The sequence below is a fragment of the Episyrphus balteatus genome, chromosome 4 (assembly GCF_945859705.1).
Source record: "Episyrphus balteatus chromosome 4, idEpiBalt1.1, whole genome shotgun sequence".
NCBI lineage: Eukaryota > Metazoa > Arthropoda > Insecta > Diptera > Syrphidae > Episyrphus > Episyrphus balteatus.
In genome coordinates, this window is record NC_079137.1 from 27,434,401 (window position 1) to 27,578,579 (window position 144,179).

At 32.8% G+C, this 144,179-nt stretch overlaps 6 protein-coding genes across 9 annotated transcripts; 3 read left to right on the forward strand and 3 right to left on the reverse strand.

Moving 5' to 3' along the window:
* Positions 1–18,655: 18,655 nt before the first annotated feature.
* LOC129918823 (myeloid leukemia factor) lies at positions 18,656–56,411 on the reverse strand. Of its 3 annotated transcripts, none has more exons than XM_055999566.1 (5): positions 56,256–56,411; positions 55,792–55,997; positions 38,506–38,938; positions 37,523–37,759; positions 18,656–19,419 (listed from the first exon to the last, which is right to left on the reverse strand). In XM_055999566.1, the coding sequence occupies exons 1-5, from the start codon at positions 56,306–56,308 to the stop codon at positions 19,239–19,241; spliced, it is 1,110 nt and encodes a 369-aa protein (XP_055855541.1). In that variant the 5' UTR covers positions 56,309–56,411; the 3' UTR covers positions 18,656–19,238. The 3 variants fall into 3 exon arrangements, with proteins under 3 accessions (XP_055855541.1, XP_055855540.1, XP_055855542.1); XM_055999565.1 differs by having other exon boundaries at positions 37,523–37,762; XM_055999567.1 differs by lacking the exon at positions 18,656–19,419 and adding an exon at positions 28,837–28,987 and having other exon boundaries at positions 37,523–37,762.
* Positions 56,412–60,645: 4,234 nt separating this feature from the next.
* Positions 60,646–62,263, reverse strand: LOC129918829 (cytoplasmic dynein 1 intermediate chain-like). 2 transcript variants are annotated; one of them, XM_055999573.1, is made up of 5 exons: positions 61,931–62,263; positions 61,594–61,876; positions 61,131–61,538; positions 60,913–61,072; positions 60,646–60,851 (listed from the first exon to the last, which is right to left on the reverse strand). In XM_055999573.1, exons 3-5 carry the CDS (start codon positions 61,240–61,242, stop codon positions 60,707–60,709), a joined length of 417 nt encoding a protein of 138 aa, XP_055855548.1. In that variant the 5' UTR covers positions 61,243–61,538; positions 61,594–61,876; positions 61,931–62,263; the 3' UTR covers positions 60,646–60,706. The 2 variants fall into 2 exon arrangements, with proteins under 2 accessions (XP_055855548.1, XP_055855549.1); XM_055999574.1 differs by lacking the exons at positions 61,594–61,876; positions 61,931–62,263 and having other exon boundaries at positions 61,131–61,587.
* Positions 62,264–64,996: 2,733 nt separating this feature from the next.
* On the forward strand, positions 64,997–77,029 carry LOC129918825 (guanine nucleotide-binding protein G(o) subunit alpha-like). The gene is made up of 6 exons (XM_055999568.1): positions 64,997–65,390; positions 65,553–65,719; positions 75,683–76,013; positions 76,089–76,217; positions 76,281–76,570; positions 76,630–77,029. Exons 2-6 carry the CDS (start codon positions 65,578–65,580, stop codon positions 76,818–76,820), a joined length of 1,083 nt encoding a protein of 360 aa, XP_055855543.1. The 5' UTR covers positions 64,997–65,390; positions 65,553–65,577; the 3' UTR covers positions 76,821–77,029.
* Positions 77,030–77,257: 228 nt separating this feature from the next.
* LOC129919185 (guanine nucleotide-binding protein G(o) subunit alpha-like) lies at positions 77,258–79,069 on the forward strand. Its single transcript, XM_056000034.1, has 4 exons — positions 77,258–77,267; positions 78,174–78,372; positions 78,436–78,725; positions 78,785–79,069. The coding sequence occupies exons 1-4, from the start codon at positions 77,258–77,260 to the stop codon at positions 78,973–78,975; spliced, it is 690 nt and encodes a 229-aa protein (XP_055856009.1). The 3' UTR covers positions 78,976–79,069.
* Positions 79,070–85,706: 6,637 nt separating this feature from the next.
* Positions 85,707–86,852, forward strand: LOC129918828 (thioredoxin domain-containing protein 15). Its single transcript, XM_055999572.1, has 2 exons — positions 85,707–85,844; positions 85,906–86,852. The coding sequence occupies exons 1-2, from the start codon at positions 85,808–85,810 to the stop codon at positions 86,751–86,753; spliced, it is 885 nt and encodes a 294-aa protein (XP_055855547.1). The 5' UTR covers positions 85,707–85,807; the 3' UTR covers positions 86,754–86,852.
* Positions 86,853–133,067: 46,215 nt separating this feature from the next.
* On the reverse strand, positions 133,068–133,847 carry LOC129919186 (trypsin delta-like). The gene has a single exon (XM_056000035.1). It carries the CDS (start codon positions 133,845–133,847, stop codon positions 133,068–133,070), a length of 780 nt encoding a protein of 259 aa, XP_055856010.1.
* Positions 133,848–144,179: the final 10,332 nt, after the last annotated feature.

Here is a 144,179-nt window from a genome sequence, read left to right on the forward strand (position 1 = left end):
AGTAAAAGTGCTCGCGTTTTGAAAAGTTAAAATGGGTAAGACATTAAATCAGTTAAGTTTGACTGAGCTGAAGGCGGAATTAACTAAACGAGGTCTTCCTACTGCTGGATCGAAAAATGACCTCATTATTCGCCTGCAGGATTATTTAACCCAGAAAAGCGAAGATTTGGATACATTTCAATTCGAAGTTGAAATGGTAGAAGAACGAGTAAGTACTAGTTCCGATATGTCATCCATGATGGCTGTTCTCCTTGCAAAATTTGAAGAACAGAAAGATCAAATGGAACAGCAACGTAAAGAACAAAAGGATGAACAGAAGAATCTTCTCGAACAAATAGAAAAACAACGTACCGAGCAAAAGGGTGAACAACAGAATCTTCTCGAAAAAATGGAGAAACAAGGCAATGAGCAAAAGAACCTTCTTGAAGAACAGAAAAATCTCTTGCTGATTTCGAGAAAAAGTTCACTGCTCTTGACGAACGTGTCGAAGAAAAGCTGTTGGCGATGGACACAAAGTTCGAAGATAAATTCCAAGACATGGCTAAAGAGTTGGACAAGGTTCGAAAAAATAAGGCCCGAGAATGTTCTGGTGAGTATTCAAAGAAGAAGGAAATGCATCCACCAACCTTTGATGGACAAAGTTCATGGTCGATCTACAAGAAACAGTTTGAGGCAGCTGCCACAACAAATGGCTGGGATGACGAAGACAAATGTATAGCGCTGACTCTTGCTCTTAGAGGTCCTGCTGCTGAGTTATTACAAACTTTACCACCAGAGAAGAATGGTAACTTTAATGCTCTTGTCCAGGTAATTGAAAAACGCTTTGGAGATGGCCATATGCAGGAGGTCTTCCGCGTCCAACTCAATACAAGAGTCCAGAAAAGAGGAGAAACTCTGCAACAACTCCAAGGTGATATTGAAAGGTTAGCTCATCTTGCATATCCGACAGCAGGAGACGACATTATCAATCAGTTTGCGACAGAAGCCTTTGTTCGTGCTGTATCTGACATAAATCTTCAGCGAGCTATACGAACAGCTGGAAAACGTTCCCTTCCTGAAGCATTAGCGTTCGCACTAACTATGGAAGCAGCGGAACAGGCTTCTCAAGGCGTTCATCGGGTAAGAGAAGTTGCAGTGGAGGAATGCTCTTGTCAAAAACTCGCATTCCAAAGAAACCAACGAGACGGAGCTGCTCGATGCTGGAACTGTAACAAGACAGGACATCTCCAGCGGCAGTGCAGATTGCCACCAAGAAGAACTGCTTGCACACACTGTGGAAACAGGAATATTGCCCAACAGCAGGTAAGCGATACAACCAACACTCATCCTCAACTTGATTCCCATTCGGGAAACGAGTAAGAACCAACTTCGAGGGGCAGAAGCTGGTTTCTGGTATCGATGGCCCCAGAACCACAATTCAAGTCTCACAGACTAAACGAGACAACAAGTGGAGGCAACCATAAACAACAACCAACACGTGGCTACAATTGACACCGGTGCCACTGCCTCTATTGTACGAAGAGACTTGGTGAAGATGACATGGCTTCATAACACCAAAAGCTACCGTCTGAAGACGGTAGAGTGTACGGTAGAGTGTACGGTAGAGTGTACGGTAGAGTGTACGGAGAAGTTCGTCTTGAGGTCCGTATAGCAGAACTAAAGTTTTCACATGTGTTTTTGGTGGCAGATATATGTGACGAGTGCATCATTGGAATCGACTTTATGAAGGAGCATGGAATCATTTTGGATATCGGTAATCAAGTCCTGAAATACAGAAGTGTAGAGATTCCAATGGTCTATGGCAGCGAAAACTCGACAACAATTAGAACTGTCATCAAAGAAGACATGTGCCTGCCTCCTTCTTCAGAAGTTTTTGTGTGGACCAAGTTAAAAGGGAACTTTGGAAGCCATCGATACCTCATGGTTGAACCAGAAGTTGAGCAAAGTTCCGAAAACATCATCATCGGGAAGACTCTTGTGGCACCAAAGAACAACATGGTACCTGTACGGATTCTTAACATCAAACCGTACCCAATCAAGCTTAAGAAAGGAGAAGTTGTTGGGCAATGTGAATCTGTGGCCGCAATAACTAAGATCAAAGAGGTGGATACACAGATGACTATGAACTCGGAAAAACTAAAGAAACAAATTCTCAATTCAGACAACATGAGTCAACATCAGCTTAATGTTGCGGGAAGGCTTCTTCACGAATATGCTGATATCTTCTCTTCACCCAGCGGGCAATACGGCCGAACACAACTGGTGCAGCATCGAATCGATACAGGAGATGCTAGGCCGATTCGTCAACCAGCAAGACGTCTCCCCTTGGCCAAACAAGGTGAAGTTGAAGAAATGATAACAACAATGAAGAAAGACGGGCTAATCGAAAATTCCAAAAGCCCTTGGGCATCACCGGTAGTTCTCGTCAAAAAGAAGGATGGAAGCACTCGATTTTGTGTCGACTATCGCAGGCTGAATGATGTGACGAAGAAAGACAGCTACCCACTGCCAAGAATCAGCGATACTCTAGATGCAATGGAAGGAGCACAATGGTTTTCGACTTTGGATTTGAAGAGTGGCTACTGGCAGGTAGAAATCCATCCAGAGGATCGGGAGAAGACGGCTTTCTCCACAGGGAATGGTCTGTGGCAGTTTAATGTCATGCCGTTTGGGCTATGCAATGCCCCAGCTACTTTTGAGCGCTTAATGGAGTGCGTTTTAAATGGATTAACCTGGAAATCTTGCCTAGTCTATTTGGATGATGTCATCGTTTACGGGAAAACATTTGATGACCATTGTGAAAACCTAAAGGCTGTATTCCAAAGGCTACGAGAAGCACATCTTAAGTTGAATCCAAAGAAATGTGCACTTTTCAAGACCGAGGTTAAATATTTGGGGCATATCATCTCATCCCAAGGAGTGAAGACTGATCCTGAAAAAGTTGACACTGTGAAGAACTGGCCAACCCCTCAGGACAAGCATCAACTTCGGAGTTTCCTCGGTCTGGCAACGTACTATCGACGATTTGTGAAGGATTTTGCGAGAATCGCCAAAAGCTTGCACCAACTTACGGAGAAGGGTAAACCCTTTAAATGGTCAGGTGAGTGTGAGAAAAGCTTTCAGGAACTGAAGCTGCGGTTATGTGAAGCTCCTGTGCTGGCCTATCCGACTCCAGGCAAACAATTCATCATTGACGCAGATGCAAGTAATGTTGGAGTTGGTGCTGTTTTATCGCAAGTTCATAACGGAGAAGAAAAGGTCGTTGCCTATTTCAGCAAGGTACTCTCGAAACAAGAAAGAAACTATTGCGTGACCAGAAGGGAACTTCTAGCTCTAGTATTGGCAACAAAGCACTTCCATAAGTACATCTATGGACAGAAGTTCCTTCTTCGCACAGATCATGGTGCGCTAAATTGGCTTTTGAACTTCAAAAATCCAGAGGGTCAAGTAGCAAGATGGATCGAGATACTTCAGACGTATCAATGTCAGATTCAACATCGAAGAGGAAAGCTGCATTCAAATGCAGACGCATTATCTCGGCGCCCGTGCAAGCAGGACTGCAAGCATTGCACACGACTAGAAGAAAAGGAAGTTGTCGCTGTTAGAAGAACGAGAGCTGATCCCATTTGCGGCTGGAGTAATGAAGAACTCAGAATGGCCCAACAGGAAGATTCGGACATCGAACCCATCCTTGCATGGAAGGAACATCAAGAGAAACCAGAATGGGCCGACATCTCCGACCGAAGCCCCACTCTAAAAGCATATTGGGCACAATGGGACTCACTTCATGTGCAAGAAGGGCTACTCAGGCGTAAGTGGGAATCCGCAGATGGTAAATCCTATGTAATGCAGCTAGTCGTACCTCAGTCAAAGGTAAATGATGTTCTCCGAGAGATGCACGGTGGAATTTCTGGAGGCCATTTAGGCATCAACAAGACGCTGGAAAAGCTACGACAGCAATTCTACTGGTTACGTATGAGAGAAGACGTTGAAAAGTGGTGCCGAAAATGTGATACTTGTGCAGCTAGCAAAGGACCAGCTAGAAAAATCCAAAGCAAGATGCAGCAGTACAATGTGGGTGCACCTTTTGAGAGAATTGCAATAGACGTAGCAGGTCCTTTTCCCGAAACCAACAACGGAAATCGATACATCCTTGTAGTGATGGACTACTTCAGCAAATGGCCTGAGGCATTTGCCATTCCAAACCAGGAAACTAAAACAGTTGTGGATAAGATTGTCTTTCATTGGGTGAGCAGGTTCGGAGTACCCATGGAACTTCATTCCGACCAAGGAAGGAACTTCGAATCTAAGATCTTTCAAGAGGTTTGCTCACTCCTTGGCATCAAGAAGACGAGAACAACACCGCTTCATCCACAATCTGATGGGATGGTTGAGCGATTTAACAGGACACTTAAGGAACACCTGTCAAAAGTAGTCACTGATAATCAACGAGACTGGGACCGACATATTCCATTATTCTTGATGGCTTATAGAAGTGCAACACATAGTTCTACTGGACATACACCAGCGGAAGTCCTATTTGGCTCAACAATACGCCTGCCAAGTGAAATAAAATTTGGAAGTGTTCCAAACGAGCCACATGAAATGGATGAGTACGTAGATAACCTGAAAGGAATACTGGCTGACATTCACCAACGGACAAGGACAAATATAAAAGCGTCTAGTGACAGGATGAAAACAAGATATGACGCACGAGCGACAGCAACAGGGTTTCAAGAAGAAGAACTTGTGTGGTTTTACAATCCCCACCGACAAAAGGGACTATCACCGAAGCTACAACAAAACTGGGAAGGCCCTTACACAGTAATGACCAGAATTAACGATGTGGTTTACCGTATACAAAGAGGGGTAAGAGGCAAACTAAAGGTAGTTCATTGTGACCGTTTACATCGTTATAATGGTGAAAGAAGCAATGGAGTTGTTCGGGACGAACAATCCTAAGAGGGGGGCAATGTAACGATGAATTACTGAACTACTTTTAAGATAAAAAACACACTACTACTGCAATGTGAACGGACCTTTAATAATCAAGAAACTACCTACCCTCTGAACACATCCCAAAATATCCAACTAGACTGGAAGTATGAAGCGCCCCCTCTTGGAAAGGAAGTTTCGAGAAGCAAAGACGAGAACCTTCGAAGACATTCTCGAATCTCGAAATTCCGGTATAAAAGGGCAGCGTAAACACCGACCGGATACAGTTTAATCTTGAAAGTGAAAGAGTACAGTACAAAGTGAAATAAAGTGTTGCGAATTGTTGGTAGAATATAAAGTGATTTAAAAGTGTGTTTGTTTGAGCGAATAATAAAAGTAAATTGAGTTGAAATAAAGTGTGTTCTTATTTGAACGGAAATATAAGTGGAAATTAAATAAGTTTTATTGTGAACCCGGAATAAAACATTACACTATTGTCAAATTTCGAAATTTATTTAAGAATTTTACCGGTCGCATGGGTAAGACACCAAATTTCACTTAATTGTAATGAATAAATAAAATTAATTATAACCGATAATGCACTTTTTAGTTGTTTTTCACAAAAATAAATTCATTTTGCTAAATTAATTCTTTAATTAAAAACAATCTGCTGTCATGTTGACAAAAAAAACTTTCCTAAATGTTTAGGGAAAATTGGGCAGGTTTAGAAACGTTAGGGATTAAATATTTAGGTAAATTCTCGCTCTCTGATTGGTCAACTGTCAAAAAAATCATTCCAATTTAGGTAATTTTATTGGACTAACTGGAAAGTTAGGCAAGAAAATTTTCCCTAAAAATCTAGGAAAGTTTTTTTTGTCAACATGACAGCTGATTGTTTTTAATTACAAATAACGTTAACAGAATTAAATCTATTTGTGCGAAAAAAAAACGAGTAAAAAGTGCATTATCGAATATAATTAATATTATTTATTTATTAAAGTAAAGTTAAATTTGGTGGCTGTCCCATGCGATCTCTAAAATTCTGAAGTAAATTTCGAAACTTGACATAACATCATATCCAAACTAATTTAGGCAATTTATTCCAATTTCCGTTCAGAAAATGAAGTTGCCTAAATATCTAGTCCCTAATATTTCCTGAACGTGCCCATTTTCTTGCCTAACTTTCCAGTCAGCTTTCCAACAAAATTACCTAAATTGGAAGGATTTTTTTTGACAGCTGACCAATCAGAGGCCGAGAAATTGGGCACGTTCAGGAAATATTAGAGACTAGATATTTAGGCAACGTCATTTTCTGAACGGAAATTTGAAGAAATTGACTAAATTAGTTTGGATATGATGCTATTGTCAAATTTCAAAATTTACTTAAGTATTTTACCGATCGCATGGGGAAGACACCAATTTTCACTTAACTTTAATGAATAAATAATATTAATTATAACCGATAATGCACTTTTTACTCGTTTTTCACACAAATAAATTTAATTTTGCTAAATTAATTCTTTAATTCAAAACAATCTGCTTCATGTTGACAAAAAAAACTTTCCTAAATTTTTAGGGAAAATTTTCTTGCATAATTTTCCAGTTAGCTTTCCAATAAAATTACCTAAATTGGAAAGATATTTTTTGACAGCTGACCAATCATAGACCGAGAAATTACCTAAATATTTAGTGCCTAACGTTTCTGAACCTGCCCATTACTTAAATATTTAGGGCGATTTTATTCACTAGCTGTCAACTTGAAGACAAATCTAATGGCCTTTTTAATTGGCAATCCGGAATTGTTCTTCGATTTGGAATCCCAAATAGAACAGTTTTTTTTTATTCCGAAGAATCTGAAGTTTGGTGTGAATGTATTGTTTGAGTTTAACATGTTTCACATATATGTGTATTCGCGCCAAATTTCATTTGTATTTGTGCTGCAAACATTTTGTACTGCTGACATTTAAATCTATGAATGTGTGAGTGATTCTGCTTCTGATTCTGTTTTTAAAACCAGAAGAGAAATTCTCTTTTTTTCAGAATCAGAACTGTCAGTTTTGCCCAATTGAACGCATTCAGATTGCTTTTTTTTGCTTCCAGATTGCCAATTAAAAACGCCATAAAGCTAACCAACTTTAGAGTTGCCTTCAAATTGGCAGTTGAAACTCAAGTTGAAAATTTGTTTTATTCAATATCTTCTTCTTCAAATCCTCAGTTCAAAATCCGAAGTTGATCAACTTTCAGTTTGCAAAATATCCCTGGGATATTTGAGAAAATTTAAATAACAAATGTCAACTTCAAATATTATTTGAATGTTGTGCGTCATTACAGGCCGCCTCCACAGGAGATATTTTTCTCTAACTCAATGGGCACGTTCAAAGAGCTAACATAAAGCTATCGGATAGCTTTTTGTTGTTGTAAACAATGTTAAAAATTAGCAAGGAAACGAACCATTTTCTGTCAAAAAATAATCTGAAGGTATCCGAGAATTTCTGGTATACCTCAGGTATTCAAGTGATCAGCTGATAAACATTTAGTTTTTTTTTTATTTTGATTACTTTTCGGGCTTAAAAATAAATACAAATTTGCAAGAAATAAAGTCAAAGCGATTGTGCAAGTACTATTCAACAATAAAAAAAATGTAATTTGCTCAAAATAAACAGTTTCCTCTTCTCAATATTTGTTGGTAGCTGCTTGGGCAAGCTATCTGGATAGCTCTTCGTTCAAAAAGATATTCCAGATACGGGTATCCCAGATAGCCTATCCGATAGGTGTTTGAACGTGCCCAATGTCTTACATCTACAACATAACAATTTTCATTTTCTTGACTGGGCAAATTTTGTTCGGACATTTCATTTCATATGCCTCGTTCGCCAGAGAATGATGTATGATTTTTTGCGGACAAAATTTATTTTATACGCCGCACAGTGGGACGACACATAGCAATAAATAAAAAAATCGAATATAATTGCCGTACTTTTGAGTGATTGGTATGTCATCCCAAATATATTTAGGTTCTAACTGCATCAAAATTATTTGCGTTGTCCAATTAGTGCAAAAGTTATAGAGTGCTAAACATTGTCTAGTTTAATTTTTTTTGGTGGTGAAAAATCAGGTTGTAATTTGTCTTACTCCCAAAATTTTTTGTGCGGTAAAAAATTAATTTAATAATGGATAATAACACTCATCAAGGTATATAAATTAATTTTTAACTATAAACATTTTTTTATTTTGTTGAGTTTTGTTTTTATTAGTGATTTTCCAAGTGTTGGTAAAAAAAAAAATTTTTTGACTTTGAGTAAGATTTTATTTTTTACACCTAAAAGGCTCTCTGGGGTTTTTATGGTTTTATACTCAGGAAAGTGTCCTCTAAAGGAATCAAGAAAAAAATCTTGCCCCAATCGACCCCTTATATCAAAAATGGCCAAAATTTAAAAACTTGGCTGGATAGTTCAAAAACAGACGATTTGATGGGTTCTGTTTGAAAATTCAAAAACTTCTTGGCTTAGAGGAGTCAACAGGAGATGTGTAGAAGCTCAAATACAGGAAGTAACTAAATTTTATTGCCTCAAAGTAAAGTAGAAGATGGAGCAGTCTTCTAGAAGACTCAATCGGTTCATGAGCGCCAACGAATAAGGGCTGAATTCTAATCTGAATATAACTAAAGCTATACATGATTGCGTAAGTGATAACATCAATTTTTAACAAAAAAAATTCTCTTTAAACCAATATTATTTATAACATTTTACCATTTCAATAAAAAATGATGGGATCAAATTCTATAAAAATTCAAAAATTCTTAGAAGATGTCAAATTTCCGGTCAAAAAGTTCACATATATCAAATTATGATCAAAATTATATGGATCTAAGTTTTCCCCTAGAATTTAACCCGGACGACTTAAGTTAGACCTCCGAAATCGACAATGAATAAAAAGTTTTGTTTCTTCATTTTGTTATTTTCTTTTTTGTTTGAATATTCAAAATATAGTGTTTTATTATCTATACTATTATTAGTTCTATTTTAAATAAATTAAAATTATTTAAAAGAAAAGAAAAAATTATAATAATAAAAAGAAAATCCTAAAAAAAGTTCGCTGCTCAACTCTTTTAATTAAATAAAAATGAATTTCCTGGCTAAAACGTTTCCATTCATCTGTTTTTCATGTTTAATTAATAGATTTAGGTCAGGGGCGTACACTCCCTTGGGGCAAGCGGGGCGGCGCCCCAGGGCCCCCGACCGAATCCAGGGCCCCCACTGGAGACAATGCAAATAATATAATATATTGATTTAAAAAAAAGGTTACCCCAACAAAATAAACTGCTATTTTCAAAGAAAAATTATAATAATCTTAGGGCCCCAAAAAATATTACTTGAAAAATCTTTGCAACCACAAATAATACATTAGAGGCCCTAAAAAAGCAAAAAAAGTTTTGTTAATGGTATACCAAATATTACTCAAGTCAATACATTATGGGCCCCAAAAAAGCAAACAACTTCAGGTCAGGGGCCCCAAAAGCCTTTACTTCAGGGCCCCCAAAAAATTAAATTTAAAAAAAAATAGTTTTTTAAATTAAATTACATTTGTTGATGGATTACTAAATATTACTTTAGGAGCCCCAAAAAAATATGACTTCGGGGCTCCAAAAATATTATATGAAGGGTCCCAAAAAATAATTTTTCAGGAGCCCTGTTAGTTGAAAGGCAATCAAATATTAATTGGGGGCCCCAAACTCTATTACTAAGGAGCCCAAAAATATTCATCAAATTTTTTGATGGCATGACAAATAATATTATTTGAGGATCATCAAAACCTTTTACTTCAGTGGTTCAAAACAATCAAATGTAAAATTAAATATCAATTCAGGGGCCCCAACACAAATACATCAGGGCCCAAAATAAAAACATTACGTTATTGGTTGCATTCAGAATATTACTTCGGAACAGAGGCCCCAATACCAATAATATTTTAGGGGCCTCTAAGCACTTAATTTTGAGGCCCCAAAAATAATTTTTCAGGGGCCCCAAAAGAAATAAACTATGTTTGATGATAGAAAATCAGATGTTTACATATTACTTCAGAACAGAGGCCCCAAGAACTATTAATTCTAAGCTATACAAATTTTTATTTTAGAGGTCTCTAAATATTTAATTTTTGGGGCCCCTATTTCAAGTATTTACTACTTTTATGATAGACATTTTAAGTAAGTATAGCAAAGTGCATAACGAACATATTAAAACATTAAAATAAACCTAAAAATAAATAAGCCATACAAAAAAAATGTATGGCGTATACTTACTTTTTTTTTGTATCTAAGGGGCCCCCAAATATCAAAGGGGCCCAAACTTTAGTCTTGCCTCGGGGCCCCGGCGACTCAACGTACGCCACTGATTTAGGTGTAAATAGACGTCTTAATGCAACTTTGCGTAGTTTCAGTCACTAAAACACAAGATATAAGAAATGCCGATTTTTCCATACATTCGTCCCACTGCGCGCCGTCAATTTTGTATGAATACTTCTTTTTGTTAAATTTTTTCAATTTATACATGCACTCATCGACAAACTATGCATGTACCTATTGCTTGGTTTGTTTTTTTCTTTCATTCTAGGAAATAAACAAGCTTTATTTTACGAAATCAATTATAATACCTGTTAAATAAATTTACAATAAATAAATAAATTCAAAAAGGATTATACCATTTCATTAAATCTAATTCAATTCAACATAAAACATACAAAAATTCGCAAAACAAACAAATATATTGTGTCGTGCGCTACTACGGAAACAACCTTGCTCATGAGAGTATAAAAAATAATGAAAAAACTACCCTTCCAAAAGAAAAAAAACACATCTGTCAAATTCAATGTTAGACATTCGTGTTCAAACAAAATCGAAGACACGATTGTCTAACATTTAATCATAACAAGAAATGGAGAGCCTCCACAAGACATTTCTTGTTAAGACACGTCAACATGACAAAAATTATCTCCTGTGGAGGCGGCCTCTTAAAATCGAAAATTGTAGCTATGATTTGATGATATTGGGCACGTTCAAACACCTATCGGATAGGCTATCTGGGATACCCGTATCTGGAATATCTTTTTAAACAAAGAGGTATCCAGATAGCTTGCCCAAGCAGCTACTTAAAAAAATATGTAAATATTGAGAAGAGGAAACTTTTTCTTTTGAGCAAATTACATTTTTTTTATTGTTGAATAGTACTTGCACAATCGCCTTGACTTTATTTCTTGCAATTTTTTTTTATTTTGAAGCTGAATAATCGCCCGAAAAGTAATCAAAATAAAAAAATTCCAAATTAATGTATATCAGCTGATCAGTCGGATACCTGAGGTATACCATAAATTCTGGGATACCTTCAGATTATTTTTTGACAGAAAATGGTACGTTTCCTTGCTAATTTTTAACATTGTTTACAACAACAAAAAGCTATCCGATAGCTTTATGTTAGCTCTTTGAACGTGCCCATTTTATATACATCATTTTCATAATATCGAATATTTTTTCTTATAACAGCAGCAGTCTTCTCTAGTAAAACCAAAACTACTTCGAAAGACAAATTAACTCGATAATAGGACTGAAACTGGAAACAATTTAGCGACCATTGCATAGCCCGATCATCCTAGACAAAATTTCACTATATATCAAAGTTAATTTAAGTACAAAATTTTTTGATGCAGTTAGGTTCCTTTGATAGAGGAGAATATAAATCCACAGTTTTACACCAAAATTTGATATGGCGTATCCCCGAAAATGACCCCTGACCCCTAGGTAGTACGGAAAAAGTGATTTCAGTCGAATTTAATAAAATTTTAGTATGTTGTAGTTCATGTGAAGCTGATTACAACTCTCTATGGATGCAACCCCCTTGCCCCAAGTATACCCCCTCCTTAGCCCCATTCTTAGCCCCTTTTTTTACCCCATTTGTACCCTTTTAATGGGTTGAGTACGATAACTTAGGCGCCCAGAATTGATAACGGTTTTTTGAAGAGGAGTTCAATTCAATAATTTTTCTATACAAGGATTGATCTATTTACCCCCCACCGCCCCCGTTTAGGTGGGAGGGGCAATTTTCTAAAAAAATATTTAAATTAAAAAATTATTAAAAAACAACGGCAACACTTATATAGCTATGAATGATACCATTTTCAAAAGCCAGAACTGCACACTTTAATTTAATTTATAAATCAAATTTTAATGAATTGTTTTTGAAATAATAGATTTTTAAGTCAAAATATTGGAAAAAAAGTTTTAAAAAAACACTGAACACTGAAAAATCGACTATTTCAAAAACAATTCACTAAAATAAATGAAAATGGTATCATTCATAGCTTTTAAGTTTTAGAAAATTGCCCCTCCCACCTAAACGTGGTAGGGGGGGGGGGGAGATAGATCACCCTTTCTTTAGAAAAAAACGGGGTAGGGGGGGGGGAGATAGATCACCCTTTCTTTAGAAAAAAATTATTGTATTGAACTCCTCTTCAAAAAACCGTTATCAATTCTGGACGGCTAAGTATCGTACTCAACCCATTAAAAGGGTACAAATGGGGTAAAAAAGGGGGTAAGAAGGAGGCTAACGAGGGGGTATACTTGGGGCAAGGGGGTTGCATACATAGAGAGTTGTTATGAGCTTCACATAACCTACAACATACTAAAATTTTATTAAATTCGACTGAAATCACTTTTTCCGTACTACATAAAACGAAAGAGCACAAATGCATGGTTTAAAATTTTCTCAGAATAACCTCCCGATTCCTTAAAAATAGAAAAGTTCTAAATTAATTTCCGGAATGATAATAATTTTAACGTAATAAGGAAGACTCATTTTATTAATTTCTGAAAGCCAACACACTTTTGACACAAAAATAAAAAATAAATTAAGACATTTCGAAGTAAATTCTCAAGTTTGCTCGGCTAACTTCTGAATTTTCCTGGAGTTGAGAATATCAAAAGTTGAAAAACTCTAGATTTGAAAATCAGAAGCTGAAAACGTCAACTTTAGGTGAATAAACACAAATTCTAAAGTTGAGAATAAAAATCCTGATGTTGCTTTTAACTTCAAGTGAATAAAATCGCCCTTAGTCCCTAACGTTTCTGAACCTGCCCATTACCTAAATATTTTGTCCCTTATAGACCGAGAGCCGGCAGCATATTTTGGCAGTTTTGATATAACCGAAATTCGAGTGTGCACATATCTAGATATGCACCACACTATGTCAACGGAACAAGTCTGGCAGTGATCTTTTTCAGCTTTCCCTTGCCAGACGCATCCAAAGTGCAGCAAAAAATTAATTTTTGGCGTTTTGGTATAACCGAATAAATGATACACCAAAAAAATCATAAAAAATCCCCTGATTTCGAATCTGGGGGTACCGCAAGTTTCTTTTTCAGCTTTCCCCCCGCCAGACCGCTTTAAAGCATTTTTAAGTGCATTTTTCTAATAAAAACCCTGATTACTTATTTTCTGTTAGGTATAACCGTATGATGGTAACAAATTAATATTCTATGTCTATTCCAGGTCTAGCAAATATAATTTTTAGCCAGCTCTTTTTCAGCCTTCCCTTTGCCAGACGCATCCAAAGTGCAGTCAAAAATCAACTTTTGGCGTTTTTCTAGGTATTACCCCAATAAATGATACACCAAAAAATCATAAAAAAATCCCCTGATTTCAAAAATGTGGGTACCAGAAGTTTTTTTTAGCTTTCGCCCCGCCAGACCGCTTTGAAGCATTTTGAAATGCATTTTTCTAATAAAAAACCTAATAGCTTATTTTCTGTTGGGTATAACCGTATGATGGTAACAAATTAAAATTCTATGTCTATTCCTGGTTTAGAAAATATAAGTTTAATCCAGATATTTTTCAGCCTTCCCTCTGCCAGACGCCCTTAAAGGTTTCCCAAACAGGTTTTTCCATAGAAAAAACACCTAGTTTCTGTTTTTTTCTTATAAAATTGAAATAATATTTTTTTGTTTAGAGTAACCATATGATGGCCAAATATTAACTTTATCTGCCTTTTCCTGATTTAGAAAATGTAAGTTTAAGCCAGTTTTGTTTCAGCCTACCCTCTGCCAGACGCCCTAAAAGGTATCTCAATAGTACGGGAAAGTTAGATTTTGCTATGGCATGGGGGTCTGGGTCTGGGTCCGAAATGCATTTTGACTTCAGGGCTCGAAAGGCATAAAGACACGAGTCGTAAACCAAATTTTGTTCAATCGCATCAAGAGTCATTTGGCCGCCATTTTTTTTTAATACAAATTTTAGTTTTTCACATAACTCGCGTATTTTTGAACCTACAGAAAAAACAATGTGTGACAAACTTGAAATAATTTAATTTTCTACAATATATGTTAAATAACATTTTTCGATTATCCCTTTGGTTTAAAAGTTAGGGTGTTTTTTTTTTTTAAACACGCCAAAAAGTGATTTTCTTAATTTTGTCATATCTCTTTTACTTGAGCGTTTTTTAAAAAATTTGTTCGTTGTAAAAGTTGTAAATCTTTTAATTACCTTCATTTGTTACAATATTGGTTTTTCGATTTGGCAGACCGTTTTCGATCTGTAGGCAAAAAACTTCAAGAAATTGCAATTTTTTGTATAGGGACAAACAAAATGATTCTTGGTGCGGTGGTACAAAATGTGGTTTTAGACTCTTTCGATCCCTGGGTTTAATCTCTTTTCATCCCTGAAGACAAAATGCATTTCGGATTTTTTCCCAGACCCCCATGCCCCATATAGCAAAATCTAACTTTCCCGTACTATTGAGATACCTTTTAGGGCGTCTGGGAGAGGGTAGGCTGAAACAAAACTGGCTTAAGCTTACATTTTCTTAATCAGGAAAAGGCAGATTTTCAATTTTTCAATTTTGTTTTATTGAACATACTATATACAATTGACTTAAGCTTAACTTATTTCTAATAAGATACATTGATTGATATAAAATTTGTTGGCACATATGGGGCCTAACCTTATACAATGGATAAAAGATAAAATATATTTAAATATAGTACATGAATAGGCTTAATTTTACAAGTCTGCTGACTAGGTTATCCTCGGGGTGTTCCTTCCCGGTTGTCCAGTCAGGAAAAGGCAGAGAAAGATAATATTTGGCCATCATATGGTTACTCTAAACAAAAAAATATTATAAAAATTTTATAAGAAAAAAACAGAAACTAGGTGTTTTTTCTATGGAAAAACCTGTTTGGGAAACCTTTAAGGGCGTCTGGCAGAAGGAAGGCTGAAAAATATCTGGCTTAAACTTATATTTTCTAAACCAAAAATAGACATAGAATTTTAATTTGTTACCACCATACGGTTATACCCAACAGAAAATAAGCTATTAGGTTTTTTATTAGAAAAATGCATTTCAAAATGCTTCAAAGCGGTCTGGCGGGGCGAAAGCTAAAAAAAACTTCTGGTACCCACATTTTTGAAATCAGGGGATTTTTTATGATTTTTTGGTGTATCATTTATTGGGGTAATACCTAGAAAAACGCCAAAAGTTTATTTTTGACTGCACTTTGGATGCGTCTGGCAGAGGGAAGGCTGAAAAATAGCTGGCTAAAAATTATATTTTCTAGACCTGGAATTACATAGAATATTAATTTGTTACCATCATACGGTTATACCTAACAGAAAATAAGTAATCAGGGTTTTTATTAGAAAAATGCACTTAAAAATGCTTTAAAGCGGTCTGGCGGGGGGAAAGCTGAAAAAGAAACTTGCGGTACCCACATTTTTGAAATCAGGGGATTTTTTATTTATTTTTGACTGCACTTTGGATGCGTCTGGCAAGGGAAAGCTGAAAAAGATCACTGCCAGACTTGTTCCGTTGACATACTGTGGTGCATATCTAGATATGTGCACACTCGAATTTCGGTTATATCAAAATATGCTGCCGGCTCTTAGACTATTACGTTTCTGAACCTGCCCAAAGTAATTTTTTTACAAAAAAAATATATATCTCAAAGAAAAATTCGAAATATTGCAAATCCTCGTAGTTTTAATTTTTGTAGGTTTAGTCTGATTTCTGAAAAATTAACAAGAAACTTTCCATAAAATTCTATGGATAAGTTATAAAGATATGAGCATTTTGGTAACGATGAAAAAATCGACTATTTTTATTACTTTTCGAGTTTTTGTCTATAACTTGAAAACCGAATTTGAACATTTATATTAAAACTTTTTGTAGTTTAATTGTATTCATTTATTATTCCTATTATAAACTACTTCTTTGACATAAATTCAAACTATAAAACCACTCAATGCAAGATATATTTTTAAAATGACAAAATATTTAACATGTTACGGCTAAATCTGTTTCATTTGAACATTTTTATAAAATCATGAAAATAGTTTCTGGATTACGGACATTTTTTTTTTTTTTTAATAGAGTTGTAAAGATAAAAAAAAATATAAAACTGTTGTCACTTGTAAAATGTGTTAAAAAAATTAGTTTAAAAAGACCAGAAAACAGTAGATTTTGAAAGTATGTACATATTTTATCCAATTTTAGCCGCATTCAATTTTTTTGACCATCATTATACTCAAGATATAGCCCAAAAACCAAGTACATATGCCTCGAAAAACAACAAAAAATCATACCTCGAAGATATGATTTTAGAGTTTTTTTTGGGTTAAAATCTATACGAAAAGTATCATGGCACTTAGTGTCCAAAAACTTTTAATTTTTTCGTAAACTTGTGTTATTTTAATAAGCACTTTTAAGTTTTTTTTTAATAGGCAATTTGTAGCTCACTGACGAAAATTGTGTTCCATATCCCATACGAAATTCGGTTAAACGAAAATGCTAACAATGCTAAACAAACTCCTAAAAAGTGTCAACCAGGTTAATAAATTATACCTAGCAAAATAAGAAAAAACGCCAAAATAAGTTTTGTATTTGCGTATCTACTTGGTTGCACGAGTTGTTGAATATACTCGGGTACTCGAGTACCCGGGTATTTTAAGGACCCGGGTAGCATTGGACCCGGGTATTCAAGAGCCCTATTTTTGATCACATTTTCCAAATTTAAACAGTTGTATAAAGTTATACAAAGTTTATAAATAAGGGGGCAAATTTTTTCGATGAATTGTATGCTTATTTATCCTATATACGTTTTTGTATTCAGTAGGACAAATACTGGCTTTATAATTATGCAAAATTTGTGCTTAAATGTCGTCTATCTAATGAAATTATATTTTTCACACCAAAAAACTAACGTCCCCATATTAACTTCTCCTAGGAAGAGGTGAAAAACTCAAATTTTAAAGTCATTGCATTGCCAAGAGTATCGTTGCTTAATGCTTAGGTAACCATCTCTAATTAAAAAACTAAGGACATCATCCATATCGTCCCGTTTCTGAGTGAACCACGTATCTACAGCAAATTTTGTTCAGATCTTAAAAGAAATATACATTTTTCTTGAAATTAAAAATACTAGGAAATTTGCTTATTGCGTCAAAATTGGGAGCAAATTTATTTTTTTTTTTTCGACTTTAGTTAGCACAGTTATCGATTTTTGAAAGAGAAAACGATTATGACAGACATTTTCAACGTCAATACAAAATCAGTTATGATGTGTCAAAATTATGTTGTTTGCCAACATTATGTCTAAGCTTGGTTTATAAAGAGTTAAACAGGCTAAATCACACAATTATAATTTCATGGATGCAAGTATTTATAAATGTCGAGGGTAGAATTAAAAATCAAGTAAGTAAATCAATCAAGTAAAGTAAATCACTTTATTAACTACTAAGAATATGCAACACTTAATTTTATTCGAAATTCGAAAATGTCTTCGAAGGTTCCCGTCTTTGCTTTTAGAAGTTTCCACTTCCAGAAGGGAGAGGGCGTGGTTCAGCACATTTGTTTTTTTCCTCAATTTTAATTTATGTTTTTTATCTATTTCGGTAAAAAAAAAATAAATAAAGTACATTCTGCACATCTAGATAAAATTTCCTATCGTTCGGTATATAATTTATGCCCCTTCGGTTTTTGTGGGCCGCGTATTTTGTACCACAAAATAAGTGTTTGCCGTTTTATTATATGATGATGATGAATCGAACAAAAGGAAATCAAGTTAAGTTTAAGACATATTGATTAAGTTGTCTCTAAACTAAAACCCTTGTATAATATTTTCGTTTATTTTTTTAAACTCAAATAAAGAATGTATTGAGTTTTGATTTCAATAAAAATATTTGGTTTCCTATTTTTTTTGTTTTTGTGTCCTATATGCTATATCCAATACAAATTCCACTGGAGAAAAAAATTTTAGCTTTTGTTATTTATGTGTCTGTAACTGTAGGACAGTTGTCCTATGTTCATTTTACTACTTTTTTTAAAAACTCAATTAAATCAATATTGAAAAACCAAAACATGAAGATTGCTTTATGTATGGTTGGAAAAATATCTAATCTTTCAAAAAACATACAAATCACTGTGATTAGGCTCAAAATAATAAGTAAACCACCACTTTGAAGTTTAAAAACGCTCTCCTGAAAAGTTAAGTTTTTGGTTTATAGGACAAATAAGAACTCACGTGACGCCATGGTGATTATAAAGGGTTAAGAAAACAACTCATTTTTGTTCCTATTATTTTATTTATACAATCTTAATTTTTTTTACTCATTCGTTCGATTTTCATTCATTTAATTTCGGCCGCTTTATGAACTTAAAATGTGAATTATAATGTATACATAACTTTATTTTTTTTTGTTCTATAAAGTTATTTAGGTTAAATTTTGTAGCATGTGTTGCAATTTTACATTTATTTTTTTTTAAACCTTTATGTAGGCATTTGTCTTAAATCGAAATTTTGAAAGTGATATAACAATGCTCTTTTCCTAAAATGCAAGGAATATTTTTTGTTGGTATTTAATATTATTAGTAAAAGCACATCCTCTGCTTTTAAATTTAAACAGACCATAAAAAATCAAATAATATGTTTTGAGGATAAATTCTTCACTTTGATATAACGTTCATATTTTATTACATTATGTATCAAAAATGTTCTTAAAATAAAAAAAAATAAACAAATTTGCTATTGTTTCAAAGATGATCAATTTTTGAATTAAAATATAACGGAATAATAATTGATTTTGTTGGTTGTTTTGAAATAATATTAAAATTTAGAAGCGCCGAAGAAATGAGCTTTCAAGAGAAGTTTTGTTTAATCAATTTTAAGGTAATATAGAAGATAAATACATTTATAATCTTTTTATGTATTTAGAAGACAAAAACTAAATCTATTTATTAATTAAATGTAATATCCAAGTCTCGTAAGCTTAGTTTGATTCGGTATTATGTAATTCTTGGTGTTGATCATGTTCATGTTCTTGTTCATGTTGTTGTTGTTGCTGATTTTGTTCATCAGACAATTGTTCCTGATGTTGCTGTTGATGTTTGGTATGTTTGGAACGGAAGTTACGACGTGCGGCCGCGTTGTTATATGGATGGGGATGAACGCTGCAAAACATTAACAATACAAAAAATTTTATTTAATATTGATAGTTAAAACTTTGAATTAAGAAAAGGAATGCAAACACATCAAAAGCACTAAAAACAAAACGTATTGTAGATAACAAAAAAACTTTAATCAAAATGTTTTTATAGGCTTAATGTTTTTAAAGCTGATCAAATGAATACATTTTTAATGTGAACTGTTCAGAATAAGGTTTCTGTTTCTTCTAAATGATTTCCAATAGAATAAAATGTCAAGCATTATGCTGTAAATTTAAAATATATATTTTTTAAAGAAATTACAAAGGTACAACAAAATATCTGATTCAATTTAGACATAATCCTTAATCAGTATATTTAAAATCCTTTCAACAGATTTTGAATTAACATTATTATTTTGAAGTTTTAAAATTTAACAAACAAAATATACATTAGGGTGGGTCAAAAAAATCTAAATTTTTTTTTTTGATTTGGTACTCCAAAAAATCGATTGCTAGACCCCTCTAGGATATACACACCAAATATGAGCTCTTTATATTAATGGGAAGGTCCTCCGCTTTGCAATTTTCCATTTTTACATCAAGCTTCTACTAAAAAAAAATAATTTTTTTATTAATTGACTTTTTAGCAAATTTCTTTTCATATTCTTGTAGGAAATTGAACGCTCTACAAAAAAGGCCTTATACACTTTTTTCGTTTATCTAACCGTTGAATAGATATTTGAGGTCCAAAAATAGAGAAAATCTTTAAAAATTCGTTTTTTGTTCTTAATTTTGTAACAAATTGAAAAATTATAATAATCAAACGCGCAAGACAAATTCTTTTTGCAAATTGATTGCTCCACAAAAAAGGTCTTAATAACTTTTTTCATTAATCTAACCATTCTAAAGATATTCGAGGTCAAAGTTAAAAAAAAATATAAAAACATTTTATATTTTTAAAAAATTTCCAATTCACTGAAACTTCATTATTTTCAAATTAGCAAGATATATTCTTGTAGGGGCTTAAACGTATTACAAAAAATTCCTTGGAATCAAATTGATTGCTTTAACCGTTTAGAAGATATTCGTATCCAAATCGCAATGCATACGGGTCATAAGAAAACTATTGAAATCAGTGAGCATTGGTTTGGATACGAATATCTTCTTAACGGTTAAAGCAATCAATTTGATTCCAAGGAATTTTTTGTAGAACGTTTAAGCCCCTACAAGAATATATCTTGTTTATTTGAAAATAATGAAGTTTCAGTGAATTGGAAATTTTTTAAAAATATAAAATGTTTTTATATTTTTTTTTAACTTTGACCTCGAATATCTTTAGAATGGTTAGATTAATGAAAAAAGTTATTGACCTTTTTTGTGGAGCAATCAATTTGCAAAAAGAATTTGTCTTGCGCGTTTGAATATTATAATTTTTCAATTTGTTACATAATTAAGAACAAAAAACGAATTTTTAAAGATTTTCTCTATTTTTGGACCTCAAATATCTATTCAACGGTTAGATAAACGAAAAAAGTGTATAAGGCCTTTTTTGTAGAGCGTTCAATTTCCTACAAGAATATGAAAAGAAATTTGCTAAAAAGTCAATTAATAAAAAAATTATTTTTTTTTAGTAGAAGCTTGATGTAAAAATGGAAAATTGCAAAGCGGAGGACCTTCCCATTAATATAAAGAGCTCATATTTGGTGTGTATATCCTAGAGGGGTCTAGCAATCGATTTTTTGGAGTACCAAATAAAAAAAAAAGAATTTCGATGTTTTGACCCACCCTAATATACATATATACGAATATAAATGAATTGTTTGTATTATAAATTTATAAAAATTAGATAAAGTTACAAAATTAATAAATTTAAAAAATTCCAAAAACATAACAATGTAATACAATGTAATAGAAAAAAAAATATTTTTTTTTAAATAACAATTTAAATAGTACATTATTTAGATCTGGGGTCTATTTGCCATTGAATTATGTATACAGGTTGTGCGGCAAAGAATGGATAAAGGCTATGTTTTACAGAAAGGAACTAACACGTTCACGAGTTTTTATTGCTTGTTTTTTAATATTTTTTTTTATTTTAAGTATTTTTTTTAGAAAATTGCCCCTCCCACCTAATTGGGGGGAAATAGATCCCCCCTCCCATAATAACCAATCATTATATTAGAACCCTCTACAGAAAACCAATATCAATTTTTGCTTCCTAAGCTATCGTATCTCCCCCTCACATGTTTCTTTTTTACTTGAGTAAATTTAAAAATACGAAAAAAGATAGATTCAAATGGCCATACTTCAGTTAATTTTCGATGAAAAAATTTAATGAGCCCAGGATTTTGAGGGAAATTTAATCTTCTTTTTTTTTTGAGCAATGCTCATGTCTATCTCAGCCCAAAAAAAAAGATTAAGCCAAAAAAGCAAAAAAAAAAACTAAAAAAATCGAATTTTTTGATTTTTGTTGTCTTTGTTTGGAATGTTTTGTTATGGAATTTTTTTTTTCAATTTTTAAAAAAACATTCTGGTAGTAAATTTAATTCTCCACAAAACAGTGTTAAATGCAATACACTTCGCGTCACTTGAATAGAAACAACATTTTTTCTTTAGAAAATAGCGATTGGCGCTTTGGTGAGGTAACTAAGTAGATTTTTGGTTTTGCATTTTCAAAGAGGAACTTTTAACAAACAATGTTGTAAAAACAAAAAACCCAAAACAGAAACCGTATGGTTTCTAGTTGCGTTTTTTCGCAATACCTCACAAAAAACAGTTTTTTTTTTGCGTCACTTGAATAGAAACAAGCTCTTAAATTAGATAAAAATGAAGAAAAATCATGAAAAACACTTATTATAGTAAAGCAATATTAAGCTTTGACATTATTTGCACATTATAACTAATTATGGGCTACGAGCTACCAATAGGCACCACAGAAAATGCATAAATAGAATTTAACATTGAAAATGCACTTCTACTGTACACAATCGTGGACCTAATTGGAGAAAGTGATAAAAGTGTTTGGTAACTTCTTACAAATTAAGAAAATGACATTTTCTACAATTTAAGGATTGAATAAGTAAAATAAACTTTCGTTTTTATCCGGAATGCATCTGTTTTGTTTTTATTGCGTTGTTTTTTCTTGAACTCTCCTTGTGCAATCTCTAAGACGGTCGTTCTTCCACGTTCCTAAACTTGCCAAGAGCTTCTACCATTATTTCTTTGTAAAAGTAAGCATCTGTTTTTGAAGCGTGAAGCTTCAATTTTGCTATTGCACGTCATAAAAACAAAGCGTATTACTATAACACATTTTAGTGCCCTTTATTGGCGATGCGATAAAGGTTATTCTTTTATAAACCAATGAAATAGGGCTAATATTAACGTGGTCCATCTGAGTTGGTATGTTTTCCTTTAAAAAACCACTCTTTACCTCACTACTTTTCAATTCGAATGCAACTATAAAATAGTTAACTTTTTTGTAATTTTAGTAGAACTTAAAATGTTGTTATTTTGCATTTTGAGGCTCTTTTAATGTTGTGCACCTTTTATAACTTCCAGGATGGAACAAACCAACACGTTTCCATCGCACTAACACCACGTTTTTGACCGATTTTAGCGGCAAAGTGAAGAAAATTGCAGCTAGTTTTTAAGTTATTTTTTTCTCTGCTCGTGACTTGGGTCTCACCTGTCTTATTTTTTGATTTTATCACTAGTTTACGATATTTTAAAAATTATCTCATCCAAATTTGGCAAATTTTCCAATATCTTTCTCGATTTTGCATAGTGCAGGTGCATTTCCAATGTTAGCTGCTATTTATGCATTTTCTGTGGTGCCTATTGGTAGCTCGTAGCCCATAATTGGTTATAATGTGCAAATAATGTCAAAGCTTAATATTGCTTTACTATAATTAGTGTTTCCCATGATTTTTCATCATTTTTATCTAATTTAAGAGCTTGTTTCTATTCAAGTGACGCAAAAAAAAACACTGTTTTTTGTGAGGTAATGCGAAAAAACGCAACTAGAAGCCATACGGTTTCTGTTTTGGGTTTTTTGTTTTTACAACATTGTTTGTTAAAAGTTCCTCTTTGAAAATGCAAAACCAAAAATCTACTAAGTTACCTCACCAAAGCGCCAATCGCTTTTTTCTAAAGAAAAAATGTTGTTTCTATTCAAGTGACGCGAAGTGTATATCAAAATTTTGCTTTAATTACGAGATTTATTGAAAAAACAAAAAGGGGGTTTTAGCATCCCTATCTTCAATTTCCACCCCCTCATTTAATAGCACTACGCGGTTTTATCTTCTTTTATTACCCATTGAACGATTTCTGCAACAAAAACCTAAAGTCTAAAGTCGACAACGAAAATGCTAACGAAAAAATATCATCGAGTATTCTGTCAAAGTCAAAATAAAAAAATTCAAAATTAATTTAAAATCAAGAAAAATAAACAGAAAATAATTTTTAAAGCAAGAAATAAATGAATTAAAAGTGAAAAAAAACCGTCAACACTGCTCCTGGAGTCAAGAAAAATGCACAGGACAGTAAAAAGTAAGTGACAAATGAGTGAAAACTCTCCAATTTTTCGCTAGAGCTGCGAACTGAAAAACTAAACGAAATTTTCCGTTCACGATTTCGTTACGAAAATTTTGTATGGAAAATTTCTTTTCGCTTCAGCAGCGTACTAGGCTTAAACTGGTTGCGATAGACATTTTTTCCATCTCTTTTTAGAATAGTCATACTCATAATTGTTATTAGACGTGTTCTCTAACGATTTCTGCCGAAGTTGCATGGATAAAGAAGAAGAGGAAACTGTTCAACATCTTTTGTGCACCTTCCCTGCTCTATCTATTAGAAGGAAACTCCATCTAGGAGAACGCTTCTACGAGGACACTAGCGATCTAGTGAAAACAGACGTTTAAAGTCGATCCCTATTCATAAGAAGCTCCGAGTGATTCGCCTAGTGAGTTCCTAACTTGCTAGTCATCTGTGGTATCACAATGGATCCATAAGGGTCTAAGGGCGGTTTTATTCACTATTGATCAACAAGTTTGCTAACTCTAGAGTAGACTTCAAATAAGCGGTTGAAATGAAAGTTGAGATTTTGTTTTATTCACTTACTTGTTACTTAACTCCTCAGTTTTAAATCTAGAGTTGACCTACTTTCTGTTTGAAAAATATCCCTAGGATATTTGTGACAATTAATACAAATAATGTCAGTTTCAAATGTTTATTTAATTTTGTGTGTCGTTGAAATCATTTTTTTTAAGTTTTGTGCTTTTTTTATTCATGTTCTTAATATGAAAATTGTCATTACGCTGTTGAGAAACCAATTTATTTCAGCGGAAACATTTCTACGATTTTAAAAAATATGATAATCAGAAATATTATCATTCTTACAAAAAGAACAAAAAATTATTTGCTCTTAAACCTGCAATTTTTGCTTTAAAATAAACAATTAAAGGTACCCGTAAAGGGTAAACAAAAGTAAAACGAAGAGAACGCTGAAGTTAAAGTTTGGCTTATAAATTAAATGTCACTTCTAAGCCCATCGATTTCTTGACTTCGATGATATTGGTAAATAAAATGGAGATACATTCGGAGTGAATTGAAAATTGCACTACCAAACAGAAAAAGATCAATATTGGTCTTATTTACTACATTTTATTTGTTTTTAATTTTTTAACAAAATAAAAGTTTTTTTTCCAATGTTGATGTGGAGAATCTTGTTCAGACTTCTCTCAAAGTAGAGCTCATCCTTCCAACTTCTTCTGTTGTATCCGAAGATGTTTATGGTCAATTTAAAAAAAAATAGTAATTTTTCTTCTCCTTTTTACTTGCTCTATAGGGCAAGTATTGGTTTCGTGTCGAAAAAAAAATTGAGGTTTTAATCAAAACCAACATTACGATAATGGAGAATTCCAAAAAAGTGGGTCCTGCAATTCCGTCCGTGCGTATGTGCGTCCATCTGTTCACATTTCCACAGCCTAAACGGGTGGATGGATTTTCTTCAAATTTGGTACAGATGATTTTTATGGAATTCTGAAAGTTGGTTTTTTTTTTGTTTTTTTATATCTCGTTTAGAACGTATACCTCCCATACAAAAAAATACGATATTACGAATTTCTCGAAAACGGCTCTAACGATTTTGATTAAACTTTCTATACGTAATATTTAAAGCAGTGGCAATAAAACTGCATTTTTATTTTTTTCTCAAAAAAGTCAAATAACAAAAAAAAATGTTTTCATATAACAAAATTTTGCCCTAAATGTCGGCTCTTCCCCAATATCAATTTTTTTTTAAATTTAGATCCAACTTTTAAAATCTACAAGTAGACTAACATAAAAGTGCTTTGAACTGCAAGAGCAAGTACGTGCGACCCCAGTCGTGCATTTTATTTAACTGACACTTATGAAATTAAAATAGAAACTGACATTTCGAGGTAAATTTTAAAGTTTGCTAGGTAAATTTTAAAGTTTGCTAGGCAAACTTCTGATATTTTCCAAAGCTGAGAAAATTCAAAGTTGGTAAACTCTAGATTTGTAAATCAGAAGTTGAAAACGTCAACTTTGAGTGAATATAAACGAATTTCCAAGTTGAAAATAAAAATCCTAAAGTTGTGTTCAACTTAGAGTGAATAAAATCACCCTAAGTGTGTCGGGTAATTTGCCTGACAACCACTACTACCTAACCTAACCTACTCCTAAGTGTAGGTATCAGCCATTTCACGCTTATCCATTCTTTACCGGATACCCTACCCTGTAATTATTATGTAAAGTGCCCGAAATAAGTATAATATTTTCAAAATGGCTCAGGCATTGCCGTTATGGTCAAATATTTTTAAACTAGAAACCTAGGTAATATAATACTCTTATGAATGAGAAAATGAAGAAACCGTTATCCAAAAAACCTAAAAATACAAATTGATTTGTCAGTTATGCTATAAAAACAGTGCAAAATGTGGGAAATATGTATGAACCAACTGGGTTTTTTTGAATCTTTTTCAAGGTATATGATAATTAAAGGTGTGTGGAAATATTGGGATTGTATTTATAAAACTTAATGTAACTGATTGGAACGAAAGTTGTGAGTAAAACTGTACTCATCTACAGTTGTAGATTATAGGTATTACAAATATATCAGTAGAATACAGCTGCAGATAAAATTTTCGAGTATCAAATGAAATTTTAACTGTGTTTTTGCGAAAATTTTGGTACAACTATTGATAACTCCATGTATCTCGAAGGATATGACCATAGAGCAGAGCAATCGGTTGCTGTGTTGTTTTCCATTTTGCGGTGAGAGTGAGGTTTTTCCTTTTTTTGCACTACTTTCGTGTTCTGTTTGCCAGAAGAGTGTAATAATTTAATTCGAAATTTAAATCATTTCCCCCAGATATAATTCTTTTTAACAAATTGATTGTTGCAAATTACAACATGGATGACCACATTAACATTGAACAATTTGAACAGTGATTACTTTTTTCTGCAAGAGTTGAAGAAAAAAACTACGTGCAAGCGGGACAGAAAAACAAATACTTCAAAATGATAAGAAATACTGAATCCAATGCAAACACTAGGGTGCTTCTTAAAAATCAATTTTCGAAATTTTAATGGGACACCCTTTCATTTTGTTCTTCCTGCCTTAAATATAAATTGGGTAAAATTTGGGCCAGTTTACACACGTTCTAGGGGTCGCTACCACAATTCAAAGTTTTGAAAAATACACCAAATTTTGTTTTTTTTTCCCAAAATTTTAAAATTTTTTATCAGAATTAAGTACTTTATATTAAATCTTTAGCTGTTTTCAAAGAAATTTTGATATTAAAAGATTGAAAAATCGGGTCTTAAGCGTAGATACTTTGTATTGTAACAAAAAAGTTTTTGCTGAAATTGATCTTTTTTTTTTTACTTAAATCTTTAGTGAATGGTAGCGACCCCTAAATTTTAATATTAAAATCGGAAAAAATACCATATCCTATGCTTATATGGTAGAACATAATGCAGGGGTGTCCCATTAAAAATTCGAAAAAAAAATTTTTCGACCATATATGTAAGAAGCACCCTAGTAAACACGGTGTATTAAGTTAGCGCCCGAACAATAAATTTACTATTTCCTGCTCGCTACGAAGTGTTAGTGAGAAAATAACACATAGAAGTCAAGATGAAGCGGAACACAAATAATGTTTGAAAAATCGCAACATGCCAAAAAATTCTCGAGAAAACATCATTCTGTCAAAGAAATTTTGTTTTAAATTTGAAATATAAAAAATATTCCAACATTATCATCGCTGCTAAAGGGGTAAGAATTTGACGAAGGTAGATTTTTTTCAATAAGTGAAGGTCCAAAAAACCGTTTTTTGTGTATTTCAATCAGGAAAAAGAATAATCATTTTTAGCAAAAAAAACAAAACCGACTTCCATGGATCACAACTGGGTTTTATGGTTTTTAAAATAGTTCTTATGGCTAAGAGTGAACGAAATTTAAATGGGACCACACTGCAGCCACCAGCTATCCAATACAAAAAGAATTATCAAAATTGGTTCACTCAGTCCAAAGTTATGCGGTAACAAACATAAAAAAAAAAAAAAAAAGACGAATTGAATACCTCCTCCTTTTTGGAAGTCGGTAAAAAGGTCAGTGAATTGTGTGGCCTGCCAAATTTCGAATCGTAGTAGTATGTGCACTAGGTTGAGCAAAAGAATCACCCTTATGTGCATTTTCAAAAGTTTTCATGCTGATTAGGATAAAAACATTTGGTCAACAGAAAATCCTTATGTTATGGGAGTTCTTATTGTAAACATTTTTTTCTTATGACTCAACGTCATTTATATCATTTCCCAAGCTATTGCACACGAAATACTAAACATGAAGTATATTTATTTTTTGTTGTAAGAAATAAAACGTTAACAAAACAGGCGGGCCACAGTTGTTATCGCTTTGAGGCCATCTTATTAAAATTGAGCAAAATTTCACACTTCACAAAAAAAAAATCCAAACGGAAGAAAATGTATCCCCGAAATCAGCAAGCGTATACTAGATAAACATTTAAGTGTAGTTCGCATTCACAGTATGAGCAAGGGACCACACTTAACACAGAACAAAATACACTTTTCAATTTATATTATATATTCTAAAACTATCCAAAGATAGTTTTTTTTGGAATAAAATCAAATCAATTCACATTTAAGAAAATTGCAGATTACGCCAGGATAATTAAAAAAGCGATCTTTGTATTTATTATGCATCTTGAAAATGTTAAATTATAACATGTTATTTTGTGTAAAATGAAGCATTACTTAGCACAAAAAACCGAAAATTATTGTCTCCAAAACACACTTTTAAAACAAGAAAATAAATATTTAATGAAATCTTCTGAGCTTTGAGTTTATCATCGCATTATGCGAGATAACAACTTCACTTTAGATTCGCTGTTCTCATTCCATACAATTTGCTTACTTTCGTTTTTTTTTAAATAATGTTATGTTGCAGTTTTTGTATCTAAAATCGTTTCGTGTTTTTTCGTTAATAGTTTTGTTTCATAGCATATATTTTTTATTTACGGTAGTAGCGAGGATTGCACAACCGCCAGTCCCTATAATAAAGAATTTGTAAATTAAAATATTTGGGTTTAGATTTAAAGTGATTGTTAAGAAAGTCGATTGAATATGATTTCAAAACAGAGAGCGGTGCTTTTCAGACTTTTTTTTCTAGTAAAATTAATAACATTATGAGGGTGGGCCACTTTGTCCACTTTGTGTTTCAATACTTTGGGAAATGATTTTTTTGAAATATTTTTAGAAGAGCTCGATTTTGTCGCCAATATTTTCATTTATTGGATGAAATATTTGTTATTTATATTCAAGTTGACTCGAGACTGTATATTGCAGTGTTTTAGTAGAAAAAAAAAAAAAAAAAAGTTAATAAAACCGGGCATAATATTTGAAATTAATACATGTATTTAATTTGTCAAGAGAATTAAAAGTTTCAAAAAAAGGAGAAAATTTCACTGGGTTATTTGTATAGACTTTGCTTTAGAGATTTACATTTAAATACAACAATTTATTTGTACAGGTTTTTTTTTATATAAAACTCAAACAAATAAAATGCACGACTGGGGTCGAACGTACTTGCTCTTGCAGTTCAAAGCACTTTTATGTTAGTTTACTATTTTAAGATTTATAAATTTAAAGAAATTTTGTTGATGTTGGGGAAGAGCCGACATTTAGGGAAAAATTTTGTTAAAAAATGAAAAAAAGTATTTTTTTATTTGACTTTTTTTGAAAAAAATAATTTGCTTTGAATATGATGTCGGCAAAATTTAATCAAAATCGTTAGAGCCGTTTTCGAGTTATTTGGTTTGAATTGAAAAATTTGTATGGGAGGTACACTTTCTAAGAGAGATATAAAAAAAGCAAAAAAAAAACCAACTTTCAGAATTCCATAAAAATCATCAAATTTGAAGAAAATACTTCCACCCGTTTAGGCTGTGGAAATGTGTACAGATGGACGCAAGGACGGAATTGCGAGACCCACTTTTTTGGAATTTTCCATGATCGTAATGTTGGTTTTGATTACAACCTCAAATTTTTTTTTCGAAACGAAACCAATACTTGCCTATTGAGCAAGTAAAAATAATATATTTTTCAAATGTAATACAATTGAATAAAATGCACGACTAGTCACAGCTACTAGCACGTATTAACTAAGAGTAAAAGCTTTATTATATTAGCATTCATAAAAGAATAATTTTAATATGTAATAATTGTATTATTCGTTTTATAAGAGATTGTAAAAAAAAAGGATTTGACCTTTTTCATGTGGTCACACCTACAAGTTAAAACATCAAAAAAAGAGATTTCAAAAATTACTCCTTCTCATGTTTTCTGAACTCTTTCCCAGAAATTGTATAAATTTCAAAATTTTGACTTTCCTATACGTATTCTTAGAGGGAAAAACATAAATCAATTTTAGCCCTGTTCCATTGGAGGTGGTAGTCTACAAATAGTAGATGTTTTGATTAATCTAGTACTATCATCTACTCGACACTACTATTATATTCTCGACATACGACAACATGACACTTTCCAATATTTCCGACTTAATACTTGACAAGAAATTGTTCGTTTTATCCGATAAACAGAAAGAAAAACACCGTCTTCTTTTTTACACCAATGTGACTAGATTTCCATTAAATCTAGAACGATAACTGTATTTTTTTTTAAACCATTTAGCTATTTTGAAAAACTTAATAATTTTTTTTTAACTAACATTCAATTTAAATGAGCTAATTCACACAAATATTTTGGACTAATAGCTAAAATACGACGATACTTAAAATCTACATAAGTATACCCTCTTTCAAAATATGGACACTTATCTATGTGTATGTATGTAATTATGTATGAAAACTAGGCGCTAAAGCTCAACTCTAAAAGGTCGCTATAGACCAGTGCCGATGCCTTCAAAAACATTAAAAAGTACAAAAAAATCATAGTAGAATGAAACCCATTGGAAAAGGAGGTGAATATGATGAAAATTAAAGGAAAAATAAATTACGGGCGAGCCGAGTTCGGGAAGTGGGTGGGTTGAGTTTTTAATGGTAAAAAATGGTATATCTCAATTTGCGGCAAAACTACAAATCCTATAGAAAAAAGTTGTATGGAAAAGTTGTAGGTAATAAAAAGATCTACAACTTTTGTTTCGACAATTTTTTCACATAACCTCAAAATTTATGTGAAAAATTCAAAAAACCGAGCTTTTGGTTTTTTATTTTTATCTTTTTCAAAAACAAAAATTTTTCTACGAAATTTGGTGAAAACCTACCTTATTATGTCCCAAATACACCGTAATTTATTTGATTTAAAATATTAATTTGTTTACCTTATTTTGACCTAATACCAAAAAAACACACTAATTTTCAATCGAAAATTCACGTGTCAAAATATCAGCTTTTTTCAAAAAGTCGGTGGGCATTTCCTTCGTTAAAATGTCTATTTTCTGATGGTGTAAAAAAAAAAACGTAAGATTTCATGTAACATTGATAAATCTTACGTTTTTTGAGTAATTAAAGTGTAAATTTGAATAAATAGGCCAAAATTGTAAACAATGATAAAAAATTTTTTTCGAATTCAAGCTTTTTTCATTTTTTGAGTATTCTAATGTAAATTTTTTTTACACCATCAGAAAATAGACATTTAAACGAACGAAATGCATACCGACTTTTTGAAAAAAGCTGATATTTTGACACGTGAATTTTCGATTGAAAATTAGGGTGTTTTTTTGGTATTAGGTCAAAATAAGGTAAACAAATTAATATTTTAAATCAAATAAATTACGGTGTATTTGGGACATAATAAGGTAAGTTTTCACCAAATTTCGTATATAAATTTTTGTTTTTGAAAAAGATAAAAATAAAAAACCAAAAACTCGGTTTTTTGAATTTTTCACATAAATTTTGAGGTTATGTGAAAAAATGTCGATACAAAAGTTGTAGATCTTTTTATTACCTACAACTTTGCCATACAACTTTTTTCTATAGGATTTGTAGTTTTGCCGCAAATCGAGATATACCATTTTTTACCATTAAAAACTCAACCCACCCACTTCCCGAACTCGGCTCGCCCGTAATTTATTATTCCTTTAATTTTCATCATATTCACCTCCTTTTGCAATGGGTTTCATTCTACTATGATTTTTTTTGGTTTCAAAAATTATCGACCCTGGTCTACTATTTTATTTTAAGTTTTCAAAATTTTCTTATTCACTGAAAAGTCATTATATAATTATTACTAGCTGACCCGGCGGACTTCGTTCCGAATTTCCAAGTATTTTTTTTTTTTAATTTTAGCCCTGTAATGTGTAAAACTTTTTCCGGTTCACTCGGTTCGGTTGATATGTGGAGCACAAATATTTTGGCTATTTAGGAAATTCAATTAGTAAGAATTTTATTTTGTAAATTTATTTGTGTCCTAGTGACAGATCAAACAAAATATTTTTTACTATTTTGAAATGATTTCATGTTAAAAATTTCTTTATTTTTATCCAATAAAGCTAGAACTGCATCGAAACACAAAGTCAAACAAAGTATTAAAAGTAAATTAAAGTATAAAATAACAAAAACAATTTTATTGATGTGACATTTAAAAATTTAAATTATTTGATCAATTAGAAACTTTTTTTACTTTTTTCACTTTGTGTTTCTATGTATACTTACATAGTTAATAAGTTTAAATTTTATTAAGTTGGATTATTTTAAAATGAAAGTTCGAATCTTTTTATTTACAAAGGACCCAACACATTTTGTATGGGAAGTGGCCCTCGGTGAAATTGTCTGAAATTTTAGTATGTTGTTCTCTTGAAGCCCGTTATCTTGAAAACCCGAAGTGATGGGCCAAAATAGACTTCGGATTCGGTTTCAGCGACCCTAAAAACCTATGAATTCCACTAAAAAATAACGCAAAACACAATAAAGAGAGTTACAATCATAATAACAGGTTTGAGATAGTCATCGGAAAAAAACCGTTATCTTAAAAACTGTCCATTTTTCGACTTTCTGCCCATATTTTGATCAGGAGCTTCAAGAGAACAACATACTAAAATTTCAGACAATTTCACCGAGGGCCACTTCCCATACAAAATGTGCGGGGTCCTTTTAGTAATGTGTTCCTACATAAGTTAAATTTTAAAAAAAGCTGATGAATTGGGCAAAATTGGTTTTGGTGTTTTTTTTGTTTGATATGATAACGTCTAATAAATCGATAAAACCCGGCTGCATACACGACAAATATGACACATTCTCCCGTTTCATTACCAGTTACCAGTGTGCTTCAGATTATAATTTCATCTTAAAAGCCAAGTAACATGAAGTCAAGTCCAACTTAAGACAGTTGAATGATTTTAAACCCCAAATATTGAATTTGCTTATATCTTGACATCAGCGTCACCTTCCGGGTCCATTTATAAAAAAAAATTGTCTCGAATGAACCCTATCACACACACAAAAATTCACAAAAATCTATACAGTCTTTCAAACTCCAAATATGGAATTTCACTATAACTTGACAACAGCGATACTTACCGGGTCCATATCACACATACAATTTTACAAAGATCTGTCAAGTCGTTCGTTTAAAATATGCAATTTTCTTAAGATTTGACAACAGCGCAGCCTACCGGGTCCAATTATGAAACAAAACATGTGTCCAATGAACCTTATCACACACACAAAATTTCACAAATCGATCGTTCAAAATATGCAATTTTCCTATAACTAAACAACAGCGCCACCTACTGGGTCCAATTATTAAACAAAATCTGTCTCGAATGAACCTTATCATTCACAAACAATTTCACAAAAATCTGTCCATTCATTCCCCAAACTTGACTACAGCGCAACCTACAGGGTCCAATTAGAACACAATACATGTCTCAGATGGACCTTATCGCACACACAAAATTTCACAAAAATCTGTTCAGTCTTTCGACCCCAAATACGGAATTTGCATATAGCTTGACAACAGCGCCACCTACCGGGTCCAATTATAACACAAAACCTGTCTCGGATAGACCTTATCGCACACACAAAATTTCACAAAAATCTGTTCAGTCATTCGACCCCAAATACGGAATTTGCATATACATAATGTACATAACTGGATAACAGCGCCACCTACCGGATCCAATTATAACACAAAACCTGTCTCGGATAGACCTTATCGCACACACAAAATTTCACAAAAATCTCTTCAGTCATTCGACCCCAAATACGGAATTTGCATATAACTTGACAATAGCGCCACCTACGGGGCCAATTGAACCATTTATTTGCAAAACATGATAAGTCCACTTTTTTCAAAATTCGTTTTTTTGACTAAATTTGTACTCCAGGGATAACCACGTCTGTCTTTAAAATATGAAGTATCTACTCCATCTACAGGGTGTCCCACAGTCACCGCCCCAAACGAAAACCATGGATTCCTGAGGTCATTTAAAGTCGAAAAACTTAAGAGGTAATTTTCTCGTTTTCGTCCCGTTTTCGAGTTACCACGGTTTTTATGATTTTTGTTCTCTTTTCCCTTATCTAGCTTTATCTTTGCCAAACTACGTTTGATTTGAAAAAATTTTTTTAAAACCAATCAAGAATTTATTACAGTTTTAGTTTGTCTCAAAACTTTTTTTTCTGCGGACAACCGTTTCTCCACAATTTTGCATCACACACAATTTTCTTCGTTTTTTAAGTTGTTTTTTTCACTTTTATATCATTTAAGTCAAAAAAACACGTTAATAAATATTAATTTTTTGTGCTTTTTATTAAAGCCCAGTTTATTTTCATAAAAAAAAATAAGTTTTATTTCATAAAAAAGGCTACTGAAATTAATTTAACAAAATAAACAAACTGAGTGAATTAAAAAAAAAATAATTTTTAAATAAAAAATTAATTTAAATGAATTAAAAACTTTTCCTGAGCTTTATTTATTTGTTCTTTTCTTAACCACAATAGCTCAGAAAAAGTTTTTAATTCATTTAAATTAATTTTTTATTTAAAAATTATTTTTTTTTTAATTCACTCAGTTTGTTTATTTTTTTAAATTAATTTCAGTAGCCTTTTTTATGAAATAAAACTTATTTTTTTTATGAAAATAAACTGGGCTTTAATAAAAAGCACAAAAAATTAATACTTATTAACGTGTTTTTTTGACTTAAATGATATGAAAGTGAAAAAAACAACTTAAAAAACGAAAAAAATTGTGTTTGATGCAAAATTGTGGAGAAACGGTTGTCCGCAGAAAAAAAAGTTTTGAGACAAACTAAAACTGTAATAAATTCTTGATTGGTTTTAAAAAAAAATTTTCAAATCAAACGTAGTTTGGCAAAGATAAAGCTAGATAAGAGAAAAGAGAACAAAAATCATAAAAACCGTGGTAACTCGAAAACGGGACGAAAACGAGAAAATTACCTCTTAAGTTTTTCGACTTAAAATGACCTCAGGAATCCATGGTTTTCGTTTGAGGCGGTGACTGTGGGACACCCTGTATATCCGATTTTACAGCTACGCGAAATATTTTTTTAGTATCAAAAATAGAATAAGTCTCGGACTTATCATCTTTTGAAAATAAACAACAGCTTCTTTTTGTGTTAATGGTATATTAGATTAATGGCTGAAAATCTTAAGTTTAAAGCTACTTTAAAGTTAAATAATTAGTCCGGACATTGTATTTTATTCTCAAATACAATTGTTTGATAGACTGGGGCTAAAAACAAAATTGCATATTCATTTAAAAACTAATTTCACCTCCGTTTATTTTCAAAGTATGATAAGTCCAAAAGCGTTTTTATTTTTTATCTTTTGAGCTATCGCTCCAAAAATTAAAAACGAAACGGTATTTTGTAGCTAGGCAAGAGTTCTACAGAATATATTTTTTATAAATTTTTCTACGCATATCAAAAGAAAATAGAACGTTTTTTTCTTCTCCTCAAAAATTTAAAAGCATGGACTTATCATGTTTTGCAAATAAATGATTCAATTATAACACAAAACCTGTCTCGGATGGACCTTATCACACCCACCAAATTTCAGAAAAATCTATCAAGTCGTTTAAAAGGCACAGGAGAATTATATATATAAGATAATAATAACTTTTCAGTGAATTAGAAAATTTTGAAAATTAAAAAATCTTTATATAATTTTTTTTTTTTAACTTTTGACCTCTAACATCTTTTTTTGTGGAACAATCTGTTTTCTTCTACAAGAGTATGTCTTTCCCATTTGATTATTATAATTTTTTAATTTGTTACAAAATTAAGAAATAAAAACGAATTTTTAAAGATTTTCTCAATTTTTGGACCTCAAACGGTTAGATAAACGAAAAAAGTGTATAAGTCCTTTTTTATAGAGCGTTTAATTTTCTACAAGAATATGAAAAGGCATTTGCTAAAAAGTCGATTTATTTATGTTTTTTTTAGTAGAAGATTGATGTAAAAATGTAAAACTGCGAAGCGGAGGATCTTCCCATTAATATTAAGAGCTCATATTTGGTGACTATATTCTAGAAGTGTTTAGCAATCGATTTTTCGAAGTATAAAATAAAAAAAAAAAAAAAGAATTTCGATTTTTTTTTTTTCAATTTTCACTAGTAAAATATTTTTTGTTTGAGAAATTGGCATTACCACTCTGGTAATAAGACTAATTTTTGTTATTTATGGTTACTTAAATTTTATTGAAAAAATAAACTGCATAATAAGATAAAATCTTAAAAAAACGATTTCACTCTTATTATTTTGGCCACCACTGTATGTATTATATACAGTAATGTGTAACATTGGTCAAATGTGAGGTAGTTTCCACTCAATAAACGAATGTTTCGTTAACCCATTTACAATATGCCTTATAATTTAAAGTACGTCGACTTAAAAAATCTTATGCACCACTCTCTTTCACAGACAAAGATAAAATAATATCAAATTTATGTCGTTTTCCATTGGATAAACTTTTCACGAAAAGAACTGTAAAGGAATTTTTAAGCCTATTCTTAAAGATTTTTATAAACACCATGGAGTACGAAGGGCTTTATTTAATTGTTATTGATGATTTTAGATAGATCCAGTGGAGGCAATTGCGAGTTAAACTGCAGTAACAATGCATTTTTTAATAATTAAAATAAAATTATTTATGTCACTTGAAATCGAGAATTGAAATTGGTCTATCATTGAAAGTATTTTTTCGTGATTAAATTTAATGCTTTCAAGACTTCGAATACTTTTTAACTCTTTCCCGGGTATTGGTATGAAAAGTGTACCACCAATTTTAGCATTTTTTCAAACTTTAATTGGTTTCAACCTAAGTTGAAACCAATATCTTCAAGAAAAAAAATTTACATAGAAATGTGATATTAATTTAATACCATTGCAAATTTTAGTTTGAAAAAATGCTAAAAAAAGGTGGTACAATTGTCATACCACTGCCCCGGAAAGAGTTAACGCCCAATGGAAAACGGCATTAATATTGCGTAGAAAATGAAAATTTAAATAATAAGTTAAAATATTTTGGATGGATGTAGTAAGATCTGTTTGTTATTAAGAGTATTAAGCACTCTTAAGTACTGAATTTTGTGCTAGCTTTGTAACAAACCTTATTGTTGCGGATGTACTACTGTGGCCAGACGTAGTTAGAGCCAACGGCGATGAAGATGGGGTACGCAGCGGTCTACGTGGTGTAGCCATGGATGCATTTCTCAATGCAGTTCGTCTGACCGATGCAGATGATAATTTCGATGATTGAGTGTTTTGTGTAGTTGTTGCTGCCGATGCTGAAGAAAATTCTGTAGCTTTTTGGGTTGAAGAAGTTGAAGACGAAGTTGACGTTATCCTACTGGAAGTATGAATTGTAGTAGAACGTTTCGACGAGAATTTGTTTTTGCAATTTTGGTCGATTAAAATGTTTATTTACATTATTATTTTCAAAAAAAAGGCGTTGATGAGACACAAAAATGATGTAATATTTGCAAGATATTTGGCTGAGTTAGTTTGTTATATGGATGAATTGTAAATAAGACAGATAACAAAATAGAACAAAAACGTAAGCTTAAAAATGTTGTATGAAATTTAAATCCTTATTGATGGTGTATTTAAATTCAAATATCTCCATATTAAATATATCAATAAATTTTATTGATTAAAACATAATTTTAATGCAAAAAAAAAAAAACAATGAACAAACAAAATATTTCACCAAAACGAATCAAATATAATTTACAAAACTAATTTACTATTGATTTATTTATAAAATTCGAATGTTAACTAATTTGCATACCTATCTCTCTCCTTCTCTCATTTTATCATTTTTATTTAATTTAATAATAATTATATCTGCAAAAATAAAGGTGAAGATATTTTTGTTTGAGTAACATTTATCGAAGGAAAAATTAGTTTGTTTTATTTGTGAAAATGTTGACAGTGAACTATAATTTTGAGAGAGGGACAGAAAATAACTCAAATTTGTATGAGTGTGTTGATAGGAAGTGTTAGTTTTTTTTTTTTAGGTAACAAAAAAAGAACTAAATGGAACGCCACGACAAAAAAAGCTTTAAACATAGGAAAAAAATCTAAACTTACCTTGTATTTGCCGATGGAGGTGCTGGAAGAGCGGGCAATGCTCTTTGGTACTGTCGGTGATGGGGGGAATGATTGCCACCTCCAGACATTATAGATGGAGTAGTGTGCATGCGAGCTTTGTTGGTGAACTCGCGATCAAAGCTCTCGGCTTCTTCTTCATCGAGATTAATGAACTCCTGACGTTCCTCATGTTGACCGGAGCGTAAGTTTTGTTCCTTTTCAATGATGTGAGCACGCTCCCCAATATGATGTCCAATTGCCATTTTCTTCACTCCACTGGAAGAATCTTGGACAGTTTTGCGTGTTTCACGGATTCCACCGGGACCAGTTTTAGTGCTACTAGTAGCTTGATAGATTTGTGGCCGGCCATCTGGCCCGGATGACATTGAAATCACGCTTGATGAACAGAAGGATGCGCCATTGTTTCCAATATCTGACAAACAAATACAAAATAATGGTTATAAGTTGATAAATTAGGTCTGCATACATGTCTTATTATATCACTAGCTTTCTTAAGAATTTAAGAAATATGAAATATACATAATGTGAATTTCCATAAGATCAATAATAAATTATTTTTGATTCCTTGGTTCTTCATATTCTATTCTTTTTATACAATATCAAGTTTTCCAAATCTCATATAAATAAATAAAAAGAAAGGGAGGCCTAAAAACTCCTGGTACAAGCAAATGCAAAAACACCAGCAATCAGTTGGCCTCAGAAATGGAACAATACAAAACCTGCAGGCTTGCCGCCGATTTCCGAGGTCAACCCGGCGAACCTCGACATCGATATCATAACTGCGCCCAGAAAAGGAAGAATTATTATTTATAAATTACACTGGTTAACAAAGGTTTTGTTGTCAAACAAAAATTACTTTTCTGAAGGTTTTCGGTGTTCTGAACTCTAATCCGAAGTTAGAAAAAATTAATCAGCTCCCGTTTTGAAATATTACTGTTAGAAAATTCAGAAAAACGTATATGTGTACAACTTTTTAATCTTTTATGATACATATATTGAGCCAAACATGCTTTTTTAATCTTAAGATATCTCGGGTAGTATGAACAGCGTGAACAGGAATTTGGTTTGTTCGTTTATTGTTAAGAAAGTGGAGATTTATTGACTTAGAAGTCTTTTCAAACAAAGGAAAGTATAGCTATTATAGGTCTGTATTCCTTACAATTCAGTGAAGATTTTTTTTGAACAGGTATGATTCTAAATGCTTTCCAGATTTTGGGTTAACAGGGGCTTGTGAGAATAGAATTACAAATACGTATGTTTAAGGTCTGGTGAAATGCGAGGGTATATTATTTTAAGGAACTTCGAATGTATAGCATGCATATCAATGGCCCCATGCAAAATAATACTAAGTGACTTTTTACTATTTTTCAGGAGAGACGTTTACAGTTTTTTGCATATAATTTTTTTCTGTTTTAACCGATTTTCAAGTTGAAAGCATTAATATTCTTAAAATGTATATCCTGATTTTTAGTAAAGTGTCAAATCTGTCAAAACGTGGGAGCTTTGTTATATTGCACTTAGTATTATTTTGACTGTAAAATTCAAACTCTATAACTTACTATGTGAGCTTAGTTTTCTTCAACTGGAAATAAATCGAGTTCAAAACTATCAAAATAAAGTTAATACTGAACATGCGAATGCATACACGGAAGGTAAAAACAACATTAAATAAAAGAAAGCAACGCAATTTGCGTTGAAAACATCCTGAAATTGTGTTGTGTTCCTACAAAAAACTGGTAGCCACGACCCACGATCCAACAAAAATTGTATCACTAGCCGAGTACTATACCATCAAGATATCTCACTGTTAAAAATTACTGTGACAAACTGCAACTAAAGCTGAAATTAAATTTTTTTTAAGTTGTTTAAGTTGTGTAGCGTTTTTTCCGAGTGTGTGTGTACAGTTTATGTGTAGGTTTTAAGTAAGTTTATTCATCGTCTTCCCAATTTGATGCACCTGGGACAAAAGATGTAGTCTTTATTGATCTGTTGAATTTATGGTAGATATTCAGCCTTATTCTGAACGAAAACTCCCGGGAAACCATGTTCGGGAAAAGGGCCCAATCTTAAAATGCCCAGAATATCGTTCCTTTAGCGTATAAATTTTGTTCCTTTTTCGATAGTAATAATGAAAATAATAAGTTTTTTAGGTTTTGCCATTTATTATGATAGACTGAAAGATATTGAATATCCGGATTTTACTCGCTTCTGTAAAAGAAGTATATTAAAAACATACAAAGGATTTTATCCTTAATGTTGAGCAATTTACCTGTAAAACCTAACCTAACTCATTTTAACACTTCATTATAATAGATGTGGGAGATTTTGTTGGATTGCCAACATTTTTTTGTTTAAATTTTAAAGCATCTTCCAATAGTTTCTAAATCCGAAGTGTCAATTTAGAAAAAATGATTTAATTTGCAAGAAATTTTTTAATTTCATCGGAATTATATTTAACTTCAAAGAAGAATTTGAACATTTAATCTTACCGATTACCTATGTTTCATAGGCAAACCCCCAGCAGACGGTCCCGAAAATGCGTTTTTTTTGTCTCTTAAAATTGATTTGAAATCAGTCTCATCCCGTAGCCTTGGACTTCCTCATAACAAAAATAACCTTGGCAAACATTTTAAGTGGGGCCGAACCCCTGTTAGACGGTCCCTAAAATGCATAATTTCTTAAACTTTTGCATAACCACTTGAAAATAGCCGCATCCTGTAGTCCTTTTTTCTTGATTTTAAGTAAACCCATGAAAAAAAACTTAAACTTTAAACTTTTTTAAAAAAGTAAAATTTTTATAAAAAACAAAATTACGGCCAAATGACTCTTGGTGCGATTGTGCAAAATATGGTTTTCGACTTATGTCTTGATACTCTTTCAAGTCCTGAAGTCAAAGTGCATTTATGAAATTTTTCCCAAACCCCCATATAATAAAATCTAATGTCGATTTCTTTCACTCTAATGAGAGTACCCTTTTAGTACTTATTTTTGCACTATTGAAGGTTTTGTGTTCTTCCACGCCACAAAAGTGTAAAAAAAGTACTACGGAATACCCCAGATACTCCACATTTTTAGTCAGGGGGGTCATTCCGTAATTTTCGAAACTTGATCGTCAAAACGTTAATCGTGGACGTAATCGTAAACAATTTGCTTCACGTAACTTAGCGAAATTCGTTTCGTCTAAGTTTATTTTCATGCATTTTGAGAGCTTTCAGAAATTTTCAAACTGGTTTAAATGTCATACTGACTCTGTCTGTCATTAATAATATAAGAAGGAGAAGATGTGTTGATGTTTTTTTTTATTTTTTTTTGTTTCTGTCATGTCATGTGTTTTTTTTTTGTGGTGGTATGAAATAAAGGAATATGCAAAATAAACAATGTTTTTATTTTGTTTCTTGTGCGGGGTTTCTTTCAAAAAAAAAAATTATCTTATATGCATGCATTGCATTTGTGAATATAATACACACGTTTGTTAGGACAAAATCGTCTTTTTAATTTTTTTAGAGCAACCAAAAATTAACCACCATTGTAATGTTTATTTTTCAATCCCAAATAATAACAAATTACATTATTTGATCACAAACTTGAAATAATAAAAAAAAAAACATTAAATGAGTATAAACGTATGGAAAACGTGAGCTATTTAGCTATCGTCCAAACGTCAACGTTTTTGCGTGTACGTTTAGACGATTTTCGTCTTCCGTGAAGCAAACAAAATATAGCGAAAACGTGATCGTCCAAACGATTGCCGTTTTCAATTTTACGTGAAGCAACTCTATCGTCCAAACGTTAACGTCTGGCGATAATCGAGATACGGAATTACCCCCCAGATTTACACTGATTTGCACACGGACTTGCACACACAGTTATGAATTTGAAGTTTGACATTTTAAAATTTTGTTTGAAAAGTGAAAAATGCGAAAAGTTTTTCTTTCAAACTCTTTTGTTATTAACAAAAACAACCATTATGAATATATTTTAATTCTTCACTTTTTCCAAAATGAAATTGAAAACCGAATAAAAAAATTCAGCCAGTGTTCTTCATCAATAAAAAAAAAATCCTGTGCCATATAAAAAAAAACCCCATTTTTTTCTGCGTTGATGGGATATTTTTATTTTACAATTATAAAATCAAACAAGGGTGTGAGTCAATTAGGCTGAAAAAAACGATCAGAAGCATAATGAAAAATAAACCAAAAGTAAAACTAAGTCCGCTTCTAGACGAAGCCGCAAAGCGCGAAATGCACATAAGAGCAAGGGAGAAAGGAAATTCCAAAAAAAGGGAAGGAAGATTTTCTACCGTGAGTCTCCGGTAAAAAATTTTGTGACTCTTTTTGATGTTTCTCTTTGATGCTATTCTTTTTTTTTGCTGTTTTGCTTTATTGGTTTGTTGTGTATTATTTGCGTGTATAGTAACGTTTTTAATTATTCAAAAGTTTTCGTTGCGCATAGTCAGCTATTACACGAAGCCTGAAGAAGCGCGCTTCTTTTCAAAACTAATGAGTGCAAAAGAGAAAGAAGATAAAACAAAAAACTATGCGACCGGAGAGTCGTGGGTCGAAAATCTGAGACTCTTTTTTGACGTTTCTTTTTCCACTTTTTCTTTTTTCAACATTCCCTTTCTTTTCTTTTTGCTTCTTGGTGCAATACAACAACAACAAATTTTAAATGAAAAGAGAAATGTGAAATTTGAGTTTTTGACTCAAGAGGCATCGTGTAATAGTACGCGCCTCATAGAATGATTATCGAAACAAAATTCGAAAAAAGAGTCAAGCCTCTTGAGGCTTCGTGTACTGGAGTTGTTTCTTTGTATATATTTGGTGCTTTTTTTTTTGAATAAAAATACATACGAAAACAAGAACAAAATAAAACTAAAGAAAATAGCTGTCAAATCGGCGTCTTCTAAAAAATACTACGTATAGAAACGCGCGACGCACCGAAACGAAAATCAAAAGGAAATTCGAAGATAATTTCTGCGCCTTGCGTCTTCGTGTAGGAGCAGACTTATCAACTAACGTTTATGCTTCATAATGTAAGGATAAAATGTATTCAAACTAAAAAAGTCTTTACAAAATAAAAATTATTTCTTTCTTTTCTTAATTTTTTTCTCCGTTCTTCTTGACTTATTTTTCGTACACTAAATTGTTACAGATTATAGTTGAAAACGAATGTGTGATTTTCTAATTGAATCTGCGCACAACTCGGCTGAAATATATTTTAGCTCGGCTTTACTTTTCAAATAGTTTTGTATGGGCGAGTATGGGAGGAATTTTATGAAAACTCCTATGTTAGATATCAAAATATAACAGAAAAAATACTTACTACTGCGAATTTTTTTTTTAAGTTTTTACAAAATTTTCCCTAGGCCTGTTATCACTATTATCTTCAAGGAAATTAGCCATTTTTGTCTTACTACTGCGAATTTTTTTTTTAAGTTTTTACAAATTTTTCCCTAGGCCTGTTATCACTATTATCTTCAAGGAAATTAGCCATTTTTGTCTTGTCACACACACAAATACAAAAAATACATTATGTTCTATCACTCCGGAAAAAGGAGTAAAAATAGAGTACTCCTAAACAGAGTGAAAGAAAATGACATAACTTTCCGGTACTAAAAAAAATGCACGTATGAGTGCAAAATAAACATTTAATATCTCTATTTATTTCTTGTATGATTCTCGGTTTCTCACGCTTCTCGAATAAACTCGAGTGTACGGTGAGCGAATGCAATAAGAAAATTGTATTGTAACCTTAAATCTAAAGAAAATGTTTTCATTTCATGAACATATCGCTACTTCAGTGCAAAAGAGCAATAAGTCAAAAATTACATTTTTTAGTTAATGATGAGGAAATGATGCTTTTTAAATTATTTTTCTTTTGAAGGACTTGTTGTTCCTTCCTGCTATATTAAAAATAAATTCCAGTGCAAAACAGAGCTAACACAAAATGCTCCCCTTTTTTCTTCAGTAATTTCAATGAAAAGTAGATAACTTGCTTAGCATTTTCTTAGTTTTAAAATTAATTATCACTCCAGGTGACTAACAGCAGTGGTCTAGAGTTCAAAGTTTTCAGCCCAAAAAAAATGATTTTTTTTATAACTTAGCGATAGTGTAAGTAAGTACTTTTTTTTGAAGTGGCTATAGAAAAATGCTTTTATATTGATAAAGAGATACGAAATTGTCTACAAGATGCTGTTGAAATTCTTAGTTTATTCTAAAACGACCTGAAAGTAATTCTACCGAAATAAATATTCGAGACTTATAAGAAAAAGTGTTTATTCAACATGAAAAAATATTTTGAACTAACAATTATTGAAATCGTTACTACGATAAGTTTCAAACAAAATCAAATGAGCTTTTAACAAAACAAAACAGAACAAGTAGTTGCATCAAATTAAAGCATAATATTCAACACTCCCACTTTTTGTCAAAAACTCCCATTAATTTTCGTAAGAACTGAAAACGTTGTTTTGGTAACGCCTTCGTCAAAATGTCAGCAATCATTTCAGTTGTTGATACATATAGCAAATTGAAACAACCTTCTTCAAATTTTTCCCGTATGAAGTGATATCTGACATCAATATGTTTACTTCTTCGATGAAATTCTGGATTCTTAATTAATCGAATTGCACTCATATTGTTTATATAAAATGTTGTAGCATTCTTAATTTTGCTTGGCACCAACTTTTCGAACAATTGTTGTAACCAGACTAGCTCCTTGATTGCTTCAGAGGCTGCTACATACTCAGACTCTGTTGTAGATAATGACACACATTTCTGTCTTGTACTGCTCCAACTGATAATGCCATCATTATATTTGAAAACAAACCCTGATGTAGATTTTCAATTTCCCCAGCATAGTCAGCATCGCTGAATCCACATAACTGATGAACGCCATTTGCTTTGTACAAAATCCCATAATTGACTCTACCTTTTATATATTTCAGAATGCGCTTCAAAGCATTCTCGTGAACCACCAATGGCTTTTCCATTTATCGACTTGCATTCCCAATTGCATAACTGATATCTGGTCTTGTAGCAACTGCCAAATACATAAGACTTCCAATTAGTTGTCGATATGGAAACTTACTTGGTTCTGATTCCTCAAAATTTGTTAGTAGTTGGTTTGGATCACTTGGCACAGAAACTGGATTGCAACTTTCAAAATGGAATCGTTCTAAAATCTTCATGGTATAAGCTGTTTGATGCATAAATATGGAACCATCTGCTTGTTGGTCGATCTCAAAACCAAGAAAATAACCCACTTGCATTTGTTTAATTTCGAAGTGTTTCTTGAAAATGTTTTATAACTGCTTCTACTTTTAATGGATCGTCCCAAGCCACAATTCCATCATCCACATAGATTGCCATCATTAATGTTTTTCCATTTTGACTACTTACAAACACACAGGAATCGGAATCACAAGTTTGTAAACCAAATTGATTGATGAATGATTTAAATTTTCTGTTCCAACATCTTGATGCTTGCTTCAGCCCGTACAAACTTTTCTGCAGTCTGCAAACTCGCCCACTGTTATCATTGAAACCAACTGGTTGTTCCATCAAAACAGTTACTTCCAGATCGCCATGCAGAAAAGCCGTTTTAACATCGAACTGCTTCATGAACATTTTCTTCTCAGCAGCAATGGCCAGAATTGCACGCAAGGTATGAAACGTACCACTGGACTAAACGTTTCTAAATAATCGATACCATATTCTTGATTAAATCCCCGACATACCACTCGTGCCTTGAAACGTTCGATTGAATCGTCCGAATTCCTCTTCACCTTGAAAACCCATTTATTGTCGATTACCTTTTGGTTGCTTGGCTTTTCAACTAAACTCCAGGTTTGATTTTGCATAAGTGAATCAAATTCTAACTTCATCGCTTTCAGCCATTTCTCACTTTCTTTTGATTGTACAGCTTCTTCATACGACTTCGGCACTTCACTGATCGCCAATAAAGCCATCGCCATGGAAGCACCTTCTGGACGGTTTCGCAAGCGTTTTTCTAAAATGTTGGCTGTATCTATTCTTGCTTCTGGAATGGGTTGACTTGGAACTTTTCTTGTTGTTTGCTGGCTTTCAGGTATAAAATCAATTTGAACATCTTCAGCATCTTCATAACTGGACACATTATTGACAGTGTAGTACTAGTTCCTGTTCGGTTTAAGATAAAAACTGCCGTTTGTACTGCTTCCGCCCAAAGTTTTGGATTAAGTCCTTTTGCATATATCATCGACCGTGCAGATTCCATGATGGTTCGGTTTTCACGCTCGATACACCCATTTTGTTCTGGAGTGTAAGCAATGGATCGACGGTGACGAATTCCATTTTCTTCCAGTAATTGCTTGAAGGCAATATTTACAAATTCTAGCCCATTATCTGTTTGAAGAATCTTGATAGGATGACCACACTGTTTTTCAGCTATCTTCAAGACTATTTTAAACTTTTCAAGAGCTTCTGATTTGTTTTTAAGGAAATATACAAAACGGAGTTTTGAAAAATCGTCCTTAAAAAGTATAAAATATCTTGAGCCTTCAAACGAAGCTTCTTCCATTGGCCCGCATATATCGGCATGAATGATTTCTCCACAGCTTAGAGATCTGTCTGGTCGCAATTTGAAGCTTAGCCGATGTTGTTTACAATACACTGCGCGTCACTTGAATAGAAACAACATTTTTTCTTTAGAAAATAGCGATTGGCGCTTTGGTGAGGTAACTTAGTAGATTTTTGGTTTTGCATTTTCAAATAGGAACTTTTAACAAACAATGTTGTAAAAACAAAAAACCCAAAACAGAAACCGTATGGCTAGCATAACTTAAAAAAAAACAGTGTTTTTTTTGCGTCACTTGAATAGAAACAAGCTCTTAAATTAGATAAAAATAATGAAAAATCATGGACAACACTAATTTTAGTAAAGCAGTATTAAACTTTGACATTATTTGCACATTATAACCAATTATGGGCTACAAGCCCATAATCACATTCTCTCAAGGACTGCACAATGTTGCTGAAAAAAGCTTTATCATCACATGGTTGTGTATGTACCTTGCAATCACGTTTCCAGTGTCCAGTCAGACTACACTTGAAACATTTAGCAGGTCGCTTTGTTTTGTCTTTCTTTTTAAAATTTGTGAAATTTTTCTTCTTGATTGTACCGTTCCAACTTCTTCCAAATTAATATTTTCAACACCAAGGCCACTTTCCTCTACTTAAAGCCGATTTGTCAAGTTGATAATTGTTTGATGTTCCTTGGCTGTTGAATCCCATGCCGTAGAAAAATGTCGGTAGTCCGATGGCAATATCTTATATATTACCTAAATGTACAAAGCCTATTAGCAAATAAAAGTGAAGTGGAATTACTTGTTAATACTAGAGCCCCTGATATCTTACTCCTTTCCGAAACTCGCGTTACATTGGATATAGAAGACTCTGAAACTAAAATTAACAACTATGCACATGTGATTTGCACATCAATTTCAAAGTATACTGGTGGAGTGAGTATGTATATTAAAAACGGTATAGAATACTCTATCAAAAATGTAAGTAAACTTGATTATGTTGCATGGTTTTTAAAAGTTAATATTGTTATACAAAAAGAAAAATGGTCTATCGGGGTAGTATATAGATCACCAAGTTCTACTGTGAATGAATTTTTGGAAGTTTATACAAACTGGTATTTGCAGTGTTTTGAAAATGATTTTATAACGGGAGATTTTAATATAGACTATTTAAATGAAGATAACAATAAATCAAAAATAGAAGAAATTATAACAAATGAAGGGCTGTTACAACTCAAGAAGGAACCAACAAGAATAACTAATTACTCTAGAACGCTTATCGATTACGTGCTTACGGAAATTAACTTGTGCAATAGAATAGATGTGAAAATCGACTGTGATAATAAAATATCTGACCATGAAACAATAAAAATTGAAATAAATAACATTAAAAGCTTAAAAATAAAAAATGTCGAATATTCAAATACTCGAAGGTTACATTTGACAGTGCTTTAGAAGAAGTAGGATTTGATAACTTGTTTTTAATTGAAAATAGCATCGAACTCTTTCAAATGTTTGACAGTAAAATAAAGTGATGTGTTGACGCAATGACAGCTGAAAAAAATTTTAAAATTGATAGGGAATGTAAGTGGTTTACAATAGAACTACAAGATTTGAAAATAGAAAAAATTAGAGCATACAGGACTGCAACTTTGAGTAATAATGAGAACAATTGGGCTACATACAAAAATATATGCAAGCTATATAAGGAGAAAATCAAAGCTGCCAAAAATAATTACATTTCCGACCAGATTCAAAACAGAGCAGGTGATCAAAAAGGGATTTGGAAAATGCTTAAAACATTTGTATTGAAGGATGATGCGCAGAAAACTTACCCGAGTATAGAATTTGGACAAGAAAAAGTCAGAGATCAACTTCAAATAGCAAATAAGTTTAATAAATACTTTATAGAAAGTGTCTGTGATATAAATCAATCTATTCCATTTGTGCAATATGAACCTCCTGAAGTGATGAACAATCGATCTGTGATATTATAAAAAAGTGCAATAATAAAAAAGATATATACGGTTTAAATAGAGACATTATTTATAATTCAATTGAAATTATAGGACCAGTTCTTATGAAGATAATTAACATATCCTTATTACATGGAATTTTTCCTAACGGATGGAAGGAATCTACAGTCGTACCCGTGGAAAAGGTGAAAGGCACTAAAAACAGTGAAAACTTTCGTCCCATTAATATGTTACCAATGTTTGAAAAAGTGTTAGAGCGTGTAGTTAGTGAACAGCTTACAGAGTACATTGAAAATAATAATTTATTAGTTGATGAACAGTCTGGTTTTCGAAGTAAGCACTCTTGTGAAATAGCGTTAAACTACTTAACTTATGAATGGAGGAAACAAATTGATAAAGGCGAAGGGATAATTGCTGTGTTTCTTGACTTCAAACGAGCTTTCGAAACGATAGACAGAAAAATATTATTATTAAAGCTTGAATCCTATGGAATAAAAGAGACTGAATTAAAGTGGTTTCAATCATATTTGAGTGGAAGAAGCCAAAAAACAAGGTTTGGTGATACGATGTCGGACTCCATTGGTGTTAAATTAGGTGTCCCACAAGGCGCTGTATTAGGTGTAGTTTTGTTCTTATTATATATAAACGATGTTAAATGTACTCTGAAATACTGTAAAGTTATGTTATTTGCTGATGATACGTTAATATACATATATTACCGGTAATGATGTAAATGATATGTGTTCAAAAATAAATCAAGACTTAGATAATGTTAACCTGTGGCTAAGAGCAAATAAACTGAGTCTTAATGTAAATAAAACTAAGCGTATGAAGTTAAAAATTTGTGACCCCATCTCAGTGTACATAAACAATTGCCAAATTGAATGTTTTAAGACCATTAAGTACTTAGGAGTTATAATAGACAGTGAACTAAACTTCAAAGATCATGCCAAGTATATTTGTTCAAAAATTGCTAAAAAAAGTTGGTTTTCTTAAACGTATAAGACCTGTTTTAACTATGGGCAATGCAATAATGCTTTACAATGCCATAGTACTACCACACTTCTTGTATTGCTCGACAATCTTATATGGATGCCAAAATCAAACAAAGCAACGTATGCAGCTTCTACAAAACAAGTCAATGCGATCGATTCTCAAGTGCAATCGATATACACCAATGCAACAAATGTTAGAGGCATTAAGATGGATGAATGTTGACCAGCTAATAACTTTCAATACAATGATATTTATATACAAAATGAAAAACGAAATGATGCCTTCATACTTAGAAGAAAACATTATTATGGTTTCTGAAGTACAGCCATATAATCTAAGAAACAATCAAAACATCAGACCAATCCGATGCAACAGTAGCAGTACCATGAACTCTTTGATGTATGCAGGACTCAATCTCTTCAACAGCTTGCCCAATGATTTGAAAAATGAATCAAGATTTAAAATTTTAAAAATAAACTTAAAATATTTTTGCAAAATAGTTAAAACCTAAATAAAGTTAAAAACTAATTAAAATTAATATTAAATTTCACAAATACAGATTTAAAAATCTTGTAAAATATAGATTTTAAAATGTTGTAAATTTGCAAGAACGTTAAAACACGTAACAGAAAAATTGTTAAAAATTTGTAAATTGTATTTGTTGAAAAGTTCAACGAACTAATAAACTTTATTATTATTATATATCTTTAGTATTTTTGTTATTAACATACTATTGTCAATAGTGACACCTGCTACCTTCAATTTTTGCACCAAATTTTCTAAAGTTGAAATGTGATTGGCAATATCATGAGCTGGGTTCTTCTGGTATAAGTAATATTGTTCTTCTAAAAGATGCTTAGCTGAATCATTCGTTTGTTCATAAATTGAATGAAGCTTGTCCCACATTTCTTTCGATGTGGAACAGTTACATAAATGAATGAGAACTTTGGACCCACAAGAATTCACAATAACTTTCTGAGCCTTAGCATCCGTTCTTAACCATGCTGCCAAAAGGATAGCATCAGTGGGCTTTTGTGACGTTCCATTTACAACGTCATACAATTCCAAGGCTATAAGATTCACCCGGACTTGAAATTTCCACATCATCCATTGGGATGGATTAGTAAATTTTTCAATTGTTAATATATCCTTTTCCATAACTTCTCGAATATTCTTCAGTAGTTTGCTCTTTCAAATTTAATTGATGCTTCTCGAAGTATTTCCAGCAATTATCCAAAAAAAAATTTCAATTGCAAATACTGATTACGTAATTCTTCTTGAAATTCGTTCGTTCTTAAACGACCAATTACGTAATCGCTCGAAAAAACAAACTTTTACCAAAAATGTTGCAAATTCATTTCTTCTTACTTTCGGCGTACAACTGGGCCCATAACCTGTTGAAATTCTTCGTTTATTCTTAAACGACCTGAAAGTAATTCTACTGAAATAAATATTCGAGACTTATAAGAAAAAGTGTTTACTCAACATGAAAAAGTATTTTGAACCAACAATTATTGAAATCGTTACTACGATAAGTTTCAAACAAAATCAAATGAGTTTTTAACAAAACAAAACAGAACAAGTAGTTGTATCAAATTAAAGCATAATATTCAACGGATGCTGTATCTAAATGTTATATTACTTTATAAATAAAAAAGTGATAAGTTGAATCTTAATATAAATTAAACGTAAAAAAAAATTTCTTTCTGTAGCCTGGTACGCTGCTCGCGCTAAATTTTAGCTGAGATAAAATTCCCATACAAGTTATCGATAACTTGTATGGGATCCTTTTTATCTCGGCTAAAAATTTTCGATAATTTGTATGGGAGCTAAAATTTAGCGCGAGCAGCGTACCAGGCTTGTGTTGGTAAGGAGAAAAGTTATACTATTTCACATTATTGTGTAATAAAATTTAATGTTTTCTAAAGGTTAAACTCGTATCTATCTAATTGAATCTGCAAAAAAAAATTGCGACCAAGTCCAACTTCGACACATTTGCCCCTTTTAACGTTTTAAGTTTTTTAAAATGCTTACTTTTTTTTCATGCATCCATATTTTAAGTTGTTTTTTTAAGATTCAACTTCTTGAATTACAGAACCTGATTCCTTATAATTTTTCCTAACTTTTAAGACCTTTATATTGGTGATACCATTAATAAAACTCCATTTATAAGCGTTTTAATAGACCATTTGGATCCATTCTTGACACTTTTTTGGTTAATCAAAAATTGTTTTTGGAAGAAAAATGTTTTCATTGAAATCAACAGTTAAAATACTTAATTAAAAGTAAAACCGGAAAATAAGGATTGGGGACAAAATCCCGAAAACCGAAATGCCGAAAACCCAAAATTCCGAAAACCCAAAATCCCGAAAACCCAAAATCCCGAATGGGATCCCGAAATCCCGAAAAATTATATAAAATGAAAAATTTGCGCAAATTTTTTATTTTATATAATTTTTCGGGATTTCGGTTTCGAAAACAATCCTAAGTGTAAAATTAAGGTGTTAATACGTAAAAAAACAATATGATTCCGTTAATACATGGATGCTGAAAGCACAATAAGAGCTTAAAATCATGTAAAAAAAGAGATATTAACGGAATCATATTGTTTTTTTACGTATTAACACCTTAATCCATCTGCTTCTGCATGTTTCTTAACCTGTTCAATACATTATTTTTATATTTATTGACTCATATTTAGCTTAAAAATAAAATCAAAAAAATTTCTCTTTCTATTAAATATTTTACCAAACTAAAAGAAGCGTTTCTCCTTCCGCATTTTTGACGTCATAAAGTTAGTTTATATCGTGTATAGTCTAAGAGCCGGGAGCAGATTTTTTGCGTGAGAGGTAACCGATTCATATTAATATTAGAATAAGTCCCAGCCATGGTGATGACGAAAACGAACGTCTGCCAGCATGTGTCTGCGCCTTTGCTGAGAAAAAGTGCATCAAAAGTACATTTTTTCTGAAAATTGATTTAGTGAGGGTAACCACCTGGAAACAATTGGAACCTGACGCCCTCGTCGCCCTGATTACAAAAACACCCATGACAGACGTTTTAACTGCGCCCAAACACCCGACAGACGAGCCTGAAAACGCGTTTTTTTACGCGTTTTTAGGGATTGGGGTAACCACCTAAAAACAATTGGAACCTGACGCCCTCGTCGCCCTGATTACAAAAATACCCATGACAGACGTTTTAACCGCGCCCAAACACCCGACAGACGAGCCTGAAAACACGTTTTTTTACGCGTTTTTAGGGATTGGGGTAACCACCTAAAAACAATTGGATTCTGTAGCCCTTGACTCCCTAATTGCAAAAATACCCATGACAGACGTTTTAACCGCGCCCAACACCCGACAGACGAACCCGAAAACGCGATCTTTTACGCGAACGCAAGGGCTTGGGGCAACCACTTGAAATTAGTCTCATTCTGTTGGTCTTGACTCTCTGATTACAAAAATACCCATGACAGACGTTTTAGCTGCGCCCAAACCCCCAACAGACGAGTTCTAAATCGCGATCTTTTTTCGCGAAATAAAAAACCAAGGACTTGAGGTCACCACTTGAAATTAGTCTCATCCTGTTGTCCTTGACTCCCTGTTTGCAAAAATACCCATGACAGACGTTTTACCTCCATCCAAACGCCCAACAGACGAGTCATAAATCGCGATCTTTTTCGCGAAATAAAAAAGCAAGGACTTGAGGTCACCACTTGAAATTAGTCTCATCCTGTTGTCCTTGACTCCCTGATTGCAAAAATACCCATGACAGACGTTTTATCCGCGCCCAAACAACCGACAGACGAACCCAAAAACGCGATTAAATTTAATTGAAGATTTTTGTGAACAAACATTTTTTTTTCAAAAATTTTGCTTAAATTTCATACATTTACTAATGCCAAAAGATTGGCTAGGCAATTAAAGGAAAACAACTATTTGAGAGTCATGGACAATCTTCCATCGTTTAGGCGATAAATGTAACTTTCTCAAAAATTAACTTCAAACACAAAATATTTTGAACACAACGGTCAGCACCTACAATACTTGCATACACGTTTTTAAAAAGCCAGAATCTCATTTCTACAAATTGCATTTATCGCCTAAGAGATGGAAGATTGTCCTTCACTCATATTAAAGGAAAACAACTATATTGTCCATGACTCTCAAATGAGGCTATGAGAACAATAGTGGCGTAAGCCATAAAAAGGAAGTTTTGAGCTACGAGTGATTTAAGATACAGGGTTTTTCAAAACAACACTTTTTTGAGTGCCATCTAGTTCTGAGTGTATCTAGCTACATAAATCTATTTTTGTAATAAAGTAGATATATTAAGAGACCAAGTTTTTATGAAAAACTCATTTTTGAAAAAAAAACCGGTTACGCCACTATTGCTCTCATAGCCTCAAATAGTTGTTTTCCTTTAATTGCCTAGCCAATCTTTTGGCATTAGTAAATGTATGAAATTTAAGCAAAATTTTTGAAAAAAAAATGTTTGTTCACAAAAATCTTCAATTAAATTTAATCGCGTTTTTGGGTTCGTCTGTCGGTTGTTTGGGCGCGGATAAAACGTCTGTCATGGGTATTTTTGCAATCAGGGAGTCAAGGACAACAGGATGAGACTAATTTCAAGTGGTGACCTCAAGTCCTTGCTTTTTTATTTCGCGAAAAAGATCGCGATTTATGACTCGTCTGTTGGGCGTTTGGATGGAGGTAAAACGTCTGTCATGGGTATTTTTGCAAACAGGGAGTCAAGGACAACAGGATGAGACTAATTTCAAGTGGTGACCTCAAGTCCTTGGTTTTTTATTTCGCGAAAAAAGATCGCGATTTAGAACTCGTCTGTTGGGGGTTTGGGCGCAGCTAAAACGTCTGTCATGGGTATTTTTGTAATCAGAGAGTCAAGACCAACAGAATGAGACTAATTTCAAGTGGTTGCCCCAAGCCCTTGCGTTCGCGTAAAAGATCGCGTTTTCGGGTTCGTCTGTCGGGTGTTGGGCGCGGTTAAAACGTCTGTCATGGGTATTTTTGCAATCAGGGAGTCAAGGGCTACAGAATCCAATTGTTTTTAGGTGGTTACCCCAATCCCTAAAAACGCGTAAAAAAACGCGTTTTCAGGCTCGTCTGTCGGGTGTTTGGGCGCGGTTAAAACGTCTGTCATGGGTATTTTTGTAATCAGGGCGACGAGGGCGTCAGGTTCCAATTGTTTTTAGGTGGTTACCCCAATCCCTAAAAACGCGTAAAAAAACGCGTTTTCAGGCTCGTCTGTCGGGTGTTTGGGCGCAGTTAAAACGTCTGTCATGGGTGTTTTTGTAATCAGGGCGACGAGGGCGTCAGGTTCCAATTGTTTCCAGGTGGTTACCCTCCCTAAATCAATTTTCAGAAAAAATGTACTTTTGATGCACTTTTTCTCAGCAAAGGCGCAGACACATGCTGGCAGACGTTCGTTTTCGTCATCACCATGGCTGGGACTTACTCTAATATTAATATGAAACGGTTACCTCTCACGCAAAAAATCTGCTCTCAGCTCTCGGTCTAGTAGGGAGGCATTTTCGAAAAACTAAATTAAAATTAGATTATCTAGTAATTATCAAAACAAAAGTTCACTGCCATGGCCACCTGCCCCATTTCTTACAATTGGGTGGACAAACAATTTGTTCATTCTATGCTAACCACCTACAAACTATGAAACTAGGTAAAAATAGAACAAAATTGAATTAGAACTTACCAGTGCTAATTAAACGATTCATATTCGGCATGCCGGGGAATCCAAATAACCCACCACCAAGCATTGGAACACGTTCCATCATACTATTGTTGCCATTGAATCCTCCGTCGAAAGGAGTGAGCATGTTAAATGGATCGGGCATCATCATATTATTCATGAAACGATTCATGTTTCGCATTTGCATGTTCATAGAATTAATCTGATTACTGTAGAAAACCAAATAAAAACAATGTCATATAAGTTTAACTCAATTTCAACTTTTTTTAAACAGTTTGTGGTTTATATAATTACATAGTATTTTTCGAGCATTTTATTTTTGTGAACCAAGATTATGTGTATGCATTACTATGGATTTTCTATTTTTTTTTCTTTTGCATGTATTGATTTTCACATTTCCATTTTTGTTGGAAAATCAAAACATTTTATATTTTTTTTCAAAAAGATGAAGCTCTATATTAACTTACCCCATGTAACCATCATCTTCGAAATCACCAAGTAATGCTCCAAATAGTGACATATTTTTAAGTTTTGCAGAAAATATTTACGTTTATTATTTTATAAAATAGATGAGACTTGAAACTTGAACTGATGGATTTTTTTCTTAATAAATTTGAGAAACTGGGATGAAGCAGGGATGACAAACCGTCTTTCAGCATTGTATCGAAAGTAAAATAAAAAGTGTATCGAATTGTACTTTTTGATTCTTTCAACGTTTTTTGAAGAATAATTCAAAAAAATATTTTTTTGAACAAAAGACTTTAAGATTAACCAAAGAAAGTACAATTTTTTGATGCATATGCAACAAAAAATTTTTTAAATTTTGTTTCCAATTTTTTTTCTTGATATTTTGAATTCATAGATATAATCCTTTAAAATTATAAGAAATATCAGCTTGTAAATTTTGAATAAAATTGGTAAATAAAAAAAAAAGCAATGTTAGAATAACTAGTAGCATTATTTATACTAAATTTCATCAGAATCGTAAAAGTCGTTTCGAGAAAAGTGCAATAATTACTCGAATCATAAATGATGTTAATTTGGATTAAAATCTCGAAATTTTTTTTCGACACGAAACCAATGCTTGCCCTTTAATAGAGAAAGTAAAAATTTGCAATGAAAACAAAATTTGAATTGGAAATTTAAATATTTTGCATTAAAAAAATGTTTTTGCAAATAAAAAATTTTCTGCTTTGAAAAAAATCGAAACAAAATTTTAATAAAATTAAATATTATTTTTTAAGCCAAGTAATTATGCATTTTTTAATTGATATTTTTACATCCCAGGTTTAAATCAAAAATATGTTTTTAACTAATTCTAACAAGATCTTTGACAAATCAAACAAAACAAAATATTTTCACAAAAATTAATGATGATTTTTTCAACAAAAATTTTCTTGAAAACTTGCAAATACAATCAGTCGTTCGGTATTTATTTGATTGAAAATACTCAATTCTCAAATAAAAATAATTGTATCGAATTTAGTAAAAGTGTATTTGTGTACTTAAGCAAGGCCAAGTGTATTGAAAAAAGTACAATCGTATCGACTTTTGCAACCCAGGGATGAAGCAGAACGTGAAGAAATCAACCAAAGATACTCTATTATAGATCGGAAGCCTTACTCCATTTTGTGATAACTACTGGATGAGGGTTTTTACTGAAACGTCAAATTTCTACCTCTATTCAAATTCTCCAACAAAGAAAAAATCTCTCCAAAAAATTTTTTTCTCAGAACCCTTCAAGCAAACAGGTCCGACCTCGGTCCGAATCCGCTCCGCCTGAGGTGGAGCTGAGTCCGATTTCGGATCAGAAACTGGTCCGAAGGCGGCTCAAATTAGTATGGAAATTATAATCACCGCGAAGTCGATTGCATATGTATTAGTGTGGTGAAAATCTCCATTCCGAGAAATCGGAGCCGAAGTCGGAACGAATGACGTCCGGCATTTTGACATCGATCGATACTCGAGTATCGAATATGTTTGACATTTCTAGCAAAAAAAAAAACTCTGTTTATCAATTTTGTTCACTGAAATTGTTTTTTTTTTTATTTTAATGTTTTTTAGAACAAGAAATTACAGGATGCAAACAAAAATTTTCATTTGGCCATGGCATCCATGTTGGATTCAAAAAAATTGTTTTTTTCACAAAAAACCAAAAAATTACCAAAGTTTTTTCGAAAAATTAGAAATAAAAATAAAAATGTTTTCACATTTGATTTTTTAAAAATCGAAAAAAAATTCAATATGGCTACCTTCAAACGCTTATAACACAAGAACGACGCAACTAATGTTAATGGTCATGGTCTTAAAATGTAGCTAAGAATATACAGATCATTTTTGGTTTTTTGTGAAAAAAATTTTTTTTGAATCCAACATGGATGCCATGGCCATCATTGTATATATATTTCCATAGTACTATCATGCTATCATGAAGTGAAACGATCTTAGGAACTCTAGTGGTGACTTGAAAAAGCAGAATTTGTATGAAAAAAACACACTGAGCGCCACCTCAACAAAGTGGCGACATGAACTAATACTAAATTCGACTTCATGATAGTACTATAGAAATATATATACAATGATGGCCATATGAAAATTTTTGTTTGCATCCAACATGGATGTAATGGCCTTCCCACTTCGGAGTTAAAATAAAAAAAAAACAAAAGCAACATTTTTGACAGACAGCTGCCAAAGTATATGTACAGTGGTGCCAAATGTTTTTTACGTGTTAAAAACAACAAAAACTTTATCTGTATAGATTTTTGAAAAATCCAGATAATAGGTGTGTTTTTTTGTTTAAGCCTGGTACGCTGCTCGCGCTAAATTTTAGCTGAGATAAAATTCCCATACAAGTTATCGATAACTTGTATGGGATCCATTTTATCTCGGCTAAAAATTTTCGATAATTTGTATGGGAGCTAAAATTTAGCGCGAGCAGCGTACCAGGCTTTATCTATATAGATTTTGTGCAAAAAAACGACATCGAGATATTTGAAATCAAAACAATTTACGTGTTAATTACAACAAAAACTTTATCTGTATAGATTTTTGAAAAATCCAGATAATTATCCAGATTTTACTTTCTCTCGATAGAAAACAGTGCTGCCAATGTACATAACACTTATTAAATGTCAGATTCCATTAAGCGACAGCTGCAGTTGACAGATATATGACAAAAAAATTTAATATTTAAAATTGAATTCAATTAAGAATAACAAACAACACAAATCAATGTAAGTACATATAAGCATATTTTTTGGAAAAAGATGAAAATTGTACCATAAACTTTGTTTTTTTTAATTTAATTTAATAATTTTAGAATCGCGTTTTTGCAAGAGTGCGATATCTTCCGCAAAATTAAAGAAAAAAACCTGAAGAGGAGATGGAAAGTAAATCAATTTATTCTTACAATGAGCTAGCATATTTATCTTTTTTTCTAGGAATTATTTCACAAAAGAAGAATTCTGTGTACTGTGCCCTTGTGTCTTAATCGTGTCGATACCTTCAACCCTCACAGCCAAAATGTAATGTAAAATGCTCTTGGAATGCCCGATCGTTTGCGAAAACGTCTATTCTTTGACGATAAACATGGATAAATGTTAACAAAGCTCTTGATGTTAGTCAATTGCCTCATTAGAATGCCCACCACAAAAACAATCTCATACATTTTAAAAATGATACACGTCATGTATGTGCGCTGCAAAGAAAAGCAAATACAAACATACCTTCCGAAAAATATTCCCCCAGGATATACTTTTCATCCCAAACAGCACACAGCAACAAGCAAGACAATCCTAACATTGCATTATGCAGCTCATTCAACACCCAAATCCTTCAGCTCCCTAAAATCGCCCTTACTTTATATAAATGGAATCAGAATCAAGACCTGTTGATGAAAAGCCATTTAAGAAGATGATCGCTTCACTGCCTACAAACTTGTACGACATGTGCATGTAAAGTGAAGTGTGGAAACAATGGCATCTTGAAAATGGTAATTGTTTCAAAGCATCATTTAGCTTCCCAATTGGTTGCAGGTAATATTTTTATTGATTCTCCTTTTTTGGTTCGATATATTCCTTATTCCTTCTTCACATGTACTCTGCCTGCACTGATGTCGTCCTGTTTCTGTAGGAGATGTCTTCTAGAAATGGGTTTAAAGCCCTAATCGAGATCCCGAGAAAATGATATCTGCATGAATCTTCTTCGCAATTACTTTCCCCTCCTAAACAGTTATGCAGCGGGAGGAATTAAAGCAATACAAATGGATTCCCAACACAACCAACCCTACAATTGAAATCCGGGTCTGAGCACCTCGAGGACAACCTAGACAGCAGACTTTTTAAATTAAGTTTATCCATGTATTATATTTTTTATATTTTATGACTTTTATTTTGTTGACCAATTTGTATTTAATAGTTTGGGTTGGAAAATGTATTTTAAAACGACCAAAAAAGCCGACGGAAAATACATTTTCCAACCCAAACCATTATTTAACGTTAGACCTCTTTGTGCCATTAAATTTTAAATGTGTCTTAGAAATAAGTTATTTTAAGTCAATTGTAAATAGCAAGTTCAATAAACCAAAATTGCAAATTTAAAACGTAATCCGGTTTGCTTTTTTTCATTAAGATTTATCTAACCAGTTTCCAATCCGATATGAAAATTAAATACAAATTTGTGCGCGCCTCACTGCATAATCTCAGAACTGTTCTTTTACATCGGACTTACAAAATGTTTCCATAAAAAATTCAACACATAACTTTGTATTAATTTTTAGAAATAAACAACATAGGTAATCAAAGAAAGAAATACTCAGCTTTTGACAAAATTCAAGGTAACTATATATTTATTTAACCTTTTTTTTTTTTATAAGTAGTTACTAATTTAAATATAAATATTTTTTTTCTTATTTTCATTATCATACAATCACAAAAACAATCACAGATGCTGAGGGCACTTCGGTATCCTGATTAAAATTCCATAAATCAAGGCGACCACTGCCGTCGACAGAAGCGAACAAGTCGGGGTGAATTATCTTCAAATGAATATAATGGTTAAGTGTTCTACAAGTAAATACAAAAAATGTTATACACATTGGTCGTTAGAGTAGATATTAAATTTCACCTAAGACTCCATAACTTAATTGTCCAATCAATGGACGATGTAAGTAACGAATCACCAAAATCTGGTGTAGATTGATTTGGATGAGTTGATATTCCCGTCACAGGACCCAAATGCTTCTCATAGACTTCAGACACACCCGACCGTATTCCATGTCGATAAGCTTGAGTAGAAACAACAATTTATTTATAAGCAAATGTAAAATCACAAGAAACTTTTACAATAATAAACACTGCCATCTTCACTACCCATAACCAGATTGTAAATCTCATTAGATGGAAAGGACATGCAAGTGATTGCCGTTGCTGCAATTTCAGTGTATCTTGCGGCCATCGGATGAGATCGATATTGTCTGCATTCTGTGTGCCAACCATTTGCAAACAGTACACTGGATGCGTATGTGAAGTTGCACTTAGAGGTGTCCTCTGGATGGGTGTGCGCTTTTACACTCGATTATCCCATAATACAATCTGACCGGAATACGTTCCACCGAGTATAATATTCTGATTGAATTTAGCAAAGCATGTTGACATAACGGCACTCTGACAATGGAATTCATCTTCGGGTGTTTGTTTTTTATATTTTGTGTTCCAGGCCATTACAATACTATCTTGTTCATTGGGACTCTCCTTAAAAAAGTAAGTGGGTTTAAGATAGAATCGTAGAAAAAATACAATTGCAAACCTCATTATTTGGATATGAAGCAACAACCAGTTTAGGAAAATGTGTTGGCCAATCCATTGCAGTGATGCATCGATTTTTAGATCATCGGTCTTCGTAGAAAGCTCAATTCAATGGCAACCTGTGTCCTCTCATCGTTTGACTCTTCATTATCACCACCTCCAATATGTAGTCTGTGTAAATGTCGACATTCTCAAATAGAGCCCTTTCGATGACACGTCCAGCGCGTAAAACAAACCTTTAAAAATCCTCCGACAAGATGATCATCTGTTTTTGTTCTTCCGTTCTGAAAGCACAAATGTTAATTGATGTAAAGAGAAGAGAGAAAAAATTCACTTACTCTATTTTTCTCTTCAGGTTTTTTTTTGTGTTCAAGTGGTGTCATGGCTGATGCACCTTCCTTCCAGTGGACAAACTATGTGGTACAATTCCTGGTGGTAGTTTGGAATGGAAACCGTGGTCGATGTGTGGCAGCGATCTCTCTTCGTCATCTCCTTGGGAATCATAGGTAAAACAGGAACAATTCGATTTTTTTTGTTTGTTTTTTCTCTCATTTTTATTAGAGCTTTTTGTTTTATTAACTTTTAATTTTTTAAATAAAAAAGCAAAAGCAAACTTTTTGACAGACAGCTAATAAAGTTTGTTCGGTGCTGCCAAACTTTTACACGCATTTCAAAAATCTCGATGTCGTTTTTTTGCACGAAATCTATATAGATAAACAAAAAAACACACCTAATTATCCAGATTTTACTTTCTCTCGATAAAAACAGTAGTGCCAAGGTACTTTATTTGTTGTGTTCATACAAAAGTATCTGAAAATATTAACAAACAAAAAAAAGCGGAGAAAACGAGGTTTGAAAAAAACTCTCATAGAAAAAAATAATCAAAAATTTGTTTGACATGGTTGCATTGAAATGTTAATATCTCGAGATATACGCAATGCACTTTTCAGATAAAAGTCTTAAATGGATCCTGATAAAATTTTTGAACAAATATACAGGGTGTCCGGTAGAAAATGGATAAGCCTAAAATGGCTGATAGGTGTACTTTTGACTGTTCTGAAACCGAATAGAAAAAGTTTCTATCGCAACCAGTTTAGAAAATATTAGCTTTTTTTCGTTCAATGTACTTTAAATTTCATCATCTTACGTTTTCTTTAACCACAACCACGAATGAATGAATTTTATAAATTTCTTATTTTTATAATTTTCTACAATAATTGGCTCACTACATAAGAAGTTAAAAGTTTTTATAACTGTTGCATCTTTTCTTAAAAAAAATTTTGAAATTTGTTTTTCGATGCAAAATGTAAAAAAAAAACATTTTATGAAAATTTTCAAACACCTGTGGTATTTTTGATTTTTTTTCGATTTTGTAAAACTTTTTTATTTTTATTTCTAACTTTTCGAAAAAACTTTGGTAATTTTATTAATATTTTTGTTCAACAATGTTATCAGGATCCATTTAAGACTTTTATCTGAAAAGTGCATTGCATATATACCGAAATATTCACATTTCAATGCAACTATGACAAACAATTTTTTGATTATTTTTTTCTATGAGACCTTTTTTCAAACCTTATTTTCCCCGCTTTTTTTTTTTTGTTAATATTTTCAGATATTTCTGTATGAACACAACAATTCAACTACCTTGGCACTATCGAGAGAAAGTAAAATCTGGATAATTATCTGGATTTTTCAAAAATCTATACAGATAAAGTTTTTGTTGTTTTTAACATGTAAATTGTTTTGATTTCAAAAATCTCGATGTCGTTTTTTTGCACAAAATCTATATAGATAAACAAAAAAACACACCTTTTATCTGGATTTTTCAAAAATCTATACATACAGATAAAGTTTTTGTTGTTTTTAACATGTTAATTGTTTTGATTTCAAAAATCTCGATGTCGTTTTTTTGCACAAAATCTATATAGATAAACAAAAAAACACACCTATTATAAGCCTGGTACGCGCTAAATTTTAGCCGAGATAAAATTCAAATACAAGTTATCGATAATTTGTATGGGATCGTTTTTAGCTCGGCTAAAATTTTTCGATAATTTGTATGGGAGCTAAAATTTATCTCGAACAACGTACCAGGCTTAATAAAAAAAAAAAACAAAACTGTCTTCAAGCAAACGAGTCCGAACTGGATCCGAATCGGTTCCGAAGTGAGTACGAGCTTGACCTCGCATAGGGCTCCATTGCGGCTCAAATTAGTATGGAAATTATAATCACCGCGGAGCCGATTGCATATGTATTAGCGTGGTGAAATTCTCCATTCCGAGAAAACGGAGCCGAGCTCGTATTTTTTTACTTACCACAGCTGTAAACCGAAATAGCTGCGTTCCTTTGGAAATATTTATCTACTTTTTAGTACTTAAAACTACTTTGATCTACTTTGCTATACTGAAAAAGTAGTTCAAAGGAGCTTTAAGTACTTAAAAGTAGATAAATATTTCGAAAGGAACGCAGCTAATAAAAAAGAAATTATATTGACTACGATTTTTTTTTCTCGCAAAACAATGTGCAGCCCATTGTGTTTGCGGAAAAAAACCCCAACTAACAATTTCGCTTTCATAACGATCGATGGTGAGAAGCTTCTCAATAGGTGTGTTTTTTATTACAACTGGTCTTAATTGGACAAAAAAAACGCAGTCGGGGCTAAGCAATTTACATGTTAAATACAACAACACTTTAGCCCCGTGGGCTTAGTTGTTTAGCCCGGAGATTTCTCTGGGCTTAACTTTTTGAACAGTTTTAAATCTGTGCTACCAAACTAATTTTTTCAGAAATTGTTTAGAATTTGCTTACAAACGTGAAAACTTACATTTGGAATGATAAAATGTATTTAAGCCTGGTACGCTGCTCGCGCTAAATTTTAGCTCCCATACAAATTATCGAAAATTTTTAGCCGAGCTAAAATGGATCCCATACAAATTATCGATAACTTGTATGGGAATTTTATCTCGGCTAAAATTTAGCGCGAACAGCGTACCAGGCTTTAACTAGGTTTACTAGCATACATTATTATATTTTTTTTGTAAAACATACATGAAAATAAAGGAAAAACTCGAAAGCGAAAAATATGACAACTCTAAATATTTGTTGTGTCTTGTGTTTTCGGAACATTAAATATACAGTGCTGCCAAGATTTCAGGTTAAGCCCCGATGCGTTTTTTTTGTCCAGTTAAGCCCAGTGGTAATGAAAAACACACCTAATATCCTTCTTTTTAAATTTCAACTCGATCTTTCGATGCTGCATGAAAACTAAGTAAGATTTACTTTTATTAACGCCCCACTTGTAAATCGATAATCGATAACAAAACGATAATGGCCAAATTGAATTATTCGTTCAACACTGGTTCAACTAAGAATAATCGAAACCAACTTCACATCGGCCCATAGAAATTTCCCCAAACAAAGAGAGAGGGAGACACGCGTTTGTTTGCGTAGTGTAGGCACAATTCTAGTATTCTTATCAGTTTCTGTGCAAATATTTAATTTAAACTAAATTATTTTCATTCAATAACAATCACAAATAAGTGCATAATATATTGCAACTATTTGTAAAGTGTTTCAAATAAATTTGTTGCCAGTTGTTGATTTACCGTCATCCAATTGACTCGCGACCCAAGCAACAGGTAGATCTGTTTGGCTTTTTACTCGCAGTTTTCAATTCCATCGAATTTCGTTGTTTTAAAAATATTTTGTATTACTGATCTGCGTTCCCCTACGTATTGTAAATCAAAATATTTAAAAAAAAAATCTTTTGATCTTTCTGCTTTTTTTCATTAAATGGTAAGAATCGAAAAGTAGTTTTTTTTATTTTCCTAGAAAACGTCCATTGTTAGTCATGCACATGCCCTTTGCAGTAGCATTGGTTAGATTATACACGAACCTTTATTTTCATGATCGTTTTGCTGTTGTGGGTTATTGTTGAAATTATGTGTTTATTTCTAGTCGATTGTCTCCACTAAACGTAAACATGGGTGCATGCTTTACACTGGAACGTGATGAAGAAATTATGGCAAGAAAACGGAGCAAAGAAATAGACCGTCAGCTTGAGGCTTCAGAAAGGCAACGACCAAAGGTTCTTAAAATTTTGCTACTGGGTGCTGGCGAAAGTGGTGAGTGTTGATTTATTTTTATACCTATACAGGGTGTCCACAGTCACCGCCCCAAATGAAAACCATGGATTCCTGAGGTCATTTTAAGTCGAAAAACTTAAGAGGTAATTTTCTCGTTTTCGTCCCGTTTTCGAGTTACCACGGTTTTTATGATTTTTGCTCTCTCGTCCTTTAACTGGCCTTATCTTTGCCAAACTAAGTTTGATTTGAAAGATTTTTTTTACAACCAATAAAGAATTTATTACAGTTTAAGTTTGTCTCAAAACTTTTTTTTCTGCGGACACCCGTTTTTCCACAATTTTGCATGTATGTATGTATGTAAATTTATTTAGCTTTTCAACTATTTTTTTACAAATGATATATATATATTTACATTAATTTTTAGTATAAGTTATCTGTATTAAGAGAGCTTTTACAACAAATAAATAGATAAATAAATACTTTAACAATTTTTAAATAATAGGGTAAACTTAATAATATATATGAATGAACGAATGAGTCTAGTGTTACAATTTGCATTTATTATTAAGTTATATTGCGCTGATTTTTTATATGAGCTATAATTTTTCGTTTGAAAATGTTTAAATTTAATTCAGTCTTTAATTCATTTGGTAGATCATTGAAGGCTTGAAGTCCTTTGTAGAAAAGACTATTCTGACTTGCAGTTGTTCTTGCCATAGTTAGTCTAAAATCTTGATTATTTCTTAAATTAAAGGGTTGCACATTACCAACATAGTTTAACAAACGTGACAAATAAATCGGCATGAGATTGTTTTTGTTTTGAAAACAAATACTAAAACATTCAAAAGGATTCTTTCTCTAACATTTAACCACATCAACACATCCAACATATGACATATAGGTGTATAAATATTGCACTTTATTATGATTTTCATTGCTTTGTTTTGTAGTATTTGGAGTCTATTTAACATACTTTGATTTGACAAGAAGATGACAGATGAACAATATTCAAAATGAGGCTTTATAATTACATTAAATATTTGTATTGCACTTATTGTTGATATGTTTTTACGAATTCGTTTAAGTAGATTTTTTTTTTGACAATTTTCTTTTCAATATAATCAATATGTTCATTGAATGCTAACTTATTATCTATGACAACACCAAGATATTTTATATTTGTAATTACTTCAAGATTTTGACCATCAACTTTTATATTGACAACAGAATCTCTTGTTAATTTATTATTCAATATCATAATTTTGGTTTTTGCAACATTAAGCTTTAATCTATTTGCTCTGAGCCAAAAACTAAGGTTATCTAAATCAAATTGAATTTTCATTAGACCTTCTTCTAGGTTGTTACATTTTAAAAACAATAAACCATCATCTGTAAATAATGCACATTCACTATTTCTAAGTATTTTCGTGATATCATTAATATAAATGTTAAATAAAAATGTTCCTAAAATAGAACCTTGGGGAACGCCAATATTGATTGAAACTTCCTCTGATAGGACGTTATTTATTTTCGTTCGTTGCTTGCGATCTGACAGATATGAATTCATCCAGTTTAAAGATTCTCCACGAACTCCATACTGCTCCAACTTTTCGAATAAGATTGCTCGGTCAACTGTCTCAAATGCCCGTTTTAAATCAAGAAAAACACATATTATATTCGTTTTCGTATCGAGTTGTTGTTTCCAATTTGCGATTACCATATTAAGTGCACTTTCACAAGAATGTTGTTTTCTGAATCCGGACTGGTTTTCAATTATCAACTTATTATTTTCGAAAAATGATTCCAGTTGAATATACGCAACTTTTTCAAGAACCTTCTCATAGAGAGGGAGGGCATTAATTGGTCTAAATTCTTCGCACTTTTTTGAATTTTTCACTTTTGGGATTGGGGTTATTTGAGACATTTTCCAAGAGTTCGGAAATTCACCATCACTAAAAGACTGGTTTATTATTTTCACCAAAGGGGGACCAATACAATCGATCATGTCTTTAAAAATCTTAATATTGATGTAATTAGGATCTCTTTTGTTTTTAATTTCATCAAATACTTTTTTTAAATCAGACAATTGTATACTAGAAAAATTGAAAGCTATAGGGTTTCTTGTAATATAATTTACGAATGGAGCATTAGGAATTGAGTCACTGATTTCCGTTATACTTTCAACAAAATACTTATTGAATCTGTTGGCTATAATTAAATTGTCACTATAATTTGCATCAAACACAATTTTCTTCGTTTTTTAAGTTGTTTTTTACACATTCATATCATTTAAGTCAAAAAAACACGTTAATGAGTATTAATTTTTTGTGCTTTTTATTAAAGCCCAGTGTATTTTCATAAAAAAAATAAGTTTTATTTCATACAAAAAGCTACTGAAAGTAATTAAAAAAAATAAACAAACTGAGTGAATTAAAAAAAAAATTAATTTATAAAAAATTAATTTAAATGAATTAAAAACTTTTTCTGAGCTATTGTGGTTAAGAAAAGAACAAATAGATAAAGCTCCGAAAAAGTTTTAATTCATTTAATTTAATTTTGTATTTAAAAATTATTTTTTTTTTAATTCAGTCAGTTTGTTTATTTTTTTTAATTACTTTCAGTAGCCTTTTTTATGAAATAAAACTTATTTTTTTTTATGAAAATAAACTGGGCTTTAATAAAAAGCACACAAAATTAATACTCATTAACGTGTTTTTTGACTTAAATGATATGAAAGTGTAAAAAACAACTCAAAAACCGAAGAAAATTGTGTTTGATGCAAAATTGTGGAAAAACGGTTGTCCGCAGAAAAAAAGTTTTGAGACAAACTTAAACTGTAATAAATTCTTTATTGGTTGTAAAAAAAATCTTTCAAATCAAACTTAGTTTGGCAAAGATAAGGCAAGTTTAAGGACAAGAGAGCAAAAATCATAAAAACCGTGGTAACTCGAAAACGGGACGAAAACGAGGAAGTTAAGTTTTTCGACTTAAAATTTCCTCAGGAATCCATGATTTTCATTTGGGGCGGTGACTGTGGGACACCCTGTATAGGTATTTGGGGGGGAGTACGATAACTATGGATGCAAATTGATGCAAATTGAGTTTAACATTGATTCGGATTCGAGTTCAGCACCCCTTTTACCTTCAGAAAAGTATATTTTTGTTCTTGTGGCAAAAAATAAAGTTTAATTTTGCTTACCAGTGTTATTTAATACATTTCCGTAGCTTAATAGACTGATTTTCACTAGTGAACTTTTTCAGGTTTGCAGTATTTTATTCATTTTTGGAATTATATGCTATGTAAATAATATAAATATCCCGAATCAATGTTAAACTCAATTTGCATCCATATTATAGGCTTTGAAAGTCAAAAAAATAAAAAAAACATGAAAAAGTGAAGTTTTTGTTTAAAAAATGCTTTGTAAGCGACCGAAACATAACAATCTAAGTTGGAATAGTGTTAAATATATAGCTATATAAAGGAATGGCTTTTCTCTAAACTAAAAACTGCTTAAAAAAACTTAATTTTTCGAAATTATCAGTATTTTAATAGTCCCGACCTAAGATTTTATTTTCGAAATATCTCGAAAACCTGAGCCAAACTTTCAAAACGGTTGCCACCACTGAATTCAGCATACTCGAATTAACTAGAATCGATGTGTCTCCCTTCTGTTGCAAAAAAAAGATAAAAAACTATCACAGTGTAATTTATAACGGCTTTTTTTTGTAGAGGGGCTAGGGGTTCAATAAAATTTTCCAGGGTTGTAAAAAGCTCACATTTCAGCTCAGCTCACATTTGAGTTCCAGCTCACTTGAGTGAGCTGTGCTGTAAGTGATCTTTTATAAAGAAGCATTTTAAGAAAAAAAAAATTGCAAAATCGGTGGAGTCATGTTTAAAAAAAAAAATTGTTTCTAAATCATTTTTGGAAAAAAAATTCAATCAAATTTGGAAGACATTTTGAAGAAATTACCAACCAACAACTAAAATTAAATATAAAAAAAATCAATACCCAGTTTTCGAAAATTCGCACTTACCAATTAAAATAATACGCACGTATCTAGGAATATATATGTTTCGGTTAGAAAAGTTTCCATTTCTTTTTTATTGCATCCAATATACTCAAAAACCCGGACATGTCCATAACTCAAAAACTGATATTCAAATGACTTACTTACTTAGGGTGACCAGCGCCGTAAGGCGGCTACAATCCGCTGTCGATTTGGGCCTCAACCAACATGCTTCGCCAGCCAGCTCTATCCTTAGCTCGCTACTTCCAGTTTCGCACGCCAAGTTGATTGAAGTCCCCTTCCACTTGGTTGCGCCAGCTTAGACGAGGTCTTCCTCTACTGCGCCGTCCATCTGGGTTGGAGTCGAAAACTTTCCGGGCCGGAGCATTGTTATCCATGCGCTCCACGCTCTATTTAAATGATTTTAAAACACATTTAAGTCCATAATTTTAAGTATTTCTTTTCGTAACACCACTTATACACAATACCCTTTATAAATTTGTACATCTCTTACAAAAAATTATATTGTGTTATTTTTTAATACATTAAAAGTTGTCCCAAGAAAAAACACGCATCGTATTAACATTTCTTGAAAGTGTCAATATTTTAATCGTCTAACGTTAAAATGTTGTTGCAAGCAGTTTTTAAATTTGATATTATATAGATTTATCATTCCACACCTATTTTTATGAATAAATATATAAAATGTATGTTATAAGCTAATTAATTAACCGTCTTTCTGGGAACGCTTGTTTTGGGGTTGATTTAGACTAAATTTTTTTTTGTGATATTATGATCAAAAATCGAGGCCACTATAATATAATCTCAAAAATATTTTGTTTTACTTTGTGACATAAAAAATAAAAATTAAATTGAGGTGAAAATGTCATTTCGGGAACACTCTTAGAATCTGAATAACTCATGTGGTCTTACTTCTTACACTCATAATTTTGCATTGTGTGTGTATTTTTAATCAGTATCCTCTCTAAGCATAGCTGTAGTATACACTTTTATCAAAAAAGTTACCAAAAAACAAAAGAAAAAATTACTTATGGCCTAAGTTTTTCGGACGTGAATAAAAGCATTTTTTTGTAGAAATTGGTCTCTGAACCAAGAAATAAAGTTTATTTGATTTATTTAAGACCTTCTATCTTAATATAATAATACATCATGCACATTGAAATACTTCTAGACTTTTATAGTCGTTTTGAAGAGATCACCATCATTTCGAGGAACGTTTTTCAAGTACTAATTTTTGGGGTTTTGCGGTGAATTGAAAAATATACTTTTTTGTGCTCTGCCCGTTCATGAACCGACAATTTATAGCTTAAGATAACAAGTCAGCATGAAATTTGTATCATAAAAAAAGTTGATTTTTTAAGAATTCGGTCCTCGAAATTTCCCAACTCCATGATTTTGACCCATATTATTGTTTATGAAATTGTTTAGCAGAAAATCAGATTTGAAAAAAAAACGGTTCTGTGGCAGTAACAGTTAATAATGATATTCGAAAATAAAAATTTCCATAAAAAAAATAGACCTTGCTAAAAAAAGAAAAATGAACTTTTTCGAGATTCGCGTAGGTGACATTTTTGATAAAAAAAAAAAATTAGTTCCAAAAACCCCTCTAGAGAGTCTCCAGAGGGAGACGAGTCATAAGAAAACTACTGAAATAAGTGAGCATTGGTTTGGATACGAATATCTTCTAAACGGTTAAAGCAATCAATTTGATTCCAAGAAATTTTTTCAAGAACGTTTAAGCCCCTACAAGAATATATCTTGTTAATTTGAAAATAATGAATTTTCAGTGAATTAGAAAATTTTGAAAAGTAAAAAAAGTAATGAAAAAAGTTAATAAGACCTTTTTTGTGGAACAATGTCAAGAAATTTGCCAAAAAGTCGATTTAAAAAAAAATGATTTTTTTTTAGTAGAAACTTGATGTAAAAATGGAAAATTGCGAAGCGGAGGACCTTCTTATTAATATAAAGAGCTCATATTTGGTGTGTATATTCAAGAAGTGTCTAGCAATCGATTTTTCGGAGTACCAAATCAAAAAAAAGAATTTCGATATTTTGACCCACCCTAATGTGTATGTATTTCAGATAACAGTTTAGGGTTAAGCCGCTTTACCATTCTATTTAAAGATGCGGGTTATTTTCACAATTAGTAATTGACTTTACTAAAAGTCCAGACGAAACGTACATATTATATATGTAAGTACATATTATGCATAATCAGGAATCAACTGGCTTCTCCATGAAATGCTAAATCAACTAAAAATGTTTTGGTGATTGATTTTGGTTAAATAAATAAGACTTTATTAAATTAACATTGCTTAGAAAAAAATGTCAATAATTTAATCAAAAATAGACATGAGATAGAAATCCAGGTTGTTATAGTTATCTGTTAAATGATAACGTAAGTGATACCGTGATACCGTTTATATAAATATTCAATATTGAATTAAAAGTAGTTTATAATGGTTAAACTAGCTGCCCCGTCCTGGTTTTGAACGGTTTAGTTGTTTTAAAAGTAGCAACATTATTTAACATTTAGAATTATGAAAATTTACGCTGTCGATGTTAATGTTCATACACGACATATGTATAAATAAACATTGGATACGCACTTACCAATTAAAATAATACGCACGTATCTAGGAATATATATGTTTCGGTTAGAAAAGTTTCCATTTCTTTTTTATTGCATCCAATATACTCAAAAACCCGGACATGTCCATAACTCAAAAACTGATATTCAAATGACTTACTTACTTAGGGTGACCAGCGCCGTAAGGCGGCTACAATCCGCTGTCGATTTGGGCCTCAACCAACATGCTTCGCCAGCCAGCTCTATCCTTAGCTCGCTACTTCCAGTTTCGCACGCCAAGTTGATTGAAGTCCCCTTCCACTTGGTTGCGCCAGCTTAGACGAGGTCTTCCTCTACTGCGCCGTCCATCTGGGTTGGAGTCGAAAACTTTCCGGGCCGGAGCATTGTTATCCATGCGCTCCACGCTCTATTTAAATGATTTTAAAACACATTTAAGTCCATAATTTTAAGTATTTCTTTTCGTAACACCACTTATACACAATACCCTTTACAAAATTTGTACATCTCTTACAAAAAATTATATTGTGTTATTTTTTAATACATTAAAAGTTGTCCCAAGAAAAAACACGCATCGTATTAACATTTCTTGAAAGTGTCAATATTTTAATCGTCTAACGTTAAAATGTTGTTGCAAGCAGTTTTTAAATTTGATATTATATAGATTTATCATTCCACACCTATTTTTATGAATAAATATATAAAATGTATGTTATAAGCTAATTAATTAACCGTCTTTCTGGGAACGCTTGTTTTGGGGTTGATTTAGACTAAATTTTTTTTTGTGATATTATGATCAAAAATCGAGGCCACTATAATATAATCTCAAAAATATTTTGTTTTACTTTGTGACATAAAAAATAAAAATTAAATTGAGGTGAAAATGTCATTTCGGGAACACTCTTAGAATCTGAATAACTCATGTGGTCTTACTTCTTACACTCATAATTTTGCATTGTGTGTGTATTTTTAATCAGTATCCTCTCTAAGCATAGCTGTAGTATACACTTTTATCAAAAAAGTTACCAAAAAACAAAAGAAAAAATTACTTATGGCCTAAGTTTTTCGGACGTGAATAAAAGCATTTTTTTTGTAGAAATTGGTCTCTGAACCAAGAAATAAAGTTTATTTCATTTATTTAAGACCTTCTATCTTAATATAATAATACATCATGCACATTGAAATACTTCTAGACTTTTATAGTCGTTTTGAAGAGATCACCATCATTTCGAGGAACGTTTTTCAAGTACTAATTTTTGGGGTTTTGCGGTGAATTGAAAAATATACTTTTTTGTGCTCTGCCCGTTCATGAACCGACAATTTATAGCTTAAGATAACAAGTCAGCATGAAATTTGTATCATAAAAAAAGTTGATTTTTTAAGAATTCGGTCCTCGAAATTTCCCAACTCCATGATTTTGACCCATATTATTGTTTATGAAATTGTTTAGCAGAAAATCAGATTTGAAAAAAAAAAACGGTTCTGTGGCAGTAACAGTTAATAATGATATTCGAAAATAAAAATTTCCATAAAAAAAATAGACCTTGCTAAAAAAAGAAAAATTAACTTTTTCGAGATTCGCGTAGGTGACATTTTTGATCAAAAAAAAAAAATTAGTTCCAAAAACCCCTCTAGAGAGTCTCCAGAGGGAGACGAGTCATAAGAAAACTACTGAAATAAGTGAGCATTGGTTTGGATACGAATATCTTCTAAACGGTTAAACGGTTAAAGCAATCAATTTGATTCCAAGAAATTTTTTCAAGAACGTTTAAGCCCCTACAAGAATATATCTTGTTAATTTGAAAATAATGAATTTTCAGTGAATTAGAAAATTTTGAAAAGTAAAAAAAGTAATGAAAAAAGTTAATAAGACCTTTTTTGTGGAACAATGTCAAGAAATTTGCCAAAAAGTCGATTTAAAAAAAAATGATTTTTTTTAGTAGAAACTTGATGTAAAAATGGAAAATTGCGAAGCGGAGGACCTTCTTATTAATATAAAGAGCTCATATTTGGTGTGTATATTCAAGAAGTGTCTAGCAATCGATTTTTCGGAGTACCAAATCAAAAAAAAGAATTTCGATATTTTGACCCACCCTAATGTGTATGTATTTCAGATAACAGTTTAGGGTTAAGCCGCTTTACCATTCTATTTAAAGATGCGGGTTATTTTCACAATTAGTAATTGACTTTACTAAAAGTCCAGACGAAACGTACATATTATATATGTAAGTACATATTATGCATAATCAGGAATCAACTGGCTTCTCCATGAAATGCTAAATCAACTAAAAATGTTTTGGTGATTGATTTTGGTTAAATAAATAAGACTTTATTAAATTAACATTGCTTAGAAAAAAATGTCAATAATTTAATCAAAAATAGACATGAGATAGAAATCCAGGTTGTTATAGTTATCTGTTAAATGATAACGTAAGTGATACCGTGATACCGTTTATATAAATATTCAATATTGAATTAAAAGTAGTTTATAATGGTTAAACTAGCTGCCCCGTCCTGGTTTTGAACGGTTTAGTTGTTTTAAAAGTAGCAACATTATTTAACATTTAGAATTATGAAAATTTACGCTGTCGATGTTAATGTTCATACACGACATATGTATAAATAAACATTGGATACGTTCAGGAAATATTATGGACTTGCTATTAAGTCAACGTCATTTTCTGAACGGAAATTTATGTACACGATTAAATCGAGTTGAGGATATTTTTTTTTGTCTAGCTTTCCAATAAAAATGCCTAACTTGAAAGGATTTTTTACAACTAACCAATCAGGGACAGGAAACTTGACTTGAAATATTTAGTCCCTTAATTTTCTGATTATAAAATATAGGGGCGTCAATAAAACCGGTGGATACTACACAAAGATTGCTGCCTCAGTAAAAAAAAGGTCGTGATAGAAAAAAAAGAGAAAGGTGGACAAAAGTGGATCTTGTTTTGCAAGAAGAGGGTTCAAGAGACCTTTTGTATATGGGTTCGGTATATCACCCATCTCAAAACTTGGATTTCATTTTTAATGTAATATAAAATATAATAAATTTTATAGCCAAAACTGTAAAAAGAACTTCGAAAAAAAAATTTAAAGGTGAAGTTGGGAATTTCTGTCTATGTTCAAGAGCTTGGCAAAAAATAATTGTGTGCTTGGTATTTCCACCAATTTTAAAAATGCATTAGGCTAAGAAAAGAATGTATTGTACAGGAAAAATAAAAACGTGTTGAATTTCCTCCCCCTTCCCTGCCCTTTCGCGAACTTTTTGACCCACCCTCGTAGTTGAAATTATATATAACAAAGTACTCTAAAATTTAAAATTATTGGAGACATATTGCATTATATCAAATCACTTTATGTGAATATGTTTTATTTTTCAGGCAAAAGCACACTTGTTAAACAAATGAAAATAATCCATTCAGATGGCTTTACCCCAAGTGAACTTCTTTCTTTTCGTCCAACAATTCTCGATAATCTTCTCTCATCAATGAAGTATGCCCTGGCTGGGATGGGAATTCTTCGTATAAATCTAGAATACCCTTCAAATCGCATTTACGCTGAGATTGTGCTCTCAAATCCAAGTTGTTTTGATATGGAATTTCGTGTTATTGATAAAGTGCGTATCGCATTGAAAATACTTTGGAAAGATCGCGGTGTTCGTTTAGTTGTCTCTCGAGGTTATGACTTTGAATTAAATGATTCAGCCTTATAGTAAGTTCAAATTCAAAAGTTAAAAAAAACATGTTCACATACTTAATTTTTTGATTTTTAATTTTTTTTCTTAAGTCTCTTTGAAAACATGGAACGTATCCTAAGTGAAAAGTACTCTCCAACGTCCACAGATGTTCTTCGAGCTAGAGTTCGCACAAATGGTATAATTGAGACAAATTTTCTCGTAAACGATTCTGTTGTAAGGTAAGTCCTACGAAATGGATTTATTTTTTTACAAATACTTACATGATAAACTATTCGTTCAAGCATGTACGATGTGGGTGGTCAGCGATCGCAGCGTCGTAAATGGGTTTACTGCTTTGAAGATATAAGAGCTGTGCTTTTTGTTGTAGCCCTAAGTGAATACGACATGACTCTTCTTGAGGACAACACCGTTAATCGCCTTGTAGAAAGCTTAAATTTATTTGAGCAAATAATTAACAATAGATGGTTCAAAGAAGCTGCATTTATTTTGTTCCTTAATAAACTGGATCTATTTCGCGAGAAGATTATGTGTACCAATAGACACCTTCGTTTATTTGTTCCATCTTTCAGAGGTTTGTCACAATTGTATGCTGTAAGGTAACATGTCTAAGATTCAATGTTTTTGTTTAAGGTCCGGATCGCAACATTGACCAAGCAGCTCTCTTTATCCAAAGTGAATTTCTCAAACGCAATCACAATGCACGTCGAGTTATATGTCCGCATTTTACCACTGCTACGGATACAGCCAATGTGCAGACAGTATTTCATGTCGTTATGGAAACCGTGCTAAAAGAAAATCTCGGTGCCGTTGCCCTTCTTTAAATAATACAATCGAACAAAATTTTTGCTATGCCAAATTTGAAATATTAATATTGTACCGTAAGTGTCCTTACAGCTATTCTTCTATTAGAAAGATTTTCTGTTATCATAATTAAATATTACATACAAGATTGAGAACTATTAACTATTTTTTAGATCTCACTATTAATAATTATTTTGTGTAGCTAATAGATTATTTTTTTAATTAATTTAAACTTAAGAATTTATTTATTGTAATATAATGATTTTTTACTCTAGCTTATAGTAATTTACACAATAAAAAGATTTATAAGACTTCAACAACAATATTTCTAAAAGTTTAGAAAACAAAAATTTAACACTAAGGAAAAACATTATGCCTGTTTTGGGGTGTTCACTACTGAGGCGACTTTTATTTATATTAATTATAATCATTGTAAAGAAGTGTTATGTCATACATTATGTATAAAGGTACATATCGCCGACCGAGTTCAAATTAGAAATTTTGATGCAATACTATTTTTAATTCAATAAGAATCATTTCAAGCTCTTCCAAAAAATATTTCAAAAATCCTCTGAAGATACAAATTTAACCTGCTCCCGGAAACATACATTTTGGACAAGACCTAAAAATTAAGAAAGTGATTTGAGAAAGCATTACAACAATATGAGCATGGACGTATTGTAATATATGGACTGCTCTTCATTATCATACAAAAGTTGCGGAAAAAAAGGTTCAAACTTCAAAGTATTTCGAAAACAATTTGTATACTCTTTTTCACTAAAAATGAAACTAGTGAGAAAAAAAATTAATGGGCCATATTCATAGTCATATTTTAAAACCAGGTTTAACTTAGACAGAAGTCTAAAGTTATTACAGAGGTAAGAAGCAGCTCTTTTCCATAAGAATTGGTTTAGAAGTGGTTTTTCTTAAAAGAGACAAAGTCACATCTTATAGCCCTAACCACATTGGCCACTTCCCGCTACCACTATCGTAAAAAAAGGACGCAAATTGTTTTATTTTTCCAGCCCGAAAAAATATAAAAAAATGCGTTTGGCAATTTTGTAATTTTTTACTTTTTGATCCAATGTAGTTAAGGTTTACTATAACGAGCACTTTTTGCAAAAAATGAAAATTTTCAAATTAATTTTCCGACCCCAAAATGTCAACAATAGCTGTGTTTTATTTTCCTCGTGATCCGGATCAGATCATTGATTTATTTGCGAAACAAGCCTGGTACGCAGCTCGCGCTAAAGCCTGGTACGCTCGCGCTAAATTTTAGCTCCCATACAAATTATCGAAAAATTTTAGCTGAAATGGATCCCTTACAAATTATCGATAACTTGTATGAGAATTTTATCTCGGTTAAAATTTAGCGCGCTCAGTTCGAGCAAAGATTATAGAATACAAAAATGTCGCATCCCATACAAATTATCGGAACCCCAAACTCTTTGAAAACATGGAACGTATCCTAAGTGAAAAGTACTCTCCAACGTCCACAGATGTTCTTCGAGCTAGAGTTCGCACAAATGGTATAATTGAGACAAATTTTCTCGTAAACGATTCTGTTGTAAGGTAAGTCCTACGAAATGGATTTATTTTTTTACAAATACTTACATGATAAACTATTCGTTCAAGCATGTACGATGTGGGTGGTCAGCGATCGCAGCGTCGTAAATGGGTTTACTGCTTTGAAGATATAAGAGCTGTGCTTTTTGTTGTAGCCCTAAGTGAATACGACATGACTCTTCTTGAGGACAACACCGTTAATCGCCTTGTAGAAAGCCTAAATTTATTTGAGCAAATAATTAACAATAGATGGTTCAAAGAAGCTGCATTTATTTTGTTCCTTAATAAACTGGATCTATTTCGCGAGAAGATTATGTGTACCAATAGACACCTTCGTTTATTTGTTCCATCTTTCAGAGGTTTGTCACAATTGTATGCTGTAAGGTAACATGTCTAAGATTCAATGTTTTTGTTTAAGGTCCGGATCGCAACATTGACCAAGCAGCTCTCTTTATCCAAAGTGAATTTCTCAAACGCAATCACAATGCACGTCGAGTTATATGTCCGCATTTTACCACTGCTACGGATACAGCCAATGTGCAGACAGTATTTCATGTCGTTATGGAAACCGTGCTAAAAGAAAATCTCGGTGCCGTTGCCCTTCTTTAAATAATACAATCGAACAAAATTTTTGCTATGCCAAATTTGAAATATTAATATTGTACCGTAAGTGTCCTTACAGCTATTCTTCTTTTAGAAAGATTTTCTGTTATCATAATTAAATATTACATACAAGATTGAGAACTATTAACTATTTTTTAGATCTCACTATTAATAATTATTTTGTGTAGCTAATAGATTATTTTTTAATTAATTTAAACTTAAGAATTTATTTATTGTAATATAATGATTTTTTACTATCAACTAGGTTATAGTAATTTACACAATAAAAAGATTTATAAGACTTCAACAACAATATTTCTAAAAGTTTAGAAAACAAAAATTTAACACTAAGGAAAAACATTATGCCTGTTTTGGGGTGTTCACTACTGAGGCGACTTTTATTTATATTAATTATAATCATTGTAAAGAAGTGTTATGTCATACATTATGTATAAAGGTACATATCGCCGACCGAGTTCAAATTAGAAATTTTGATGCAATACTATTTTTAATTCAATAAGAATCATTTCAAGCTCTTCCAAAAAATATTTCAAAAATCCTCTGAAGATACAAATTTAACCTGCTCCCGGAAACATACATTTTGGACAAGACCTAAAAATTAAGAAAGTGATTTGAGAAAGCATTACAACAATATGAGCATGGACGTATTGTAATATATGGACTGCTCTTCATTATCATACAAAAGTTGCGGAAAAAAAGGTTCAAACTTCAAAGTATTTCGAAAACAATTTGTATACTCTTTTTCACTAAAAGTGAAACTAGTGAGAAAAAAAATTAATGGGCCATATTCATTGTCATATTTTAAAACCAGGTTTAACTTAGACAGAAGTCTAAAGTTATTACAGAGGTTAGAAGCAGCTCTTTTCCATAAGAATTGGTTTAGAAGTGGTTTTTCTTAAAAGAGACAAAGTCACATCTTATAGCCCTAACCACATTGGCCACTTCCCGCTACAACTATCGTAAAAAAAGGACGCAAATTGTTTTATTTTTCCAGCCCGAAAAAATATAAAAAAATGCGTTTGGCAATTTTGTAATTTTTTACTTTTTGATCCAATGTAGTTAAGGTTTACTATAACGAGCACTTTTTGCAAAAAATGAAAATTTTCAAATTCATTTTCCGACCCCAAAATGTCAACAATAGCTGTGTTTTATTTTCCTCGTGATCCGGATCAGATCATTGATTTATTTGCGAAACAAGCCTGGTACGCAGCTCGCGCTAAAGCCTGGTACGCTCGCGCTAAATTTTAGCTCCCATACAAATTATCGAAAAATTTTAGCTGAAATGGATCCCTTACAAATTATCGATAACTTGTATGAGAATTTTATCTCGGTTAAAATTTAGCGCGCTCAGTTCGAGCAAAGATTATAGAATACAAAAATGTCGCATCCCATACAAATTATCGGAACCCCAAATTTTTCGGGTGGTACGTGATATGGCGTACCACAACATGTTGCTAGTAGGAAAATGTTGCGAGAGCGAGGGAATTCCTTAAAAAAATGGAATCTCTTAAAAAAATTACTTTGACGTTTGACCTTCTTCGGTTTATTTCTTTTTTTGTTCTTATGTGTTATTTTATGAGGAAGCGAATGCTCCTTGTGGCAGAGGTGATGGAAGACTTTTTACAAAAGTCGAGGGTAGTTTTCTGTTTTGATTTTTATTTACAATTTTGTTTTCTCTTTCTGTATGATCGTGATGCACAGGCGCATCGCATACGTAGGTATTTTTTTTTCTTTTGCTACGGCAATCTTCCTTGGAATTGCAATTTGATTTTTTTTTTTGTTGAATTAGGTATACATATTTTCTTGGTTTGTTGTGAGCTTTGGTATTTTTACTTTGGAAGGGAAGAAAAGGTATTGAAGGAGTTATTTAGTGCGGATCGTAAGGGTAGGAAAGGTTTAAAAAAGTATTTAGTGCGGATGGTATGGGTAAGAAAGGTATTAAAAAGTTTTTAAGTGCGGGTGGTAAGGGTAGGAAAGGTATCAAAAATTATTTAATGTACGTAGGTAGGTACCAAAATGGAAATTTTTCTTTTTGTGAAAGTAGTAGTAAATTTTGAAAATAAAAAAATTATTAGCAGCACATTGGTGGTTGGAAAATTTAGGATAAATGGTATATGTATAAAAGGGGAAAAATAAACTGCCCACAAACAAATTTGCGGAAAGAGGGTGGATGGGCCAAAAAGTGCGGTGGGTGTCAAAAATCGTGTTTTTTTACGATTTCTGTCAAAAGTAGACCTCCTATCGAAAAAAGTTAAATGCAAAAGTTGTAGGTAGATTGTAAAAGTGTCTACAACTTTTACTCCAACCATTTTTGTATATAGCCTCAAAAATATTGAAAAAAATTCTATACGTACCTTATAAAAGTTTGTAATGCAGTCATTTAGATAAAAACCTTTTATTTAAGATTATGTGGAAAAATTAAACTTTTGTTTTAGAAAATATTGAGAAAAGTTGAAAAAAAAAATTAAACTTTTGTTTTAGAAAATATTGAGAAAAGTTGAAAAAAAAAAACATTTTTAAGATCGATTTTTCCGTAAATGACAGTAATATTAGCGTAAAATAAAATTCCATAGAAACCAAACTATATTCTTCTAATGGCCTTTGACACTCTTAATTTGAATCTAGCATTAAAATAGCTCTACGTGCAAAGTTTTTGAGATATTGAATTTTGAACGCCCAAAACACTATTTTTGTGATGTTTTGTAATGGTAAGCGTGTAGCCACCGCATGTGATTTTTCAATCGATTGAAAAATCGCTGTGTAGCCAGGCACTATTGTTATAAGAGTTCTTAACTCACTCTTAGTAGGAGTTTAGAGGAATTTTTTAAGTAAAATATGAATGAAAATTTATGATTATATGTTATATCGTTAGTTGAGAGAGGAAATGAAAGTTTTGAGGGTTTTCAGTTTTTTGTCTCGTCGGATCTTTTTTTTGTTCGACATTTTTTTTTTCACTCGGTTTTTTTTTCGGTTGTTCGGTTTTTTTGCAAAAACCGGTTTAAACCGGGAGAACAAAAAATCCAAAAAAACCGGTTGACCGAATCAAAAAAACCGAAACCGGTCGGTTTTTCCCATCCATACTGCTTAGGCGATTGAAAAATCACCGTGTAGCCAGGCACATACAAATTATCGAAAAATTTTAGCCGAGCTAAAATCTATCCCATACAAATTATCGATAACTTGTATGTGAATTTTATCTCGGCTAAAATTTAGTGCGAACAGCGTACCAGGCTTTAACTACATTAGCAACTTTTTGCAAAAGTACAAAAGTAAAAATTTTTTTTCCCACTACAGCTATTAGCTCGTAAAAAAGGACACAAATTGTTTTATTTTTCCAGCCCGAAAAAAACATAAAAAAAAGCGTTTGACACTTTTGTACTTTTTCACTTTTTTAGCCAATGTAGTTAAGGTTTAAGCCTGGTACGCTGCTCGCGCTAAATTGTAGCCGAGATAAAATTCCCAAACAAGTTATCGATAATTTGTATGGGATCCATTTTAGCTCAGATAAAATTTTTCGATAATTTGTATTGGAGCTTTAAGCCTGGTGCGCAGCTCGCGCTGAATTTTAGCTCCCATACAAATTATCGAAAAATTTGGAATTTAACCCACCGATTTTGGCGGATTAGCTGCGGGTCAACTTCGGTTCAAGCATGAATGTGGTTATAGTCTGGTACGCTGTTCGCGCTAAATTTTAGCTCCCATACAAATTATCGAAAAATTTCAGCTGAGTTAAAACGTATCCCATACAAATTATAGATAACTTGTATGGGAATTTTATCTCGGCTAAAATTTAGCGCGAGCAGCGTACCAGGCTTATTTCTACATATATGAACCTTGAACCAGTGCTAAACTTCAGCCTTGCTACCGATTTCAGAAGATGAAAGTTGCTGAACCACGGATTAAATATTTGTACAACTGGCCCTTAGGGACTTTCTAAGTTCGCTGGTAATATTGAGTTTTAGCACTGGTTCTAGGTCCATATAGGTTGAAAAAGCTAAATCCATCCTTGAAGCCTGGTACGCTGCTCTCGCAAATTTTAGCTCCCAGCCCGAAAAACTATACAAAAATGCGTTTGAAAATTTTCACTTTTGTACTTTTTCACTTTTTGAGCCAATGTAGTTAAGCCTTTGGGCAGTACCCAAACAGACCTTATGTGTACTGTGTAGCCGTATAGTGAATGTCGTGAATCTATCTATAGCCGTTTTTTATTATCCCACTTGATCCATATAGAATATAGATCATTAATTAACACGTATTACAACAACTACATGAGATCTTGCTGTTCATCAGGATCAAGAATCGTGATCTTGGGATCACGAATTGTCATCAGGATCACAAATCGTGATCCTGATGAAAAGCAAGTTCTCATGTAGTTGTTGTAATACGTGTTAATTAATGATCTATATGGATCAAGTGGGATAATAAAAAAACGGCTTATGTGTGCTTGTTAACGTCATTTACCGCAGTGGTGGCTTTCATATAATATTCACGGACAACACTGTAAACAAAAGGTTTTTGGGGGATGAACGTACAAAAGTTGTCTTGGTAGAGATTGTCGATGGAAAAAACCACACTTCCAAAAGAAAAAAACACATCTGTCAAATTTCGATTTCAGACACAATCGAAGACACGATTCTCTTACATCGAATCATAACACGAAGTGGCGCCCCTGCACAGGACATTTCGTGTTAAGGCCTGGTACGCAGATCTAGCTTTTTAGCCTAGATAAAATTCCTATACAAGTTATCTATAATTTGTATGGGATCATTTTTAGCTGCGCTAAAATTTTTCGATAATTTGTATGGGAGCTAAAATTTAGCGCGAATTGCGTACGAGGCTTAAGACATGCAATAAATTATTTCCTGTAGAGGCGGCCTATTAAGTGAATTTCTGTGAGTGAGAAGTAAAATTTCAATCGCGTTTCGCGTGTACTTACACACTGTTATCTTGTTTTAAATTTTTAGAAAATGGCAAATAATTTATATAGCAAAAAATTGGCAAAATTTAGCCAAAAAACTGAAAAGTTGGTTTTCGTTTGGTAATTCTTAGAACGGTCCGGGACTGTTCGATCCGGAATGCCAAACGAACAGACTGGATTTACACATGGTATAAAAAGACAAGGTATGATCATTAGAGCCGCCATCTTACAAAATGGGGTAATAAGGTTTTGACGTTTGGCATTTGGCAAAGTCAAAAGCAACACCAATTTCCAAGACAAATTTGTTTACAACAACAATTTCAATGGACTGGGCTGTCAAAACCTTAAGTAGCCATAAGTTTTGACAGTTCTCGATACTGAGTTTTTTCTAATGATCATACCTTCTCTTTTTATACCATGGGATTTACATACGTCTGCATGCAGAAAGGTAAAGGGGGATAGATTATATAACTGAAATCCGTACGTATGAAGGAGAGGTATTGATGAACACAGTAAAAAGGTAATATATTCCGAACTGACATTGGTCGCCAGATTGTCAAAACATGACACTTTGGCGACCAATGTCAGCTACCGAATTCTTAATTGTTTAAAATACCGACGAAAAACGCACAAAAACCGATAAACCACGCATACCACTAATTTTTAAACAATTATTTACCATTTTCCGCGATGAAACACGAAGAAAATTTGTTATTTTTCAATTTATAATATTTTTAAATGACATTTTATAAATTAAAACAAAAACAAATTTCCTGTTTACTGCGATTGAAATATAAAAATTAAAGGCCGACCTGACAGATTGGTGCTCATTTTTGACAAACAAATTTGGACAACGTTCGGAATATATTACCTTATTATGTGTACTGTGATTGATGAAAACCAACATGTTCGTCTTCGCCATAATCTTCCTATAATCTGCATTTATGAAGATCTCTGCATTTTCATCTACTCTCTCTATCCAACATCTGTGAATCTTAAATACTGTGTCTCCTTTCAATGCAGATCTGGAAATGCAGACGTATGTAAATCCACCATTTGCATTCTTCTTTTTGATTCTAAAGTTTGGTTTTTTTTGTATTTGTGAAACTACAAATAATGCCAACGTCTAATGATGAAAGCTTTGTTTTGTTTATTTTTGTTTATTTCATGAAAAGTTATCTTTAATCTTTGTTTTCTTCACTTTATTTTAATATAATTTAGAGTTTGGCATAGTTAAAAATCTAAATTTTCAGAAATCAGCAATAAACAATAACATTTCATTACTTTGACGTCTTGTGTGCGTGATTCTCGTTTTGATTCTGCCTTAAAATTCGGAATCGATTTTCTCTTCTTTTCAGAATTAGAAACGTCATTGAGTGCCAAACGAACAGTTTCAGAATCGTTCGGAAGAATTCCGGGGAATCCCGGACGAACAAACGAAAACGCTATAACCCTTCAAGCAAACGAGTCCGACCTCGGTCCGAATCCGCTCCGCCTCAGCCTCAGGCGGAGCTGAGTCCGACTTCGACTACCGGGTCCCAAGGCGGCTGAAATTAGTATGGAAATTATAATCACCGCGGAGCCGATTTTTATATGTATTGGTTTTTTCACCACGATTTCTCCTTCGACAAAAAGTTGCAAGTGTGTGAGTGCAACCCCGTTTTTCTCGGTCGGAGTGTCTTTTCTGAACTCGTTTTTCTTGCTTGAAGGGAAATCAGGCAAAACGAAAAATTAATAGAACACTGGCAATTGTCGCTCATGTAAATCAGGCATTACAAATTATAGTATACAAATATGAACGCCAAATAAAAACGCACTAGAAAACTTCATTGACAGTTCATTGACGTTTCCATTTTTTTATTTGTTGATTAATTTTTTACGAAGTTCGAGAACAAAAATATGCTGATCTTTAAAATAGGATGCCTTTTGCTACTGGGTATATAAGTCAATTTAATTAAAAATGCATAGGTAAATCAATGTTAACAATTTCATTGCAGGTTCCACGGTACACTCAATGGAGCTCAAAGCGCTCAAAACAATAGTAAATTTTCTCAATGGAGATTTCTTGGATTCGAAGGCCAAAGAAGACGATGATACAACTACACCAACTGGCAGCGGACAATTGAAAGGAGTCTCATTTTATAACTTTATAGATTACATCAGTTTTCGATACGAAAACTACGAATGCAGTTTATATGATTACGAAATTGCTCACCTCAAAGCTGGTCGCCCAGAAGCCAAGGCGCCAATTGTCGTTAAATGTTTACCCAATGAGAGTGTCAATTCCACCTTGCTTATGCCTGACACAGTCATGGACATAGTGGCTTTGCTTAAACCAATAGGCAACTCCACGAAGCGCAATGTCGAAGGAAGCTGCGTACTTATTATGTTTTATTCAAAATCATGTCCGGGATGCGCCCGAGTAGCCCCAATATTCAATCCATTACCGAAGTTGTTTCCCAATCTAAAGATTGCAGCTATAGACGCTTACAAGTTCCATAGTTTCAATGCGGAGTTTGGAATAGTTGGATTGCCGACAATACTGCTATTCCATCAGGGGCGACCGATTGTTAAGTTCTATGGCGACGATTGGGATTTCAGAAAGTTTGTAACTCGCCACACTGGATTGGCAGTTCCTACATATGCAACGATAACTTCGGATGATTTTAGAGGTCCGTTGCCAATTGTTGCCGAAGAAAGTCCCGATTATTATCTCTTGCTTGCTTGGGCTTTTATAATTTTTTGTGCTGGAAATTATTTCTCAAAGTCGGCAATGTGCAAACAAATGATTGAAATGATTCAGAGAACTTGGAGGGAGTCAGAAGCTCAGTTGGAGCACAGTTAAATTGAGAAATCTTTTGTTCTTATCCTTTATTATTTCCATTTTAAATATTTATTATTTTATTAGTATCGAGTTTTAAATAAATGTGGTTAATAAAAACAACTGCGCCACTACTTTTTATTTGCGTTAGTTAAATAGAATATCGAAAAAAAGTCAAACTCGAGGCGGTAGCCTAAGAAATGTTTGGGTATGAGTGAGTGAGAGTAATTTTGGAAAGATCTTTAACATCTTTGTCCAATGAGTCGCATATGACTCAAAATATATGTTTTGTCCCAAGCCTGCAGAGTCCCATGTATCATATATGATTCATCTACCTACATATTTTACTAAAAACAACTTCACTGGTCCCATACAATCTGATTCAAAAACCTCTCTACGTTCAATATTTTTTTGTTTATTTGAAGGATTCATCACTCCACGTCCCATGAATCCTATTTGAATCATCGAATATTTTCTGTTTCGTGTTTCTGGAGTCCATGAGTCATATATGATTCATAAAGACGTGTTTCTAAAAACGTGTTTGCTATATGAAAATATTACCATAGAACATAATTTATTCATGAATATGTAGGAAAAGAAGAAATACTTTACCAAACTGCAAAAAATAAATTAGAAAAATGTTTGAGCAAAAAAAGTTATTTCATTAAAAAATCTTTGATTTTTTTGAAGATTTTTTTTTTTCTATTTTGGGACAAGTTATATGACGTAAACATATGGAAAAATATATTTTTTTAAGTACGATACACAATTATTATATAGGTAGGGGCGCGATTGAAAAAAACAAATCTAGGCAAAATTGTGGAGTTATCAACATTTGAATGCAGGATAATAAATTATCGCGATCAATATCGCGAAAACGACTCATCTTACAGAAAATTTGCAAGGATGTTTTTGACAGTTGTTTCCTAAGGCAGTAGTTGTTAACGTATGCCTTATTTGACCCCTATTTTATTGGATTCAAATTGTAATATCATTCGCACTTTGAGAACTTTCGTGGTGTTGGTTGCTTTCAAATAAAATTAGTAAATTGAGTTTTTATATGTAAATCTTGGAACTGTTAATTAATTTGTTGCGAAATGGCGGATGAAATAAAAAAATATTTTGACTATTTTTATTAGATAAATTTATATTTAAGCCTGGTACGCTGCTCGCGCTAAATTTTAGCCAAGATAAAATTCCCATACAAGTCATCGATAATTTGTATGGGACTCATTTTAGCTCGGCTAAAATTTTTCGATAATTTGTATGGGAGCTAAAATTTAGCGCGAGCAGCGTACCAGGCTTTATTAAATATGTAAATTGCATTTGCGAATTATACAAATGTGACACGAGCTCTCCTACTACTAACTGAGTAGGTGTAAGGCAAATTCGCACCCGTGTATACAGGGTGTCCCAAAAGTAAACGTCGAAACGAAAACGGTAGATAGAGTAGGTGGTGACAGTTATCAGAAAAATAATTAAAAAAAATCGCAGCCATATATTTTGTGAGTTATGGTAAACTGGGGTACATTCATCATCGGGGCACATTCGTCAAAGTCATTTTCGGTTGTATGCACTATGAATTTAGAAATGAAAATGACACAGAACGCATCCTTTACTGAATTCATGAACACGCTCTTAGTTTGGCATTTGTAGTTTAGCGGTAAGAAAAGTTGTGTGTTGTTTTGTCGTTTTTGGGTCTCCGGTGAAATTTTGGCTAGTGGACGAGTAGATGATTTTTATATTGAAAAATTAATTGTAGAAAATCCTGGTTACGCTAATTTTTTAGTTCATTAAATAAGGAAGTCGCATTAAATAAAAAAAGGCTATTTTTAATTGTAGTAAAACTAAGTGCAAAAAATGTTGTTTTTTGGGCAATCGGGGTAGATTCGTCATTTTGATTGGGGCACATTTAGCAAGTGCCGAATCTACCCCGGGTTTTCAAAAGCTTGACCAAACAGTGAGCATTTGACTAAAATAGACAAAAAACGATATTTTCTATAAATACCTACCACTCTTTAGAGCGCATTGCCTTTGAATCGAAGATTGTTAATAAGACTTTTCTTAATTTTTTTTTGAAAAATGTTATAGTGTATGAAGTATATTTAAAAAAAACTCATATTTTAGAAACTAGGTACAAAAATTCTCAATTTTTTAGTTTTGACTAAATAAAAAAAAATTTTTTACATTATCTACCAGTTTTTCAACTACAACATTTCGATAGGAATCACCGTTTAAGAGAAATAGGCAAAAAACCGTTATTTTCGACATTTAACACATTTTAAAATCACGATATCTTCTAAGCAATATCTCCTAGAAAAAAAAGTATAGCAACATTGTGTTAGGGTATTTAAAAACCCACAAGTCTTCCATATACTTTTTTTTTTATAGCTTCTCTCGTTTCAAAGTTATATATGAAAAACTCTCATTTTCGACATTTTAACTTGAATAACTTTTTATGCACACATGGGACTTTTAGGGACTTTTGACATTATACTTTAATCGATATTTCAATGCTCTGTACCATTTTCTATGCGAACTATTTCAGGGTTAAATGTCTATTTTCATCGGACTATTCCTATTCTTGAGATGTTTTATATTTATATTATATTTTTTTTAGTGTTAAAGTGAAGAAAAATAATTTTTTTTTATTTTAAATTTTTTAAGTTTCATAGTATAACCTTAAATTTTGTTTATATTGTATTTTTAAGGAAATAAAAATACGTTTCGAACATAATTTTCACGTATTCTTAATAGTTTTTTTTCGATGCTAAATGTGCCCCATTGAATGCCGAAACTGCCCCGGCCCGGGGCACTTTCATTAAATAGAATTGAATTTTTAAAAACGTTATTATAACGTTATGGTAAGTAGATTAAAAACTTTTTGTTCGTAAAACTAAAGTTAAATGTTGAAACCACCTGTTGAGCAAAAAAAAACAATATCTTGTAAGTATAAACAACGAAGTAAAAGGCAAGTGAAAAAAAATTGCCGAATGTGCCCCAGTTTACCATATGGGCATTCGAAAAAAAAAATCGAAAAAATGGTCACCTTGTGACGGTTTTTCATGTGTCGTGACTACAAATCTTAATTTTTCTAATTTTTTTCTTTTGTTACGGAACCTTGAATAACCCCGCTTCCAAATGCATTCAAAAATTTTAACTCAGCTGCATCAGTTTTAAAGCAAATATTACTTCTAATTCAATGAACCGTTGTGTAAAAAACGCACTACGATGTTTTGGCAAGTTAACTTAAAAGTTGGTGTGTTCAATTCTCTTTTTAAAATGGTATAACATTGTTGAGAATATTCCATAAATAACCGAGATAAAATTTTTTTTCTTAAGAAATCCGACTTTTTTATTTGGTAATTTTTCCATATTATTTAAGTTTTTGTATTCTGAAAGGTTCTGAAAAGGTACAAAACTTAAATAGTGTGGAAAAATTACCTAATAAAAAAGTCGGATTTCTTAAGATAAAAAAAATTATCTCGGTTATTTATGGAATATTCTCAACCTCCGTTATCCACCCTCCATTTAAGAGATATCATTTTTTCAAGAATCCCCAATTTTTTATTTAGATTCAAACGGCCATCGTTTTTCCAACTCGAGAAATTGATACAAACCAAATATCATCGATTTTCCACCCTGCGTTTAGGAGATATTCAAAAAACAAATTTTCAAAATTCCCATACAAAATTACTCATACGCCACAGTGTATCTACTGAACATTTCAAAACACCCAAAAATTACTTTTTTTCAAAAATTCAAACGGCAATCGTTTGTCCACCTTGAGAAATGGATACAAACCAAAAATCATCGTTTGTCCACCCTTAGTTAAGGAGATATTCAAAAATCAATATTTGTACTGAAAAATTCAAAGTCCCCCAAAATCCCCACAAAAAAACAATTTTCCAAAAATTTTAGCACTAAAGTGCTAAGGTTTTTGAGTAAGATTTAGTGCCAACATTTTTGAAAAAAATAATTTTTGAGGATTTTATGGGACTTTGAATTTTTAATACAAAATTTGTTTTCTGAACATCTCCTTTGAAACTATGATTTTTTTTGTTTGTATCTATTTCTCTAGGTGGACAAAAGATTGTTGTTTGAATTTTTGAAAAAAAGTAATTTTTGGGGATAGTTTTTGATGATTTAGGGGACTTTGAATTTTTCAGTACAAATCTTGTTTTTTGAATATATCCTAAATGAAGGGTGGACACGGACATACAACGATTTTTCGTATACGTAAAGAGCCCGAGGTGGACAAACGACAAAAAATTGAATTTTTGGAGATTTTATTTGACTTGTAATTTTTCAGTACAAAATTTGTTTTTTGAATATCTCCTAAACGTAGCGTAGGGTGGACAAACGATGATTTTTTGTTTGTATCCATTTCTCGAGGTGGACAAACGACTGTCGTTTGAATTTTTGAAAAAAAGTAATTTTTGGGGATTTTGAAATGTTCAGTAGATACACTGTGGTGTATGCGTAACTTTTTATAGGAATTTTGAAAATTTGTTTTTTTAATATCTCCTAAACGTATAGCATAGCGACTGAATCCAAGCTAGTGCTTGATGCATACCCTAACACATTTAAAAAGATTTGAATGATCAGTGGAATGATAAAATTGCATTAAAAAAAATTAATCCAAATTAAATATTCCCTTTTTACTTGCGATATAGGTACTATAGTCTATAGGGCAAGTTTAGGATTCGTAAAAAAAATCGAACTCGAGATAACAATTTTACATGACATTACGATGACGGAGAATGCCAAAAAAATGGGTCCGGAAATTCTGTCTGTCTGTCTGTCTGTAAGAACCTCGAGCTACAGCCTAAACTACTGAAGCGATTTTCTTCAAACTTGGTAGTTAACAGTTTTGGGTGATTCCCTAGAGGAGAAATTGAAGTTTTTTTTTTAGGACCAAAACTAACGGTGCCTGTCATATAACGGAAACAGAAAAGTTGATTTATTTCAAAAACGGCTCTAACGATTTTGATTAAAATTTTTCTGCTTACTGTTACAGATAAGAGCCTCCTTTGATAATAAAAAAAAATATTTTTTGTACCGTTATTAACGGTACCTGCCATAGAACGGTTTTTTGGATATATGAATTTCTCAAAAACGACAAAACAGATTTCGACCAAATTTTTAATACAGAAACGTTTAAACAATCATTTTTTAAAAATTTTTTAATTTTTCAAAAAACACATTTTTGGATTTTTAAAAAATATTTCAAAATTTTTTTTTGAAAAATCAATTTTTTGGAAACGAGTTGGTGAAAAATTTTGAAATTTTGTTTTTATGTGTAAATTAATTATTTATTCAAAATTGCATATCAACTTTTTTTTTGAAAAATGTTAGGAAATTTTTATATACAAAAAATTATTTTTTAAAAAAACGGCTCTAACGATTTTCGAAAATTTTTTTCTAAAATTTCCTTTTTATACTAGAAATAAAATGGCATACTTAGTTTTTTGTAAAAGATCATTTAAAACGGCGGTAGCGGTACGGGTAATTGTATTAAAAAACTCCACACCTAAACATTGATGTTCCAGTTTGGAATTTACGAAGATCCCAGAAAGCAACTTCCAAAAAATAGATCTCGACCGACCAGTTGGTATTGCCATGCTCAAAGGGTACACTTTAAATGCTCGCAATAATTAAATCAATAGGAACACCACAATCCTTTATTTTGCTTATAACTTTATTAGACAATTGAGCAGACCAAAATAAGAGATAATAAAATCCTTTCAATCCAAAGGACAATACCGATGATGCTATAGAAATAAATGAAATCTTATTTAATTTGAAATTACGAGTTCGCTATGCTTGGCAAATCCTTTCAGACAATATAAAAAAAAATCCACACAAAATGATATAACTAAATCAACAAATTTATCCCGAGGGATGTCTTAAAAATTCTCAGCAACAAAAAATTTACAAAAGTTTCTGGGTCCACTTCCACTGAGAATATCGCTAGCAACGTGAAACGGAAGCGAAAGTTTTACCAATTTTTTGTTTTCTTTTTCGCAAAAATTAACCTTTTCTTCCAAAAAAATGTTGGACGACTGAAATGAAAGAGAGTTCCAGAAAATTACTGAAAGAGGAAGGACAACACAAAAAGCAGTATTATATAGTCAGACTTACATAAGTCTACATTGAACCGCGCCAAAGAACGTTATTCTACCGCAGTCCTAGTCTTGTGATAGCAATATTTTTTTTTAAGGTTCGAGTAAGAATCGATAAAGACGCGGATGAGGAGCTCATGAGGGGAAGGGTGTATTAAAGTACTTTCAGTCTCGATGTGACTTGAGTAAATTTCACTTGCAAAAGGTCCCTTCCGATACAAATAATTTCTTTTACTTTTTTTGTAGTTCTGGCATGTCCTTTAGCCAGAGAGATACTAGAGAAATATTTGAGCCAAAAGTATGTTCAGCAACTATATCCAGATGTAGCCACGCCACGAACAAGGACGACCGACGGCAATGATGATGATGATGAGGTGAATCTAGATGATGATGTGTCTCGTCAACTGCCCCAGGCCATAGGCCAGGTCTGAGGGATTCAGTGATGGCGAAGAAAAAGAAGAGACGGAAAATGATTATCGTGTTTAGTTTACTGCTTAAAGGGATTTATTCAAAAAGTTGTTCTGCTTTTTGTTTAGCACTCACAAAATTCTCTGGGCAAAGGAATTAGGGAGTTTTGTTTTGTTTCGGGAATTCGAGAACCGTAAGAAAAGTGGAATGGGTGTGTGGTGGTCATTTAGATTTTGAAATCGATATTATATCCTAGGGGATGAAATGAAAACTTTTATTCTACTTGGGGAGTTATAGAGAAGAGTGGTTGGTATGTGAAGAAAATTATTGTGAGTAGTTTTCCCAGACAATTGGGGTTCAAATTTATTGCAAATTGTAATTTAAGTAATCTTTGAACAAAGGATCAATAGAGCATATTCAAAAAACTCTCACTTAAAATTCAATTGAAGTAAAGCCAGGTTCTTCTACTGAGTAACGTGAAAATTGAGTTACAAATATATATCAATAGAAATCACAGTGTTATTAGAAAGGTATATCAAGGTATCCGTCGGAGACGAAAATTCTCTGATTTTTTACAAATCATGGATGAAGATATGATCCGACAATTAAAAACTCTCCGATTCGTATGAAATCGGACAAATTTCCGCTCAGACGGAAGAGGTCAAAAAGACCTTTTATCCGCGCTCAGACCATTGTGCGTCGTCCGTCGTCGTCGGCTAGATTTCAATAATAGTTTAAGTTAAAGATATGTTAGAAGCATTTGTAATTTAAAGATAGATTGATTTCACTGTGCTACAAAATAAAAAAAAAAAAATACACCCGAGAAATAACATAGTGTAGGCTGTTCGTATGGTCGAATAATGCATAAAAATATTTTTGTTATATTTTTGGAACCCTCCATTTTTTTTTATTTACAAAAAACCATTTTTACAGACCTTACGATGTAATCTATCAATATTTCAGTCATTTTTCTAACAACTCTCAATATGTTATATGTTTTTGGAAAGAGGATTTCCAGACCTTTTGAATGATGTATATAAGTCTATTGTTTAAACAAATTAAGTGTGGGTTTTTATCCCACAAATCTTGAAAAAGTGATTTTTTCCCCAATTTTTTCAACTTTACCCAATTTTTTTTGCAAAATAAAACAAACAAAAAAATAAAGTAAGGTTATATTCTGAAAGAATATATATTTAGGCACAAATTGGCGTATTTTTTTATTGAATTTGACCAAAACTGCGGAATCTATGCTATTTTTTCGTAAATAGAAAATGTGGCTTTTCATGATGTGAATTGCAAGGTGCACAATAGGGTGTTCATTATTTTAAAATAATAAGAATTTCTATGCTCCTAGGATCTTATATGGTTGGAAATAAACTAAAAAAAATATTTTCCAAGTTTCAAGTCTCTAACTTAATTTTAACCTGTGCCGGCAAGCGGTTGAAGTTTCTTATGGGAATAACATGGGGTTTCTTGGACCTTGTTCGATCAATTTTAAATTCCAGCCAAACCATTCGTTCAAAAAATTTAAAACTTTACAGACTCAAATTTAATAAGTGTAGCTATCATGTGAAAATTTTTAAGATTTTTAATTGTTATAATTTTAGAGATTTAGCTTGGTAAAAAAAGTCATTTTTTCAGACTTTTTCAAAAATCGCTTTTTACCCGTTTAATGTCAAAAAATTAAAAAACATACATTTTTAAACACAAATAAGCGTAGTATTTATATTTAAAATTTATATTCAATTCAAAGTTATATAATTAATTAGTTTTTTGTTTATTTACTACAGTACTTTTTCTTAAATCGGGAACACGTTTTTTGAATATCGATGTGACTTGAAGAATGAATACAAAACTAATTTTTTATATAACTATGAATTGAATTTTAAATATACATGCTATGCTTATTTGTGAATGAAAATGTATGTTTTTTTAAATTTTTGGCATTAAACGTGTAAAAAGCGATTTTTGAAAAAGTCTGAAAAAATGACTTTTTTTACCAAGCTAAATCTCTAAAATTATAACAATTAAAAATCTGAAAAATTTTCACATGATAGCTACACTTATTAAATTTGAGTCTGTAAAGTTTTAAATTTTTTGAACGAATGGTTTGGCTGGAATTTAAAATTGATCGAACAAGGTCCAAGAAACCCCAAGTTATTCCCATAAGAAACTTCAACCGCTTGGCGGCACAGGTTAGAATTAAGTTAGAGACTTGAAACTTGGAAAATATTTTTTTTAGTTTATTTCCAACCATATAAGATCCTAGGAGCATAGAAATTCTTATTGTTTTAAAATAATGAACACCCTATTGTGCACCTTGCAATTCACATCATGAAAAGCCACATTTTCTATTTACGAAAAAATAGCATAGATTCCGCAGTTTTGGTCAAATTCAATAAAAAAAATACGCCAATTTGTGCCTAAATATATATTCTTTCAGAATATAACCTTACTTTATTTTTTTGTTTGTTTTATTTTGCAAAAAAAATTGGGTAAAGTTGAAAAAATTGGGAAAAAAATCACTTTTTCAAGATTTGTGGGATAAAAACCTACACTTAATTTGTTTAAACAATAGACTTATATACATCATTCAAAAGGTCTGGAAATCCTCTTTCCAAAAACATATAACATATTGAGAGTTGTTAGAAAAATGACTGAAATATTGATAGATTACATCGTAAGGTCTGTAAAAATGGTTTTTTGTAAATAAAAAAAAAATGGAGGGTTCCAAAAATATAACAAAAATATTTTTATGCATTATTCGACCATACGAACAGCCTACACTATGTTATTTCTCGGGTGTATTTTCAGTGTCGCACCGTGTTTTTATTTGTTTTATTTCCCTCGTGATCCGGATCAGATCATTGTTTTTATTAGCTTTACAACAAAAGCAGGATTTTGTTTTGTTATTGTTTCGCGAATAAATAAAAGATCTGATCCGGATCAAGAGGAAAATAAAACACAGCTATTATAGTACACGCAAAATAGGCATTAAAAAATAAAAATTGTTACCCTCATGAAACAAAAAGTTTTCTTTTAAAGTAAAGCTTGGTACGCAGATCGAGCTAAATTTTAGCCGAGATAAAATTCCCATACAAGTTATCGATTATTTGTATGGGATAAGTATTAGCTTGCATATTTTTTTCGATAATAAATAATTTGTATGGGAGCTAAAATTTAGCGCGAACTGCGTACCAGGCTTAAGAACCAATAGTCCAAGCGGCGACCGTCGAGTTACTTAGCTCATAAGGTTAGAGGTTAAAATTAGTGTCAAATGAAAGATAAGTTGATACTGAAAATAAAAAAAATAGGGTTGCCACTTCTAATATGGGAACTTGTGGCAACCCTATTTTAAAGGAAAAATTGTCACATAACCAATACATTCATATCTTTGTTGTTTGGCCAGATAAAAAAATTTTTGAAATGTCAAACGAAAGTCAAAATAGTAAAAAATAAATATAATAAATAAATAATAAAATAATATAAAGAACGTAACCCTACAAATGTGGCAACCCCATCCAAATGAAAACAACACTGACAAAAATCTTCTTTGAACAAAACAGTATAACTTTTTATGCACTAGAAAGCTAAAATATACACCATATTTTAGAAAATACTCTCTTCTATCTAAAAAATGTCGGGTGCCACCTCGCAAATGTAGACAAGTACTCGGCAAACCTACTCAAATGCTAAAAAACGCAAAAATCACTTGTTTTTTGGCCAAAGTGTATAATATTTGATAGAGTTAAAGGCTATAAAATACATAATATTTTAGCTTAGACTCTTTTCTATCTAAAAAATGTCGGGTGCCACCCCGCAAATGCACACAAGTACTCGGCAACTCTATCCAAAAGCTAAAAAACACTAAAATCACTTGTTTTTTTGGCCAAAATGTATAATATTTGATAGAGTTAAAGGCTTTAACATACATAAAACATTTTTTAGATAGAAGAGAGTCTAAGCTAAAATATTATGTATTTTATAGCCTTTAACTCTATCAAATATTATACACTTTGGCCAAAAAAACAAGTGATTTTTGCGTTTTTTAGCATTTGAGTAGGGTTGCCTAGTACTTGTCTGCATTTGCGAGGTGGCATCCCACATTTTTTAGAGAGAAGAATATGGTGTATAGTTTAGCTTTCTAGTGCATTAAAAGTTATACTGTTTTGTTCGAAGAAGATTTTTGTCAGTGTTGTTTTCATTTGGATGGGGTTGCCACATTTGTAGGGTTACGTTTTTTATATTATTTTATTATTTTTTTTACTATTTTGACTTTCGTTTGACATTTCAAAAATTTTTTTATCTGGCCAAACAACAAAGATATGAATGTATTAGTTATGTGATAATTTTTCCTTTAAAATAGGGTTGCCACATGGAAGTTCCCATTTTAGAAGTGGCAACCCTTTTTTTTGTTTTCAGTATCAACTTATCTTTCATTTGACACTAATTTTAACCTTTAACCTTATGAGCTAAGTAACTCGACGGTCGGTCGCCTCTCCGTCTACAAGGATCAAAAGAGTTAATAAAACAAATTTAGTGAAAAAAAGAAGTGTTTTGTAATCATATAACACATGTTTTTGATGCTGAATTTAATGACATATAAATAAAGTTAATACAATTGATCTAAGAAAAGTTATTGCCGATTAACCGTAAGGGTGTTTGTTTTTTTACTTCAACAGATGAAATATAACCGTTTTGTAAAACGATTATCGTTGAAACTACTTCGTTCTTGTTCAAATTCGATTAGTTACTACGATAATCGTTTGATTTCAACGATACTCGTTAATGCTTACGACTGTCATTTGCCTATCGTTTGACTATAGTTCTCGTTTGTCTTGCTTAGAAAAAAAATTTGCCAAACTTCGAGGCCAATTTTATTTGAACTGATTGCAATGAACATAAAAAAATATAAACATACTCAAATATATAAAACGAAGAAGCAAATTTCGTATTATATTATTTAATAACCACAACACAACAAAACGATAAAACAAACAATTGATCTCAATCTTCATGGCCAATTAGCAATGGCAGAGATAAAGTTCTCGGAAAGATAAAATTCTTTTTTAAAATAAATAGTCGAAATCACAAAATATGTCCATAACTTCAATTTTATTATGTTTTTGAATAGAAAACATTATTAAATAGCAGAAGAAAAGTAAAAAAAAATTTTTCCCACTAAAGATTTTGTTTTTCTACTTATTTTTTGAAAGCTTCTGAATGCGTGAAGTTGGTGCGCTTGAAAAAATAACATGGATTCATTATCGTTGTTCTAAATCGCTCTATGTCGTGACTATCGTTGTCCTGGGTATCGTTGTTTTGCCTTTCGTTTCGTAATATGAAATAGGGCCCCAGGTGAATAACATGATCATGATACACTGATGAAATTCGGAATAAAGGTTTCAGATAAAGCAGAACCAAGAATCCATGAAATTCCATAAAAAAGGTATCATAGCAGCTGGCATAAATTTTGTTAATTGTTTAAACTTGGTGAAAAAGTTTCGTTTGGTATAAAAAGTAAGAATCTAAATACACAAAATTATCTTGAGTAAAATGATGAAATTCAGAATAAAAACCATAACTGGTACTGGTATCTTCTTCTTCTTCTCCATTATCGACGATAGTCATGATCTCGGATGGGGTCACAACTCTCCCACTCTACTGCTTCACACTACGGCTCCGCATGTGGGGTTCGCCGGGTTGACCTCAGGAAACGTCGGCAGGCTTCTCGATTTTGAATTGTTCCATGTCTAAGGCCAACTGAATGCAGTTGTCGTTGCATTTGTCTTCTCCATGAGTTCTTAGGCCTGCCTCTTCTTCGCGATTGCGTTGGAACGTCGTAAGCGATCGCCTTTTGAACTGGGTTCTCAGGGTTTCGTCTTTGTACATGACAGTACCAGCTTAAACGGTCATGCTGTATTTTATCCAAGATGGTGTTTTTGACGTGAAGGCTTCCTCGGATTTTCTTGCTTCTGATTCGATCAAGCTTTGTTACTCCTGCTGTCATACGAAGCATCTTCATCTCAGCTGCTGTCAGTTAGCTCTTTACTCTCATACGTTCTGTACATTGTCCAACATTGTGAACCGTATGTAAGTGCTGGGCGAACAACTGCAGTATAGAGCTTTCCTTTCAGTTTAGGGGGCATTTTTCGGTCACAGAAGATGGCAGAGTTTTCGCGCCACTTCATCCACCCTACACTTATTCGGTGATTGATGTCGTCATCACAAGAAGCTTGGTTGTTGATCATAGATCCAAGATATTTGAACTTTTCGCACTTGGGAAGTGTTGTTCCATTCAGGTAAATGTCCGGAATAGGGCCGTCTGGGTCAGAAAATGGACAGCAGAGATATTCTGTCTTTTTCGCGCTTATCCGGTACCCACTTCCTTCCAGAACATCCATCCACACATCAAGTGCTCGTTGCAAGGATGTTGGATCTTCACTTATGATGGCTCCATCATCAGCAAAGAATAACTGATTCACTTTCGGATCCGTCACTTTTCCTTCAAGCAGGAAGTCAAGGACTGTAATAAAGAGCAAAGGACTCAGGACGCTTCCCTGGTGCACACCGACTTTGATTGGGAACTCTTCGGTGACTCCTGCGGGGCATTTTACCTTCGTTTTTACTTCCTCGTACATGTCCTTGATCATCCGCACGTAGACTTCCGGAACCCCTCGCTGTCTCAGGGACACCCATATCAGATCTCGTGGTTGTCTATCGAATGCCTTTTTGAAATCAACCAGCACAATATGCAAATCCCTGGAGTAATCACGGTGTTTTTCCATTCGGATTCTTAAACTCTGTATGGCATCTGTGGTTGATTTACCCGAGACAAACCCGCACTGGTCATCAGACAGCCGTATTATTTTTCGCAGTCGGCCGTCCAAAATCCGCTCAACGATCTTCATGGTGTGTGACATCAGCTTAATCGATCGGTAGTTATCACAGTTTCCTTTGTAGATTGGGAGAAGGAAACTTTCTCTCCACTGATTTGGCATTTGGTCACCGCTAATGAGTTTGGAGATGAGAATCGTGAGCCATTTACACCCAATGTCTCCCATCTTCTTCCAGAACTCAGAGGGTATTTCGTCTGGACCAATCGCCTTTCCTTTCTTGGAGTTTTTCACCGCCACGCTAACTTCTTCGACTGTAAGGTCGGGTACTTCGTCTAAATTAGGTTCGGCTGTTGGAAAGTATATCCTGGGAAATTGCTCATTTAGGAGTTCATCACAATACTGTCGCCACCTGTGGAGAATTTTGTCGTCATTCACAAGTAGTAGGCCTTGAGCATCGTTAATGAACTTTGGTGAACGTATTTCCTGAGCATTCCTTCTCCTTTGAGCGGCAATTTTGAAGATGGCTGCACCCTTGTTCATCTTGGCATGTCGCAGTTCCTGGAGAGCCTGGTTTGCATCAGCAGCTGGATCAGATATTTCCCCTAGCTCGCGATACATGCTTTCCGTACTCTCTGCTTTATGCTGGGCGCATTTCTTCTTGGCTTCCTTCTTGTAGCGCTTGTAGTCCACTTCGAGTCGTGCTTTTTCATCTCTATTATGAGAGGGGCATTTGGACCAAGCTTGGAAAGCGGTCTTTTTCCTTGATATCACTGCTTTGACTTCATCGCTCCACCACCATGTTTCTTTTTCCCGTTGGTAGTTTCCTTTTGATGTTCCTAGCAGTGACCTCGCCTTCGACAAGCAAGTTCGTTGCAGAGAGTCCCACATATTTTGTACTCTGCACTCTTCGTTTTGTAGTCTGCTGATGGTTCCGCACAGATAATTTCTCATAACAGAGATGAATGCATTGCCTTTTCCTTTGTCCAGGTTGTACCACTTGATTCCTCCGGTAGCCTCTCTTTGTTTGTTTGCTGCGTTCGTCTCCATAAAAAATTCTGTCAGTAGGAGACGGTGTTGCTGGGCGATCGCTTCTCCTAATATCACTTTGCAGTCTTTCACTAGCGGCTGCATGAAACTAGATACCAGACGGTAGTCGATCTGTGTTTCATTTCCACCGCTGCTATAAGTGATAAGGTGTCGGCTTTGTTTAATGAACATGGTATTCAACACTATAAGACCATGTGACCTGCACATGCTTAGAATTTCTTCACCAGGAGGGTTTCTAGTTCCGAATCCAAGGCCACCATGGCAGTCCTCATAGTCTTCGTTGCCGTTCCCCACATGTCCATTTAAATCTCCACCCACAAACAAAAGCTCTTCCTTTGGGATGTCTTTAATGAGGTTGTGGAAGTCTAGCCAGAATGCATCTTTTTCCACCTGCTCACATCCAATTTGGGGAGCATATGCACTGACTATATTCCACACCTTTCCTTCCATCACCAGTTTAAGAGACATCAATCGGTCACTGGACTTCGAAATGGCCAAAACGCTTCCAAGAAGCTTTTCCGCAAGGATGACACCGATTCCGTTTCTACCTTGCTCTGTTCAGTAGTAGAACATCTTGTATTGTTTTGTCTTGACGTCTAAGAAACGGGCTCTGTTTCCAGTGTTTCGCCACTTGGTTTCTTGGACGCACAAGATGTCCACTCGCCTCCTCTTCATCATCTCTTCTAATTCACAGCTTCGGCCGTTCATGCTACCCACGTTCCAACTCGCGACTCTCAATTTTCTTCTAACCTCGTGCATTACTTTGCTAGCCCCCGGAATCCGTATAGCTCTGACCCGATTATTTCTAATCGGTCCAGGATCAGTACCGTGTGTAGCAGCGGTACTGCCTGGCGGGGTAGTGCTGTTCGTATTAGCAAGTACTTCCATAATGCTCGAATTTTTTCGGAAAATTTCGCGAAAACGTTTTTCGCAAATTGTCGACACTGGCATGCTCCTGATTTTGTAATGTGATCGTCTTTTACTACGCCGGTGATCTCCAGTCGCCTAACCCAAGGAATTGCATGCACGCTTAATGGAAAGCTCTTAGATGTTGGTGTGTGTCGCTAGGCTCACCTTGATGTTATTTTGCCTAGATGTGATTTGCTCCTTATAGACCTGTGCTCTGAATATGTCGGAGTAGCTCGTATAAGGGGTTCACCAAGTAGTTCGGCCTAACTGGAACTGGTGACGCTACCGTTGATTCTATAAATGAATTCTTCCGCTACCGTAAATTTTTGGGAGTGCCTTGGTGGGAACACTCCTTCGTTGGGGGGGTAATTAGTAGCAACAGCCTACTCCGCTTCGACCTGTCGACCATGGGAGGCCCTTCTGCGAAAACAAGTTTCGCGATCGCATAGCTTTTAGCTTCATAGTAGTAGTCACCGTAAGCCCATCCGCCACGACAAGGCTTACCCCCATGGATGGGATAACTGGTACTGGTATCAGAAACCAGAAATCTAAGCAGTCCCCAAAAATTATTAAGGTGAAAGGTTGTTTTTTTTTGGGAAAATAAATAAAATTCGTGATAAGTTCGCGAATTAGTGGTATAAATGGGATACCTTATAAACTTTATTAAAAATCTTGTCTTTGCCATGGAAATTACAAAGTCTGTACATTTTTTTCGGTGCCGTGAAATAACGCCGAGCGAAATAACGCCGAATTCCAAAATTCGAAATTATGGAAATCATAATTATGGAATAATGACGTAATTTTCAATGAACAAAATGATAAGAGCCAGTACATTTGGGAAATATCTAGCATATATAATAAAGATGAGGCTGAAGTCGAAGACATGTCCGAAGCAGGAGGGGAAACAACAGAATGTGAAACAGAATGTGAAGATGCGAATCATCAACAAGTACAAACAACAGAATGTGAAGATGAGAATCATCAACAACAACAATCAACACTGTGTGAAGATGTGAATGATCAGGATGAGCTTACTGAAGCGACTGATTATGAAGAATTAGAATCAGTTAACAAAGATGCAATAACAAATGATGAACATCAAAGAAGTAAGCGTACCAGGAAACCAACCGAGAGATTTGAAAAATTTGATATGACAAACTACATTGCTTATGCTTTATATGTTGAAACATATGTCGATAGTGTGGCAACCTCACTTCAAGAAGCAAAGAAGAGCAGAAATTGGAATAAATGGAAATATACCATTGAGGAGGAGTTAATGTCCTTTAAACAGCTAAAATTTGGACGTTAACAAATCTTCCCGATGCAAGAAATCAACAGTCAGTATCTTCAACGGAATCAAAATGTGTAGTAGCAGATATGAAGACAAAAGGGTTGCCCAAACCTCAATTTATTGAACTCAGAAAACAGTTAAAAATTTATCATCAAGCTGAGGAGGAGTGTTGAGATACGACACTTGTTATAAATTTACTTTGCGTTTTATTCAACTCAGTAACAAATGATTTAATTTATTTTTGTTGTCAATAATTTTCATTTTAAAATTACTTCTCAAATAGCTTCTTTATAGAACAGTTCGTTTTTGTTTAACTGCGAATAAACCTTTACATAATTCTTTTACCTGAAATTGTTTTAATTAACCAAGAGAAGTTAACAATAACAGCCACTATTTATTTGTGGGGCTTACGTCCCGCTTGAGTGAGACATAAGTTCCAAATTAAATGTGGGGCTTATGTAAAACTCAGGTTGGACAAAAGACCCACAAATAAAGGATGGGCGTTATGTCTCACTAACAAAGAATTTACAAATTATAAAATTATCTCCCAACCTTGGGATAGTTACATAATTCGATTTTGCACTTATGTCCCACCTTATTGGCAAATGAGCCGATTCAATAGTGTATCCAATCAAGGGGATTGCAGCAGAGCAGCATGCTCTCAGCCTACAAACATATTTCACTGTTTATAATAAACCTAAGTATCCTGGGTTTTATTGTTTTATTTATGTGTATACCAAACAACAAAGATATGTTTGTGTTATAACTTGGCAAACGCGAAGCGAAAAATAAATTCTTACATGAGAATCTATTTAATTTTTGGAACCCAAACGCGAAGCGGAAAAAAATTTTGCCCACGGGAGAATCAATTTTGGGGTGTGAAAATAAAAATTCGCGAATTTTTTTCCGCTTTGCTTTCCACTAATTAAAATAGGTAGGATCTATTTGTTTCTTATCATTATCTTATTCAAATTTTCTTTTGCATTAAAAGAATCTGGAACAAAACGCGAATAAAATATTACAAAAGTTATAATTGTTCATTATTGTTTTATATTTAGAAAAGTGTGGGGCTTATGTCCCACTTAAATGAAAAATATATGGAGCTTATGTCCCACTCAAGTGGGATATAATTCTTTAATTAAATGTCAACCCGCTCAAGTGGAACATAACTCCCATAAATAAAATAAATAAATTGGATGGACATAAGTCCCAAATTGGTATTGGGGCCATTCTGCCTTAATAAATTAGGGCCTTATATACCTTTGAAAATAAAAAAGGTTAGCATTTTAATATACGGGTTAACTTAGGTCCACTTCTATGCTCACTTTTCTAGCGTTCGGCCTTATTTCTCACTTGGGACTCGGCGTTATTTCACTTTGACAAAGCGCAATAAGGCCGAATGTTGAAATTCGGCGTTATTTCGCTTTTGTAAAGTGAAATAACGCCGAATTTTGGAATTCGGCGTTATTTCGCTCGGCGTTATTTCACGGCACCATTTTTTTTCATGTACCTTATGGTACCCTATTGAAATTCAGCAATTATGTGACTTTTGAAATCGGAAGTAAGAATCTACAGTGCCTTTCAGAATATCATGGTTAAAAGGGTGTTTTTTTGTGAAAAAAATTGACTCGGGGCAAGACTAAATTTGGGGAGTTCTTTGATATTTGGGGGCCCATTTGGTATAGAAAATTATAACAAATAAAAAAGTACGTATTCGCCCTATTTTGTTTAAGGGCCCCTGATGTATCATTTGTTGGTCGCTAAGACTATTCAAGTCAAATATTTTATATTTTTGCTTTGTTACTTTTATAAGTATGGAACTTTCTGCACTGTCTCCAGTCGGGGCCTTGGCGTGTCGGGGGCCCCGGGGCACCACCCTGCTTGCCTCAATGTTGTGTAAGCTCCTGGGGGCCACAATGCAGGCACCAGAATTATCAAAATTGGTTCACTCAGTCGAAACTTATAAGGTAACAAAAATAAAAAAAAATTGGAAGTCGGTAAAAATAAATTGCACGACTGGGGTCGCACGTACTTGCTCTTACGCTTAAAGTAACTATAATGTTAAAGCTTTTTATTCAAGAAATTAAAAATTTGATATTTTGAAGAAATTTCATAAGTAGTATAAAAAAATTAAATCTGTTTTTATAATTAATTACACTCCGTTTTAAATTATCTTAAAAAAAAAACAAATATGCCATTTTATTTCTTGTATAAAAAGTTACTTTAAGAAAAAATTTTTCGAAAATTGTAGGAGCCGTTTTTTAAAAAAATAGTTTTTTTATATATAAAATTTTTTTAACATTTTTCAAAAAAAAAGTTGGGATGCCATTTTGAAGAAATAATTAATTTACACATTAAAAATAAATTTCAAAATTTTTCATTGATCCGTTTTCAAAAAATTGATTTTTCAAAAAAAAAATTTTGAAATATTTTTTAAAAAACCAAAAATGCGTTTTTTGAAAATTTTCTAAAATTTTAATATTATCTTTACTTACACACTTTTGTATAAAAATTTTCATTTAAATCGGGTTAATGTTGTACGAGATATTCTAAAAGGAAAAATACCGTTCTATGACAGGTACCGTTAATAACGGTACAAAAAATATTTTTTTTATTTAAAAAGTTGGCTCTTATGTGTAGTACTACACACAAAAATTTTAATCAAAATCGTTAGAGCCGTTTTTGAAAAAATTAACTTTTCTATTTCCGTTATATGGCAGGTACCGTTAGTTTTGGTCATAAAAAAAAAAATTTCAATTTCCCCTCTAGGGAATCACCAAAAACTGCTAACTACCAAGTTTGAAGAAAATCACTTCACTCGTTTAGGCTGCAGCTCCAGATAGAGACAGACAGACAGACAGAATTGCCGGACCCACTTTTTTGGCATTCTCCATCATCGTAATGTCATGTAAAATTGTTATCTCGAGTTCGATTTTTTTTATGAATCCTAAACTTGCCCTATAGTACCTATATCGCAAGTAAAAAGGACTTCGAAGGAAAGAAAAGAGAGCATTAAATTTACAAAAAAAAAACTGAGCAAACAAACAAATTCTTTTCAACAACATAAGGAACACAAATATATGCTTTCTAGGTAAGTAGGAAGTAGGACGATCGGCTGATCGAAAGGAGTTTCTTTTAAAACAACAACAAAGGGAACTTTGCAAACAAAGAACGCGTTCATTTCAATATATTAATTAAATTTTTAATATTTTATTTTTGAATGAAACATATTTTATTGAAGTCGATTGATTTCATTAAAAAGCCGACTTCAAACCCCAGAAGTAAAAATTAACAAATATACAAAAAAAAAAAAAACATAGGTATTTAAGTTCTAGAAAAGCAGATAAATTAACAACAAACAAAAATTTGGGTTAAAAAGAAAAGAGAACAAAAAAAGGTACGTGCGGAAAAAGAGACTAAAATAGATCGCAACATGTTCTCTTTTAAAGAGATACGATGGACAGTTTTTACAATAAATATTGTTTTAAACAATATGTTTATTAAAAATCAGCGTTTCGTTTTTTTTGTCTCTAATTTTTATCTTTCACTTTTTTTTTATAAAACTTAGGTTCATGCAAATGAAAAAAAAAATTTCCTTCTTGATTATAAATAATTTCCTGCACCTGGGCATTGCACGGCGCAAAATTTTTGTTTTTTACTTCCAAAAAAATTGTATCAATAGGTCTGTTTTTTGAAGAAAAGCTATAACAGAACAGATCAAAACAGCACAAATTCGTGAAAACTGTTAGAATAAAAAAGATCTGAAAAGTACACCTTTCTGTTTCATAGGGTTGACTGTTACCTATCAGTTTTGAAAATTAAAATTAAAATAAATTTATATACATATATTTGCCAGAGTAAAACAAATTAGTTGCTGCTTGACACTTTTCACTCATTTTCTTTACCTCAAAAGTAGGGGCAGAAAAACTTGAACTAAACTGTCTTGGAAAACTTCATGGAACACAAAATGACAGTTTGTAGAACAATTTAGTTTAGGGCAAGGTTTTCCTTCATGGAACACACAAACCTGTACTTTTCGGATCTTTTTTGTTCTTTTCTGTGCAGATCAGATTCATTAAACAGACCTAATACTTCATACTTAATACTCTACTTTTTTTTGGGGCCCCTGATGTATAATTTGTTATAAGAGGTTTGTGTATAGCTTTCAATACGTGCAGGGCAGCTGCTTGTGTAATCACTCAGATTTTTCAAGTAACTAACATACTTCAAATATCTTATCTTTTTGCTTTGTTACTGTTAAATAAAACGCATTTTCTGCATTGTCTCCAGTCGGGGCCCTGGCATGTCAGGGGCCCCGACATTGCTCAACTAGAAGCAAGTGATTGCAAATTGTGGTTTGGCCTCGGTACATTAGCTCTCTCCAAGACTTCATGTAGTGGTTATATTTCTTAGTCAGTGTTAAGACATATCTTCTCCGCTGCTGTTCAACGTGTTGTAAAATTAATTCGAACATAGAAAATCCCATCTTTCTAAATATTTCGAGTCTTAACTACACCGCAAAAGAAATGCCAAAGTCAATAAAAGCTTTGGCCAGTTTTCGTTTAGTTATATGCACTTGCTTATAGTTATATTAGACCAAGTCACTCAGCTCCTTAACATATTAACATACAGACCACGTATCAAGTAGCTAATTTATTAGACGCCCTGGCAAAACAAGATTCTCGGTTCTCCCAACGTTCTGTGAATGTTTTTTTTTTTTGTCTTTTTCAAAGTTTTTGTGTACCTTCCATTTGCAAAAAAACAAAAACCTTTTTTTTTCATTAACGAGTCTCCAGTGTTAATTAACTCGTAGACCCGCACTCATCTTTAAAAATTGCATGGCCAGACGTAGATATGCCTGGAATGAAATTTATATCAACATTCACAGCCCCAGACAGGGTCTATATTGTAAGCCCATAATACCCTCCTCAAGAGTGGAAACGTATGAAATACACTTCGCGTCACTTGAATAGAAACAACAATTTTTCTTTAGAAAATAGCGATTGGCGCTTCGGTGAGGTAACTTAGTAGATTTTTGGTTTTGCATTTTCAAAGAGGAACTTTTAACAAACAATGTTGTAAAAACAAAAAACCCAAAACAGAAACCGTATGGCTACTAGTTGCGTTTTTTCGCATTACTTCACAAAAAACAGTTTTATTTTTGCGTCACTTGAATAGAAACAAGCTCTTAAATTAGATAAAAATGATGAAAAATCATGGACAACACTAATTTTAGTAAAGCAGTATTAAAATTTGACATTATTTGCACATTATAACAAATTATTGGCTACGAGCTACCATTCGGCACCACAGAAAATGCATAAATAGAATTAAACATTGAAAATGCACTTGTACTGTACACAATCGTGGACCTAATTGGAGAAAGTGATAAAAGTGTTTGGTAACTTCTTACAAATTAAGAAAATGACATTTTCTACAATTTAAGGTTTGAATAAGTGAAATAAACTTTCGTTTTCATCCGGAATGCATCTGTTTTGTTTCTATTGCGTTGTTTTTTCTGGAACTATCCTTGTGCAATCTCTAAGAGGGTTGTTTTTCCACGTTCCTAAACTTCTCAAGAGCTTCTTCCATTATTTCTTTGTAAAAGTGTGCATCTTTTTTCGAAGCGTGAAGCTTCAATTTTGCTATTGCACATCATAAAAACAAAGCGTATTACTATAACACATTTTTGTGCAGTTTGGTGACGTTATTCTTTCATAAACCAATGAAATAGGACTAACATTAACGTGGTCCATCTGAGTTGGTATGTTTTCCTTTAAAAAACCACTCTTTACCTCACTTCTTTTCAGTTCGAATGCAACTATAAAATAGTTAACTTTTTTGTAATCTTAGTAGAACTTAAAATGTTGTTATTTTGCATTTTGAGGCTTTTTAAATGTTGTGCACCTTTTATAACTTCCATGATGGAACAAACCAACACATTACCATCGCACTAACACCACGTTTTTGACCGATTTTAGCGGCAAAGTGAAGGAAATTGCTGCTAGTTTTTAAATTATTTTTTTCTCTGCTCTTGATTTGGGTCTCACCTGTCTTATTTTTTTATTCAATCACTAGTTTACGATATTTTAAAAGTATTCTCATCCAAATTTGGCAAATTTTCCAATATCTTTCGCGATTTTGCATAGTGCAAGTGCATTTCCAATGCTAGCTGCTATTTTAGCAATTTCTGTGATGCCTAGTGGTAGCTCGTAGCCCATAATTGGTTATAATGTGCAAATAATGTCAAATTTTAATACTGCTTTACTAAAATTAGTGTTTTCCATGATTTTTCATCATTTTTATCTAATTTAAAGGCTTGTTTCTATTCAAGTGACGCAAAAATAAAACTGTTTTTTGTGAAGTAATGCGAAAAAACGCAACTAGTAGCCATACGGTTTCTGTTTTGGGTTTTTTGTTTTTACAACATTGTTTGTTAAAAGTTCCTCTTTGAAAATGCAAAACCAAAAATCTACTAAGTTACCTCACCGAAGCGCCAATCGCTATTTTCTAAAGAAAAATTGTTGTTTCTATTCAAGTGACGCGAAGTGTATGTCAGAAAACTATATTCCACATTTGCTCTGTACAGCTCAAACCCCTAACGACTGATATGAGAATGCCGGGGAGAAGAAGAACAACACACAAACGACGAGGATGAGATGAATAGTGTGCCATACCATGCAATAACGTGACCATAAGCGATGTGCGGAACCTCTCAAGCCAGAGAGAGCTGCTGCCATGAATGATGGTGGTTATTGTCGCTTTTGGTATTTATCATGCGGCAGCAACATAACGCACTGGTTATTCCAAAGCTAAACAGAATATTTTATCTGGAGAGCGAGAGACCATTTCCTCCACTCCCTGGCATAGTGTGTGCGTGGTTTGTAGTGAATTTACATCGTTTTGGGCTGCTTCCATCGTCTGTAGGCATCATGGTCGACTGTCCGAAGGAGGCTTTCGAGGGCTTGGTGTGAATATGTTTGCTTTTTAGTTGAGCTCGTCTCATACTCTATCTTCTTTGATAGCATCAAAGTTAGACGAGAGAGGAAGAGCAAGGCAGTTTTGGATAAAGGATAAACATTGTCATATTTAATTTACACAACAAATACAATTATGGATTCCCTTCAAGCATCGAGCGACCAGGAAAATGGGTATGATGCGACTGCAATACCAAAAGCGTACCTACTACTAATGACCAAATGCATGAATGAGATGTGGATAGGACAGCGATACGGCTTCGGAATTGCAAAACTGAAATAAGTTAACAAATTTCGAATTATATGTGGTTGAATATTTGAATTGCAGATTTTGATTCCTGATGCAAATTTAGGAATATTCTAGCGTTTAATGCAAATAATTTCCTAAATTCATGTCTTTTGGATGGCTGAGCGCTGAGAATAGTGTAACTGATAGATTTAAGCTATTACTTGTGGTATTTATTAAACTTTGCTTTCAATTAAGAATAAGAATAATAGCCCAGTCGAATTAAACATTTCAAATGGAAAAAATTAGATCGTGCAATTTTTTTTCATAGGACGGTAGAGGTGATCACTGAGAGCTTAAAACCAGTTTTTCGGGAACATCGACTTGAGCCAAAGCCGCCATCTTGGATTGAAGGTAAAACACGTTTTAGTGAATAACTCGGCCATTTATGATTTTTGACAAAAATTATATGCGTAAAACTTGTAGAAAATTTAATTTTCTATAACTTTTATCTTAATAAATTTTCCTATATTACCCATATTTTTCGCGTTAATTTGAAAAATAAAATGCACGAATGGGGCCGCACGTACTTGCTCTTATGATAAAAGTAGCTTTTATGTCAAAGATTTAAAAAAGAAAAATATTTTGAATTAGTTAAAATTTGATTTTTTTAAGGAATTTCATAAGAAATGCAAAAATACGAAATTATTTTTTTTTAGTTTTACTTACGCCATATTTTTGTTACTCGTGTTTTTTTGACAAAAACAAAAAACGCAATTAGCTACATATATTAAAATCACTTAAAGCATTATGTATGTCAAATTTAACTCATTAACGGTGTACGGGAAGAGCCGACATCAAAGATTAAAAAAAAAGTCATATTTCCATTATCCGTATTTTTTGAGAAAAACTAAAAATGCAGTTACGTTAGATTTAAGTATAACATTACTTGTGTAAAATTTAATCGAAATCGTTAGAGTCATTTACGAGAAAATTGCAATAACTCCATTAAGATGTACGGGAAGAGTTAATGTCGACTACACCGAACCCTGCCTTCTCTAGCAAGTGACGTGTATTTTTGCGCTCCACCTAAAGTTATTTATTTTGTTTATTCTCGTCGTAATAAATTAATTTATTGATTCTTTAACTTATTCTAATTAAAAGTACTGTTAAATTTGACTAAGTGTTAACTAAAATACAAGTGGTCTTTTAATAATTAACTTTAACAAATTCACATTTTTCATTCTGTGTTTTGACAACCTCCATCCAGTGTTTTTTTTTTTTGTATTGAGTGGAAATAAAACTAATAAGGGCCAGTTGTACAAATATTTAATCCGTGGTTCAGCAACTTTTATCTTCTGAAATCGGTGGTAAGGATCCGGTTTAGCACTGGTGCAAGGTCCACATATGTAAAAATAGCCACATCCATGCTTGAACCGAAGTTGACCCGCAGCTAATCCGCCAAAATCGGTGGGTTAAATTCCTGATCCGAGGCTGAACCACGTTTGTACAACTGGCCCTAAGAATAACTATCTATTTCATTCTCTGGTTTGTGGTATTTTGCTATTGCATACTTCAGTGATTTGTATGAAATATTCTAGCAAATACTTCATATTGCATACTTTTGAAAATACATAGCATACTTTCGGGCTATTTGTGGTTTTATTATATAACATTGGAAATCACACAGGGCCGTAGTTTAAATTGTACCCCAATAAAAAAAAAATATTATTATTTAAATTATTAATAGTGGTCATAATGTCTGTATGCGAGAAATGTTCTGAAATCTGTGACTTTATGATTGATGCTATCATGTGCCATGGTAACTGCCATAAAACATTCCACGTTAAGTGTATAGGGGCACCTTCTAGTTCAATTAAACTTTTTTACAAATCGAAACCGTTTTATTTTTTCTGCGTTAATTGTGACCCTTTTGCCCAATCTAACATTATTCGTGACGTTCTTTCTAACTCAAAGATGATAGATAGATTGCAAAACCAAATGCTCTACTTAAACGATAAAATTGAAAATATATCAAATATACCAATCTTAAAGCGTCAACAGACAAGAAGTGCATCTAAATCTCAAAATGCCCCTGTCGAAAATAAATCTAATAAACGCAAAAGTGAAGAACTAGATTTAACGTTACCAATCCCCTCGAAAAAACAATCACCTAACTCGCCCCTTGAATCTCCTCCATCCTCAGATTCATCTAATCAATGTTCCGCTACACCACCCACCTTACACGTAAATCCCTCTCAACCTCCAGCCCCACCCATCCCACCAGAATTAAATCAACATTCATCTGAACAATCTGCAGCTTCAACTTCCAATCTCGCTCAGCTCTCTGTTTCAATGATTCAGCCTGCATCAACTCTACCTCCATTTGAACAGCCTCCAGCTTAAACTATTAATTGTGCTCAACATTCATCTGAACAGTCTGCAATAACTCTACTTCCCTCAGACCAATCTACAAATTCAAAGTCAAATCCTGTTCAACTTCCTGTTTCATCGACCAAACCTTCATCAACGTCACCTACAGCTTCATCAAAAATTCCTCCCGCCAACCCATTCCGTATTGTGGATAACTTAGCATCGCCTATTGGCTATGGATTAAAAATAGTTGAAGGACAAAAAACCCTTTTCATTTCGAAACTTGATCCCTCTACAAATGCTCTCGATGTAAAAAACTACATTAAAACGAAAATCGGGACGCTACGTTTAACGCTCGTCGAGAAAATGATTCATCGTAACTTTGCAAAATATTCTTCATTCAAGATCAAAGTTCCAGACTCAATATTCTATCTTCTTAACTCATCATCGTTTTGGCCAGAAGGAATTATTTTTCATGAATTTCAAAAGAGAACGCTGCCAATTAATCATCACCATTTTCAACAACACCTGACAACGCCATACCTGAAACAGAGCAGCTTCAAAAGGTATTAATCTACTACCAAAATGTTAACGGACTTCGGACAAAGACCAATAAGGTCTACAAGAATATAAACAACATTCCTCACGATATACTTATCCTCACCGAAACTTGGCTAAACTCATCTTTTATGGACACAGAAATTTTTGACTCCAGCTTTCAAATCTACCGTCGTGATCGTCATTATATTCCATCCGCTACTGTTGGTGGTGGTTTGTTAATAGCTGTTCGTAACCATTTCCTCTGTAGTCTTGTCGATAATTTTTTGGATTCCGATCTTGAAGTTCTGTGTGTGAAAATAAAAATCCTGTCTGGTTACATATATGTATGTGGTTGCCTGTTATATCCCACCCTCTTCGAACAATGACGTCTACAATAAACTTTTTGACTGCTTGGAGACTATTCATGAATAAATTGATGAAGCAGATGAATTATTAATAATCGGAGATTTTAATCTACCTCACCTGAAATGGGCAAAATCCAATCACTGTGATGCCTTTCTACCAGTCGACGCTTCCAACAACAACGAGTTTTTCGTTATCGCTGGAATGGCTTCTTTTGGCCTTGATCAATTAAATGGAGTGAGTAACCAATTCGGCAAAACTTTAGACCTTATCTATTTCTCTCATGTCTCCAACTCTGATGCTGCAGTTTTATTGAGTGACACAAAACTTGTAGAAGAAGATCGCCATCATAGTGCATTATCTATTTCTATGAGCTTAAGCATATATCATTCATCTAATATTTGTAAGGATCAGCATGAATTCAATTTTAAAAAATGTAATTTTACTCTACTTTTTAATTTACTCAATGACATTAACTGGGATTCTGCTTTCTTTAATGTTAATTTTGACGAAATGATTGTACATTCTGGAGAGCGAGAGACCATTTCCTCCACTCCCTGGCATAGTGTGTGCGTGGTTTGTAGTGAATTTACATCGTTTTGGGCTGCTTCCATCGTCTGTAGGCATCATGGTCGACTGTCCGAAGGAGGCTTTCGAGGGCTTGGTGTGAATATGTTTGCTTTTTAGTTGAGCTCGTCTCATACTCTATCTTCTTTGATAGCATCAAAGTTAGACGAGAGAGGAAGAGCAAGGCAGTTTTGGATAAAGGATAAACATAGTCATATTTAATTTACACAACAAATACAATTATGGATTCCCTTCAAGCATCGAGCGACCAGGAAAATGGGTATGATGCGACTGCAATACCAAAAGCGTACCTACTACTAATGACCAAATGCATGAATGAGATGTGGATAGGACAGCGATACGGCTTCGGAATTGCAAAACTGAAATAAGTTAACAAATTTCGAATTATATGTGGTTGAATATTTGAATTGCAGATTTTGATTCCTGATGCAAATTTAGGAATATTCTAGCGTTTAATGCAAATAATTTCCTAAATTCATGTCTTTTGGATGGCTGAGCGCTGAGAATAGTGTAACTGATAGATTTAAGCTATTACTTGTGGTATTTATTAAACTTTGCTTTCAATTAAGAATAAGAATAATAGCCCAGTCGAATTAAACATTTCAAATGGAAAAAATTAGATCGTGCAATTTTTTTTCATAGGACGGTAGAGGTGATCACTGAGAGCTTAAAACCAGTTTTTCGGGAACATCGACTTGAGCCAAAGCCGCCATCTTGGATTGAAGGTAAAACACGTTTTAGTGAATAACTCGGCCATTTATGATTTTTGACAAAAATTATATGCGTAAAACTTGTAGAAAATTTAATTTTCTATAACTTTTATCTTAATAAATTTTCCTATATTACCCATATTTTTCGCGTTAATTTGAAAAATAAAATGCACGAATGGGGCCGCACGTACTTGCTCTTATGATAAAAGTAGCTTTTATGTCAAAGATTTAAAAAAGAAAAATATTTTGAATTAGTTAAAATTTGATTTTTTTAAGGAATTTCATAAGAAATGCAAAAATACGAAATTATTTTTTTTTAGTTTTACTTACGCCATATTTTTGTTACTCGTGTTTTTTTGACAAAAACAAAAAACGCAATTAGCTACATATATTAAAATCACTTAAAGCATTATGTATGTCAAATTTAACTCATTAACGGTGTACGGGAAGAGCCGACATCAAAGATTAAAAAAAAAGTCATATTTCCATTATCCGTATTTTTTGAGAAAAACTAAAAATGCAGTTACGTTAGATTTAAGTATAACATTACTTGTGTAAAATTTAATCGAAATCGTTAGAGTCATTTACGAGAAAATTGCAATAACTCCATTAAGATGTACGGGAAGAGTTAATGTCGACTACACCGAACCCTGCCTTCTCTAGCAAGTGACGTGTATTTTTGCGCTCCACCTAAAGTTATTTATTTTGTTTATTCTCGTCGTAATAAATTAATTTATTGATTCTTTAACTTATTCTAATTAAAAGTACTGTTAAATTTGACTAAGTGTTAACTAAAATACAAGTGGTCTTTTAATAATTAACTTTAACAAATTCACATTTTTCATTCTGTGTTTTGACAACCTCCATCCAGTGTTTTTTTTTTTTGTATTGAGTGGAAATAAAACTAATAAGGGCCAGTTGTACAAATATTTAATCCGTGGTTCAGCAACTTTTATCTTCTGAAATCGGTGGTAAGGATCCGGTTTAGCACTGGTGCAAGGTCCACATATGTAAAAATAGCCACATCCATGCTTGAACCGAAGTTGACCCGCAGCTAATCCGCCAAAATCGGTGGGTTAAATTCCTGATCCGAGGCTGAACCACGTTTGTACAACTGGCCCTAAGAATAACTATCTATTTCATTCTCTGGTTTGTGGTATTTTGCTATTGCATACTTCAGTGATTTGTATGAAATATTCTAGCAAATACTTCATATTGCATACTTTTGAAAATACATAGCATACTTTCGGGCTATTTGTGGTTTTATTATATAACATTGGAAATCACACAGGGCCGTAGTTTAAATTGTACCCCAATAAAAAAAAAATATTATTATTTAAATTATTAATAGTGGTCATAATGTCTGTATGCGAGAAATGTTCTGAAATCTGTGACTTTATGATTGATGCTATCATGTGCCATGGTAACTGCCATAAAACATTCCACGTTAAGTGTATAGGGGCACCTTCTAGTTCAATTAAACTTTTTTACAAATCGAAACCGTTTTATTTTTTCTGCGTTAATTGTGACCCTTTTGCCCAATCTAACATTATTCGTGACGTTCTTTCTAACTCAAAGATGATAGATAGATTGCAAAACCAAATGCTCTACTTAAACGATAAAATTGAAAATATATCAAATATACCAATCTTAAAGCGTCAACAGACAAGAAGTGCATCTTAATCTCAAAATGCCCCTGTCGAAAATAAATCTAATAAACGCAAAAGTGAAGAACTAGATTTAACGTTACCAATCCCCTCGAAAAAACAATCACCTAACTCGCCCCTTGAATCTCCTCCATCCTCAGATTCATCTAATCAATGTTCCGCTACACCACCCACCTTACACGTAAATCCCTCTCAACCTCCAGCCCCACCCATCCCACCAGAATTAAATCAACATTCATCTGAACAATCTGCAGCTTCAACTTCCAATCTCGCTCAGCTCTCTGTTTCAATGATTCAGCCTGCATCAACTCTACCTCCATTTGAACAGCCTCCAGCTTAAACTATTAATTGTGCTCAACATTCATCTGAACAGTCTGCAATAACTCTACTTCCCTCAGACCAATCTACAAATTCAAAGTCAAATCCTGTTCAACTTCCTGTTTCATCGACCAAACCTTCATCAACGTCACCTACAGCTTCATCAAAAATTCCTCCCGCCAACCCATTCCGTATTGTGGATAACTTAGCATCGCCTATTGGCTATGGATTAAAAATAGTTGAAGGACAAAAAACCCTTTTCATTTCGAAACTTGATCCCTCTACAAATGCTCTCGATGTAAAAAACTACATTAAAACGAAAATCGGGACGCTACGTTTAACGCTCGTCGAGAAAATGATTCATCGTAACTTTGCAAAATATTCTTCATTCAAGATCAAAGTTCCAGACTCAATATTCTATCTTCTTAACTCATCATCGTTTTGGCCAGAAGGAATTATTTTTCATGAATTTCAAAAGAGAACGCTGCCAATTAATCATCACCATTTTCAACAACACCTGACAACGCCATACCTGAAACAGAGCAGCTTCAAAAGGTATTAATCTACTACCAAAATGTTAACGGACTTCGGACAAAGACCAATAAGGTCTACAAGAATATAAACAACATTCCTCACGATATACTTATCCTCACCGAAACTTGGCTAAACTCATCTTTTATGGACACAGAAATTTTTGACTCCAGCTTTCAAATCTACCGTCGTGATCGTCATTATATTCCATCCGCTACTGTTGGTGGTGGTTTGTTAATAGCTGTTCGTAACCATTTCCTCTGTAGTCTTGTCGATAATTTTTTGGATTCCGATCTTGAAGTTCTGTGTGTGAAAATAAAAATCCTGTCTGGTTACATATATGTATGTGGTTGCCTGTTATATCCCACCCTCTTCGAACAATGACGTCTACAATAAACTTTTTGACTGCTTGGAGACTATTCATGAATAAATTGATGAAGCAGATGAATTATTAATAATCGGAGATTTTAATCTACCTCACCTGAAATGGGCAAAATCCAATCACTGTGATGCCTTTCTACCAGTCGACGCTTCCAACAACAACGAGTTTTTCGTTATCGCTGGAATGGCTTCTTTTGGCCTTGATCAATTAAATGGAGTGAGTAACCAATTCGGCAAAACTTTAGACCTTATCTATTTCTCTCATGTCTCCAACTCTGATGCTGCAGTTTTATTGAGTGACACAAAACTTGTAGAAGAAGATCGCCATCATAGTGCATTATCTATTTCTATGAGCTTAAGCATATATCATTCATCTAATATTTGTAAGGATCAGCATGAATTCAATTTTAAAAAATGTAATTTTACTCTACTTTTTAATTTACTCAATGACATTAACTGGGATTCTGCTTTCTTTAATGTTAATTTTGACGAAATGATTGTACATTTTTATGAAATATTATTTTTTTGCTTCTTAGAAACAGTCCCTCTACGCAAAAAAACGTGTATTTAATAGCAGCCCGCCATGGTTCGATCTACATATAAAAAAGCTTAAAAACAAAAGAAACAAGGTTTGGATAAAATTCAATCTATCACAAACTGATGAAAACCGTAATAGTTACATTCATTTAAGGGATGAATTTATAAGTTACTCTAACTTTCTCTATACAAGCTTTATATCTAAAACAGAAAATGAACTTAAATCTAATCCACGTAACTTCTGGAATTATGTTAATTGTAAAAGAAAATCTGACGGTTACCCAGCACATATGACTTATAATAATTCTACTAGCCATTCCCCAGAGGTTATATCCAACATGTTCGCCGAATTCTTCCAGGGTGCTTTTGAAAATGACTCTACAAATGACTCAAATATAACTTATTCAATTGATGAATTCGCACATCTTAACTCGATTAATTTTGCAATTTCTGAAGCAACTATTCTTGACTATATCGAAAAGTTAGACGAGTGTTTCAGTCCCGGCCCTGATGGCTTGCCGTCTTTTATTTTGAAAAAATGTGCAATATATATGTCTTACCCGTTGTTTGTGCTTTTCAATACGTCAATTAGTAATTCTACGTTTCCCGCTATATGGAAAAATGCATTTCTTACTCCTATTCATAAGAAAGGTCAAAAAAAAATAGTGACAAACTACAGACCTATTGCCAAGCTTTCTGTCATCAATAAACTGTTCGAATCCATTGTCTGTGATATTCTGTCATTTCATTGTACCTCTGTTATATGTGAAAACCAACATGGCTTTGTTAAAAAGAAATCTACGGTCACAAATTTACTACAGTTTACAACGTTCTGCTTACATGCCTTTGAAAAGTATAAGCAAGTAGATTGTGTTTTTACTGACTCCAGTAAAGCTTTCGACAAACTTAATCATGAAATATTACTGAAAAAACTAAGCACCATTGGACTTAACGATCGCTTTATTTTATGGATTTCTTCGTATCTCAAAAATAGATTATATAGTGTTGTATTTAGAAATGAATGTTCCCAATGGTTTAAAGTTAATTCAGGTGTACCTCAAGGTAGTCACTTTGGTCCTTTATTATTTGTCTTATTTATTAATGATCTTCCTTCTGTTTTAAGTAACTCTATGTCTTTAATTTATGCCGATGACGTGAAAATATTTCGAAAAATTGACTCAGTAGCTGACTGTGAACTTCTACAAGAAGATCTTCAAAAATTCTGGGAATGTCTTTAAATATTGACAAGTGTAAAATAATACGTTTTACACGCAAACACAATGTCCTGTCATATACTTATTTGTTGAACACGTCTCAATTATGTAGTCTTTCAAGTTTCTCTGACCTCGGTGTGGTGTTGGATTCATTTCTTCAATAGAAAAAATGTCTTTGAATGGATTTAGATGCACTAAAAAGTACTTTGCTGAGCCCAAAGGAACACAGCCATTATTTCGCAACATTTTTAGCAAAGGTAAACACAGCAGAGATATAAAGAACACAAACACAACAAATAACAAATTGAACACTGAACTGAAATTCTTTTCAAATAATTTCAAATAATTTCAAACTCAAATGACATTTGCACAGGTTGCTTTGAATTTTTCTTAAGGGTTCATGTTTTTTTAGTTTCGTGATTTTTTTGAAAGTTACTTAAATCCAACCAACTTTATGTGTGAGCAATAAAGTTCGTGGTTTGAAAAATGTTTCTTTTATCAGTGTTTTTCTTATAAACGTGTTTCTTATAAACACATAATTCAACATTAAAATATATGGTAAGGTACACGGTGCTTTTGTTCGAGTTTCTTTTAAGCGAGGTTTTCTTATAAGCGTGTTTCTTATAAGCGATAAATACTGTATAAAATAAATTGCACGACTGAGGTCGCACGTACTTGCTCTCATGCTTAAAGTAACTATAATGTTAAAGCTTTTTATTCAAGAAATTTAAAATTTGATATTTTGAAGAAATTTCATAAGTAGTATAAAAAAATTAAATCGGTTTTTATAATTAATTAAACTCCGTCATACATTATCTTAAAAAAAAAACAAATATGCCATTTTATTTCTTGTATAAAAAGGTATTTTTAGAAAAAAATTTTCGAAAATTGTAGGAGCCGTTTTTTAAAAAAATAATTTTTTATATATAAAAATTTTTTAACATTTTTCAGACATTTACAGACAGACAGACAGACAGACAGACAGACAGACAGACAGACAGACAGACAGACAGACAGACAGACAGACAGACAGACAGACAGACAGACAGACAGACAGACAGACAGACAGACAGACAGACAGACAGACAGACAGACAGACAGACAGACAGACAGACAGACAGACAGACAGACAGACAGACAGACAGACAGACAGACAGACAGACAGACAGACAGACAGACAGACAGACAGACAGACAGACAGACAGACAGACAGACAGACAGACAGACAGACAGACAGACAGACAGACAGACAGACAGACAGACAGACAGACAGACAGACAGACAGACAGACAGACAGACAGACAGACAGACAGACAGACAGACAGACAGACAGACAGACAGACAGACAGACAGACAGACAGACAGACAGACAGACAGACAGACAGACAGACAGACAGACAGACAGACAGACAGACAGACAGACAGACAGACAGACAGACAGACAGACAGACAGACAGACAGACAGACAGACAGACAGACAGACAGACAGACAGACAGACAGACAGACAGACAGACAGACAGACAGACAGACAGACAGACAGACAGACAGACAGACAGACAGACAGACAGACAGACAGACAGACAGACAGACAGACAGACAGACAGACAGACAGACAGACAGACAGACAGACAGACAGACAGACAGACAGACAGACAGACAGACAGACAGACAGACAGACAGACAGACAGACAGACAGACAGACAGACAGACAGACAGACAGACAGACAGACAGACAGACAGACAGACAGACAGACAGACAGACAGACAGACAGACAGACAGACAGACAGACAGACAGACAGACAGACAGACAGACAGACAGACAGACAGACAGACAGACAGACAGACAGACAGACAGACAGACAGACAGACAGACAGACAGACAGACAGACAGACAGACAGACAGACAGACAGACAGACAGACAGACAGACAGACAGACAGACAGACAGACAGACAGACAGACAGACAGACAGACAGACAGACAGACAGACAGACAGACAGACAGACAGACAGACAGACAGACAGACAGACAGACAGACAGACAGACAGACAGACAGACAGACAGACAGACAGACAGACAGACAGACAGACAGACAGACAGACAGACAGACAGACAGACAGACAGACAGACAGACAGACAGACAGACAGACAGACAGACAGACAGACAGACAGACAGACAGACAGACAGACAGACAGACAGACAGACAGACAGACAGACAGACAGACAGACAGACAGACAGACAGACAGACAGACAGACAGACAGACAGACAGACAGACAGACAGACAGACAGACAGACAGACAGACAGACAGACAGACAGACAGACAGACAGACAGACAGACAGACAGACAGACAGACAGACAGACAGACAGACAGACAGACAGACAGACAGACAGACAGACAGACAGACAGACAGACAGACAGACAGACAGACAGACAGACAGACAGACAGACAGACAGACAGACAGACAGACAGACAGACAGACAGACAGACAGACAGACAGACAGACAGACAGACAGACAGACAGACAGACAGACAGACAGACAGACAGACAGACAGACAGACAGACAGACAGACAGACAGACAGACAGACAGACAGACAGACAGACAGACAGACAGACAGACAGACAGACAGACAGACAGACAGACAGACAGACAGACAGACAGACAGACAGACAGACAGACAGACAGACAGACAGACAGACAGACAGACAGACAGACAGACAGACAGACAGACAGACAGACAGACAGACAGACAGACAGACAGACAGACAGACAGACAGACAGACAGACAGACAGACAGACAGACAGACAGACAGACAGACAGACAGACAGACAGACAGACAGACAGACAGACAGACAGACAGACAGACAGACAGACAGACAGACAGACAGACAGACAGACAGACAGACAGACAGACAGACAGACAGACAGACAGACAGACAGACAGACAGACAGACAGACAGACAGACAGACAGACAGACAGACAGACAGACAGACAGACAGACAGACAGACAGACAGACAGACAGACAGACAGACAGACAGACAGACAGACAGACAGACAGACAGACAGACAGACAGACAGACAGACAGACAGACAGACAGACAGACAGACAGACAGACAGACAGACAGACAGACAGACAGACAGACAGACAGACAGACAGACAGACAGACAGACAGACAGACAGACAGACAGACAGACAGACAGACAGACAGACAGACAGACAGACAGACAGACAGACAGACAGACAGACAGACAGACAGACAGACAGACAGACAGACAGACAGACAGACAGACAGACAGAAAGACAGAATTGCCGGACCCACTTTTTTGGCATTCTCCATCATCGTAATGTCATGTAAAATTGTTATCTCGAGTTCGATTTTTTTTACGAATCCTAAACTTGCCCTATAGTACCTATATCGCAAGTAAAAAGCTAATCAGATGCTTGGTTTCATTAAAAGATTTGCTCGTGACTTTCGTGATCCTTATGTGCTTAAAATTCTGTATGTTTCATTTGTAAGGTCTATTCTGGAATGTGGTTGTATTGTATGGGCCCCATATTACGCGGTTCATGTCAACAGAATAGAATGTGTTCAAAGAAGATTTATGAGATTTTGTTTACGTTTTCTTCCCTGGTCTAGTATGATAGATTTGCCACCATATTCACATAGACTTCAACTAATAAATCTTCCATCTCTTTTAAGTCATCGAGAGTACTTGCAATTCTGTTTTATGGTGGGAATTGTTAGCGGAACTGTTACGACTCCATCGGTTCTGTGTAGATTGAGTTTTAGTGTTAGTCGTTGCGGCAACGCTGCGTTGCAGCTTAAGAAGGCAATTGCCTCTTTGTAATATCTTTAGTAGATCTAACTATGGGGCCATTGGTCCTCTCAATATTTTGATAAATATCTTCAACAAAAACTATTTCTTAATTCAATCAATTAATGTTAACGTAAAATCACAAAATTTTAAGAATATGTTCTTCATATGTACATTAGGTATAATTAAATTTATAAAATAGATTTGAGTATTTTTAAGTATATTTAATGTACATAGTGTCATAATTTAAGAGATTACTGCGTTAGTATTTAACGTGTTGAATAAATAACACTGGTTTACAAGGGTTTTGTTGCCAAAAACAAAAATATACTTTTCTGAAGGTTTTTGGTGTGCTGAACTCGAATCCGAAGTCAGAAACAACTAATCAGCTCCCGTTTTTTGAGATATTACCGTTAGAAAATGCAAAAATACGTTTTTTTGAATTCTTCGGACCTTATTCTTTTGTATAAAGAAAATTGTTTGAGCATATTTTGTAACGGTTTCTATAAAAACTGTTTTCCATCTTTCGACACCTGTTTAAATCTTTTCAATATCTTTTATATTGCCCGAGATATCTCAAACTGAAGTAAGTGGGTTTGGCTTCATATATCATAAAGAAGATAATGACGTTATAAAATTTATAAAAATACCAAACAACTTAGGATATCTCGGGCAGTAAAAAAGATATTGGAAAGATTTAAACAGATTTAAAAAGGTGGTAAATAGTACTTATGAAAACAATTTTCCTTATATAAAAGAATAAGGTCCGAAGTACTGCATTTTCTAACGGTAATATTTCAAAAACAGGAGCTGATTAATTTTTTTTGACTTCAGATTCGAGTTCAGCACACCGAAAACCTTCAGAAAAGTATATTTTTGTTTCGGCAACAAAAAAAAAGTTTAATTTTGTTAACCAGTGTAATACATTACATAATACATATTTTCACTATCCGCATGTTTTGAGAAAAACTAAAAACGCAGTTATGTTAGAACTGCAAACAGCATTACGTATGTTAAATTTAATCAAAATCATTAGAGCCGTTTTCGAGAAAGTTGCAATAACTCCAAAACTTTGTATGGGAGGTATATGTTTAAAGCGAGATATTAAAAAACAAAAAAAAAAAACAACCTTGGAAATTACAAAAAAATCATCTGTACCAAATTTCAAAAAAATCCCTCAACCCGTTTAGGCTGCAGCTTCATGTACAGCTTTTTGTGACGACGCACCGACGGACGTCATGACGAAAACCACTTTTTCGGACTTCTCCATCATCGTAATGTTAGTTTTGATTAAAACCTCGAATTTTTTTTTTACACGAAACCAATACTTGCCCTATTGAGCAAGTAAAAACTATACCTTTACTCAGCTTAAACTTTATACCCGCTTTGAGTATAGATTTTAAGATCAACGCAATATGGGAGTGTTTTTATATGTTTTTGGGGATGAGAAATCTAGCTGCAATGTTAGTTTTTACAAATTTCTGAAATTTTATAAACAAAAAGAACTATCTGAAAATCGGTAAGAGTCATTTTAAACAAAATGAGTAAATATTATAATTGATGTCTAGCAAGACAATTAAATCTTTGAAATTTTCAAATCGGTTCATTAGTGCCTGAGATATGACCAATTGTTTATAACTCGCTCTATCTTATAATCTTTTATTATTTCCAAAAATAAAGCAAAAGTAAATACCAAACATCACAAGATTGATACCTGAAAAATAAAATGGAAGGCTGCGAGTTGCATTGAAAAAATAAATCAATGATATAATTAAATGATATAAAAAAATCATTTGAAAGCAAAACTAAAAAAAAAATTGGACTATCTTTGGGATTCGAACCCCCTCTGGTGCTTCAACTTTCAACGTTTTAAAACCCTGATCTGCAAAATCTATATACGTATAGCTGTCTTAAGTTGGAGTTGGCGTCATATAAAGGGTGTCCAAAAAATTATATAAAACTATTATGTTAAAAAGTTTAATTGCGAAGCAAAAAAAAAAATTAGCCCACCGGAGAATCAATTTTGAGGTATAAAACTAAAAAATTCGTGGGCTGATTTTTTTTTCGCTCCGCATTTAAACTTTGGGATTAAAAATTTTTTTCCGCTTTGCTTCGGAATTAAATTGAATCTACTTATAAGTAACTTTATAACTCAACTTTTTTTATTTGGAATTTCCTAAATAATTGTAGGGAAAAGTATTTTGACACTCATTTGGATAAACTTATTTCTCACCTGAAATGGAAAATAACTACCCCAGTGAAAAGTAAAATTGAATCGGTGATTGTTAAAACAACATAAGTAACATTTTTATTTTTTTTTCAGGAGAGACAAAAAACTCTGTATTTTTGACGACGCGGCCGCATTGACAATTTTAGCTTTAAATTCGGTTTAGAGGCCTTGTTGAGAGTTAAAACTTACTAAAAGTTTTAAAAAATATCTTTATCAAAGAAGATTTAACAAAAAATAAATATTTTGTATATGTTGTTTTAACACCCAACGTTTTGTTGGGAGTCAAAACCACTTAATTACTTGGAAATAATGTTGTTTTGACACTCATTTTACATCCAAAGTATTAGCAAATTTAATGATATTTGAAGATAGTTCTTGTAAAGTAAGTTAACTGCACCGATTCATAAGTTAGGTCTGAGCAAATTTTCATCAAAGTTTTAAGGTTTCTTGAAATCATTAAGAAATTTTGAATTCACTCAACCTTGTCCCAAATTATATAGTAAGCCCTAGGAAGGGGTTGCAGGGGCCATTATGCCCCCCATACTCACCTAAATTTAATAAGCCCTGAACTTTATATAGCATTTAAATTATTTTTAAGAATGTGGTTCTTACGGGCAGATGTTCTTGTTTTCTACTTGCAAGTGGAAAAACGAAATAATGCCCGATAGGCTTAATTTCGTTGTTGAAATGGAAATAAGGCCGCAAGCATTGTCATGGCCTAATTTCCATTACAAACGGAAATAAGGGCATATGCGGCCCGATTGTACCGTGTATTCAATGCTTTAGGTAATAAGCACAATCAGGGGCGGATCCAGGATTTTTTTCTGGGGGGGGCACAAGGGACGGATTGTCAAAAAAAAACAGCAATAACAGTTAGAAATAAAGTGAAGTACCATACGACTGACTAAGAAGCAGAAAATTTTAACGACCCACAGTGGTCTAAAACCTGGCCAAAAATATTTAGGCACATTTCCCACATCAAATAGGTACCAAATGACCAAAAAGTTATTCGGAAGGAAAAATTTTCTTTTTCTTGTTACAGTAAAAGCCACTTAAGTGCTAACCCTCTTACTCCTGGAAGAAAAAAAATATAAAAAATCAGAAAATGCACGTACAATTCTTTATTTAATTTTTTGACTTAAGTTGTTTCACCAAATAGTTTTTGAGAAATTAAGTTTTAAAGATGAAATTTTGAAAAAATAATGTGTACGTTTTTTAATTGATTTTGTATAAAATTTTGCAATATTATGGACATAATTATAACATTAGTTAATGACCTAGTAGTTTTTAGTCAAATACTAAAGACTTCATTCTAATAAATATTAAAGTTACTAAGAATAACAAAAAAAAAACTGAATCATACTTTTTTGCCGGGAAACCCAGTTTTGTTTTTTTTTATTTGCATTAACCTTTTGTAACCCAAGGTCGTAAATTTAAAAATTAATAAGTCAATCGATTGGCCTTTATCTTTAATAAAACACGTATTTTTTAAAAATTCAATAAAGTCATTATTTACTTAGTTATTTCGATATTTTGGGAGTAAAAAAAAAGTTTAAATAATTTATTTTTATATAAAAATGCAAAAATTCAAGCAAAAAACTATCTAATATTAATTTTAAGGCACTTTCCTAAAATCCAAAAATAAAACCCCGTGCGGTTTACTAACAAAAACTATTTTTTTTCTGAATTTCGTAGTTTTTACACAAATTTGCTTATTTTCAAAAAAAGCCCAACTTTCAACATTAACTGTCAATTAAAAACTATTGGTGCTATTTATTAGAAATTTGAAGTACTATTTCGATAAAGCAATACTTAAAGATTATAATATTAGAAGCTTCAAAAGAAAAAAAAATAGTTTGTAGAGCTTTTATGCAATCTTTTTCGGTTTGTTACAGACATGTCACATGGGGCTACAAGGGGTTAAATTGTTTTATACCTCAAGAATATTGTGTTCAAATTGTAGGTCTCTTGGAGCCAAATTGACCAAGTTATGAGTATTTTAATACTTCCCTTAGGAACGTTTTAGTCTTTTAGTCCAGAGTTCAAAACTTTAAATCGTTATCCCCACAACTAATGTTTTCAACGCCGGTGCTCCTCATAACTTCAAAACTACTGCACCGATTTTTTTGAAATTTGGAACACTATTTTTTTTACATATTTTTAGAGGTATCCCTGGAGAAATTTTCTCAATAAAATAATATTTATAAAAATCTATAAGTAAGGGTCGCTTTTGAGGAGTTTTTTTTCAAGGGGTCTTTATTTTCGGGGTGCAAACTTGGGCAAACTGCTGAAATGCAAGTTTGTTCTACATATCCAGCAGTTCTATAATATATAGTTTATGCAATTTTGTGACGTGTTCCGCTATTTTAAAAACACTAATGTTAAAAAAAAAAAAACAACGAAAAAAGTGCAAATTTTTTGACCCCTCTGTATGAAAAAATAGAGTTGCATATACAATTATTTTTTTTATATCATTCAATGTCATTCGATGTCCATATCAAAATTTTTCACCAAAATCACTTTGAAAATTCACTTTTTTTATAAATCGAAAAAAAAAATTCGTGTGTACCCAACAAATAGCCGTTTATTTATTTGTGAGGTGGAGCTATTCATGGGAAAGGAATGCAACAATCAACAAAATTCGCATTTTCAGCCAGAAATAGACAAGAGTTTCACTCAAGTTCTTTCTGTTATTATTCATATATTTTTAAAACTCTTATAGTTTGATTTCCTTTAAGTATGAACTTTAAGTTCTGGGGGGGGCACGTGCCCCCGTGCCCCCCCCCCCTGGATCCGCCTATGAGCACAATGGGGCAACACTCAGAAAAGCTGGCATTTAATCAAATCACGAAGTTGAGTTTTGTCTTGAATAATCCAACTATTTCTCTTCTAAATATAATAGAGAATTAAAAACGAGAGATAGAAAATTAATTTAAACCTCGTTAGACATTTAAGTCTTTGAATTTTTCAAATCGGTTCATTAATCCCTGAGATATGACTAATTGTTTATAATAAAAGCTTAAAAGAGAGAGTGAGTTATAAACAATTGGTCATATCTAGGGTTGCCAGATATATTTTGACGAAACTAGTAATCGAGATGTAAAATCCCGGACTTTCCCGGACAAATTAGGACACAAAAAAGAGTACAAAACTAGGACAAAAGGAATGCATAGTTTTTTAAAAACAAAAAAAAGCGGAACAATCTTTTCAAAATTTAACTAAAAATCACATTTTTAGGTAATATTACAAAAATTGGAATGTAGTTACAGTAAAAAAAAATTTAAAATTCCGTTAAAATCCAATTGCTCAAAATTTTAAACGATTTAGAGCCAATTTTTCAATCTTCTAATAAAAGGTCAGTTAACTGTTCGACGAATAAAGTTATTAGGCTCATAAGCAATCAGATAAAAACATTGAATTTTTCAATCAAGAATAATTTATTCTACAGAATAACAAAAAAAAATTGTCAAATTCAAAAATATTTAAAATTAAACGTCATTTTTATTCATGATTGTTTTTGTTTTCTTGTGTTCCACTGTATTTCTTTTTAAATTCTTTCAAAACAGCTTTGACAACTGACACAATATTTTTGTTGAGTTTATTCCTTAGAATAATTTTTATTCGTCTCTGAAAGAAGCAGATAGTTTTATTCTAAGGAATAAGCTATATCTGCTTGTTGAAAAATTGATTTTTTCTCTATCCTTAGGAATAAGTACTAAATGACTGTTTAACTGACTATTAATAGAATTTTTAGTAAGTTACTATTTAAGTTAAGAAATGGTCTTTTTGACTTAGCAACTTACTTATATTTTTCTTAGAGCCAATTTTTCAATCTTCTAATAAACAGTCAGTTAACTGTTCGACGAATAAAGTTATTAGGCTCATAAACAATCAGATAAAAACATTGAATTTTTAAATCAAGAATAATTTATTCTACAGAGTAACAAAAAAAAATTGTCAAATTCAAAAATATTTAAAATTAAACGTCATTTTTATACATGATTGTTTTTGTTTTCTTGTTTTCCACTGTATTTTTTTTCAAAATTCTTTCAAAACAGCTTTGACAACTGACACAATATTTTTATTGAGATTATTCCTTAGAATAATTTTATTCATCTCTGAAAGAAGCAGATAGATTTATTCTTAGGAATAAGCTATATCTGCCTGTTGAAAAATTGATTTTTTCTCTATCCTTAGGAATAAGTACTAACTGACTGTTTAACTGACTATTGAAAAATTGGCCCTTAATCGTTTAAAATTTTGCACGTCTTACAATAAGGTACCTACTGTAATAAATAATAAAATTTAAATAAATTATTAAAATAAATTTTTGTTGGTCAGAGAATTCACTAACCAGTACCTCATACGCACATTTTTGAGTTTTGATTATATTGGAACAGAACACAAAAAAGAATTGAGCAGATAATAGACCAAAATAAAAACGCCTCGCTTTTAATGAACTCGATTCGTTTTTTGAATAAGGAATGAATTAAGAGTAGCATACAAAAAGTGAGATTTTTAAAGGCTTCAAAAGAGTACAATCCCGGACAATTGATAGAAACTATCCCGGACGTCCCCCACACAGCCAAAAAAGAGTACATGTCCGGGAAAACCCGGACGCATGGCAACCCTAGTCATATCTCAGGCATAAATGAAGCGATTTGAAAAATTCAAAGACTTAATTGTCTTGCTAGACATCAGTTATAATATTTACTAATTTTGTTTAAAACGACACTTACCGATTTTGAGATAGTTCCTTTTGTTTATAAAATTTCAAGAATTTGCAAAAACTAACATTGCAGCTAGATTTTTCATCCCCAAAAACATATAAAAACACTCCCATATTGCGTTGATCCTAAAATCTATAATCAAAGCGGGTATAAAATTTAAGCTGAGTAGGGGTATAGTTTTTTCAAATTAACTCGAAAAATATGGGTCATATAGAAAAATTTATTAAGATAAAAGTTATAGAAAATAAAATTTTCTACAAGTTTTACATAAATAATTTTTGTCAAAAGTTAAAAATGGTTGAGTTATTCACTAAAACGTGTTTTAACTTTAAACCAAGATGGTGGCTTAAGCACAAGGTCGATTTTCCCGAAAAACTGGTTTTAAGCTCTCAGTGATCCCCTCTACCGTCATATGAAAAAAATTGCACGATCTATTTTTTCCATTTGAAATGTTTAATTCGACTGGGCTACTTGTATTAAGTTGAATCTTTTTGAAATAAAATTAGAGTACGTTTTAATAATTTTCTTTTTATGAATATGCATACAAAATATTTTAATTCCTAGTCAAAAATGAAAAATAACCTGAAAATGATGTGTTGTCTGCACTCTTCTGAAAACCTTAGTCATTTAGTTGTGTTCGCCGTCAAACGCCAATAGGTTTTATATGTCATTTTGTTCTGCGTTTTGTCTAGTTTTAGAATATGAAAAGTATTTTTTGCTACTTTTTGCTACCCTGTTAGAATTTTTAATTTAATGCCCGTTTTGTAGCAAAAATTGAGTTTTTCACTCTCATCTAAATTGGCATTTAACTCTATCAAAAATTATACACTTTGGCTAAAAAACAAGTGGTTTTAGCGTTTTTTAGCATTTAAGTAGGGCTGCCGAGTACTTGTCTGAATTTGCGAGGTGGCACCCGACATTTTTTTGATAGAAAGAAGTATTATCTAAAATATGGTGTATAGTTTAGCTTTCTAGTGCATAAAAAGTTATACTGTTTTGTTCAAAGAAGATTTTTGTCAGTGTTGTTTTTTATTTGAATTTAAGTTGTTTATATTATGTAATTATTTTTGTTCTACTACAGTAGTCCCTCGATAGTGTGAACTAATTAAAACAAGGCGTTTTCGGATTTTAGAGGGATTCACACAGTACTGTGAACTCTTCATAATTTCATAATTTTGATAAAGTGCTCAAATCTTTAAAATTGTCATTTTTTTCGTTTTTTTTTACTTTTTTGGCTTGTAACTTTTTTAATATTCAGAATATCGAAAAAGTGTTCTTAACATAAAAGACGCAAAATATAATTGCCTACGTTTCTTGCATACATAACTTTTATGTAGGATAAATAGAAATCGAGATATTCAACAAAAACTAAAATCCAAGATGGCGGCCAAAAGGTGAATTTCGATAGTGCGAAAAATCAGGGTAATGATATTCAGACAATGCTCTATCGAATGAGCAAAAAAAATTTGGGGGTGGTACAAACTGCTGGGTCGCCCATATATGAACATCATAAATGCACTGGACTGCAATGAATATCACAGAAAATATTTATTTTAAGCTCAGTTTAAGCATTTATTGAATTCATAAAAAAATTATTAAAATACAAGTAATAAGGAGTACACTCCATTTCAAAAACTATAAAAAAAATCATAAGAATCTTTAAAATCAATTCTTCATAAAACAAAACGTAAAAAAAACTTCATAAAAAGATGTAAAATGCTAGCACAAAAATCTCCAGCCTGCAGCTGCATTCAATATATCTTAAGATATGTCTAGACAAATAACAGTTATGCATTTTTCAGACCTATACAAAAATTGTGTGCACGAACGAGAAAAACATGCAAGCTTTTGCAAAGGAAATTCACATTACAGAGTCTAAACATTTTTGAAATTCACATTATACTGCATTTTGACTATCGTTTGGCATTTCAAAAATATTTTTATCCGGCCAAACAACAAAGATATGAATGTATTAGTTATGTGACAATTTTTCCTTTAAAATAGGGTTGCCACATGGAAGTTCCCATTTTAGAAGTGGCAACCCTATTTTTATATTTTCAGTACCAAATTATCTTTCATTTGACTTCAATTTTAACCTCGAACCTTATGAACTAAGTAACTCGACGGGCGCCGCTTGGACTATAACATTTGTATCAATAAGATTTGTTCCAAATTTCAAGTGTCTAGCTCTTTTGGTTGATTTAGTACCACCTTTTTGTCATTTTGCCCCATTGTGCGTTGCACACGACCAGAGTTTAGCAATGAAACTCGTTCGATGTGGACTCAACCGTTGCAAGTTCAAATCAAAACCAAACCAAACTACGGCCTACTGGTAGGTATCTAGTTTCTAGTTGTTATTTGTTAAAATATCAGCACAAAGATTGCAGCAAGTGGAGGCGGCTTAAGGTTTCTTAGATTTAAGATTAAAACAGAAATAATAATTTAATAATACATAGTTTTTATTTGGTTCTAGTTCATGTTTGTTTTCAATTTCTATAAATTTTGTTTATAAGGCCTTAGCTGTACTTATAATCCAATTTTTTAAGGCTACAACATTAGTATAAACACCTGGGAAACCTCCGGCAGCACACACTGATGATCCCCATGACACAACTCCCAACAATGAATTACTTTTAATATCAATCATTGGACCCCCCGAATCCCCTCTGCAAGATCCTTTTGGGTCGGCACCAGCACAAATCATTGTGGGAGTTATATCTTCTTTCTTGTAGAAATTTGGAGGCTGTCCGCAAGCCGCCCTTGAAATGAAATCAAGCTGAACGCCTTGTAGTTTAGTTGAGGATTTTGTATCTGAAGCTTTAAGCACACCCCATCCAACGACATAAACTTGTGTTCCATTTTCTGGAGTTTTATTTGCCAAGGTAATTGGTTCTATGGTGCTGCTGAAGTTGACAGGGTTCTTTAATGTAAACATTGCTAGGTCGTAGCTGCCATCTCCGGTAAGGTTAAAGTACTGATGTTTAACGATCGACTTAATAGGCATTCTTACGCCTCCTTCGCTTAATGAGGATGTACCAAGAAGCGCTGTCAAAACACTTAAATCGCGAGCTTTAAACGTTTCCACACAATGTGCAGCTGTAATTACCTTGTCGTTATCGTAAAGAGAACCACCACAAATGTGCTGTCTATTATACTGCAATGACACTTGGAATGGAAACTCTACGATTTGCACATTTTTTCCTCCAATAATGCGATCACCTTCATCACCCTTTACGGCAATAAAAAGACCTAATAATATTATCGTTGCAACTGTTTTATAAGACATTTTATCGAGCTTTGGTTCATGGATTGAAAATTTTTGGCTTTTATAGTTCTAATTTTGAGTGTTTCCCCCTCACATATTTGTATAAGGTATTTGATTTGCATAAAAAAAGGAGAAATTTAAAAATAAAAATTATCGTTTCTTGTTTTGTTAAGTGTAAAATGTTTACCGATCTGAGTAATAGGCTGATCAAACAAATGACGTAGGAATTCATTTTTTTCTAAATTTTTTATTGAGATGTAAAGATACAATATTTTGTTTGTAAAAAATTAAGAACTCGATCAAGATGATTAATTATAGCCGTGTTTTATAAATTACCTACTACTCAGATAACTTTTATTTATTTTAAGTAATAGTTTGGTGTTGAAAGATTAAAAACTTATAGGTTTAGCAAAAAAAAAAAATGTTTATTCATAACAAACACTGTTGTTCATCTAAAGCAATCTTTTGTTGTTGTTACCGCTTGAAATTATACTAACCTTAGTACTCAGTTCCCAATAAATCACGGCTTATGATGTAGTAGGATCTTCGAAAGCTGTGATTTACGGTAAATAAGTAAACACTGCCAACTGTGTGTTTTCACACTCTACAACGGTGTTTTTCAAACTTTTTGAGTTCGCGACTCCCTTGAGAGGAAAAATTTTTACACATTATTAAATCTCAGACCCTATTACAACTTTTGACCACTATTACATTTGAAAATTAGAGTACTTTTTTTTTCCATACAAAAGTGCCCTACTAACAATTTTGCTTCTATAATGCTTTACAGAAGCAACAATTGCATCTATAAAGCTTTATAGAACTATAATAGTTTGTCGGGTGACACACCCTAATACACAACAATGTACCCCATAAATCGGTAAATTGCAGTATCAACTGGAGACATTTTTATTTGCTGAATTCTTAAATTCTAATGTCTAATGACAATTGAGGAGGTTTTTTTTTCAAAACTCAACAAACGCCAAAAATTAGACATTGGTATCCACATTTTTGACATGACCAGGTGCACAATATATAAATATGTACACATGGAATAAGAAAGTTAAAGTTTTTATTGAGAACAAAAATTTAACATCAATTGTTTTTTTTTTTTTTCAAAACTCAAAAAAATGCTTCCATGGAGCTCTGGAAAACTCAACAAAGTTTATATGATGTTGTGTAAAATTTGTACATCCGGTGCAGATAAATTTAACTTCCATAAGGCAACAAAAGTGGACTAATTGCAAAATTGAAGCTCATAATGTCAAACTTTTAATGGACACACTGCTTTCTTCATCGACAAGTTCTTTCATCCAAGGTACTACTTCCAGAATTAATTGATGTTCTTAAAGATGTGATCAGAGTAGTGAACTCTATAAAAGGCAAGACCTTGGAATTTGGGAAGTCGACTGTTAGGGATTTTAGGCGATTAAATTGGTACACTCCACAAAAATGTTCTTTATCACACAGAGCTGAGATGACTGCCAAAGGGAAAATAATTGACATGAGTTTAGGATTGAAGAGATGAATTATTGATGATGAATTGTTGATATTTTCGAATCATTTTCCTGAATCTCCATGGCTTCTAAAATTTTCATTTCTCGTTGATCCGACTTGAAAAACTATATAATCCTTCAAGTATCAAAGATCAATCCATGATTTCAATATTTATTAAAAAATAAATATGGTAAATAGAACAATTTTGTTTTTATTTTATTTTAGCTCATACATTTTTTTGCATTAATCTTTGGCTTGCGCCCGCGACCCCTCAAGGAACTCTTGAAAAACACTGCTCTAGAAGAATCCACTGGAAACTTGCATTAATACTGATGTCGGAAAAATGCAAGCCTGCGAATAGAAGCTGTTACGTTTCGGGAACTAGGGTATTTAAAATTAATGCATAAAAAGACACTTAGACTAGGCGCACACATGCGATTTAAGTTGCGCGATTATTCAGTTGGATCACAAGGATTTCAATGACTGTGAACTGAACACACATGCTTCTCGCGATTAAAAATTTGAAAATTGTGTCTACAGTCATTGAAATTCTTGTCATCCAATTTGCGACTGAATAATCGCGCGATCAAAATAGCATGTGTGCGCCTAGTCTTAAACTTACTTTAACTTTAAATTATTGGAAAGACCAAAAAACAATGCAAACATTTCATAGATTATACCTCTTAAGTTATCCTTAGCTACTTAAGGGACACCCTGTAGGTATATTTGTATTACATTCGCAATCACTCATGCGATGAAAATCAATAGTTATTTTTAACAACTTAAGGGGGGAAATCCCTCTGGAATTTTTTATTTTTGCATTATTTTTTTTTTGCGTACTAAATTTATTTATCAACCGAAGAAACTATTTTCAGTGGTCTTAGCCTTAAATGAAGCCTCAAAAGTGCCTAGATAGTCCCGAAACTAATGCGCTCCGAACCTACCATAGTACGAAAACGAAATCTTTAAACGCATTTTTTTCGAAACTAGTTTTTTTTCCGCGCCGTGCAATGATACTCAAAAACTAATGAAGCTATCGACTTGAAATTTTAAGCAACTTACTCCTTAACTTATTGGCCACAACATGAACCTAAAAGTTGAATAAAATTTGTACAGTAAATATTTGTTTTAACTACTTCTTTGTAAAAAAAAACATGGTTTTTTTCGTTTTTTGATTTCTAATTTTTATTTTTCATTTAAAAAAAATAAATTTAGGTTCATGCAATGCGTACTAATATCATCTAACGGAAAAAAATTTCCTTTTTGATTTAAGATGATTTCCTGGACCTGTGCATTGCACAGCGTAAACTAGAGGCGTCAACTTTGAAAGGCTCCAGAGCCGCCATTTCGTTATTTTTTCATTTCAAAAAATTTTTTTTCAATACTTAATAATGTCAGTAATATCTTGTCATTTTCCAAATTTCAATAAGTGCTTTCAGTTTTTCATAAAAAAATATTGAAAAAGGTGTCGTCCAGAGGGATTTCCCCCCTTAATGTTGTGAGACATGACTTTTGTAATAGAGTATTCCCATTTTTAAGAGTGTGATACATTTTCCTACTTCATTTTTTGTTTCTGGTTTGTGTAGAAAAAATTATAAATCAATAACTTCAGATTTCAAATATTTAAGCAATAAATAATTTATTTGGGTCAGAACTGAGTAGGTAAGGTACATCAAAATAATTGAATTATTTCAATTTTATATAAAAATGAGCGTCCACCGGCAATACAGTTAGGATTTTTAAAATAATGCTTTGCTTTGACAATTTTTATGGCCGATTTCATAAACATTTAACAGTCTTTTAAAATTTTAAAAGACGTTTTTTGTATGGAACAAACGTCATTTTAGGATGTAAAAGCCTGATAAATACTTAAAAGGGCTTAATGAAATTAGCCATTAGAGTGTTAATTTTTACCATCTTTTACTCAAAAACTCCTCATTTCCATCAGGTCAACAAGAACATGCGACCTAGTTGTGAATTTTATCATTTTATTTTGTGTAAGCTGTTATTTTGAGTCATGGGTTTTTACTTTCTTCTATTCCCATACTGTTTTAAATAAGCCTTTATGATAAAAATACACTTGCGTGTGTTTTTTAGGAAAAATCTAAATTTAGTAAATTATATAACAAAGCTACACTGTTAAAAAACCCTAACCCTAACTAACGTAGTTGGGTTTTAATATTTCGATTTAATGACATAGATTTGAAATACCTACCATTTTTTTTAAATTGAAACAAAATTACATAAATGTTATCGAAGGTATTGCAAATTTGCATACGGAATCGCTTATTGTGCGTCCGGATTTTGTAAAAAAAAACTCAATTTTGACATAAGTCGACTTAGCTGTTATGCCTTTTGCACACAGATTTATAAAATGTGTTGTATATGGTAAGTATCAGGATAACCGTTACCAGTAGTATGATATTATGAAAGTAACTTTGTAAAAAAAACATGCATTGGTACATAACCATAAAAAATTAAAAAAAAAAAAAAATAATCCAAATTTGTACAGGGTTAAAAATTCTTTCATACAACCTTTGGAATTAGCCCTTTTTCAAAACAAAAATGATTAGTTTTTAATATTGCGATTTTATTACACAGTTTTTAAGTATTTTTTTTATTAATTTAAATTACAAAAAATAAAATGTATTAGTACAGTTTTCGTTCTGTTTTTTTTTCGTTTTACTCACGATTCATACTTTTATAATCTATTAAAATGATATTAAAATTGTGTTCCTACAAATAAATAAATCTATTAAAATAATTAGTTCACAAAACGTTTAGAAATTAAGCAAAAAATTTAACAGACATGTTATTATTTTGATTCTATTCAATAGCGTCATTCATTAAAAAGTTATTTAAACAATAAAACAACGTGTGTGTATTTTTCCTACATCAGCTTTTCAAACATGTGCTTAATTTTTAATTAGAAATTGAACTGTGATAACATCTAAACCTTTTAGATTTTATAAATATGCTTAGTTAGGTACGTCATTCTTTTTAGGGCTGTTTAAATATTTTTTAAAAACTAAAACAAAGTGCGTGTACCTTTTTCTACACATGATCTAAGAAAAAAAATATTGTGTGTTTTTGTACACAAAAATAAAAAAACTAACGAAATTCTTTAACTGGATATTATTACTAATTGAAGCAATAAACTAACTACACATTTATGCACTTTTTACCGACTTCCAAAAAGGAGGAGGTATTCAATTCGTCTGTATTTTTTTTTTGTAACCTCATAACTTTGGACTTAGTGAACCAATTTTGATAATTCTTTTTGTATTGAAAAGCTCGTCTTCGGTTTTAGGTTTTATCGGCGTTGCCATTTCTAAAAAAAATTTGAGCAGTAGATCCTAAAAAAAATGCAGTATAGATTGAAAAATTTCGCAGTAGATTTTTAATTAACTGTTAATATTGGTTATTTGCAGTTCTATTTCTTTCTTTTTCTTTTTTATTAATTTAAGTATTTTTCTTTTTTTTGTCTTTAAAATAAAACAAAACATTAGTGAATATTCTTTATATAATAATGGTGATCAAGGGGAACGGTAGTGCCCAGCCAAGTTCTCTAGCAACTTTGGCACTACACCCTTATTTACAGGAAACAACTCAGGCCATTTTCGACCCCCCTCTAACTTCCACACCAAAGATGCTAGAAATTTCAAACTCACTACATTTCAGCCTCCTACGATGAGTAGTTTCTGAGATATAGGGCTTCAAAAATCGCAAAAACCGTAACTGACTCACTGACTCACTGACAGATCATCAAAATTATGGAGAACTTCCCGATATCGTAGAAACTTGAAATTTTACACGGTGATAGGACTTGTGGTGTATACAAAGGAAAAAATCGAAAATTTGAGATTTTCAATTCAGGGGGCGTGGCATCCGCCCATTTCCGCTGAATTTTCATCATATATTATAGAGCACTTCTGATTATCGTAGAATCTTGAAATTTGGTAGAATAGTAGAGCTGGTAGTTAATACAAAGGAAAAAATTTAAAACTTGAGAATTTCAGCCAGGGGGCGTGGCAACCGCCCATTTCCGCTGAATTTTCATAAATTATTATAGAGCACTTCTGAATGTCGTAGAATCTTGAAATTTGGTAGAATGGTAGAGCTGGTAGTTAATACAAAGGAAAAAATTTAAAACTTGGGAATTTAAGCCAGGGGGCGTGGCAACCGCCAATTTCCGCTGAATTTTCATAAATTATTATAGAGCACTTCTGATTGTCGTAGAATCTTGAAATTTGGTAGAATGGTAGAGCTGGTAGTTTATACAAAGGAAAAAATTTAAAATTTGAGAATTTCAGCCAGGGGGCGTGGCAACCGCCCATTTCCGCTGAATTTTCATAAATTATTATAGAGCACTTCTGATTGTCGTAGAATCTTGAAATTTGGTAGAATGGTAGAGCTGGTAGTTTATACAAAGGAAAAAATTTTAAATTTGCGAATTTCAGCCAGGGGGCGTGGCAACCGGCATTCCCGCTGAATTTTCATAAATTATTATAGAGCACTTCTGATTGTCGTAGAATCTTGAAATTTGGTAGAATGGTAGAGCTGGTAGTTTATACAAAGGAAAAAATTTTAAATTTGAGAATTTCAGCCAGGGGGCGTGGCAACCGCCCATTTCCGCTGAATTTTCATAAATTATTATAGAGCACTTCTGATTGTCGTAGAATCTTGAAATTTGGTAGAATGGTGGAGCTGGTAGTTTATACAAAGGAAAAAATTTTAAATTTGAGAATTTCAGCCAGGGGGCGTGGCAACCGGCATTCCCGCTGAATTTTCATAAATTATTATAGAGCACTTCTGATTGTCGTAGAATCTTGAAATTTGGTAGAATGGTAGAGCTGGTAGTTTATACAAAGGACAAAATTTAAAATTTGAGAATTTCAGCCAGGGGGCGTGGCAACCGCCCATTTCCGCTGAATTTTCATAAATTATTATAGAGCACTTCTGATTGTCGTAGAATCTTGAAATTTGGTAGAATAGTAGAGCTAATAGTTTATACAAAGGAATAAATTTAAAATTTGAGAATTTCAGCCAGGGGGCGTGGCAACCGCCCATTTCCGCTGAATTTTCATAAATTATTATAGAGCACTTCTGATTGTCGTAGAATCTTGAAATTTGGTAGAATAGTAGAGCTAATAGTTTATACAAAGGAATAAATTTAAAATTTGAGAATTTCAGCCAGGGGGCGTGGCAACCGCCCATTTCCGCTGAATTTTCATAAATTATTATAGAGCACTTCTGATTGTCGTAGAATCTTGAAATTTGGTAGAATGGTGGAGCTGGTAGTTTACACAAAGGAAAAAATTTAAAGTTTGAGAATTTCAGGCAGGGGGCGTGGCAACCACCCATTTTCACTGAATTTTCATCAAATATAGAGATTTTATATTCTACAGCCATACCTTGCAAAAAGTAGTGAAATCACAACAAAAACATTACTGTTAAAAAAAGAGCCAAGTTCTCCTATGTTGAAATTATGCTGGCACAAAAAGTACTGAGATGTAAAAGTGTACCAAGTTCTAAAGTTTGGGTTCAAATTCGTATCAATAAAATTTTGATTGTTTACTTGGCAATTTTTGAAATAACTTTAAAAATCGATAATTAAGAAAAATTGTCAAGAGAACAATCAAAATTTTATTGATACGAATTTGAACCCAAACTTTAGAACTTGGTACACTTTTACATCTCAGTACTTTTTGTGCCAGCATAATTTCAACATAGGAGAACTTGGCTCTTTTTTTAACAGTAATGTTTTTGTTGTGATATTATTTTCTCTATTATGTGAAGTAAAATCACAACAAGCTCAATAAATGTAGCGAGTTTGAAATTTCTAGCATCTTTGGTGTGGAAGTTAGAGGGGGGTCGAAAATGGCCTGAGTTGTTTCCTGTAAATAAGGGTGTAGTGCTAAAGTAGCAAGAGAACTTGGCTGGGCACTACCGTGCCCCTTGACCTGTAAATAAGGGTGTAGTGCTAAAGTAGCAAGAGAACTTGGCTGGGCACTACCGTGCCCCTTGATCTTATTGCCGATCAAATTTTATTTGTACATTTTACTTCGAAAAAACACAAAGCGCCTTTGATTTAGTACAAATTAAAAGTTTTTTAATTAGTATTTTTTAATCGTTTGGAATAAGAAATAGATGAACAATTGAAATGATAAATTGATAAAAAAATATGAAAAAAAATTCAAAAATGTGATATTTAAATATCATTCTTATAATAAAAACATTGTTTTGATCATAAAACATATTTTCCAGCATTTTAGAATTTTAGATATTTAGAAAATGTGAATTTGATATTTAAAAAATGTTAAATTGATGTTAGTTTTTTTTTCGTGGTTAAAAAACACGGAGAAGATTTTTCCAGCGGTTTTTTGTATTCAAAGTTTGCAAAATATTAAAATTAAAAAAAAAAAAAATACTCATCTATAATCTATATACATATATGAGCGCTTGAACCAATATTGTTGGGTTAAAGTAGGTATGAAATTCAATTTCTCAATCTTGAGCCACAAAATTAAAATTGAGAATTATATTTTTTCGTATCTAAGTAAAGTAGGTACCATAACTCACGAATAATTTTCCCTTGTCCCTAATAAAAAAAGGTTGTTGAAAACTTTTTAATTTTTGTTATTTGTTTTTTCCCTTTTCACCCTTAAAGTCCATAACTTTTTCAATACCTAGCTTTGGGGTATTTTCATTTTCCATTTGCATGAATCAGACTTCTCTTTCCCAGCCATCAGAAATCTCCATCAACATGACTTGGATTTTCTATGTTTGCACAATCTTTTTCGTGTTAACTTTACCTTCTACTCTTCCCACGACGTATTTTCTTCTTAAAAAAAAAATCAAATTAAAACAACAGATCGACAAACGACAACAAAGTAATTTTTGATTGAAAAATCTTGAGCTCGAAGTCGAATTCGAGCAGAGTCAACTCTGCCACCATTTTGTTCACTTTGTTTTTGCTACTAAATTTAATATATAAAAACTAAAAAAAAATCAAACAAAGCAAAAGTTTTTGTTGGTGCTGCTTAATAACATATAAATTTTCGTCTCGCGTTTTCCTGAATTCGGTTCCGATGGTCTAAGCGAAGAAAAAAGATTGCAGACAAAAAATTTGAAACTTTTTTCCAAACGTTGCTATAACTTCTCCCACGGTTGTCAATTTCCGATGATGGGTGTAGTCAGTGGTTTTTCCATGGAGTGCGTTATGTATGTTTCTACGGGTTTGCACTTTTGCAGTCGCAAAAAAAACTTAACGGAGGGCTGGGTTGGCTAACTTATATTTAATAGTTCGTTGCTAACAACATATTGGCACAGAGACAGCGCCGCCAACCGTCGATGCAGAGTAAGTGGAGGTTAAGTACTTACCCTGGGAATATTCATAAATAATAATTATTAACGAAAAGTTTTGAGAAAAGCATTGTTGGGAGTGGGAAGGGGAAGTTTCTGTGCATATAATACTTCCAGAGGGATTAATTGCAAATCGTGTCTCGTAGAGGCAAACTTTTCGCATATAGTTTGCATTCACCATAAGGACCAAAGTATGGCTTTTTGCCATGGCAATGTTCAGGTGGCGGATTTTAGTGATCGTTACCTAAGTTTAACTCAGACTAATTGAAGTGGGAGTAAAGTCAATGCAAGCAGTAATAATATTACACAGAGTTCAGGTTCAAGTTTAGGGGTGGTGAGGCTAGGCAAATTTCTTGTTTTTGTCGTATTAGCTATTGAAAAGCGCAAGCTTTATATTGATTTAAGGTATAACATGGTATGTTGTTCTGAAAGTTGATAAGTTTCTGGAGAACAAATAATGTAAAAAATGCTTTATAACAGCATGAAATAAAATGTAATGAAATGAAACGTCTGTGTGTGGTGTAATAAAGTAAATGGTCCTCTTTAAATTGTAGAACTTATATGTATTTAAGTGCAAAAGTGGCCGGACAGAACACAAAAAACACAACAAACGAATATTTTGTTTATCCTTATCAATCATTTGTTGTTTTTTACCGTGCTATATTTTATTTATTTATTTATTTACTGTGTAAAGTACTGACACCGGGTACCCGAGTAGCATTATACCCGGGTGGAATCATCAGCCCTAGTTTAATGGCGTGGTTGCCTTTTTGACATGTTTCTCAGGATCTCTCTTCCCTCCTTTGAATATAGCCTTAACAACTGATTCGGTCGTTTTCAATTTTTTGAGATAAGGTGTTTTTAACAGAAGCATAGACGAGGAAGTTACTTTTTTTGTTAAAAAAAAATTAAAACAGTTAAAATGTTGAGTTTAAAATTATTTGGTCAAAAACTGTACGACATTTTAGAATCTGATTTAGAAAAGATAATTAATTAATTGGTTTCTGGCTTTAAAAAAAGATATAATATAATATTGTAGGTGTTGCCGTTCTATTTTAATATTTTGTAGGTATATCCGAAGAAAAAAATTAAAACAAAAAGAACTCATCCAGTCTGATTTTTGCCATTTTTAATGTTTTGACTACATATCATCAGGAACAGACTTGCAAAATGGCATTAATTTCCGAGTTAGGTAAATTTTCAAAAAAAAATTACCACTTTGGGCCCTTCTGCCAACCCTTTTCCGTCCATTTCGCTTTCTGTCATTTTGGAATTGTCTTTATTACACCTTCTTCAACAACCTCTGCCACTTTGGACACATTTCCGAGAGATTAAAAAAAATGCTATTTTGACCCCCACCCACTGCCAATTTGGCATTTGCTTATCCCACCACCATCCAACCTTTCCATTTCCGAGAGAGGTTGAATACTTGCAACCATCATGGGTTATACTAATAAAGGCTTCCTCGGATCTTCGTACATCTAATTTAATCAA

Coding starts and splice junctions, on each gene's coding strand:
- LOC129918823 (XM_055999565.1), bottom strand. CDS start 56,308: ATGTCACTATTTGGAGCATTACTTGGTGATTTCGAAGATGATGGTTAC. Junction 38,939..55,791: donor GAATCGTTTAATTAGCACTG/GTAAGTTCTAAT, acceptor TTTGTTTGTCAG/ATATTGGAAACAATGGCGCA. Junction 19,420..37,522: donor AGTACATCCGCAACAATAAG/GTTTGTTACAAA, acceptor AATGTTTTGCAG/CGTTCATCCCCATCCATATA.
- LOC129918829 (XM_055999573.1), bottom strand. CDS start 61,242: ATGGCCGCAAGATACACTGAAATTGCAGCAACGGCAATCACTTGCATG. Junction 61,073..61,130: donor AGATGGCAGTGTTTATTATT/GTAAAAGTTTCT, acceptor TTTCTACTCAAG/CTTATCGACATGGAATACGG. Junction 60,852..60,912: donor ATTAAGTTATGGAGTCTTAG/GTGAAATTTAAT, acceptor ATTTACTTGTAG/AACACTTAACCATTATATTC.
- LOC129918825 (XM_055999568.1), top strand. CDS start 65,578: ATGGGTGCATGCTTTACACTGGAACGTGATGAAGAAATTATGGCAAGA. Junction 65,720..75,682: donor ACTGGGTGCTGGCGAAAGTG/GTGAGTGTTGAT, acceptor TTTATTTTTCAG/GCAAAAGCACACTTGTTAAA. Junction 76,218..76,280: donor GTAAACGATTCTGTTGTAAG/GTAAGTCCTACG, acceptor TATTCGTTCAAG/CATGTACGATGTGGGTGGTC.
- LOC129919185 (XM_056000034.1), top strand. Junction 78,373..78,435: donor GTAAACGATTCTGTTGTAAG/GTAAGTCCTACG, acceptor TATTCGTTCAAG/CATGTACGATGTGGGTGGTC. Junction 78,726..78,784: donor ATTTGTTCCATCTTTCAGAG/GTTTGTCACAAT, acceptor TTTTTGTTTAAG/GTCCGGATCGCAACATTGAC.
- LOC129918828 (XM_055999572.1), top strand. CDS start 85,808: ATGCTGATCTTTAAAATAGGATGCCTTTTGCTACTGG. Junction 85,845..85,905: donor AGGATGCCTTTTGCTACTGG/GTATATAAGTCA, acceptor ATTTCATTGCAG/GTTCCACGGTACACTCAATG.
- LOC129919186 (XM_056000035.1), bottom strand. CDS start 133,847: ATGTCTTATAAAACAGTTGCAACGATAATATTATTAGGTCTTTTTATT.